The 144,179-nt window shown below is 41.1% G+C and overlaps 1 protein-coding gene and 1 pseudogene across 2 annotated transcripts; both read right to left on the bottom strand.

Moving 5' to 3' along the window:
• Nucleotides 1–28,272: 28,272 nt before the first annotated feature.
• On the bottom strand, nt 28,273–143,666 carry OSBP2 (oxysterol binding protein 2). Of its 2 annotated transcripts, XM_089481774.1 has the most exons (15): nt 143,410–143,666; nt 113,396–113,604; nt 64,478–64,728; nt 55,433–55,596; nt 53,341–53,351; nt 51,168–51,312; nt 47,192–47,258; nt 46,313–46,480; nt 35,535–35,780; nt 33,968–34,088; nt 33,338–33,441; nt 32,239–32,334; nt 30,547–30,731; nt 29,454–29,674; nt 28,273–28,415 (listed from the first exon to the last, which is right to left on the bottom strand). In XM_089481774.1, the coding sequence occupies exons 1-15, from the start codon at nt 143,664–143,666 to the stop codon at nt 28,273–28,275; spliced, it is 2,388 nt and encodes a 795-aa protein (XP_089337900.1). The 2 variants fall into 2 exon arrangements, with proteins under 2 accessions (XP_089337900.1, XP_089337901.1); XM_089481775.1 differs by lacking the exon at nt 53,341–53,351 and having other exon boundaries at nt 51,168–51,285; nt 55,398–55,596.
• Nucleotides 74,517–74,696, bottom strand: LOC149302920 (U2 spliceosomal RNA; annotated as a pseudogene).
• Nucleotides 143,667–144,179: the final 513 nt, after the last annotated feature.

Raw genomic sequence — 144,179 nt, 5'->3', positions numbered from 1 at the left:
TCAGTGATGTGTGGGAGATGTCCTGCTCGTCCACAGTCTGTTTTTTTGGAGGGTTTCTTCACAGAGGAGTGGAATTTTCCAACCACGTTAATACCAGTATGTAAGAAATACAGAATGCCAGATTCCCCCAGCAAAAGTCCAATAAACCTGGGTGGTCACATCAATGGTCTGTGGATTGCTGGATTACCTCTACACGTAGTTGGTCAAGCTGTTCATCAATAGTATCCAGCAGATAATCACAGTGGTCCCTGTGCCTTTCTTCTGACTTTTGGGAGGACAACAGGTGCATCTGCATATCTATATAGTGTTCAAACACAGATTGATTACAAGCACAGACAAAATATACATTGCTATAAAACAGGGCAGCAACAGTCATATGCGATGTATACAGCACATCAGAACTTGATAAAAAAAATAATAGTTAAGTAAAAAGGAAAAATTATTTTTAAAAACGTACAACAATATTCATAACAACATTCTGCTTTGTATATGTTTTTAATATGTTTCTTAAGGATTCCTTACTTAGAGAAATATTCTCTTCTGTGGAGTTTTCAAACTTGGCATCTAAAGTGGTGTCTGCCATCTTTTCTTCTGCTGCAAGAAACCAAACATATATAGTAGTAAAAAGATATCCACCAACAGCTCCAACTACTCATAGTATGAGGTTACCTAAATAGAGACAATCCAACAATGCACTGCACCACTCACTACAAAGCCAAACCCATACATAACTGATTAGTAAATTTGAGGGATAAAAAGAGTAATCTTGGTGCAAAGTAAAAAAATAGAGCAATTACCATAGGAGCTAATGGAACGTAAGGGCTGATTGCTCCGTTACTTTTAAACTAAAATTTATGCATAACCCTCATTCTGTGCTTTGCTTTCCTCAAGACCACCCATTCCAACTCACCTTGATCCCCAAGGTTAACCAGCACAAGAATAAAAAGAAAATGAATCCTTGGACATGATGATGCTACAGCAATGGGTGGCATGGCAGTATTACAGCTTGTTATTTAATATAAGTTAATTAAAAAAAAGTTGAACGCCGTTCTAAGTGTATTTGCTATGTGTAAATGTCCACTGTTTACCAGTAACTAAGCATAGGCTTACTGTAAATAACTTCTGACTCATATACTGGTTTTGTTAGCAATCTGCATAGGCCATTTTATTTATTTATTTATTTTCACTTGAAATTTTTTATTGAGACATCCACAGTTGACAGAAATGGAGTACAGTCACAAAACATCCGAAAAGCAGATAGTGGAATCGACGGTGCAATGTACAAAGAAATACAAACAAAATGTACAGCATGTATAACATGTACCAGGACATCTCAAACATTTTTCTTTTAGAATGTAATGAACAAACTAAATAAGACATACTCTGGCAGGGTAGAGAAAGAAATGAAAGAGAGTCGAAGAAGGGAGAGAGAGAGAGAGAGGAGGAAAGAAGAAGAGGAAAAAAAAAAAAAAAAAAAAGGAGGATCTTAGTCGGTAGTAGTCGCCCTCACAAGCCAAGGAGTACGCATGGTGCCCAAGACATGACCCTGTGGGGTGGGGCAGAATGTGTGTGTGTAATATGCATCCCAACTTTCCCAGGTGGAGTGGAAGATGTGTGTGGTATTGGAGGCTGAGTGAGCCATATACTCATAGGTGCGAGTCGTTGTGATGGAATACAGAACGTCTTGAATAGTAGGGGGAGAAGTCTCCTTCCATTTGCGAGCTATACAGATCTTAGCTGCATTCAACACGTGTGCTAGGAGTTTTCTATGTGTATGTCGTAACGATCGGGGAAACATGTCTAAAAGAGCTACCTCAACCACCTGCTCCACCGGGATGACAAGCAAGGTAGTAATAAGAGTAAAGACGTCAGCCCAGAAGGGACAGAGCACCGGGCAGCTCCACCAGACGTGCAACATCGTACCAACTTCACCACAACCTCTCCAGCATAGAGAGGAGGCTGAAGGAAACATGGTAGCAATCTTGGAGGGCACAAAATACCAGCGGAACAGAACCTTGCGATTAGTCTCAAAGTGCGTGACGTTCTTAGACACACCCTGAAAGGCCGAGAGAGCGTGATACCACACCTGAACGTCATACGTGGACCCAATCTCCTTCTCCCATTGCAACATGTACGGGAGCTTGACCTCAGACCTGTGACCCATCAGAGCCGAGTAACATAGGGAAATAGTGTGAGAGACATGAGGCGCTTTTAGGCATAGTGCAACAATCGGTGTCATGGGAGACGTAGCAGAAGGGTGCCTGAGGTGTTTACGCAAGGCATCACGAATTTGCAGGTATTTGAAAAAATCACGACCATGGAGCGAAAAGAGAGTCTGGAGAGACGAAAATGACTGTATGTGTCCGTGAGAGAAGAGCTGAAATATGGAAACGATTCCTTGGTCTATCCAGCAATCAAGGGCCACATGAGGGAGAAGAGGTTTCAAGGCCGATAGCGGAGCAGCGCTGTGTAGTTCCATCGGGAAGCGGAGCGTAGCACGGTGTTTATCCCACAGCGCCAGAGACAACGTAGTAGTAGGCAACAAATCACAAAGTGGAGGTCGGCTGGCCTTAGGAAGCCACAATAAGTCTCTCACCGTGTACGGAGTTGCCAGTGTAGATTCCTGATCCACCCATGCCACCGACGCCTTGTTGGAAAAAAGGAGAATTGACTGCGCTAGGTGGGCCGCAACATAGTAATTCTCGACATTAGGGACACCGAGACCTCCAAGCAGTTTAGGCCGTTGTAGAAGTGCAAGGGAAAGCCGTGGACGTTTATTCAACCAGATGAATTTGGACAAACGCGTCTGAACAGTCCGAAAAAAAATGGTAGGCACTGCGATGGGAAGGGTGCGAAAAAGGTACAGCAGCTTTGGGAGTGAGTTCATTTTGAACGAGACAACCTGGCCAATCCAAGAGAGTTCCAGCTTTGACCACCGTTGGAGATCTTGACATATATTGGACCACAGAGGTAAGTAATTCGACCGAAATAAAGAGGCAGCAGTTTTGGTAATGCGGACCCCCAAATAGGTGATAAAATTAGAACGCCACGAGTAGGCAAAATTGCTAGAGAGGACGTCAATCAAGTGGTCGGGGTATCCAATATTGAGGGCCTGCGTCTTGTCCCAGTTAACCTTATAGTACGAAAGACGACCAAAGGCTTCCAGGAGAGCGTGCAGGTTTGGAAGGGAGACCATCGGTTCAGTGAGCGTCAGAAGGATGTCGTCCGCATAAAGGCATAGTTTAGTTTCTGTAGACCGCACGTCAAAGCCCCTGATGTTAGGGTTATGCCGAATGGCAATCGCCAGAGGTTCCAGCGCCAGAGCGAAGAGGAGGGGAGAGAGGGGGCAACCCTGCCTCGTACCATTGCGGATCGGGAACGGCTTGGATAGGAATCCGGAAGAAAAAACCCTCGCAGAGGGCGCACCATACAGGATATGAACAGCATTAATAAAGGGTTTCGGTAAACCGAAGGCCTGTAACGTCAGACGTAAATACCCCCAATGTAGGCGGTCGAAGGCCTTTTCAGCGTCCAAGGACAAGAGGATACAAGGTTTGTTCAGCGACTTAGCCAGGTGCGTGATATTGATGATCCTCCTCGTGTTATCCGAGGGTTGACGACCCAAAATAAAGCCGACCTGGTCGTTTTTGATCAGGGAAGGGAGCAACATATTCAAACGGTTAGCCAGCAGTTTTGCATACAATTTAGTATCTGTATTCAATAAAGAAATCGGCCGATAGTTCGCACACATTGTAGGGGATTTTCCAGGTTTAGGGATAGTAACCACGGTAGCCTCAGACATCTCCTGCGGAAAATGCTGGGTACTCATGAAATTGGAAAAGAGAGCACCGAGGCGGGGAGCAACAATATCTTTGAAAGTCCGATAATAAATATTCGAGAAACCATCTGGTCCCGGGGCTTTATGGGCCTTGAGGCCGGCAATGGTGCGTTCAATTTCCTCAGTAGAAGGTGGTTTAACCAGAGTATCCCACTGGGGAGGCAGAAGCTTAGGGATAGGTAGCGAGTCAAGAAACGCAGAGATGTCGACGGAGCGAGGGTGAGGAAGGTCAGATTGTAGAGGAAGGTTGTAGAGCGATGCATAATAGTCCGCAAATTTATCCGCAATCTCTTTAGGATTGAAAATCTTGTGTCCGTGTGAGTCAACCAAATGATGGGGAGAACTCTGAGATTCCTGAATCCGGAGGCGACGAGCGAGAAGGGAATCGGCTTTGTTGCCCTTCATATAATAGGTGAGATGTAGGCGACGGAGGGCAAATTCTGTACGCTGGAGATGGAGCTGGTGTAGTTCCGACTTAATGTCCCGGAGCTGTGCATAAGTATCAGCAGACCAAGACGCCTTGTTGGAAAGCTCCAGAGCGGTAAGACGAGTAGTGAGGTCAGTCAGGGTACGCAAACGTTGTCTCTTCAATCTAGCAGCAATTTTAATTAAGTGACCTCTGATGACCGCTTTGTGAGCAAGCCATAGTGTGGACGGGGAAATATCAGGGGTATCATTGTCCTGAAAGTACTGTGTGAGCGCAGTAGCGATCTCCGCACGAACATCAGCCTGGTGCAGTAAACTTTCATTGAGGCGCCATCTGGCTGACGGAGCCGCTCCAAAGCCCTTGGTGATGGAAATCGACACAGGGGCATGGTCAGACCACGTAATATGACCAATGTCAGCCGCTTGTACATCCTGCAAGGTAAGCTTGTCAACAAGGAGCATGTCAATCCTGGAGTAGCTGGAGTGGACTGTGGAATAGAATGAATAATCCCTTTCCATAGGGTGGAGGAGACGCCAGGAATCGAAAAGGGAATGTTGGTGAAGCAATTGCTGAAACTTGGACCCTTGGGTAATCAGCGATTTCAAATACTTGGAGGATAAACGAGCCGAGGAATCCTGACTAGGGGCTGAAATTAAATTGAAATCTCCCCCCACAATCACTCTGCCATGCCTCACATCATGTAACTTAGCAAGAACTTTATCAAAAAACGGTAACTGCCCTGTGTTAGGGGCGTAAAGGTTCAGCAGTGTGTAAGGGACGCCATCAATACAACCTCTCAGGAGCAGAAAACGGCCCTGAGGGTCACAGGCCTGAGATTGAAACTGAAAATTCACCTTGTTACTAAGAAGGATAGCTACCCCCCTTGTCTTGCCCGGAGCCCTAGCATGAAATTCCAAAGGATACAATTTATACGCTAACAGGCGATGGTTGGATTTGGACAGGTGAGTGTCCTGAATCATCACCACGTCTGCCCGCTGTGCATTGAGTTCATGAAATAGCGTATGACGCTTGTGGGGCGTGTTCAAGCCCCTAACATTGAGAGAGAGGACCCTGAACGGCATGTGGACAGCCGACGTACAACAACAACAACAACAACAACAAAAACAAAAACAATAAAAAAATAATAAAAAAAAAAGAAGAAGGAAGGAAGACAGGTAGGAAAGAAGAAATGAGCAGCCAGAGACTATATGAGAAAACCACTCACCGTAGGTATTAAGTAATCACACAATGAGAGAAAGCATAAAACAGAACACCCACCAGAGAGTGTGACCATGAGGGGGAGAAAACAAGAAAACAGCAATTCCCATGAACTGCTGACACGCTCGCATTATAATCTAATAACGTCAGAACACCGAGGCAAAACTCACAGTACACCACACATAGCACTAACACGTAACAGCACAGAAATACAATGCAGTGTAAAATACAGTGAAGACCCTTGTCAGAGGTGGAGCGCACATATAAAATAGGAACTAAACCAACAGTACCATAATACCAGGCACAAGGCCGAGTTACCGGTCAGTAAGGGAAGGTAGAAATGTATGGGAAAAACAGAAAAAGTGTGTGTGTGAATGTGTGTAATCAAACCATGCGAAAGCTGCACCGAACTAGCAGCAAAAGGGTCAGTGATGAGAGAAAAGAGAAAAAAAGAAAACAAAAACAAAAAAAAAACAAACTGTGAACTTCCCAGCGCAACGAGAATCAGAACCCGAGGTCTGGGACAGGCTAGCCCCCCCCAACTACAGCGGTGGAACACAGAAAACAAAAAGCAAAGAAAACACATTGTCCACCACACTCCGTGCAGATGAAAAACCAAAATAAAAGTAAATAAAGAGGGCAACGGCCCATCCAGGCTCACCAACCCTGCAACCGAAACAGGACGGCATCGGGTCGCCAGAAGGAAGACGCGCCCCGTCCTCAGTCAGGAGAGACTACCCGCATAGCGTCTACAGACAAAACTCCCCGAAACGTCGAGGGAGGGAAACAGGGTCGCTGTAATCGCTGCTGGGCTTCAGGAAGACACCGGTGGGGTCGCCGAAGGCAACGCAGAGGGCCTCTCTGGATCCTTAGCGTGCGTGCGTGAGTAGTGTTGTCGCGTCGTCCTCTGCCGGCTGGGTTTAGGAGGCTCATCCGCCGTAGGGGGTCCAGGAGGGACGGAAGCAGGGTCGCGATGGCTCAAGACGTCCTCGTCGTCCTGGACTAGATTCCAGCGCTGGAGGAGGTGAAGGCCCTCCAAAGGCAGCTTGGCTACATGCAGGACCCCATTCCGGGAAATCAGCAGCTTGGTGGGGAAGCCCCATCTGTAGGGAATATGATTGGACCGGAGCGCCAGAGTGATTGGAGCAAAGGAGCGTCGCCGATTCAGGGTCTCGGAGGATAAATCGGCAAAGAGGTGAATTTGGGTGTACGGTGCAGGAAACGGTGAGAGTCGGCGGGCTTGGCGCATAATAGCCTCTTTGGTGGAGTAATAGTGAAGTCGCAGAATCACATCCCTGGACACAGTTGACGGGAGAGATTTCGGCTTCGGAATCCTATGAATCCTGTCTATACGAAGCTCTGGAACCGGGGTATCAGGTAAGAGAGTAAGGAAAAACTCACGGGCGTAATCCGCTAATTCACCATCCGGTACATCCTCTGAAACGCCACGAAGCCGCAGATTGTTCCGACGGGAGCGATCCTCCAAGTCGGCCAGCTTGGAGAGCAATGTGTCATATTTGTCTTCCAGCATGTTGTGATGGTCGACCAGTTCATTAAAGGTTGATGTAAAGTCCTCAAATTTGTGTTCCATGTGTTCAGTGCGCGTGCCTAGCTGGGCCAGATCGTGCCTGAGGTCGGTGAGCATGCCCTTTATGGCATCCGTCATGGAGGATTGCATGGAGTCCAACATGCTGCGTAGGATCACTGGAGTCACTGGCGCCGCAGGGTCGAGGCCCAATTCATCCTCATCTGGAGCGTTTGCCTGAGGCACGAAAGAAGGCTCGCCGCCATCTTGGGGCCTATCACCGTGCCGGGCATCTTTGGTGAAGTAATGGGGTAGCTTGTGTGGGGTCTTCTTAGGGTGTCTGGCAGACATCCCACCTGTCTCAGGGGTGCCGAGATAGAAAGCTGGCAGGTAAAAACCCGGTGTTCAAGCTGTTTTAGCCGGTTTTATGCTCGCGTGTTGGCAGAGCTACACACTCACGCGTCCATGCAGCTCCGTTGCCAGGCCACGCCAGGCCATTTTATTTAAATCATACAGCAATGGAGCTCCGGAGATTATACTCGCAGAGATATTAATTACGATAATTAACACTGCTCTTTATCAGCGTATTCCTTGCTGACTCCCATAAAAACTCCAGGTCTGTCCCTTGTAGTTCTACCTAAAATGAACGGAGTAGAAACTTTGAAAGGGTTTAGAAAAGATACCGCTTTCAAAACAGATTCTCCAAAGGGAAATAAGAACCATTCAGCCAATATAGTCTACTCATTTTTGCTGAAGTATGGGATCAGCCTTTGGTCTTGTCTTGATTCGGGATAGTTGCCCATGCATGTTTAAATTCCCTCTCTGTATTAGCATCTGCCACTTTGTGATGGGATGCTGTTCCATTTATCTACCACCCTCTCAGTAAAAATAAGCTAATAAATCTAAACCTTCCAGTTTTGGAATATGTCCTCTTTTTCTAGCATTTCTCCTCTGAAATAAACTCCCCCTGTACTTTGTTAAATGCCTTTGAGTATGTTAATGTGCCTATCAAATCTTTTCACTTACTTCTTTCATCCAAACAATACTTATTGAGATCCTTTTCCTGATTTTTTATCCTGTAAACCATTTACTATTATAGTAGCTGTCCTCTGAACTCTCTCCTATATGTCAATATCCTTCTGGAGATGGTGTCTCTAGAACTGTACACAATATGTCCCAAATGCATAATTTTATATTTATCAACATTGAACTAGAGCTGCCACACTCCCAACCGTCTTCTAATTTACTTCAATCATTTGGCTTGTTCCATTAGGAATGTCTGCCCTGTCTGCAAAAACATACCTTTCCGCTAAGACCATTTGTAATATTGCTCATAAATAATATTACAAACTATGCGCCCCAGTGCTGATCCTGAGGTACCCCACTAGTAACAAGTCCTTCCTCTGAATATACACCATTAACTACAACCGTCTGCTTCCCATCATCACCATTACCTTGTCCCTTCAAGTATTCTGGCATCCAAACCCAAACACTGCAATGTATCAATAAGTCTTCTATGAGGGAAAGTGTCAAATAGTTCAACCCTTTATTGTCCTGCAGTTTGCCAAATAATGAAAAAGTATGGCCAACTAAACAGAGTATTGTCAGACAATTTTTTTTTTTTAAATCCCCTCACTTCAAGATTCATTTTAAAGGGCCAATATGGGCAAGGTTCTTCAGCAACAAGGGCTAAACTGGCCCCTCAATGGTGCATAAGTCAACCAAGCTCTTCCTCCAGCAGAAGCTCACTGAGGATGGGTCTTCAAAATGTCTAGTGCAGACAAGGAGTTGAAACCCCACTGTCCATAATGCGCCATCATTTTCTATACTACAAACATGTGGCTAGTAAACACAGGACCATTTAGCCTATTTAGCGCGTCTGGTTTTCTTGCTGAAAACACTCAAACCTTAATCGGTCTTCAGGATATCCATATGTCTTCCCATCCATGTTTAAATTCCCCTCTGTATTAATGATCGTCCGCTAATCACCTTTCAATCAAAATCAGACACACTTCTCTTTGGCCAATTAATTCCATTCACACCTTTATAGAATATGACAATTTAATTTGAGACAATTAATCCGCGTTCCATCAAAGAGTAGAGTAGAGTAGAGGTTCTCAAATGAATCACTTTGTGTTTCTTGACAGCTCTTGATAATAACGCTATGCAGTATACCGGCATCATCTGTTTCTGTACGGGCTGGAAAATATGGCTGTCTAACTCTTTCGATACAGCTTGTGAAGTGTTACCGATGACTGATACATTAAGAGAAGCGTAGGATATAAAACATATTAGAACTTCTCTTACTTTGCATAAACTTTAGTGCATTTTAGTGCAGGCAAATCAATGGGAGAAGCAACCAATTATATGTATGATATCTGATCATTGATGTTTGGTAGAATACATGTGATTGGTTGTTTCTTCAACTGACTTCAATGCGAGAGCTATTGGCCATGTGTAAGACATTTATCTATTGATGGTTCCTGATATTATTAGAGGCAGCCGGGGAGGAGGAAAATGAGACAAAAGTCTAATTTTCTAACCACAGTAACTATGCGCGCTCCTATTTGCATGCAGTAAAATGCTTTGGAGTCCATGACAGATAAAAATATTTTTAGGGCCGCAGTTCCTTAAAATGTACAGTGTCAACTCTATGAAGCTCCTCCATGTTTTATGGTGGACACTTATACTCAATGAAGTTATTCATTTCCTTCCGTGTGTTTATCTCGCATGCTGCAGGGCTGCATTACAGTTGCTTGTCAGCATGTAAAAATGTCGGCATTTCAGTAAGAAACACGAGGCAAGATGCCTTAAAGAGAAGAGCTTAGTTCCAAATAAACATAGAAAAGATAAGGATGCTTACACTGAAAAGCCTTTCTCCTCAAATCCAGGCAATGTGTACCATTTAGGGTTAACTGCAGTTATTATGGCACATTTTCATGTCACGTTAGATAAGATGTAATGTGTTTTATTTTACCCTTTTTGTTGTAGAAAGCAGACTGACCAAACGTCTAATGGCTTGCGGGATCTCCTTACATAACGAAGAGCAAAACAGGGCGCTTTAATCAATGCCTAAAAGCCAAACTTTTGCAGAAAATAAAGACCACACGCAACAATCATACTAGCGACTAAATAATTCGATACACAGGGCACAGATCCATAAAAATAAACAACTGCTCATTGTTCAAATGCATATTACACCGGGCGTACATAGGCAAAGGATAATAATAATAATAATAATAATATTCACATGCATGTATCGCATAATCATAGCCGTATGCACTCATACTATGTCTAAAACACCGCAAGTCTAATAATGTCAAAGGAAAACGTGTAACTGAGCTTAGTCCATATTATTTCCACATCTGAAGCTCATTATACTCGGTGTGCGGAAGCGTGAATAGTTTGCTGATGTCTGTTTATACCCGTTTTAATTAATATTCAAGCCAACCAGGCCCAAGGTAGAAGATTTGAGGGCATCAGCCATCTCCATCAAAACTAGGGACAGATCACCTGTTGGGAGAATCTAGCCAAATTGGGCAACACAAAGTGCAGAAGTAGCATGCTGTTTCCTTTTTCAGGAATTTAAAGGGCTAAATTTAAATGTATTTTTGCTTGCCATGTATGGTGGTTATTTCGGGTTTAGACTGGATATCCAATGCACTCCAGAAATTTTAGGAATTAAGGGTTCAGATATTGTGTACAGCAAGTGCTGCACCCCTTAACCTGTCTATGGTGGTAGGTCCATGGGGGCAGCAGTCTCTCTGTTGCAAAACCAGGGGGCAGATCACTCTCTTGGGCAATCAAGCCCCTCGGTGTGAAGCTGCTAAAGGGGCTGATCTCCCCTATTGGCTCATTTACATTATGGAGAACTGTGCGCAGAAGGCACAGGATGCATTAAAAGGCACATCACACCTTCCAAGACTCACAGCTCTTGGATATGGCATCACAGCTGGTGGCATGGACCTGGGTCAGGCCACAGATCGTGATTCTTGAAATGGTAGAAGAGCGTTATCGTAATGCAACTTTTATACACAAATATATCAACTTTAGAGTTTTGTATTGCCAGATTCCAAGTTACAGGAGACAAGTGGAGTTTAAATTTTTTGGAATAAGAGGTGATCAATCTAACAAAGCATTGAGTTCCATACACTCAATAAAGCTCTGACGTCTAATTTTGGGTCCACCAGAGGGTCCTCTTCACCAACAATGCCCTATTGTCTGTTTTCTTAGGGCTGTATGTAACGAAGCAGATATCTATATACAATCTACAAAGAACAGGGCGTCACTAGCTTTACATTATGTTTAAACGCAGTATTAAAAAAGTCTCTGTCCTGATTGACTTGTCCCGATTTGGGAATTATTCCAAAGATCAAAGAATTTGAGGACACGCAAGAACCATCTAGTCTTCCGATTGTAAAAAAAAAATCTTTATATTCTGGATAGTTTTGCCCATCCTATGCACCCATTGTACAGCACTACAGAATATGATGGTGCTATATAAAACAATAAAAACAATATAGTTTAGATCCCCATACTATTATCCAACTGGTAATTAACATAAAATAGCATGATTGAGCATAGTCTTAAATAGAAGCATGTTTTATTTCTTTACCAACTGAGTAAATACAAAATCTCTGTTTTCCTTCCAAGCGTTACAGTTGTATAGAATTTTCTAAGCACGTTAGCTCATTACACTTGCCCAGTATATTTGCTGGATCAGAATAAAAAAGAAATCATTATTTTAAAAATAATTCAAAGCTTCTTTATAATCCGATCTTTCAAATGGGGCAAAGTGTTAAATATGGAGCGATCAGCCGCAGTTTCCCATGGAGAGTCATGCTAAAGGCACCATATTTACAAATAAGACCCAAGACGTGATCAACTCATGGTACATAGTACACGAAGTCATAGTACATACCGGCACCGATCCTCCGAATATTCACGTTCTATAAAAAAAAACAAAAAACTAAAGCTACAGTTTTCTGGGATCCTCGGACTTCTTCCGTCTCCTAGCAACCGCGGTACGCCGGAAGTCCCGGTCAGGATCGCCAAGCAACAGGGGGCTGGGCTGAAACTTGTTGTGGGTTGCTCGGCGACGCTTCCGAGAAGGAGAAGTTGCAGCAGCGCCAGAATGCGGACGTTTGGCGCGTGTGGATGAGAGAATGGGGCGCATAGTGATGCTAGTATGGCGTAACGCTTACACCTCATGGAGCGCTCTATAAATGAAGTAGGCAGAAGGGTGATGTAAAGTGCAAGACGGAGTGTGAGGAGTATCATAGAGTAACAGTGAAGCATACAATATGCTTAACCCCTTCTTTGCTGAGGGTATTACGTACCTCAAAACCTAGAGCTTTCTTCGTGTCTTCACAATATGCTTGTTTTGTTGTGATTTTTATTTTTACTGAAACCGCACAGGTATAACCACAATTATACATCACTTACAACATTTAGTATGAATAAAATATAAAAAAAAAAATAATAATGTTATTATGATTTTGCTTTGATAATTGCCGCAAAGTCGTTGGATTGACCAAAATAGTCCCAAAAATATTAATACAAGTGTCTTGAGTTGGGAAATAGCTTATACAGTGTGCACAGAATCCCATATTTTTATATTCGAAAGGGACACATTGCTGTTTCAAAGTCTTGCATTGTCTTCACAGCTAGTATACAGTTAATAAAATGACCCATAAAGTATATACCGTACTTCTGGAAATTAGAGTAAACAGCACGGGGTATTTCACGGGGAGCTTTTTGGCTAATTTCGCCACCAATCTGCCACAATTGGCCATTATTATTTTGTGGCTTTTTCTCAAAAATGTTGATCAGCATTTGCAAATGCAAAAAATAAATTACCAAAATATTCAACTACCCTCCAGGTAACAGAAACACTCAGCACGTATAGGCAAGGCCAGATTAAAAAGTTTGGGCCCTGGCGCAGTTATATAGGGAGGGCCCATTCTCTGGATTATCTTCCTTTACCAAGATCCTTTTCTCTGTTTTCTGTTATCTTTTTTCTCTGTTTTCTGTCTCTTGTGCTCTTTTTTCCTTCTCCTCGTTTCTCTCCTCCGTCTTTAGCAACCTTTTGCAGTATCGCTTGCTGACATAGTTTCTTCGCTTTTTTCCATCTTCCCTTTTTGCCTGCCTTTTACTTTTTTCACCCTGTTTCTAAATTCTATTCCGTCCCTCTTGCATACATATACACATACATATATACTGTATATATATATATACACTGCATATACATATACATGTGTAAACACATACATACCTATGTGCATTCACACAGTGATGTCACTTCTGGGCATGTCATTAAGGGAGGATGATTGCCTCTTTGTTGGACAGGTGTGGGGCATGAACCATTGCTTGTGTTATGTGACACCTCTCATTCAATATGCAGTGCTTGCGATGTAGAAAAGCCCATTTACTATGTAGGGAAATGGATAGAATAAAACATCACTGATGTAGCAGGCCACCTCGTCATCACCAGCTTTGCTGGTGTGGTAACATTGCCTCTTTGGTACCCAAATGCCTGTCTCTGCAGCATGTACAGAGACCTGAAGCCTATTCAAATGCAAGGGGTTTCTATGAGCTCCTTTCAAAGAAAAACTTGGCCATAGCAGACCCATTTAATGTAAGAGTTAAGCCCAAGAGATGGAGCTAAACGAAAAAGGAATGCATACATGTGAAGTAGGGAGTAGGAAGGGATTGCTATACGAAATAATGAATGTACACGCTGCACACACAGAATAGTAATTATAGATCTTAATGAATATTTTCTGTACCAGGAGCAGGCTGTAATTATAGCAAATTGCTTATAAATGGCATCCTGTTGTCACATCTTGTCACATGAAAAATAATAAATAATTGCTATTCGCAGGTCTGAGAAAATATTTTTCAAATTTACTAGGGGTGAAAACATGCCATTGAACGTGCCATTGAAACAAAATATTTTATGTGCAACTTTTTCACACATCCTAGCTCAACCTTCACTGTCTCAATCAATTAGATGCCCCCACACACCAATTATAAGTTAGTTGAATTTAGAAGTGTGTATATATATAAGTGTACAGTGTAAAAGTGAGTGAATGTGGAAGTGTAAGGGGTTAGCGTGTTTGGTGTGAGAATGTGTGTTTGGTGTCATGTTATTGTTTCGTGTTGGAGTTGGTTTGTGTTGTTGTATGGTGTTACAGTGTCAGGAGGAGCCTAGATTTAGTGGCGCAAGGGAGAAAATTGAGGGCCATGTTGTGTGTAAGTGTATGGTGTTAGAGAGAATGGATGTTAGAGCAAATTTGTGTGTTCGTATGTGTAAGTTTTTAGTAATAGGGACGGTGAACAAATACTGCTTTACTCTTGAATTAAAAGGTATAAAAACATAAAATAAATGAAAGTCCTGACAAGTTAGGCTTTTGAAGACAGGAATTTAAAGCATTATTTACCAATGTGGACATAACGGTCAGGCCTACCTTGTCCTGGAGAATTGGAAACCTATGCAGTAAGGCCGTACCATGCACTGCCCACTAGCTAGGTGACAGCAGTGCTAAACTAGTAGTGGACTGATGCAGGGCCACCAGGAGCTGAGCTGGCAGACCACGTTCAATCGGAAACTGGAACAGACAAACATCAGGTAGACTGGTGACGGAAAACCGGAGGCGTGCAGACCGTGGGAATTCTGGAACCAGCAGAAGGAGAAGTTCCGGGTTTCTGGAACTTGTAACAGCAGGATATGTAACGTATACGCAGGCTTTTGCAGAATGCCGGAACAATAGGTGAAACCTATAACTGGCAAAAAAATTATAGCAAGGAAAATTAGCTGGTTGTACGAGAATTTGGCACATGGTAAGCTGGAACCAGTCATTCTGTAGGTAAGAAGTGTAATGTTTTATGTATCGTTCTAAGGTCCATTGGTTTGCGGATGAAACGCAGTGGATAAACAACGTTTAACCCCCAGTTCTTGACAAAAGGCTTTCCAAAAGTCAGAGGTAAATTGACCATAAAGCCGAAAAATGTGAGTCAGGAACGACAACGACAGTAACAGATACATAAGGAATGCCTTTAGTGGGGATGAAATGTGCCATCTGTCTACCACTACCAGGATCGCATTATGGTCTTCCGAAGGTAGATTTGGGACAGGTAGTGGTTGTAGCAGGACATATATGTGAATCCTTTGATCTGGCACAGACTGAACAAGACAAGACATATTGGCAAATATCCTTGACAAGAGAAGGCCACCAAAAGGTCCTGACAATTGACTTTTGTGTCTTCCATGACCGGAAATCCGAGAATTGTGACCGGAATGGAAGACTTCCAGCCGTGCTGAGAAGGGTACAAAGATTAGATTCTCCTTATATAATAGGTCGTTCCTAGTAATCAAGTTTCTGGTTTCCGAAGTCTGGGGTAAAGAGGAGATTGCTGTTTTAACAAAATCTATGAGCGAAGATTGAGTAGTTACAAAATTGGTCGCAGGTAGAAAGGTTTCTTCTACTACATCAGAGGAGATTAACCCTTGGAGTCTAAATCGAGGTAGACCGTCAGCTTTCGTGTTCTTGGAGAAAAACAGAGCCCATCTCACTTGGCGGGGACGAAGATGATAAGCAGACCTAAGGTATTCAAGATTACAATGAGCAACATAAATTGTGACAGGAAGCACATCACCTTTCAACAAAGGACGCCATTCTTCCAATGCTACCTTTATGCCAGAAGTTCCTTATCTCACACATAATTCAGCATAATTCAATCGTTTTCTAGACTAGTAGGCAATAGGGCAGAGATACTGTTTTTCCACCACGTCTTTGGGAAAATATGGCCCTATCGGAATCACGAACTTCCACAAAATAGGGAGAAGAAGGGTCAGGAAGAATCAGAATAACAGCAGACATGAATTTGTTCTTTAACAATGTGAAAGCTTCTTGGGCCTGTGAGGACCAGATAAAACAAGTGTCTTGTTTGGTAAGTGTGGAAAGAGGTTGGATGATATGAGAAAAATGTATTGTTCTGCGAGGGATGGTGAGAAAATGAGAATATCGCCAAGGTACACTAACATAAAGACATCTAGAAAGTCTCTGGGATGTACTGGAAGGTAGCTGGAGCATTACAAAGGTCAAAAGGCATAATCATGTACGCAAAATGCTCATGTACTCTCCCTCCCAAATGGAGAGTAGGTTATTGTCTCCACAGAGATCAAGTTTGGTAAGTATAGAAGCAGAACGGGAGAAGTTCAGGAATTAATGGTAGGGGATACCTGTTCTTTACTGTAATCTTACTAAGTTCTTGATAATCAATACATGACTGAAGATAACCGTCTTTCTTTTCTTCCAAAAATATGCTTTCCCCAGCCAGAGAAGTGGGAGGACAGATAAACCCCTCTTTAAATTCTTGTCCAAGTATTCGCTTAGACAATTCAATTCAGTATCAAATACGGGAAAGATTCTTCTGAAACTTATAGGTGACCCAGATAATAATTCAATGGGCAAATCAATGTGCTGTTAAGGAGGTAGTTGCTCAGCCAATCTTTTACAGAAGACGTCCTGAAAATCTCTGTATGGTGGAGGTAAGGTAGTGATGGTCTCAGGAGCATTGTGACTATGAACAGGCGCACACATTCTGAGTATGAATTTACCAATCATGGTTTACGCTACTGTCAAACAACATCTCAATATGAGTTCAGCAACATCTGTGCACAGTGATACCCCACATGCATGAGTTTCTTGGGTTGTGTCCGGGGTAATAGGCCACATTTGGCAGGTGTGCATTTTTCAAATTGGAATTTTGACATGTTGAAAATTCTGCCTCCATGTCCTCTTTGGGAGATCTTTAAAGCTGGTCGATTCACTTTACCCCATCAAATCATATATTTTTGGAAAATAGATACCCCAGGGTATTTCAAATGCTGGTATTTTAACTCTTTCAATAGACACATTTTACCACCAGCCTTTGTTACATTTTGTGGTAGTAATTTTGTTGCGTTTTTTCACACATTTTATTTCTGGTATGAATTAACTGCTCCTGGAATCTGCCACAACCCAATATGTGTTGAGCAACATCTCCTGAGTACGTATGTGTTGTGGTCGTGGCCTGTTTTATGCAAAATTATGCTAATATTTAAATACACAATTTAGACAAAACACATCTAACAATACAACAATAAATTTGATTCAGGAATACAGTTAAATTATGTAAAGACGAATACCAACAGATGTTATGATGTATAATGATATACTTTATTAATACCTCTAGCGGTAAAAACAATATATCGAAAAAGGTTACCATAACAAAGTTACAGACAGTCAACAATTATATTCTAATAACATTGTAATAACATATGTACTTAACTTCAGAGAGTATCAGCATATCAAATGACTCCTTTGGTGTTCAGTTTCCAAAATGGCTCTAGATACCAGGATCATATAGAAGACTTTAAAGGATTCTTTCAGTAGTTGTTTTCTAATTCTTAGTTAAAATACTAGGCACTTAACTAGTCCTAGCTTCTTGGCACTTAACTAGCCCAAGATGGAAGAGCAGCTTTCTATTTCATACTTTTCTCTGGCAAACTTTTACAGCTCCCTTAGCTTCTGCCATGCTGCTTCCTTCCTGTCCTTCCAGTCTCCTCTGCCCCTCCCCCTTCTTCCTGGAGTTCCTGATATCCCATTGTTCCTGGCATAGCCCACATGGCTTTTCATGTAGGTAGCCATTATCTATGGTCTTAGATAAACAATAGATGTACACATCACTCACTCTCTAGTGCTACCTGGTGGTAGAGGTAAGGCACTTCTTAAACAATAGAACTAATTGGTATTGTAATGTATGCCAGAGTTAAGGGAGTGGTTTATCCAAAGGGAGATACAGATATTGCGTCTGTGACGTGAATCACTAATAATGGACGATGCAATCCATGTCCACAACAGTATGTATGTGTGTGTGTCAGCATGCATGTGTACATTTGTGAGCATGCATGTGTATGCATAAGTGTGTGTGAGCATGTGCAAATATAAGTGTGTGTATTTAAAAATATCTGTCGGGGGGAAAAGGTGGGGTGCCAAATATAAAAAAATAGAAAAAAACATAGATCTGATATTGATGTGGGAAGGTGTAGTTGTTAAGCGGGTCACGTGTAAGAACCTGATGTCTCATGTCAAAGAGGTCCAGTAAATTGTTTGACAACTGTACACTTGTTACTGGCTTTGAAGCTAGCGCAGTGTAAAACGTTCAATGAAAATCTATTGTGCTCAATACTTGGTCTGCAAACAAGAGATACCAAAACCCAAACATCAGGAGGCCACTCTCCAATGAATAACACGTTTCCCTTAGAATATAATGAAATAATCAGTATCCATGTCATAGGGAAGTGGTGTCAACATGTTACATGACCAGCAAGCTTGGTTTTGATTGGAACAAGCTGAACAGAAAGGCCACATAATAAATCCTTTCAGCCATTAATACACCAAGGTCTACTGGAATTGCTTTCAGTGTCTCTTGACATCTGGTAAATATTTTTTCTCTATTTATTATTAAACTTTAGCAAAGCAAAGACCTTGACACTATGGAGTCATGTTAATACATGAAAAGTAAGAAGTCAAATTTGATTACTTTTCAGCAATAAAAATAGAATTGTGTAATAAATGGTGAAAGTGTATCTGCTTAATATATTTGCAAGAACCCTCATGAACCTTATCGACAACATCTTATTTCAGAACCCATAATAAATAAAAGTAGATTTATTTACATATCCTCCACCTTTGGTTTTTCAGTAGAAATATTTCCAATCCAAAGTATATTTAAAACTAGACTTGTGCATTCGTCTTCGGGCGAACATGAAAACGAACACGAAGAGTGCGTTTTCGTGTTCGTTCTGAAGACACGCCGAAGAGAAGACGGTGGCGGTAAAACGTAGGCGAAGACGAAGACACGCACCACATTGTCTTCGTCTTCGTCTACCATTCCCCCCCCCTTCTAACTTACCTTGTCTTCGTGGCATCGCGGCAATTGCCGGAAGTGGAAATCTGCAGGTTCGCCGTCACGGGTTACAGGGCAGTGCGAATGAGCCTATTGGTCGCCTACAGAGACCTCCTCTGGCATCAACCAATTGGTTGATGCTAGAGGAAGACCCTGCAGGTGACCAACAGGCTCACTCGCACGGTCTTTGTAAGTTAACCCCTGACAGCGAACCTATGGATTTCCAGTGGAATCTGCAGGGTAAGGTGCAGCATTGGGGTTTTAAAACTCCAATGCTGCAACTTACCCGGCACATCCCACTGGTCTCCCTCCCTATTCAATTAGTTAAATGTCTGTACGAGCGACTTTATTGGTCGCTCGTACGGAAATTTAACTGATAGAATAGGGAGACCAGTGGGATGTGCCGGGTAAATTACGGCACCAGGAGTGTTACGGGGTCCATGGATATCTGGACACACATTATGTTACAGTGTGTGCATAGGACGAGCTTGGGGGCCCCCATCGTAAGTCTTGCAGAGGGTCCGTGGCATTCTTTGTTATGCCACTGCCTGCATTGAGAAGCTCTGCTAAGAAATAACTAAAAAACATTGATTTATTTCATGGTTATATATTTATAGAACAAGGAGCATTGAGATACATTGAATATTGGACATTTCACCATTCCAGTTCCTTTTTACGTAGGTTGCTCAATCACTCGCTGGTCCGCATAATTTGCAGAACATCTCCTACTGAGTTCAGCAAATCTTCCTTACAAAATAAGGCCAAAATGTTATTTTTCTGGAATGTACAACTCCTCCATTGCTGCAGACGATTGTGGGCATAAGCATCGTAGCTGTTTAAGTGACTGTTCTGTAATGATTACTGAATCTTTGATAAAGGTTTGATAAATAGGCGCAATTTATAATAACAGTATCTGCTTTTTCCATCGCAGTACTCCATCAGTGTTCCCTTGTATACCTGTGCAGTGTTATATATAAAAAAACAAATGGCATGAAACATCTTTTAAGGGAATGTCCTAAAATTACTCAACTTTGACAACTTAAGGATGGGCAAAAGGGTACTTTTAAACTATTGATCCACAAATCCTGGGATTACGAGGCTTGTAGTTTACAAGCAGCTGTTAAAACGCCGGAGGCCGGCTGGAGGGGTATGGCTTCAATTTGAGGTCCCTCTGACAGATGGTAAATAATTCTAAAAGAGATTAGTTGTGCTAAAACTCAGAATATCAACTAATCCAAATAAACCAACCTACTTTCTCAACTGAGATGTTTTTTTATATTAAAAAGCCATGCGTAGGAATCCTGCCCTAGACTAAAAAATTGTGAATAATTAAATTAAAATCCAGAAGCACAGACATGCCTTTCTTCTTGGTATAAAACCCTTTGTGTATCAAAAAAAAGTGTAACCAGGTTCCTGACAACTAATAATGGCATTGGAAATATATAATACAATTTTATAGATATATATATAATATTGTATATACATCATGATTTAATAACACCTACCTTTAGCGTTTTATGTATTTACCGCTTATTATTTATATATATTTCTATTTCAATTATTATGCAATTAGATCAATGTTTTATGATTGAATGCTATCCAAGGGGCACTTTTCTTTATTATCATTATTATTATTTATTGAAAATCAACTCATTGAGACCAGTAATTTTGCTTACTTTTGAGTAGTCTATTGAAGCTGAACTTCTTAGACAAAGTCAGACTAAGTGAAAGACATTTATATGGATATCCATTTTTAACATGTATATGAATTTTTGCCTTAAGGTAAAACAATACAAGGTTGTTGGTTTGAGTGGCCTCTCCAGCTTTAATATTTAGGAGGGGCACATGTGGGGACAGTGACTAAAGAAGGGGGGGTTATAAAAGGCTACATATATATGAGTGTATATATATATGTATATATATATATATATAGTTAGACATGCATTTTTAACTACATAATATGTACTTATCTCTTTGAAGTAAAGACCGTGATTGAGATATGATTTCAAAATAACAGCTGATGTGTAATGGATGTGTACTTTGAGTTGGATTTTTTAGGAGTATCCTTCTGAACAAGAGATTCAGAAGGATACAGGGAAACAAAAACGAGCGAAGGAATACTGAGAAAGAAAGGGACTCCCAGCTACTGCAAACCAGTGGCCCAGCTACAAACCTGGAGTGCTTCAGAAATTTTGTTCGTTGCAGTCTCCTGAGCATCACTGGAAGTGCCCCTGTACCTTAATAATTTCCAAACAGTAGGAGAAACTGAAAAGCGAAGAACCTAAAGTGATGCGTCTGCATCCTGGAAGTATGTTCGTTGCAAGAAAAAAGTCTGGCATATGGCCGTTTAAAGCTTCGTTATCAGGTCTGGAGTCAACCTTCATCAACACAGAAGACCAGGGATGTCATCTGGGAGTGTCTGTACCGAGTGACCCTGCCAAAGGGCTATGGGATCACAGGTAAGTGGGGAGACAGGGAGATCTGCCCAAGGACCTTTGAAAATCCCCTGCAGAGGTAGTAGAATGGTCCCCGAGGACCCAAACCATCTTTTCCTTGAAGCACCTCAGTTTAAAGGAACAGATAACTGGTGAAGAGATAAGAGAACCCCAATGGTCCCAGGGGGAATATATATATATATATATATATATATATATATATATAATTAAGTAAAATGAATAAATAAGTTGGCAGAGTCATAATTGATAGACAGAGCAATGTCTCTCCTAGAGCCACCGGGAATGGCAAGGAAAATATATTTTGTACAGGATTTTTTCCTTAAGGACACTAATTCACCTCCTTCAAAAGGTGGCAGAAGTAGTATTTCAATATATTCCTTCCCAGTATTGATATTGTGACAGAGACCTGTACTCCGTCACTGAGTAGCTGCAACAATCAAAATTAAACATGATATATATAAGCCCCATATAGTCATACATCTGACACTTTATCGTATATATATATATATATATATATAATAAATTTATTTCCGAACAATAAATGCCACCTCGTAATGTAATATAATGTTGTGTGTGTAGGGAGTGTAAGGTTGGGAAGGGTGTGTATCGTGTAAAGGAACGTGAGACTGACAGCTTGACAGCTGGATGGTGAGAGCTGGTCCATCGTCTCAGGTGCTGGCCGCCGTGACACTAAACGACTGGAGGATATGCCATAAGGTACTGCTCCAACTCCGCCAACAGCTTATCGTTCTCCGCTTCCAGTGTGGCCATGCGATGCTCCAGGCCTCTCACATAATCCTTCTTGTGGCGTCGATACTCTTTGGCGGCTTTCCTGCAGGAATTTAAAGGCAAATGGCAATAAGTGCTTTTACATCGTTGCTGTTCATTCTATCATTTGTTGGATTCGGACATATGAATCGCTTTAAAAGAAAGAGTCACAAAATGAAAATAGAAAAAAATGAGATTCTTTACTGTCCCTTCAGCATTTATATTTCTTACCGGTTTTTCATCAGCCGCAGCTCTTTCTATTTTCTGGATTCCTGGAAGCCTCGCATATTGGCAAAAGATGCAGTCACTAGAAGCCCCGGAGACAACTTAGAAGATGGGGTCCAGATCTCAAATTCTGGAATGTCTGCAATGTTAGAATGTGTATTAATACACTGAGTACTTGTAAAAGGTACTTCTAGGGTAACAGGCCTTGGGAGTCTTCAGTAATGGGATCCTTAATGGAAATCCCACCAGGGAAAAACATCCAGACTAAGTACCACCAAGTACTAAGGAGAGATCAGCCCTTTAGCTTTAAAAGAGGTTCCAAGGGAAAGCAAGGAAGGGTTGATTACCATGAATGTGGTCTCTTTAATTTTCTCCTGAATTATGTAACATAACACATCAAGTGCAGAAGTAAAAAGTCAGGAGCAACATAACTGGCATGTGAAAGACCTGTAACCATGGAAATAACACCCAGAAAAACAGTTAAGCATTAAAAGAAGAAGGGAAACCGCAGTATAGAAAGGCAGTGACCGCAGGAAAGGGGCTACTGAAAGTCTCACGGCCCGGGGCAATGACTCTGCACCTACCGTTACTCAGCTCCCGTTAGACGATTAGGTCCTGAGGCAAAATCCTCGGGCAGAAGACTCATAAAACAAAGTGAAACCTCTCTGTGCTCCTCTCTGTCCAAACACAGTATAAAGTGTTGATGTCTCTTACAAGATCATGAAGAGCTGCTGTTATGATCCTCTATTACATCATAGACAGCAAGACGGGCTGCAATACTCTGCTGTGCCCTATTAGAAAGAAGTGATGCAATAGTCTGATGAGCCCTAAAACACAGTAAAAATCGCTTCAATGTTTAACCCGCTTTGTCCTAATACTAAGGGCAGCTGCTTTTGTTGTTTAAGAAACTCTGTGCAAAGAACCAACAGCTTTAATGATGATTGTAAGCAAACAAATAGTGCATATGTATCGTTTACTGGCTTAGGGATGCACACTTAGTATGTACACCTTATTGGAAATTGTTCAGAGTATTCTTGAGACTGCTGCCTTTCCAATGCATTTTAGAACATACCACTTGTGGCATAAACCATGTGAAAAATACACATAAAAAACAGATCCACCGATTAATCTTTACCTGAATATGCCTCCAATGCAGTGGATGGAGGTGGAATCCATTATACTGTGTCAGGATGCAAAGAGTCAGGATAGAAAATTATCAGGAGCACCACAAGGAGGACACAGACCAAAGTCAGACAGGCAATAAAAGGCAAAGTCGGGTACATGATGGGGACAAAGCTACACAGAAGGAAAGGAAATAAAACCAGATCAGCATCCAAAACAACCTATTGTTATTTCATTTTTTGGTCCAATTTTGGAGCGTTACCCACACTTTTATTTAAAATAAGTTTTTTGGTTTTTTTTAAAGGTGGGGGTGGTCATTTTCGGTTTCGGCCAAGTGAATGCTGAATTTTTCGTTTTGGTCCAGGATTTTCATTTCTGTGCATCCCTACCCCTAAGCGCAAAACACATTCACTCCTGATGGCCTGTTGTGCAGAGGGCAACTCACTTGACAACCAACATTCAGTTAGAAGTGAAATGAAACAGGAACCATGGCAGCAGAAAAAACACGCAGTCCAAGCGAATAAAATAAGCCCGCACAGAGATCTAGCCTGTTCGGGTGGCAGCACCCCTCTAATAGATCTTAGTTTTTATGCTGCCAAATATGAAATACAAATACACATTTCACACATAACTTTCACAGACGATCAATGTGTCTGATAAAAAAAAAAATCACATTCCATATACTTCACAGCTTTTCTCTTTTTATTCACATTCAATATAGCCATTGCTTATCCTTTTATTCACATTTCAATATAGCCATCAGTTACCTAACAATACAGCCTTTAATTCACAGTTACTATATTCTGCGTCTGCTTCATTAGCTCCCGTGGAACCAGTTATTCGACATCCAGCCTTTGGTTGCATCATATAATCCAAGAGGAAGTTACAAGAGGCTCTCATGCTGTTGAAAAAATACCATGACACTTTTCAGTGTTGTACTTTTTTAAAACCCAGAGAACCAAGTCGCCCACCCCTGATACTATAAGACCAGACACCATATCCTCAGTCCCATTGTTCAATGAGACTTCACAGCAATGGAACCACAGCTTTACTTTACTTCTCTATTATTAACTTGTACACCCTGAGAGCTACACAACATGAAACCTTTTAGAATATAATGAAAAATAGTTCTACTGAATACAATATGTGATGCCCAGTGGATCTTCATATCCCCTCTTTTTGATGCATGGTTACATCCTAAAACTCTTGCTTCCCCTTCTCGCTTTAATATTCTAATGCTCTTAAGCTTTATTTTAAAAACCCACCATCGTAGCGGCTGCAGATGAAATACCTGGGATAAGTTACAACAGACAGGAGTCATATGTTGCTTGGAAGGCACTGTGCAGAAGTAATGGCACAGTTAATTATGCAGTGTTCTAAGCAGACAATATATTGTGCAGACACCAGGCCTTAGATAGCCAAGTAACAAACTCGGGTAAATTCACTAAATTGGGAGTTTGCTACGCAGACTTCACTATGTTCCATGGACCAGTCTTTCCCATATGAGGGGAGTTTGCCCTGCATAATACATCATTTATTTAGTATAACTGATATAACTATACAGAACACATGGCAAATGAAGCTCGCTGTGGTTGACTCTTCATAATGCACAGTGCAGTTGGTAAGACAAAAGAGAGAGAGAGAGAGAGAATCTCCGGCATTGGTGAAAAAACCCTACTGTGAACTCAGGTTCCTTAGCAACGCACCAGTCATATCACTGAAACCTTCACTAACGCCAGCAGATTCTAACCAGCGCTAAATACCACAAATAGACTAATGAAACGATCAATCCGCCAGGGTTATTTTGCTTCCTTACTCTATCTTTTGTGAGATATCGGAATAGCACAGTTTGGTAGATCATCCCCAAATGCAGTCAAAATGCAGTACTGGAGCCAGACTTTACCAGTTTGAAGGATACACTTGCACTCCTAAAACCTGCACTGGTACTCAGTAGAGAAGCAACACTGCTATGCTAAAAGCTCTACGGACTACAAAGTATTGGTTTATTATTATTTAGATGAAGTTTACTTGTATATAATACAATGAAGATCAATATAAATGAAGAAACGTACATTTAATCCCACTGATTTTCTGGATGGTTTGCCATATCCTTGCACCTCTTGTGCAACTCAACTGACATCCAGCTAGAACAGGAATGTAAAAAGACCTATGGGTGCTCCACAATTTTCATTTAATAAAGACAAGGGCCACTTAATGGATTGGACACTCAAAGATCATTGAGTAGGTAGCTTTAGGGACCTGCAGTACATCATCTGCATTGCATGTCATACTGAGCTGGCCCCCTTTACAAACAAGGACAGTATTTTACCATCTACACTGCTAAGTTACTTACCAGAACCCCATGTCTATCTTTTCCATCAGTATTAAATAGGAGATCGTATAGCCTTTTTGTGCACATTTGTATACGGTGCAACATTACATATAAAGGATATAAAAATACAATTAATATTAATGGGAAGGTTAAAAAAATGGGCCATATAGTACACTTAAACTCCTGATGAACTACAAATCCCAGCATTATGAGATTTGTAGTTCACAAGCAACTGTTAAGCCGCAGGTCGCCTACTGCTGGGGTACGGCTACATTCGTGGTCTCTCCGACAGATGGTAAATAATATAGAAGAGATTAGTTGTGCTAAAGCTCAGTTTATGAGCTAATCCCAAAAAAACCAACCTACTTTCTTGGCAGAAATACAACTAAATAACACTGCTTATATAAAAAGGTGTACATAAGAAGTGCAGACGTGTCTTTCTTCTCACTATAAAACCCTTTTTACATCATACAAAGTGTTAGAAAGTTCCTGGAAGCCAACACTGGTATAGGGAATGCATCAATAATAACGAATATACATATTCACAAAAGGAAACTAATTAGAGCGGCATATAATCCAATTAAATATGGCCACATTACCTTTGGAGGTTGATATTGTCATTTAGAATGAAAGTTATGGACTGTAGGCCAGTTTCCCTGTATAGCATCCCTAGTGGGTTGGTCACTAAACTGTAAACTGAGGAACGTTTTGAACTCAATTCACTATGCATTATGATGGGACAGTCCTGGCTATGTTTTCCTGCATTAATGTCTTCAATCAGCCGTACTTCCCGCTGTTCATTATGCATAACCAACTTGACTGTTTGGCCAGAGACACTTTCCATTCAGCATATTGATATCAGGGAGATGAAATGCTTCAGCTCCCCTAACAGCATGTTTGCTGCCTCTTCACCGATTTATGTGTCTTAAGATCTTATCACAGATGTAGCCGATAACTGCGGTATATTTACCATATACAACACATAGGGGTCTAAGCCCAAACTCCCTCACTTCACTATTCATTATGAAAGCCCAACACTTGCAAGTTTCTCCAACAAGGAGGGCTGAGCTGACCCTGGATAATGCATAACTATAGGAGCGTTGCTGATTTAACTATGCATTACACAGGACTGTGCAAGTTCTTCCTGTAGCAGGAGCCAGTTGAATTGGACCTTCGTGGTGTATAGTGATATCAAGGAAAAAATTATATTCCAGCAAGTCATCCTGACAACTTTCCCTTTAGCGAGAGTTGTCAGTTCCAAATAGAGGTTGGCAAACAGGCTGGTGATCGAGCTACGCTAAGATGATCTGCACTCATCTGGAACACGAGGAAAGCCCCCAAGAGCTTCCCTATGGATTGAAATCTCTAAAGCCGGCTCATACTCCTCCACTCTCGTTTAGTTGGGCTGGTCCAGATGTCAGATTTGTGTCTGGCTCACCTGGCTATCGTCGCACTTAGTACTGCGCAGCTAAGTGAATCCCCAGTGGCAAAGTTTCTCTGGGAACGTTTGAAAAAGATTTACACATTTTGATGCCACTAACTCGAAAACATCAGAAAATGTCTCAATGCAATGCAGGTATCATTCCCTCTGAAAACGTGACTGCAAAATGATGTTCTCTTCACCTTTGACTCCATGCAGGTTCCGGGACAGATCTGTTCATGGCCCATGTTTACCAAACAGTGCTGTTCCATGAGAGACCATCACCCATCCCACATGAACGAACCTTAGATTTCTAGAGAGTTTGGTGGGCAGAAGTACCATCTAATTACTAAATACAGGCTCACATCTTTGGAAATATGATACTAAAAGTGCATTAGCCAATTAGAAAATAAAAACATTTCATCAGCTGTGATCCTTTTGCTATATTATACTGCATAAAAGACCCTGCTTCGGATGTAAGAGTTCATGGTTTTGATGTCCATCTATTAAATCCACGCATTATGATTTGTTAATGAGAATATATATGTGTATATTGTATACATAAATAAATAAGATTTCTAAGAGTACCTTAGTTTCCCATGTTTTCCCTCAAAATCTGGGATTGTAGTTTAAAGGACTGGTTCAGACTTAAAGCAAAGTATAATTATTAAAAAGGCATAAAAGAGGCAGATATAAAACAAAAACAGCAATGAAACAAATCTTGTTTTGCCATCCTTAATAGATGCTAAAAATTCTATTGTAGTAAAACAAAAGCCTTTATCATTAGAAAATAGATTTCCAATCCCCATTATTTTTCAGATTTCTTTTGGCAGATGTTTTGGTGTTTTATTTCATTGTTTTTTTTTTCACATTGGAAGTCAGCCGTCACCACTTGCTTCTGAGCAGCAAGCTGCCTGATCTCCTCTGTATCCCGCGAGTACGGCTGGAGAGTGGTGAGTACGGTCAACTCTTCTTCCCACAATGGATCAGAAGATATCAGGACAGTGAGTCCAGTCTTGTTTTTCTTTGCTTTCCCAGTATCCTCCTTTGTAAATGCACATGAGCTCACCAGTATATGGGTCAACCTTCCTCTCGAACCAAAGTGGCTGATAGCCTTCATAATCATTACCTGCAAAGACAACAATACATGGTATATTACTAAATGGAAAGAAATCTAAACGTGTATAATGAATTAAGAATGCTTGCAGGTGTTGCAATGAGCACGATTTGATTTCACTCATATGGAAGAGATTCCTGAGATAACAAGATTTCCTCAGGGGCATTCATTTCTCGTTCTTCTCTCTTTTTTTCTGCTGGACCTCAGTTGCGTAGATGCATGAGTTAAACTACTCTATAGTACAAGACATCATGCATGCCCATCTATTTGTACATTTCACAAATCATAGATCCCAACTTAAAATTCTCCTGGCCAGACCCCGCTGTAAAGCACCAAAGCCGGATAGCTTGTACCCAGTCCTGAGGTACCATGAAACTGTGTAGGACCAGGCAAAGGGTTCACACTGCACTTAACATATTTATTATCATGTCAAAATATGTGTAGAGTCTCATGCTAGACATGAACAAGATGTTTGGGGTGTTTGGTACTTATATTGTAAGTAGATTATAATATGAAGGCTCTGATGAACCCAATATTAATGTAAGAGCTACTGTAGCAATGCTATACCAACTATCAGAATATGAAGCAAGGGTTTGGTGAAAAAGTTGACAACCTCAGGGATTTATGGTACTATGGTAACTTGCATTAAACTTTTTTTTTAATGTGCATATGCTTACATATGAGCATATAAGGCTCCTTGTAACTTGGTGGTAGGGTGAATCATTAGGGTAAGATGTGATTGCTCTGTGCCCTGTACGGAGAGTGGCTGGTTGACATGAACCCTTTCATAATGCTGATGTCCTGATCATTTGGAATGATAAAATGTCAATGCTGTAGAAAAAAACTTCCAGCTCAGTTAAAATAAGTAGAAGGTGATTGTTGGCCAAAATCAAATAATTAAACTCTGGAACTACTCTTGGGAGTACATTAAAGTATATAGCGAGTATACCAGTTTATGTGCCGATAATAATTTGAATGTTATTGCTAATTGTATCAGATACAGATTTATGTTACTGTAAATCCCCTTAATGTCAGTTCCATTTAATCTACCTTCTTCCAATGCCTCCACAGCTTCAGCCTCTCTCCGCCTGCGGACAGCTCTCTGCTTCTCCTCCAGCCTCTGCTTCTCTACATTGGCTTCATCCCATTTGCTATTCTCCATTAATCGCTGGTCTGGCCGATGTCTACTGTCAGTGGGGGCAACGTTATCCCCGGGTTCATTAAGGGTAAGCGCAAGCTCCGAGAAATAGTACATGTTCTCAGCATTGTCCCTACAAAAGAACACAGAAGAGGGGTTCCAGTTAATGATATTGCTCCAGGAGTACATTTTACCAAGATAAATGATTAAAATAATCATTAGTAAAAACTTCACTTTTCATTATTTGCAGTAATTTAAAGTATATAATGCTGTACCTAATGGAACAAATATATCACCAGATAACTGAACTGAAATGAGGAAGACAAATCTGGGTAAAATATCATATAGATATCTACTAAAACACTGATATCGCTACATTAATGTCAGCCGTACAGCAAGGTTGTGTGGAGTCACATGTTCCAAGACTGCTGGTCTTCCCCAGCATAGTATTTACTTTGGTGTACGGCGTGTGCTGTGTGTATGTGGTTCTTCTCGTACTCACTGTCTACGCTGCTTATTGCTAGGGACAGTCCTTATAACTTAGTGTCAGGGTGCAGTAGAAGAAAGGTATGTACTGATATAAATAGCCCTCAAGGGTTCTTGATGCCCAAGTAGGTCCCTTGATGTTGGTTTAATAACACCTGCTTCTAATTACTTCTGTAGTTATTTCTTATCATATCCCTGGCTTATGTTTGGCCAAAATTCACACCTTATGTTTCCTTGCTCCACGCAGAAGTGAACAGCGACTTTAAACGTGCAATAACCTGCTTCAAGATATTGCCATTTAGATCCACAACAGGACGTGGGGCTTCTCAACACAGCTTGCTTGAGAAATTAGCATATCAATGCTCTTGGAGATTAGTGAAACATTTTATTTTTAGAGACACTGACAAGCGGGGGATAAATGATCCCATTTGTCAGGGGTAATTTTTCGATTAATTAGAATCTCTATATTTTTGCATGAATGAGGTTCACCTTTTAGGAACATACATCAGGGACACTTACGGCAAAGGGTATTTCTTCCACAGGATCTTTGGAGGAAGTGTTTGATAGACCATTTTTTGCTTGCCTTCTGCACTGCTGCTTCCCTGGCTGCTCTGAACAATCTTCGCACATTCCATCTTTTCATCCCAGGTCCCTGATAGAACATAATGTGCTTTTCCATTTGAATCTGAGACCACTCCAGTGACCTGTAACAATACACAAGCAAGCACTGTCACACCTTATGAGTCCTTACTAAGGAGCCTCATTCCTTCATTTAGATATGTGGTAAAAATGAGACTAGCACTGATTTCCTGATAGGGCAAGCGTTGAAATTGAGAAAATGTCATTGAGTTCATCTTCCACCAGGTTCATATTCTGTTTTGTTAAAGATGAGTACTACTAATACATGTCCCAAACATGATTTAAGTGTATACCTAGTTGAGCAACGCAGTTTGGCATTTTCTAGGTTAGGCCATGTCGGGAAGTCATGGCTCCTCTCACATTCTCAGAATCAGCAGAACACGCTTAGGTGTTGCCACTAAACCCGCCATTGACCCTTGTGTCTTTCATGTACATTCAGGGGCGCTGTATAAAAAGGGTAGCTCATGTATTAAATTAAGTCAACCCAGGAGCAACACTCAACATCATACATTTCTCACTATAAATGCATCTCAATTGGATTGACAATTATGCTGAGCTAAGCATACAGCAGTAAATTTGAAACATTTTCCCCACCGATAAAGTCATTCTTTCCGATTGTGTCTGCTTCCCTATTCTTCTTAATATAGTGCTGTAACCTCTTGCACACACAGTGGATCCAAACATGGCCACCATGCATACAGTATGTCTACACGTTCTGCTCTTTTATCCAATATAGTGTATTGTTCTGAGAGCAGGGGTGCTATTGATGTGCATTACTAAAGCTCTTGCATTTTACTGTATTACAGAATTGATGTTTAAGTGCCTCCTGCGGTTGATTTATCATGCGTCTTACCAAGACAGTATATTAAAGCAACAGAGCACACGGCTGCCTTCATAACCAACCAACTATATTTCCTGAGCATTGACACTTAAAGAAAAGTGATTTAGTATTTTAATTTAGCACAAGCTACACAAGGAAAGCATAAATACACGATGGCAGGCTGCCCAAACACTAAAATGGCTATGCTGCAGAATGTGAATTTAATTTCATGTTAAAAAGCTATGTTTCGTGATCATTAAGGTGACCCTTTTGGAAGCAGACTGTTAACCTGAACAGCAAGTGAATGTGAAGGCAATCAACGCCCATTCAAAATGAACAACATGAAATAACATGATACTTCTTATTCGTGTTTCTGATAAAGGAAAAAATAACGCAAGGTTATTTGATATATTAAAAACACATTCCAGTTCCCTATTTTGATTAGGAAGGGCCAACCTTTCCAGGTTTCTCCAGCAAGAAGGAGCTGTGCTGGTCCTGTATAATGCATAAGTCATTGGGAAAATAGACTTAAGACCTTACTGATTTAACTATGCATTGTACATCTTCCTGCAGCCAAAGCTCACTGGTGTTGGTGCTTCATGATATTTAGTACAGCCAAGGCACAACTCTCCTGCAAGCTGGTCTGTCAACTCTCCCTTTAGTGAATAAACCTCAAAACATTAAGTGTAACAAGCCTTCAACAGCAATAGGACAAACACACTGTGCATGCAAGACACTTATTGCCCATCTACCTTTCTTGCAATGTCCCTGGAGAAGTAGCTGTATGGGGTAAATTTCATTTGGCATTTGTCCTTGGTTTTATAGTTGATAATCTCTATATCGCCGGACTGGAAAGAAAGGTGAGATAAATGTGAATATTTCATTCTCATAAAAAAGCATGTCACTAAACCACTCCAGAAGACACGCAGATATACAGACACTAATGCTGACAGTAACCAAAGCCCTTATTATAGTTGTGTTCTTGATTCTGAGTTCTATTATGCTGATGCCCCTTATAAGATAATTGGACACGACAGTTACATAGCGAAATGTCAAGAACCAGCTGCATGGCTTCGGAGGAAACAGCAATACAGACTGGATGACTGGGCCAAGTTCTAGAAATGTGTTATTTTCAACCATGACATTATATACTTGTACACCAATTTACTTTTGTATTAATTTTGAAATAATTGGCATAATTACTTGTAAATCACACAAAAAGGGTTCTTTTCTGCCTTTTTTTTTCAGGTCTTTCCCACAGAAATTCCAATTATGTTAATTTTGGTACATAAATAATAATTGCCAAAAATAACCCCGTAAGATCAACATTTCTGAGAATTCTCTTGTGGGGTGTTTGTAATTGTTCACAGGGCCAGTTCCAACGAACTCTGGGACTCGGGCAATGGACACAGCACCTCGGGTCCCTTTCTTTGAAATTAAGCTTCACAAGTGAGGTGCCATTAAGTTCAATACAAAGACAGATACTTAATCATGATGAGCATTCCTTGTTAAAACTCTAGACATCAATGGTAAGTGAATAGAATACTATATTTTAAGTAATTAAGTCCAACTACCTTCACATAAATATTTTACTCTCAAGGGTTTCCAGTGGGTGCTCCAATGGGAAGCACTTGAGGTACAAGTAGCCTGTACTCTCTATATATGTGGGTACTTTATGTATTAGATTAACCCAACTAACCCAAAAACATAAACATACATATTCCTTATGCATTTTTTTTCCATTTCATTTTTATAGTAACTCAAGTAACTATCTTACTGCTATATTTATAACTTAGATATGAAAATACATTGTGAGTGGCGAGTCAGGAATAATAGTTTTATGGCACCGACCTGGTCAATCCAGAGCTTTCCCACGATGATATTGTGCACTGTGGAGGTGACTTTTCTCCACACATAGTGATTGCCACTAGAATGAAACTCCAAATGGATGTCACCTGTCAGGACAAACACATAGACATGCCAGATTTAAAACACCTCTTAGACAGTAGCACAGGACAAATAATACATTTGAACCGTATAGCAGATTGATGATTGAACCTCTGGTATTGGTCAATGATTAATCAATGACAGAGAAAGCCCGTGGTGATTCTCCTGTTCTGGACAGCGAGCAGATTGCTTAATTGCGTCAACATCACAAGTGACTGCACACCTTAAACGTGCCATCAAATCACAATGTTAAGATTAACCGAGAGGGTCAAAGGTTTAGATGTAATGGAAGGAAGCTTTACTTTACTTAGACTAAAGACTTTAAACATGCAATGACTGATTAAGGTTTGAGCCTTGACCTCAGGACCAAACAGTTCCTATTTGCCATCAAATTCTAAGTTTAATTGTTTCTATGGACTTTATGTACTTTACAATCACCAATGGTTACACTATGAGTGAAAATAAACCAGGTGGATCAAACCAGACTACATAATATACATTTTCAAATATCTGTTATTACATCTTTATTCTTACCCAGTGGCATTATGGATAGATATTTGCCCCTGAATTTACTGGCAATGGTGATTTCCTGCCACAAGGTCCACCCGTTCTTTGAGTAGACATGATGAGCTGCTGCTGGGGGGTGGTGACTGACCTGGAAAACAGGAGAAGACGTTCCATGTTACGCAATACATTGAGTAAACACTGAGCCATACATATACATATAAAATACGGGATTTTTGTTGTCATGTTGGGCAATTCATTGGAGAAATTGATGATGTCATTTTAATCACTAGTTCAGTATCTACATGATGTATTTGGGTATCATATAATCTGTGTCTTCTATACTGCTCATCACAAAAGTCCTATTACAAGCGGTGCAGATAACATATTGTTGCTTTGCCTTAGTGTAACTATGACCCCACTTCATTTAGATGGCCCGACCTTAATATTTTGTATATTAGTATATATTAACACGTACTAATTAATATCTAAATAAATATTTTCTGAGTAAATCCCAGCACTCAATAGAATAGATTAAGATAGATTATCCGTTGTCAACTGAAAAATCTTAAATTGCAAGTGAAAGACAATTTGTTTATTTTTTTTGCTACAGTTTGTGCTACATTGTTAACCATAATCAAAACCAATTTGTTTAGTGGTATGATTTTCCAAATGGCTTCTATGTTACCGTAAGTGAAAAAGCATCCTGGGGCTGCAATCGGCCACAAGTAAGCGATGTACTTTAATTACACTGTGTTTGGCATGTTTACCTGAGCTTTATTTTAGACATCTGGCTCACAACTAATTTTCAATCAGTTTTCTAACAGCTCCTCAAATGTGATTAATGCAAATACTTGTTTTCGGTGTGGCTTCCTGAGCTTTTAGACAGCTGGCTCCAGATCTGATGTATGCTGGCCGCAGAAAGATCTCTTGTTTCATTGGAAGCATAGACAATTCTCATAATCTATATTTACAGCATTATATATTTGTTGGGCAATAGCATTTGATGAAAAGGTTAATTTAGCATGCCATGATTAGGCATGTAGTCATAACGCCAAAACACAATGTTTAAGTATAATATACAATTCAAGTAATCAAGGTTTGCCAGAACCAGGTATACAAAGTGCTTGTGTAAGGCATGTTTTCACGCCGACCACATATCTGATACGACATATCTCACTTTCCAACTTTCTGACTAGTGTCTAGTCAGAGGTTCACACCGCTAAAAAGAACAAGGTATCATTAGAAGCACGTCCTTATCTGGTATCCTACTGGCCCTCTTATTAACTGTTTGGGGGATGGATTTTCCTGTCATTGCTATTCTAAAATGTCTGGAGTTTCAACGTTCACCTTTACCACTAAATAACGTTCCATACCATCTACAAGCTACAAATTCCCTAAAGTCTGAAACTACCTATTGTGCTCCATTACCACACATAGGAACCTCCTAAAAATGTTTTATCCATTATTGTAATTACTACTATCAAAACTTAGTCATATGTAAGTGCTACTTGTGTATGGTTTGGTTAGGCCTATCAACTACTTGTTGCCCCACAATAAAAGGGAAGAAAATTGTGAACATCTATGATTCACTTACCTGCTCACATAAGGACCTGTATCCTAAATCCTCTAGTCGGTCAAGTTCGAATGTTTCCCCTAGTAATGGATTAAATGGTTTTGCTGTCCGGTGGACTGTGGTGGAATAGGAAGACACAGAGAAAGCTGCCACAAAACACATCTGCTCTATGGAGTTCTCACACTTCACTGCTTTGTCCAGCAGTTCGTGATACTCGAGGTCCTCAGTGAGTCTCTGAAGCATGGAGAGCGGTTCATTAAAATTCACCTACAATGGAAATAAAATGAACAAGAAATTACAGCCTGGTTTAAAAAAAAACCCTAAAGGTAATATAATACATGAATGCATGAATATTAAACGCACAGCTGCCAGGGATCTGGCGGCAGTGAAACATCGTAATAATGTTACAATATGGAAACAAAATGGTTGTTTTTTTTTTTAGGGATAATACCTGTCCTGCCCCTGGCAGTGAGTATGTGCGCATGTTGTGCGCTGGTTATACAGGAGATGCATTCAGACGAATGCATCTCCTAAAAGCCAAGAAGCTGGAGCCAAGGAACCAGTGCCAACGCACACAAAGGATTACGATGAATTCCTATGTGCATATAAATGAAATATAGAGTAATGGAGGAATGTAGAGTATACGCTAACGTACGTATTAAAGGGCATATGCTGGTTGGCATGTATCTTTAATGTCACCACAGTTTTAATCCTCCATCTGGAGCCACTGGGGGGGGGACTAAAAATAGCAACTTATTAAATTCTAACTGGAAAATGTAACACATCTGCCTCTCTGGCTCATGACTCAACTGAATGACATTCATCTCCTTGTCTCACACTGTATTGATCAATTTAAAGCCATGTCTTCCCAGTGCCAGGCAGCTGTTAAGGGGAAAAATATGCAAAGACATCTTCATCTTAAATAAAGTGTTTTAATTTCCCTGTCCATAGAAAACACATATGGAAATTGAGTTTAACCGACATGGCTATGGTATATTCCCAATGGATATCTAGCTGTACAGAATTCGCAGTGTAAGATGTTTTGCTGGAGTGTGCCCCCATGACATAGTTTCCAGTTTTGTTCGTTGTTGGGACCACATACACGGGATGCTGGATCTGCTCTATTTTGGGTGGTACTGTGTGATTCTTAGGATCACACTATATAGGATATAATAGCAGTGTGACAAAGCTTAGGGCCATACTGACAGGCACAGGCGTAGATGGCAGTGTTGTTCCTTGTTTCAGTTAAAAAAAACATTTTCCACCCACACCAAGCCCTTGTGGTAGAGGGATATGGCTCGTAAACAGCCCCGCCGATAAAGAACACGCTGGTAAGCAAGAGCCGCATATATCCTGCAAGACAACGAGCTTGAAGGCAAGGAGGCTGATTCTGATTCATTTCCATGTATTTGCAAAGGCAAAAATTATTTAAAGGGAACTAAATTTAGCAATTATATGGATTCAAGTGAATCTGATGACTGGGGTGTCTCTTTTACGGACCGGGGATTCATTGCTGTGCAGTGACTTTGTGGCCCCATGTAATGCATAGTTTATTAGATGAGGCTGCCAAGTCAGTGTTTCTAACAGGGGTTATCCCTTTATAATGTATAGTAAAGTCAGCAAATTGAAATGGTTCGTCTCTCCTAGCCTCACATGGTTTAGTGAATAAATCCTCACTAGATTGCATAAAAAAACATGTTTTTAAAGTGACACGTTTTAAAACCTTCTTTCAGCATATAATATATTGTGCCTCTTAATGATTTGTTCTTTATGAGAGTACAGATACGTTATCTGTGTAATGCTGTCAACTTAATAAAAGACCCGGGAGCTGTATTTGTATATTCTATGCCACAAAAGGGACACACCAGCCAACAAATGCACGTTCATGCATATCAAAGGTGTGTGGTCGTGCTTTTTGCTTTTGATGAAGAACTCACATAGTATTATATGCATTCCTCTTTAGCGGAAGTGTCAGGGGCCGTTAATCGTGCCTTTAGCGCGCTAATCTCTGTGTGGTTAACAAAGCGGCTTGTGCAAAGCTTTACCGAACACTAAGCCATTTCGTGACTGGGAAGCAGGCCCGGACTGGCCATCTGGCCCGGTGGGCCGGGCCGCGGCAGGGCCGGATTGAGTTAGGGGCTGATGGAGCTGCAGCTCCAGGCCCCTACCTTAAAATAGGCCCAGTCAGGACCGAACTGACTGGGCCTATGCGGCCTCTACGGCCACATTAACGCAGGGCATAAGGGGCACCACTCTAGGGGGACGGGAAGCCCCCACCAGGGCCGGCCTTACGGGTGTGCGGCCGCACAGGGTTTAAATTAAAACATCGGGGGTTTTTTTTAACTTTATTTAACATCCTCCATGTTAAATAAAGTTTTTGTTAACTTTATTTAACATGGAGGATGTTAAATAAAGTTAAAACCCCCCCCGATGTTTTAATGTAAGGCCTGTGCGGCCGCAGACCCCTAAGGCCGGCCCTGGTGGGGGCTTCCCGGCCCCTTAGAGTGGCGGACCCGGTCGCAGTTGCGGCGGGCTTAAGGGGCAGGTGCCCCTTATGCCCTGCGTTAATGCGGCCGTAGAGGCCGCATAGGCCCAGTCAGTCCGGTCCTGCCGCGGGCCCGGCCGCAGTTGCTGCTTGCTCCGGCAACAAGGTAAGTAGGGTGAGGGAGGGGGGTGCAGTGAGAAGGGGCAGAGGGGGGTTAGATAGTGAGAAATGGGGAGAGGGGATAGATAGTGAGAGGGGGTACATAGTGAAAAGGGGGAACATAGTGAGAAGGGGCAGATAAGATGAGGAGAGGGGGTAGTGTGAATGCGTATGAATGAATGAATGAATAGATGTGTGGATGAATTGTGTGAATGCGTATGACAATTAATGAATTCATGTGTTGATGAATTGCTTGAATGATTTGTGAGACTGCATTAATGAATGTGTTAATGATTTGTGTGAATGAGTAAATGTTAAGATGGTACATGAAGGGTGGGCTTTAACAATAAATAAATAAAAATGGGCTGCTCGGGCTTAAATGCCCGGGCCTATTTTTTGTCCCAGTCCGGGCCTGCTGGGAAGCTCTCCTCCAGTAGGAGCAGCAAACGGTGGATAGCAGGGAACAATATTTCTGCTTCAAATAAAGTAGCATCAGTCACAATCATTTTCCTTCCAAATACACAAAGAATAGATGACGTTAATAACAGTATTTACAGAGCCAGTCTTTGAGTTCTCTGCGGGGTGCATTTCAGCACATTCAAGATATCAGGCCACCTCTAGGGACAAATGGCTTGCAATCTTTGAGAAAGACGCTGGTTTGTTCAACCAGTGAGAATTATTATTTAATCAAGGCAAAAATATTTAGAAGCGTGTGTAGATAAAGAAATACTATCGCACAATACAAGATAAGCACAGATCTAACAACTGTATTCACTGGGTACTCAATACATTCTATGGTATAAAGCAACAGCTGATTCAATATCTCCATTACAACAGAGGAAAGTAAAAATTGTTATTATCGTTTATTTACATAGTACTAACAAACTATGCAGCGCTTCTTATAATACATATATTCAGGCCATATGTGAACCACGCGGGGGTCCCTATGTTGGAGACCCAATCTCCCCGATGTCCTTTGTAGAGGTAGAGTGCTTGGTGGGTATGAGGGTATCAAAATCTCTCTAAATATACTGCTCAGTTAAGTAAAGGTTTGCAGAAACACAAAATATTTATGCCATTTTGCTGTAAACAGATTATTATATGCTATGCTTCACGTCGGGAGTGGATGGATGTAGCTAGCATACCATTGCAAGCTGGAAGTGGGTTTAGGTTACCCTAGATACAGCGTGATCAGCAAATAAATCTCAACTGCAATCTGAACATGTTATAAGATGTACATTAAAGACTGGTTTATATTGGCTACTTCTATAAATCCACTTACTTGCAAATTGCTCGGATTTATGACTACACTGGAGGAAGCCAAATGAGCACAGAACGATAGAAAAGATCCAAATTGTTTTATATTTCAACAACAAAACCGACATGATAGATTAAGTCATAACCTTACATTCTCAAAGGGCTATTAAGAAGCTGTTAACAAATCTGCAGACATATGGACATAGCTAGATATTGTGAGCATCTGTTATTTATTAGTAGCAGGACAGTAAATGAATACCTCCTCCAGTAGGAGTACCTTTTGATAATTTCCATGTTCCTTTGGAAGATGATACAAGATGTGACCTCACAAGGTGAAGCTCCTTTTCTGTAAGGAACTTTTGTCAATTAAATTTGTGAAATTATAAGAGTGGCACAGAGAAGCCATGAATAATTGTTCTTTATCAACCCATGTGTGTTTACAATGATAGTATACGAGTAAGTGAGTACTACTCACACTGGTAAATACATTTAAACATTACTGTCAGGAACCAATTTTTCGCTGCCTGAACCATGGGTTTTTTATACCTGTGGTGTTTACATCTGCAACCACTAGTGGCCACTCTCGACCCTCTGGAGCACTCAGAACTCAGGTGTGCCTTGTTACCTGGGTTGAGCCCTAGTCTACATCCAGCTGGGCCTTGTTATCTGGATTACCCTGCGTTTATGAACCTGCCCTGCCTTTCAGTCAGGTCCTTTGTATTGAAGTCTATGGACCTTCCTGCTGTGGCTCTGCACCTGTACTGTTCCTGGTTCCCTGCTTTGTGTCCTGATCAAGTGGACTCCCTGCCTTTGTGTCCTTCCAAGTGGACTCCCTGCCTTTGTGGACTCCCTGCTTTGTGTCCTTCCAAGTGGACTCCCTGCTTTGTGTCCTTCCAAGTGGACTCCCTGCTTTGTGTCCTTCCAAGTGGACTCCCTGCTTTGTTTCCTTCCAAGTGGACTCCCTGCTTTGTGTCCTTCCAAGTGGACTCCCTGCTTTGTGTCCTTCCAAGTGGACTCCCTGCTTTGTGTCCTTCCAAGTGGACTCCCTGCTGTGTACCCTTCCAAGCGGGCTGTGTGCCTTTCGTACCCTTCCAAGCGGGCTGTGTGCCTTTCGTACCCTTCCAAGCGGGCTGTGTGCCTTTCGTACCCTTCCAAGCGGGCTGTGTGCCTTTCGTACCCTTCCAAGCGGGCTGTGTGCCTTTCGTACCCTTTCAAGCGGGCTCTCTGTCTGTCGCGCCCTTTCAAGCGGGCTCTCTGTCTGTCGCGCCCTTTCAAGCGGGCTCTCTGTCTGTTGCGCCCTTTCAAGCGGCCTCTCTGTCTGTCGCGCCCTTCCAAGCGGGCTCCCTGCCAAAAGACTTATTACCTGTATTTTATTTTGCCATACGTCCGGTTACTTGCGTAGACTATATTACCCTTATTTGCTGGTCCTGTTATATACATGAAATACACTGCATTACCTGGATTTCTGTTTGTGGTGTCTTTGTTTGCATAATCATGCACCGTGGGTTACATACTGAACCCCAAGTATCCCCTGCGCATGGGCTCCTACCTGACCTGATCACCCGAGTCCTGACAATTATTTATGATATCATATTGGTGGTGGGATCGAGGTGGGTTGATAAATGGAACAGCCTCTCAGCAGAAGGGGTACAGGCCAATAGAGTAAGGGATTTTAAACATGAATTGAATAGGTATATGGCTAACATGAGTCTAAGACCATACGAATCAGAGTCATAACTAGAAACCACAGGACCCTGGTGCAAAAATTCCCCAGGGGCCCCCTGACGTCACTAAGCAACATGTCTCACAGTGCCAGCAGGTCTGTGTCATCATTGCCCTCAAACAGCTTGTCTGTGCCATCACTGGCCCCAAACAAACTTGTCTGTGGCTTCTTTGCCCATTGCCCTCCTCCAATATACACTCTGGCATACATAGGTAAACACACTTACACAAATTACACACACTAACACACGTACACATTCACTCTATCACACACATTCCCTCTCACATCACTGATGCTAACACACACTCTCACACCCCGTACACATCCATTTTCACACACTTACACATTCAAGCTCACATACACTTATACATAGATATTCATGCTCACATACACTTATATATAGATATTCATGCTCACATACACTTATCCATGCACATGCATGCTCATATACATACATATATATATATATATATATATATATATATATATATATATATACACACGCACATATATACAAACATACATACCCACTCCTGCCCCTGCCTACCTCTCCAGCAGCATTCTGTCTGGATGCTCACACAGTGAAATTGCAACCCCGGGGTCACATGACGTAACATGACACAATATGTTCCTGTCTCTCTGCGCCAAAATTGTTTGGAAATGATCATTCCAACCTGGACCAGGTCGGAAGGGCCCTTTCTGAACAATTTTGGACCGGTCAGAGGAGACAGGAACAAGTGGTGCAGGGGTTGCCCCAGTCCCCCTAGAGAGACAGGCCCTGTAGTGGTTGCAACTGCTACAACCCCTGTAGTTACGCAGCTGAATTGAATGCACAGAAAATGTTACATTGAAACGACATTTCAGAACATCAAAACTTTGACCTAACCTCCACTAGACCTGACTAAACTACATGTACACACCGTGCAAGATTTATTTCTAAACTTTTCCATTACTTTGTTTCAAAAAGTGACACTGGACAGGAATTTATCTTGGGTGATCAAAGGAAATGAAATACGAGGCACCCTCCATAGCCGTGTGTTGTACCTCAACGAATGAAAGGTTGTTGCAAATTTCACATCTTAATTAGCTGAAATCACCATTTGCTGTGAAAATCTGCATGCACCAACGCCATTTTGTATTTTTCTTTTGATGAAATTAGCGGTAACGTAGGTGAAATGCCGGTTTACTGTTTACCTGCATTTTGGCTTAGTCATTGATTAGTTTTTATTCAGGAGCATTGAATTTCTCTGCACATACTGTGAATAGAAAGACCGTTCTGTATTTTCTGACTGGGGCTAGATTTAGTAAGGTCCATTGAATCCACCCCAAAGGGTTTTTGGGTTCTGGTTCATAAACTACATTTCAGACAGTTTTCAGCCTCATATCAAAGTTATGCTTCTAGTTACATCCTAGTGAACCGATAGAAAATCATGTACATGCATAATTCTTTAGTATGCATGAAAGCTTGGAGTGATCTTACGCATATCTGGCCCTAAATATTTAAGCTATCTTTAAATAAAGTACTTAATAATGTTAGCCATTATGGTTCAAATGCTCTATATATGACAGACGCAGTATGCCATTGCATTGTATTCAAACAGAAGAGCTCAGAAACAACTTTGACGGCTTTTTAAAGCATAGTTAACGGCAAAATGCCCAATTTACCTTTAAAGTAAAATACATTATTGAATATAATTGATTGATAACTAGTGTCACGCCCCAGAGGCAACTGTACTGGCATTTTGCCCTTACGCACTTGAGCCAATTTTACTGGCATTATACTGCGATTAGCCCTTTAGGCTAAAACACGTTTGGTAGTAAGTACATGTAATGCAATCTACACGATACAGCGGTGACGCTATTGTTACAGTGACATGGATACCATGTCGATTTGGCGTTCACATTTTCCTTTCATTTTAAAACAAGGGCAATTTCCAGTATGTCTACATTTTGCAATGACCAAAAAAAAGTCAAGGTCAGGCTTTAGGTAAGGTCAGAATATTTTTTTCCTGTATTTAGTGTGAGACAAGTGTCTCTCTATAAGAGGGGTAGTGCCTCATTCGGACCCAAATCAGTCTGTCCATCTTACCTCCCCAGCCTTAAAGCTAACAATAAAATATACACAAGCAACAGACAATGTGCTTATATGTAATAAACTGTAAGTAAAATACAATATTCTTCTTAAAGAAAACACCTCATAAACAGCCATCAATACAGCATATAAAAACTCTAGTCATGCCTCTAATCCACCTAAAAAAAATGTTCTTCTTGGGCCATTTGACATGTGGGTGCCAGGGTGCCGATGAGAGAATTAAATTATAATTAAGAGTTATCTGCATACCTGGGGACTCTCCGAGTTTTGCCTGGGTCTTCAGGTTGCCACTGGAAAACTCCAGGTTGGGAGGACAGCGTCCCACTTCCCAGTTAAACAGCTGTGTGTCCCGTGAATGGGAATGCTTACGGACATCGGTGGGGCCGCCCGCCACATCAGCGGGACAACCTGCATCCCCCAAGGGAAGACTCCAGGTGGCCGGAGCCATAAAGTTCCCAGGTTCAGTGATCTGGCCTGTAGTTATTTGTCTAACAATTCAGAGTTATCACATCATTAAGCTGGATCTCTTAATATCTTCACTTCCCAAGTATGTTGATCTCTGGGATTTGAGGTTTTATCCCAGAGTACATTTTCAGGACATGCGGCTTGTAGCAATTTCACTATGGATGCTGTGCTAGAACCACTTACAAAGGAGATCTCTAATCTTTCCAACTAGCCTATGGAGCCGATCTGCCATGGTTATGTGGCAGAAGGGGCTACTGGCCCCTGTGACTGTCGGCCAACAACAAAATATTGCACTGCAAATAACACCCCATACTTCAGCAGCAAAAAAATAAAAAACCCTCTGTGTTTGCTAAAATGCATGCAGTCGTATAATTAAATCCAACTCCAGCAACAGGCGTTGTGACAGACATTTCATTACATACATTGTGACATAAATTCCTCATAGACAATATCTGCTGTAAGCCTTGGCACCAACACTGATTCTTGCGCTTTCCATCATCTTTTTTCCCTGCAGATTACTGTTAGCTTTTTTATTTAATATAATGTCCCATATGTTGGAGCAATGTGAAGAAACATTTTAGTTTACTTTGCTACCTTTTCTAGATTTTAGCTGGATTAGTTCAGAAAGGAATAGCTTTCATGGATGATTTTTGTGATTTCTGTTTGAATACATTTTTAAATAATGCATTCTATTGAAAAATGTAACAGCTATAGAGTACAGACACCAAACAATGGAAATGACACATTAAAAGAAATCTGCTAATTTGTTGTAAGTCGCGTCAGCGGGGATACATTTGATTTGCTATGAAATAAAACATCTTCTGTTTCTCCAGTCTGATAGAAGGCACCAGTGCCATACTCCTGCAATTTTTGTATTATCCTTTGTATTGTGAAAGGCCAACCCAGGAGAGTTTTCTGTAAGAAAAGCCTAACTGGCCCTGAAAAATGTACAGTTAAAATAATGAGATTATCTCAGTGACTTAACAGTGTAGCCACAACCATTTTTACAGAAGTCACTGGAGCTGTCCTTGAAAATGCTAGATAGAAAAGTACTATGGGGACCTTTTAATTTCTTGAAGGGCTTCATGGTGGGACTGAAATTGCCATCAATAAACACAAGTTCATGGCATGAGGCAAATGCCTAATTTGAGTTGTCCCTTTAGATTTCAAGACACTTTAGATTGCGTGACATCCAAGAAAATGAAGGGTGTATTCCTTCCACAGACCAAGTAAATGCTCACTTTCACCTAATTCAATGTGACTGCTTAGGTGCCATCACTTAAAATAAAGGGTCAGACACATGAACAGAAAATGTTTCCTCCCAGTAGGACATCTGGCTTAGAGCATACAGTCTAATGCACAGGGCTGATCACTTCTCATCCAACCTTCAAAAGCTGAAATGTCACATATATTTTTGCTTAAATGATTATCTGTTACATAATCATCTTCTCTCTACAGTACTTAGTGTCATTTCACTATGCAGTAAATCTGCTAAATTAAAATAGGATTTAGAACGCTATTCTTCTGGTATAATCGAGAATCTGCTTGACACTGTTAAAAAAGAGGGGAGTTAAAGTAAATTGCCTATATTTGTTTTAAAAACGATAAAACTGAGCCCAGTATGTTTAAGGCAATCAGCATTAAGTGGCAAATCCAGCCCACCATTAATATTAGAGTCAGTATGGTGGCAGCAAGGCAGTTGGGGAGTGGGATTGGGTGTGACAGAGAAGGAAGAGCTGATGAAGAAGTTGAGGAGCAGGAAGGCCGTGTTAGGGTAGTAACCTAGGGGTAGGTGGAGATGCAGGGCTGGGTCTACAGGGAAAGAGAAGTATGAGATCAACCAGATGTTCCAGGCAGGTGGTGTCAGCGGGAGATGATGTGAGCAGGTTAATTATCAAAGACTTTTGTCTCAACTATTGCGCTAAATTGGATCACCCAGGATGGTCAATAAGGTACCCTGTGGAGAAGGAGGTAAAGATTGACCATCCTGGGTGATCCAATTTAGCGCACTAGGCATTTGCCTAGGGATCTGGGCTCTGGAGATGGGGAGGCTTGTGTGCTACCATCAGCTCTATAGCTGTAGCTGCACTGTGTAGGCTAATGTAGTCAGGAGAATAGTGATCATTACTGGCCCGACTGCCTCCAAATCAAATGAAAGGGGTGGTTCAACATCACAGGCCACAGGTCACCCTCTAGCCCACCAACCTTCAATTGCTTAAAGAAGTTGAAGAGGCAGCTCAGTTTAACCGAGTGCCTGGGACTGTGGACACTGATGATACCAGCACCCAACCTATTGCAAAAAAGATATACTCCTATAATTCATATACTTACATAAGCATAATCGTGGCAAATAGCTTAGTTAATTACACAAGACAGGTACACGCAACCACGTGGCCTAATGCTCACATGGCACACTGACGCTCCGAAGGCTGTAGCATATAACAAGTAGGCCCATATAGTCAGCTTTTAAAATACATCAAGACTCTGAACACATTGAATTGATTTCTTTTAGACATGTCTAGTGAAATAAGTGTATTTTATGTTGCTTGAGACTTATTTGTCATATTTAACTCTTAGAATGGAGCTCTTATATAACTCCAGAAACTAAACTCACGTACAGGCATAGGAATCTTGGATAATTCTTTGCCAATGCAGTTTTTCATTATGCTCCAAAGATTAAGGCTGTAGTTTGGTTTGTCTGGAATACGTGTTCTTCTCCTTCTTTTAGGTAGGAGGTCTTTGCGTTTTGAATCATAGTAGTTGCCGTCATGCGAACTATGAAATACCTGGAAGAGATAAGCTAAGTATAAGGACCACAGATATAATGAAACACTCAACTGAGTTCCATGCTACATCACAAATTGTGTAGCTAAAAAAGTGTCTAAATAGATATATGTCACAAGATATGGACAGTTGCAAATAGCAGGTCTAGATAGGACACTGAAGGTCAGGTTATGATGAGTTTATGGTCAACCAGCTGCAATGCTTCACAGTCACTGGCATTTGATTTCATACCTTGTATCTTAACTGAATTGAGTATTTGTGTTGAATTACTGATAATAATGGAACTGGTAAACATGAGCAGACTTAAGTCCAACTTTGTACAAATGTCAGCAGACAAACGAAACAGTGAGCGTTTTCAGGATCTCCTCAGAAGAGCAAAGGTTTGGAGAAACAGAAGACCTGCATTTTTGGTGTTATTCGAGGATCACAAATAATAGTATGGATAAATCCCAAGGCTACAACCTAATTGTACCACTGTGGTAATACACTGGTTAAACAATCCATACTGGATTACCTTAAAAACATACAGAAGGGCATAATGTGTCAATAAAAGAATCTACATGGACCGCATATATATAGCTACAGCATTGCACAGTATTGTGTTTTTTAATATCGGTGACAGAACAGACTAAAATTAACCAGTCCGTTAAGTACCTGCTAACTTGCCGAATCTGGCACATGTTCTATGCCAGCGGAATTATATATCAACTCACATTGTCTTCAAGATGCCAATCATCTGGATGTCCTCCGCTAGCACTGCTGAGATTGCTCCCTGATCGTCTGAAAAACACAGCAGACACCAACATGTGAGCGTGAAACACAATATACGCAGAAAAGTGTTCAGTTGTCAAATTGCAACTCTATTGGCATTCCCAGCGTCCCATTCAGTGAAGTCCATATCACTTCTATTAAGAGGGAAAACACAAAAGTGAAACTACCTAAAATCACTAATTTCTAATGGATAGACCTCATGGTGTCTGTTCTGTTCACTGATGCTGAAAGAGGAGGCCTGGACAGACGTTAGGGCATTCAGGCAGCATGGAAGTATAACTGGTGCTTGCACCAAGTGTCACTTCATGCTGACATGGGAGACTCCATGCTGCTTTAAGACACCCCGATCTTTTGTGTGTCGACATTTGATTTTCCCTGCCTGTTTAAAATACCCTATTTTGTAGTAGTGGTCATCTGGACCACTTCACTTAAGGTGTTAGTGTGTCCTAATGACACGAAAAGGTGAACAATATACTTGAGGATGAAACCAAACATGTATTTCAGTGCTAAAAGAACAGTCCAGGCATCACATGCACTGTAATGCATTTGATTACATTTTCAGAATCCCCCCCCCATGTGTTCGTTCCCCTTTCCCCACCACGTAGCTAAATGACGCACGCGTGATATACTCGCCTCCTATCAGCTCTAGCACTGGAAAAGTGAACGCTAGGGAACGGGGCTCAGATACCCGTGAGTATGCTTCACAAGCGTTCCTTTTGACTTTAATGGGAACATTCTTCTAGCACTGATTGGCTGTTTCAAGCAGCCAATCAGTAGGAACAAAAGTCAGATCACGTACAAGGACAACTTCTGGGTAGCTGCATTTTTTTCCTCATTTACTGTATCTAAACAAATTATATTTTGATTTTTTATTAGCTTTTTTTTAGATACCATTACTTTTATCATATATAATGCAAAAAAACCAACACAATATTAACACAAATGACATAAAAAAAGACATTGAATACCAAAACAAAATACACCTGGGTGCCACACTGTACATAAAAGCGGACATAATGTAGAAACAAATAGTTAGCTGGTATGACAAACGTGAGATATGTCATAATGTTAAATTATTTTATTCATCTACAAAAGCTAATGAAAAATTCTGTCAAATAGATTCCAATATTTATAGCGTATTGCTATTTTATAGGGTGTAAATGCCCACTTACATTCTACACTATTTATTCTTATTTTGTACTTTGGAGGCAAGAAAGGGTTTTTTTTGTGTAATTTGGGAACATGTTTTTGTCATGGTGACATCACTGGAGTCTTTATTATTTTTATTACGTTTCTATTTATTCTTTAACTATTTAAAAAAAAAAAAAAATGATCATTGCTGATCGTAATGGTTATGGTCAGCCTGCAGATCAGAGGTCTCAGGAGGGTCGGGAAGCATCTTACTTTAATTGTTTCCGAAAATAATTCTAAATGCTTATAGTGGGAAAATAAGTGAGATAAGGGGTGAGGCTAACCCCGGATAGCCTAAATCTGTCCCCTTTAAGCTGAATGGACTAGTAGCCAATGTGCCTTGCTAGTGTGTAGAGGCAAATGTCACTTAAAATTTTGGAATTTTTTATATTGGCTTCCTTTTACATTAACAGAGTGATTTAATGAATACAATCACATAAAAACAGTGATAATAGCATATGGACACGATTGCATTAATCCCGTTGTATATAAAGAATCATTTACTGTACAAATTTCTAGAGCAAGATTTCTTATTTGCACATAAAACCTGTCAATGACTCAGATGTCAGTATTTGTCAGGGTCAGTCTGCAGGGACAGGCCTAGACTGGTCATCAGGCACACCGGGCAAATAACCGATGGCTGATAGCACCAAGTACCTACTTGATCTGTAGCATACTCATTCCCAGTCCATGCCTGTCTAAGCGGCCCTGTGCAGTAACACAAGTTACATTATAGTATTTTCACAGCATGCCCAGCACATATCAGAGGCTGCAGGGTGATATGTACCTCTGGAGCATTATCGATAAGTAATGTAAAGTTCGGTAACTAAAGCTTGGTGTGCCAAATAGCCAGTCCGGGTTTGGTATTTAGACCTTTCTGGGTCTTCTTGATTGAAACGGTTATTCACAAAGGACAGCGTAACCTATGACACAACTTATCAGACAGAACCGTACAAATTGTGGTAGAAGGCAGCACACGAATTGAAGTGCTTCTTTTTTTTTTGGCTTTCTAAATTTATGTCAAGCAGTAGAGGAACGGGAATAACAGAACGGGCTGCTATGTGGATATCATGTTCCTCACAGAATTATGTCATAAAGCTGGCACGGTCACGGAAGAGTATGCTGTCTGGAGATTCCTGTAGCTAAATGTCTTACAGGCAAGCATGGAAAGAAGTAAACGCTCAAACTAATTTGTAGCGAATGTCATCTTCTGTTAATGAAATCTGGAAATCAAGAAATGAGGCGGCAGTCCCTAATGATTACTGATTCTTTGTGACTGAGCAGTTGATCTACTGTCACAGGCTTATGTTAATATACTGATACTAGATTCTTCATGATTGATGCAATACATATATTAACATTTAGTGTTTGTGCACTTTAGTTTATAATGTTATAAACTTACTGATGTATATTATATTAAAGTTAACTACAGCTATATTAGTAAATTTTTTTTATCTACTAAAATATACAGAACGTGTCACAACGTGTCAGGGTCTTGCAGGTGTTTCTTGGGTAAACAATATTGAGTGGCATGTTGAAGGAATTGCCAAGTAGCGATGCCAACATTTACCCGCATTAATGGATATATAGGATATGAAACAGTGAGTTGTGCGGGGGCAAGGAACACTGCGATTACTGACTGTATCTCACGGGCATTCCTGAGAACTTTATGCCTCTGGCTAGCCGGAGCCGCCCTTGTGGATGCAGGAAGGAAGTGCGGCCGACATCAGTAGGTGGTCCTGCTGAGGTCAGCGGGGGTGCCGCTAACACTGGTGGGTGGTCCCACGGATGTTGTCGGAGTTCCCGCCGACGTCATTGCATTTGCCGTGTCAAAACGTGACCCAGAGTTTTCAGGTGGCGACCTGAAGACCCAGAGAAGCAGCGCTTCTCCCAGAGTCTCTAAGCAAAACCCAGAGAGTTCCCAGGTATGTTGCAAATTGTAATCTTTATTGGCAAGCATTATACTTATATTCATGTACTTAATAGAGAATAAAAAATAATGTAAAAATGTAATATACTCCCTCCAGCCACAGAAGGGGTTATAACTATTCCATGCAGAGATGGGAGGTTTATTCACTGCTTAAAGCCCATGGGATTTTTTTATGGCTCTAAATGCAAAAGCTCCTAGTAGCCTTTGTGACATAGATAGTTAAACCATTTTTTACAAGCCTGAGAATGGTTTGAAACGTAACTCTTTCAATAGCCTGTAACCATGCTACGCTTCTTACCCTAAAGCAGGCAAAGAGACAGCTGTGGAAATTGTTATATGTCTAACGGTGCCAATGTAGGACTCTGATTGTGACAAATACACACATTGGAATGAGAAGATCTGCATGTTTATTAGCATGCACGTGTGCGGACGGTACGCTAGTATTTGCAAGAAATTGCAAACAGTATATTTACATCCTCAGTAGAGATCTCAGAAAACAGCTAATTAGGAAAATGAGCAAACCTGGCAGTTCAATGGAGTAGAACAGTGGTGCAGAGATACTCCTGAGGCCAGTGCTATTATAGAATTACGGTTGCCTAAGTAGAAATGTTAACAATGACAGATGAAATATCTACAGGAATAAAAGCATGATTTTAATACAAGGTTTTAATGACTAATGAAGACCAACTACATGCTTGAATGAGGAACATTTTATATATCACGCAGCGTGGCAGGTGAAGAATCACTTTTATGGGGTAGTAACCCACTCTTCCGGCTCAACGCGACTTTTGGGTTACCTGTGCTGCTTGGGATCAGCTGTTACTGTGATAAAGGCTGGGGCGTCCTCCATGGCATCAAAGTACTCTGTCTCCTCATCTTCATCACTGGCTTCCCCTTTGATGGTCTGGACACTTCCTGTGAAAGAAAAAATGTACTTCTTATCTACTAAGCTAAAATAGATAATTTACAGATATCTGCCCCCATATTCAGCACTTAGTATAATAATATACACTTCGTAAAAACAGAAACAGCAACAGAAGACATCCGTTTGGCCATGTAGATTATGGACACACGAGAAGTTTTCTCTGGCCATGAACTTGCAGGATCAGCTATTCTGCACTCTCTAAACGTGCACGATAATGTGTGCCTATATTTAATTCACAGCCAGAGTGAAATTATAAATCTTCACCAATATATTTTCTTAATCTGAAATTCTTGTATAGAAACAGGAAACAAATATACTGAAAACTCACCCATTGCAATTTAAAAAAAAGCCCTGAAATTCAAGAAACGTCCTCCGGTGTAAGCAGATAATCCATAAAGAATTTGAAGCAATGTAATCACGAATGAACGCAACCACAAAATTCGATTACAGGCAGGGAGCAGAAAGCATGTTCTACCAATAGGTTAAGATGCAGAAGTGAAGAGGGATTTTATATGGCTTGCAGAGGGTAAAAATAATAGCAGCTATTTCTGCAGATAGGGTACACACAAAAATAGACAGACATTTTGGGCATCCTTGCTTTAATGTAAACCTTCCTTCCTCTCATACAACAAGTTACTTAGGGTTTAGGTTAAGGAACTCGTATTTTTCAATGTAAAATTAATGTTAAAAAATTTACAAATTAATTATATGTCTATCCTGTTTTTTAATACTGGATTACTGACTACCAATTATTATTAACATATAAATGTTTTCCTGCCTTTAGTCCTCATGTGAGCAAACTCCCCATTTACAGCACATTCTAAACTGGCCCCTATTTTAAGGTACATCAAAAACCTTCTTACATTACAAATAGCCAAAAAGGCACATTTCAGGTTAGAGGGGTGAGTCTCTAGCCACATTCGGTTTTATATATGATGGCAGATTTATTCTGCACTCTTTTCCTACTTGGTAAGTAGTAGTTTCCCTACTAAGCTAAGTTATTTAGATGTTTTAACCTACAGTAATTTAGTGCGAAATGCGTCTACAGAACAGATGGAAATATATTTTCTGGCTACCCTTATGAGTTCTGCTAAGCTGATTGACTTCCCCATTGACTCCGAAGACACTTCTTTAAGTTACACTATGTAGAAACTCAGAACAAACTTGTCAGTGAGAACTTCATGCATCACCGTACATCTGATTTTTAAGTTAAGGCCAGGTCTAATAGTGGAGAGTCTAAAAAACTAGACAATCAGATAATTAACTAGGACGTGAACTCTGGCACCAAGTTAGGAAACTGTTTGGTGCAGTTCCAGCACATAGTCTGGCTTATGGGACGAGGAAAAGAAAAAAATATATGGCAACATGGCCACGTAGATGTCAACTCCCGTCAATAATGCATCAATAATTTAATTGGTCCATGTTGTTTATCCAAACACGGTCTGATCGAGAGCCAATAAATGACGCCATCTTATCAATATGTAATAAAGTTCAGCAGTCACATGAGACCTGTCTCGTTGCTGCCACAGAATATATATTTGTCTAAAATGTCATGACAGCCTTGCTGGAAATATTATACAACATCTAATCAAAGCAAAGCCCTTGACAAATAAAATCATCTCACAAATAGATGTGAGTGGCTTACTTGGGTAACAAACTAGTAACATGTCTGCTTTCTCTTCCTTTTTTTTCCTGTGTCAAATCAGGAATTCTGAAATCCTGATGTAATATAAGAAAAGCTGTTTTTTCCTAGTGATTCCCTACAGGTAGGCACACCGTGTGTAACAATACAAAAGAATAGGGGAATGTCACCACCTTGTTTGTACCATGCTGGGGTATATTGAAAGAAATAGAAGAAGAGTTTGGTTTCAACTTCCCGACTTCACTATTCATGATGAAGAGCCGTCCCTAACAAATTTCTCCAGTATGAAGGGCCGAGCAGGCCATGTATAATGCATCATTTGATGGGTAAAGATACTTTGGAAAAAGATGTCACTGGTTTACCTATGCAGGGCCAGCTACACTATTCTTCAGCAGAAGCTCACTGGGATTGGACCTTTATAATTATTGTCTTCATCATCATTGGGAGTAAGACCAGTGCTGTAGATATGCGTTAAAGTATATTACAGCAGCCCAAGGGCTTGGTTTTGGCTCCATCTCCAATATACCTCATATGCAGTGATGTCTGCAGAATCCTTGCAGTTCATTAAATACATTTCATTTGCTGGATTTATTCCAGGATGGTGGTTTCATTAATCTAGCTTGAGTGAAGAATCCTCCACCTCAATCCGCTTGCCATTTTTCTGTATTCCAGACCCAATTCAGATGTTTTCTTAGGTGTGTAACAAACAATTTGAGGAACATTGCATTAACTCTACTAATCCTTCTAGCCTCTCCCTCATTTCCAATGTATGCCCCCTTTGTGTGAAATAGTATCAACAAGAATCAGGGAAAATAGGACTAACATATTTGAAGTAACATGGTATTTCAAAATTCTGCATAAGAAGAGGGAAATAAAGTCCTGGTGGGATGGCACATTTATTTTCTTCAGTTGTCAAGTGACATTAAACTTTTACTCTAAAGAAAACAATTAGGTAAAACTTACTCATATTGAAAATAAGATCTGTAGGGTTCTTTCCTAAAAACAGACCTGTCAGTCACAAGGATGTGGATGACAGGATCCACTGAACTTAAATATAACACTTTATATATTCATTGTGCTAATGAAGTCACTAGCAAATGAATAATACATACAAAGTTATACTTACCTTAATGTTACTGGTTCCTGTATCTTTCAATATGTCTGCCTGCAGGTTGCATGCACATGTGCGCTCACTGATATTAACTTGTGTTCAGTGCCAGAATGCACTAAATGCAGTCCCATGCAAAGCACTGGCTGGAATGGTGGAGATGGTTGTTGGTGCATGGTTGTTGGTGCATGCGCATGCAACCATATATGTAGGTTTCATCTCTATGCCGGCTTTCATATAGATGGTTCAAAAGGGCTGTCAATACATGGTCTGATTTCTGTAATGCTGGTAGCAATCAAAATGATTCCCCCCCTTTCATGTCAATATATATGTGGATGGAGTCCACTAATGAAAATGTTTCTGATTCCTAAGGAGCAGTCGAATAAGCCTTGATTATAGTATTAAATATGTTATGGAAGATGCACTAACCCTGACTTTATCCTGATTATACAGTTAACGTTAATTTATTATATATACAGTACTTGCATCAATTTCATTCATGAATTTTTTAGTATCCTTTCTAGTTGGTGTTTTTACCACTGGAGCATCATAATGGAGAACAATGCTTGATCACTCAACAGCGCCAAAGTAAGGTCAATACTTTCCGATGATGGCCGGGGACCAAATATCTAACAAAATGCTATTTTCATTCCTGAGCACTCAGAGCCCTGGAATACCCATAAGTAGTGAGAATGGATTGTCGAAAACTTGGAATATACGAGCGACCAGCCTTGCCCATTAAATATATTGCTCTAAAAAACAATAAAAAAGTCAAAAGCATTTCATAGTATGAGAGGTATTAAGTACTTTCTTTGGAAACTGTATTTTATTTCTTATTTAAAGCCGATCCCCTTTCTGCAATCTAATGAGGGGATACTTTGACTTTGTTGAATCATTTTTTTTGTTTCAGCTCTAAACATTTCCTAAACAATTCCGCTATTAAATGAGTAATGGGATATCTGTTGCTTTCCACAAAGGCTGTGACTCTTTTCATGCTTTGCCATTCTCCTGTTACTTTGATAAATTGGCAGGGTTTTACCAGTCAAAGGAGAAGAATGGAAGGGGAAAGCACAGCATGAGAAAGTGAGATGTATTGAATTCAACTGAATAAAATAACAATGCAGTACAGTAAAACGTGGCTAGAAATTACTAACATTGTTGAAGATTTAATCTGTAACACACAAATCAAGAATTTAAAGGAGCATTCATGACACAATATGTGTCATGTAATGGCCAAGTCTATGATGTAAAATGTATAGTGGAAAATAATAATAATAATAATCAAAAAAAATTTATAATGCATTTTTAACACATTTTGATATTATGACATTAAAATGAAATTCTGAGCTGACCCTTTGTGGTAATGGGAACTCCAGCAATGGTGGACAAAAGGCCTGGAGCACCCCGGCAGGCTCGTTCCAAGCTGTTGTGCTGCTTAGCTAGCTGCTCAATAGTCTCTTCCAGGCGGACCCTTTGCTCACGCTCATACTGCAAGATGCGATGCCATTTCCGACTGTGAGTTTCTGCTAATTCCAAAAAATCACGGCATGCCTAAAAAAACAGCACAACAATAGTTGAAATGCCTGACATGGTGACACAAAAAAAAAAAAAAGAAAACATCAAAAATGCTTTCTGGTCCTCAATAGGAATTTAACACATATTTCAGCACTTGCACTAATATACTTCCAGCGAATCAACTGTAGAGGTTGGTCCACTAAATGGACAGCAATAATTAGCTCAACCAACTACATCTTACCATATAAATACCCTTACATGACAAGGTAGTAATAGCGACCCCTTGAAAAAGGAGAACCGAAACGGTGTAGGGGAAGTGGAGGTTAATATGGGTAAGCACTACAGCACTTTTAAGATGTCTTTCTGATTATTTGGACTATGCATGTATTTATTGGAAATTATACCGTATTGGCTCGGATATAGGCCGCACCCGAATATAGGCCGCACCCTAAAAGTCAGGTGCTTTTTTAAAGAAAAAAAATTCTTAGTAGAACAAATATGCTGCCACTCTGCCCCTGCGAGATATGCTGCCACTTTGCCCTCGCCAGACATGCTGCCACTCTGCCCTCCCCAGACATGCTGCCACTCTATCCCCCCTGAGATATGCTGCCACTCTGCCCTCCCCAGACATGCTGCCACTCTGCCCTCCCCAGACATGCTGCCACTCTATCCCCCCCTGAGATATGCTGCCACTCTGCCCCCCCGAGATATGCTGCCACTCTGCCCCCAAGAGGTCCCCCCCCCCAGACTTATCGGTGCAGACTCCCCGGGGTCTTGCAGGGCCGGCGGGGGACAGCTACGCAGTACGTATTCAACTTCCGGTGCTGGCACTTCCGCCGTGGGAAGTGCCGGCAAGGAAGATTGATAGCGTACATCGCACAGGCGTTCACCGGCTGCGGCGATGCAAGCGTTAACAACCTCTCGCTGCTGGCACGTCTGCACGATGTGCTTTAACAATCTCCCTTGCCGGGACTCCCCCCGTGGGAATTCCCGGAAAGGGAGATTATTAAACCACATCGTGCAGATGTGCCGTCAGTGGGGGCTGTATACACACATCGCCGCTGGCGGTGAACGTCTGCGCGATGCGCTTAGACAACCTCCCGTGCCGGCACTCCCCCCATTGAAAGTGCTGGCAGGGGAGGCTGTCTAAGCGTATCCGAGAGTAGGATACGGGTCCCCTGCACTGCTGCGGGGGGATCTGTATCCTAACCCTGCTGCATGTCCCGGGCTTCGGGCGCTAGACCCCGAATATAGGCGGCACCCCCACTTTAAAGATTTAAAGTGGGGGGAAAAAGTGCGGCCTATACTCGAGCCAATACGGTAAGTCCTTTACATGTTTCAGAATCAATAGGTGCACTCCATAGTGAGTAATAGGCAATAATATTTGAATGACTTAGCACTTTATGATTCACTTACTGTTTACATGCACCTGAGACACTTTATGTATTTCCTCCATATGCTCTGATTAGTTTCCTAGAAACCTCTGTTGTCTAAATTATGCAATATTATATATAGTTCTATTTTTAAAATTAATATTCTTTTGTACAATAAAATAATATATTTTTATAAGGGCTTGTGTAGAACTCTTTTCATACAAGGTATACAAGTTTATAGGCGTTTCCCTGTTTTGTAGGATCCTTATATACACCAAAGTATTTATAACATTACGTTATTTGTGGAAGGTGTGGTAGGATTCTTGTGTGTTATATCTTACCATAAAGTGGTTGATACTTTTATATACTGGTTTAAGGGACCCATTTTTGCACCCTGGAACTCTCATGCATGTCAGGACTGCAGTTGGCTGTTCAGCAGAACACATATTCTACAAGCCTAGAAGCTGGGGGACGGATAAAGAGGAACATGTGTCTGGGGGATTCATGAAAAAGTTTGAGAACAACTGAACTGAGAACATATAGCCGCTTGACAGCTTGCCCTACGGTGCTTTAGCTCACTTGTGCCAATGTAGAGGAAAAGACTGTTCTTGCCCATAAAGCCAGAACCGAAATGAAAGGCAATTTCATCTGCATGAGGGAATCAACAACGCCATATTAATTAAATGACTATTTCACAAGTTTAAGTGTAGCAATCTCTAATAGCTATGTTGTACTTTTATTTCTCCCAGTGTAGAAATTCTAATTGATGCTTTCCCAGCTTGCCTGGTTAACTCCAAGTAGGAATACGTAGGCTGTTGCTCTCTAATAACCGTTTTGTTCCTGTGTTAAATATTACTATCTAGATACTGAGTATCCAATAAACAATTTTTAATCCTAGTCCCGCTCCTGCAATACTTACACTAGTGTGGCTGCTCCATACCTAACAATGGCCATTTTACCTATTGTGTAATACAACCTAACGCCCTTTAGACTGTAAGCTCGTTTGAGCAGGGCCCTCCTCACCTGTTATCTCTGTTAGTGAATTTGTTATGTTACATACTACTTGTTATTTCCTGTCTACCAATTGGATAGCACTACGGAATTTGATGGCGCTATAGAAAACAATAAATAATAATTATTATTATTATTGTAGCACTAACCCGCCAATCTGAATGTGTAATGCTTTTATGCTTTTTAGGTTGTGTGCTCCCTTAGTTTGTATATTTTTTGTGTTGTGCATATTTAAAATGCAGTTCCACTGATTCATCTCCTTGGTAAGCAATATAGCCATAAAAATTAGATGGGGATCACCAAACTCTGCCTACACTGAAGTAGTGACTGGCTAAGCAATACGTGGCCTTATAGTGCGACGGCATCTCATATTTGCTGGGTATGTGCTGAATTATTGCTTTGTTTTGAATAACAAGCTCACTGCTTTCACTAGGGGGGGGGCGTTCCAAAATGTTTTTGTGAAAAATATTATTATATAAAAGATTTTTATTTATTCAAGTTACAACTGTCTTAAAGACAGACCATTATACTCAATGCCAACTGTTGATCATAAAGATAGTAGATCTGGAGGACTGCATTAACAATATATTTACATTTAAAATATTTCCAGTTTTCTGTGTATTAGACTTAAAATGTTGAACACAAAATGCTGCAAACATAGCACTAATGACTAACATTCAACTTGATTTCATCCAAACCAGTCCATAAAAACATGGAGCTTTAGAAAAACAATTCTGCCCACAAACGAAGATAAGAACAGCTTCCGCAGAAACCCATTTTGCTGCTCATCTGCTAAAATCCATTTGAAATAGATCTAAGAGGATGCAGCCTCTTCAAATGACTACAGCGGCTCCCTGGATTATAAACGACATTAGTATAGCCAAGAGAAGACATCAGGTCGGGCTCATATTTTGTTCAGTGTAATACAGCCAGTCCTAGTCAAGCCATTAAATAGCAGTTTCCTGCGTCAGTAAACCCTTAATGATGCTCCAGGTTATTTTCTACAATACATAGGAGCCCATCATTACCTGCAACCTTGTGTATTTATAACATAAAAGAGCAGTTACAAGTCTTATTTCACACCACACAGACCTGAGATATAAAGCTGGATTCTTTGAACAGTTCTGGCGACCCGTATTTTTGAAAAAACAAAACCCATCAAAGACTTGCCCTGACCCCCAGACAGAATGTATGGTTTACACAAGGTTTAGAAATGACTTGGTTTTCTGTTATATAATTAAACAAAACCATGGTCCAAAGACCATTTTTCTTATAAAATTCATCATGATTTTACATTCCCAAATTAGCATACCTACATATAATAGATTCCACAGATGGTCCATTGATGAGTATGTCTACATCAACCTTCTAGAGTCTTAAAACAAAGTTAAACAGAGAAATCGTCCCTGAACTTGCATTTCTTTAGATGTCGGTATGATCATGCTTTGCAAACTTTGGTCGCAATGATCGTTGCCGAGATAGAAAGATATCTCCACTTCTAACCGTTAAATAATCCTTCAAAATGGAGTGTCCAGGATGTAAAGGACATTTTTTTTTATTTTTTTTTAAAATACCTCAATTCTCATCAAGGTTTCTAGACATTTACTTGTCGTCGTCAACATTTACGTTGTATTCTGGGGGTACTTTAGGTTTAAACTGGATGGATCAGATCAGCTCCCTTTAGTTATTTTATTTACATGAGCTCTTTACTGAGATGCCTAACAAACAGCAGAATTAAAATAGAAAGCTATGTGATGAAATCATAAATTCTCCTGTGTATTTCTAAAATAAATGGATAACCCTAAGGATAGCAGTAGTGCTTGGCTGACAGGAAGCGATAGGAATCTAGACACAGAAATAGAACTGTTATTTCAAGCCATGCAGACATTAACAACAGATTCCATTAGTAAACACGAAGTACATGTGGGATCCTACATTCAAAATATTGTTATGTGACTGATCAAGGCAAGGATTATCACTTCATCAAAGCATTCTGCAAGGGTCTGCTATGCTGTAACCCGAATATAAAAAGCGAAGCAATATTCAAGATAAAGCTATTAGCTAAGCTGTATTTTTAGAAGACAGCATAAAAGAATAGATCATTATGTACACCGATAATTCTAATCCTTACACTAATGTAAATTAGGTTTTTGTTTTACTAATCTCCTCAGGAATTAAAGAGGAGTCAATTAATTAAAAAAAAGAAGCGCATAATTTGATATGTGATTTATTGTTGACACATGAAAATGTCTAATGTCTATTGTGCTAATGAAAGTTATCCTTAATTTTAGTACCAAGATATTAGGGTGGCCACCTTTAGGCAAAAAAAAAAAAAAATTCTGACTAAAACACTGTGAAAATTCTGACTAAAACACTCTATACTAACAGCCCCTATACTCACTGTAACAAACATGTTTCCCCTACACAGACATGCACCCATTCATTGACACCTAACACAGTCTAACACTGCACACTTACACACACTCTAACACTAGACACTAGCATCCCACCACACATTCATTCTAACACTGTACACTACCACCCCACATGGTAGGACCATGCACACTGACATCCACACACATTTATTGTAACAATGTATGCTGCCACCCTACACAGTCTAACCCTGTATGCTGACACTCACACACTCATTCTAACACTGTACACTGACACCCCACACGGTCTAAGCCTTTACACCGGCACCGACACACACTCATTTTTGCACTGTACACTGACTCACACACGGAATAACAATGTATACATACACATAAACACACACACCACTTCCCTGTCGCACCTAGCTACCTACTGTGTTTGGAGCCTTTCCTCAGGGAAGCTTTTATGAGCTTCTGCATGTCTACCACATGGTCCATCTGACTGATTTAGATGATTAAAGGGGAGCACATGTGCCTCTGCATACACTTGGGCTCTGTGGCTTCCCCCTGACTCAGGGGCCGTAGGCAGCTGCATGGGATACCTGGCACTAAGAGGAGCCCTGCCTGTAGGCACTATACAGGCTGAGTTTCATGTAACTGCTCTGGACCAACTGAGCAGGTAGTGAAGCTTGCAAAAACAAACCTGATAATACAATACAGTTAGATTAATAGCATTTTATTAATAGGGCTAGACAGCTGAGAAGAACCAAAAAAGTTGAAATATCTTTTAACTGGATAGATAATTGCACTTACATGTGTGTCTGTACTGGGGTTTACGTGGATACACTGTGGACAAGGGTGGTGGATGGCACAAGAGTAAGGGCAGGTAGATAAATAGGAAACAAGGTAAATACCGCATGTGGCAACCACGTCACACAAACCTAGTGCCATTTGTACTGTTTACATTTCTCCCTGACAGGACACGTGTTAAATGACACAGCCCAATTATCATGCTATGAATAACGTTCATAATATTCTACAACCAAAATGGTTAGCGATGATGCAATCTTTCTCACCTAATGTAAAACACCTGAGGTTTTGTCTCTCACATGCTGGGACACACTCCATATGGTGTGGGCATCAGGTGCAGGAGACCATGCGTGGCTAATGTGACGTGGCAGTGGATCATTCACCCACATAGCACATAATTGTCACTTGCTTTTCTCTCTCAAAGAGCTTAGTAATGAAGATACCACCGTAAAATGTCAGTAAATTACGAAAACAAATTCCACTCTATGTGCTTATTGGTAATCAATGGACCATTTGTTGGGATGCTTCTAGGAAGAAACGTAGGTCTTAGGATGCATCCACTAGGGTCTAGACCAGTGGTTCTCAACTCATGGGTCGCGACCCAAAAGTGGGTTTTCCCCTCTTCCTGCTGTAGCCCGTGGACAGCCTTTCCACTCCCTCATTTTTTCTGAGATAAGTATATATTTTTTTAGTGTACTAATTATGTATATATATATATATATATATCTGATCTTCTGTCCCTATTGCCTCTGTCCCTCACTAGGACACAGCCCCTGTTACCCCCACTACAGCCCCAGTTACCCCACCACAGCCCCTATCCACCATCACAGTCCCTGCCCCCAACACAGTCCCTGTCCCCTACTCCCCATCTCAGCCCCAGTTACCCAGACACCACAACCCCTGTCCCCCACTACAGCCCCTTTCCCTTATGCCCTTATGCACCATCAGAAAGCATCCCCAGTTTTCCCGTTAGTTCTACCTCATATGTTTCAATGACTGTTTGTTTATTTATTTATTGGGTTATTGTCTCAATGGCACTTTCATTTCACTAGCGCTGTGATTATTGCATTATTGAATTAATTTTCACTAGCAAAGTATCCGTTTGTTTGTTTACCGCTTAAAAAGTGCATATATATAAGTGGAATACTGCACAAGTTGTTTTATGTAAATATGGGTCCCTGGGATGGAGCAATTGTAGAGCAGGGTGGGCCAATGCTCCGTTCCCCATTCTGTGGAAAATCCATACCAGCTTTTCCAGGAGGCTACAAGTCTGCAGGATCCGGTCTGGGATTTTTACGGGGCCTGCATCAGGCACAGGTGCTGGGCATTAAAACCCCCTGGAGCCTGATGATCAGAGAGACTGTTGGGGGGAAAAGGAAGTTTCCCTGCTCTCCCAGGGCAAGGAGAGGCCCTGAAGACGACCATCCCTGAGCCAAGTGAGGCAATACCTGCCTGGACCTTTTGTGTGCTGTCTGGGGGAGGTTTTCCAGAGCCTGGCTTAGCTGGGTCTGACTGGGAGGTCGAGTTAGTGGGTGATTAGGCTGGTCAGTCTGGACCACCATAGTTTACCGTATTTTCCGACGTATAAGACGACCCCTAACTTTTCCAGTTAAAATATAGAGTTTGGGCTATACTCGTCGTATAAGACTACCCCTCTACCCACTATACAACAACCAGCCAATCACGGCAAGCGATGTACCTTACCGGTGATTGGCTGGTTGTTGTATACAAAGCCTGCTTGGATTGGGTGGGTCAGCTCTCCCTGTCCACACACACACACACACATGTATAGACATACACTGCCCTCACACAACCCTTCCTTTACACACATATACATGTACACACCAGCTTACAAACACACATATACACATACACTGCCCTTATAAACACACCTGTCCATACACATACACTGCCCATACACAGACATATACATACATACACTGCCCTTACAAACACACACACACACATCTATATATATATATATATATATATATATACACACATACTAACATATGCATTTATACACTGCCCTCACCACACAGCCCTGCCTTTACACACACACACACACACATATATATATATATATATATATATATATATATATATACACACATATATACACACACACACCAGCTTACAAATACACAAATACCTACACTGCTCTTACACACACCTGACCATACACATACACTGACATTACACACACATATATACACATACACTGCACTTACACCCCTTTCTCCCCATCTCTTACCTTTCTCATCTTCTATCTTCCATCCAGTTGTGGGAGTGTGAGGTCTGTCATTTCAGACCTCTGCTTTACTGTTCCCTCATCACTACGCGCCGACAATTGATGCCGAGCGCCGGGATATGATGTCATCTCCGTGCTCGGCATCAATAGCCGGCGCGTAGTGATTAGGGAGCACGGAAGCCGAGGTCTGAAGACCTCGAGCTCCCTAATGTTGGGCTAGTTAGAGGGAGGTCGTGATCTTTTGGGAAGATTTTCACGGGTTAAAAAGTCATCTTATACGCCGGAAAATACGGTAGTTAGAGAGGGCTCCAATTGGGAGCTAGGTTTTCTTTTTATGATTTTGTTTTGGGGTGTTGTATCTAAACAGTTAAAATAAAGCACTGTTTCACTACAAGCTGGTGTTCCCGACTCTGATTGCCCTAGAGGACTGTGCTTAAGACCCCTAACTGTGACAGTTATGGCCCTCGTGCTACAGGGTTTGTCACACCTGCTAGGCAAGCAGTGAACAGCAAAGCAACAAAACCTTCGTTTTGCAAAAACATGAAGGGCTCAAATGTAATCAAACTGCCACAAAAACATGCCAGCATTGAAAAAAGTCCCTGATACATGATGTTCCCATTGCATAGTCATAGCCCTAAGTGTGTGTGTCTAGGTAAACATGATGTAAGGAATCATTGGAAAATATCTTGTGTAGCAAAACAGATGCAGGGATACATCTATATTACTAAACATATGATATTTTATTATTATATGACATCAGCAGTTTAGTAACAAGAACACCTACAGGCAGCTTCCTGCATTGTTAAAACCCTGGGTAGAAACCATGGACAAATAAAACTGCTCTGAAAATGGCAGTATTTTATTACATCATGTAGCCATTGTAGTAAAAAGACAATAACACACTGGACATGTCAGAAGGCTACTGCTCTATAAAAATGTATTTCTTTTCATATGTCAAGGTCATTGGATACAGATGTACCACCCAATCAAATTAGTTTCTAGGACATAGAACATAGCTCATTACAGACTGCACTGTGGCATCACATCAATAATGTGTCCTGTTATCCAGAACATGCATTAGATTCCTTAGGTTGACTCACATTTATCATTGCATTGGAAGTGATCCTAAAGAGGGTGGCCCTTTCATTCACGGACTTGATCTTCTCTCCACTCTCTATTGGCAGTTTGAGGTTCTCCAGCTCACTCAGGCTGCGTTGCAGTGCTGCGCCATGTTTGGCAATGAGGTCATTGCATGTGCTCAGATCATCCAGCTTACTGGTCAGTGCTTTTAATGAGCTGTGTAACTCACTCTTGTCAGACTGGGAACTCGGTTCTTCATCTCCAGAGTCATCTGTGGATGCAAGGATGGTGTTATTTACATCTCACCTTCATTCATGTGAGCCGCACCTTGAATTTAACTCCCAACGTACTTATTCATAGTTCCCTCATTCTATCAATAACAATCACATACGGTAACTTTTCCATATGTTCAATCCCAATACTTCAAAGTAAATGTTTGCTTTTTGACATTTATCTAATTTTTCTTACTACTACTAATAATAATAATAATGTGTTTTTTTTTCTTTTTCACATACTGGCATTTTGATAAAAACAAGTCTTGTGCTCCAAACTTTCATGCAATTAGAATGATTTCAATATGAGTCCCCCTGTTGCTGTCATACTGGGCATTTATAACTTGGTCAGGAATATCATTTTCCCTGGCAGCTAATGACTCAGGGTTGATTGATAAATAAATGGAGAGCTCACCTGATGACCAGGAATAACATTGTCTATCATAAGCATTTACAATAAATTTAACCCATCACAAAACCATGATCAGAAACAGAAGAGTATATATGTCCTTACCTGATACATAATAAAGTCCTTTCAGATCTACGCTACATAATTACGTGTTATGCTCCTCCGTAGACTAACCGGCTAGGAGTGCTGTCTCGGTGAGCCAATAGTTAACAAACAAGCAGATTCTCTCATTGAAATGCAGCTCGGATTTCACTTCACTGAGAAAGTGTCTGATGTTGTTTTGTACAAATCTGCTTCTTTAACATCACCCTTGTATTCAGTCATACACAGAAGCATATGCTTCCCATATATCCTCGCCTGTATTGGACACATGGAGGTGACCATTTTCATTACTGTGTATAGTATGAGGTTTGGGCAGATCGATATTCTCAAGAGCTGAAGGCAGAGTAACAAATTATAAAAGCAGCCCTGTTCCTTCACCCTTACACTCAATTCACATTATAGTAGGTATACATGGCTCTATGAGATGTCCCTCAAGACCCTAAAAGGCAGGGAAACGTACAGGGTTAACGGTTGAACTAAGCAAGGGTGCCAGAGCTCCATCTTTTATAGTAGATCTATTTTCTTAAACCCACAATGTCTTGTCAAGATGCATTCAACATCTAAGCAAGATCTACAACTTTGCCAAAGACTACTTCAAATCCGTCACTGATTTTAAAATAAATCAATAAAAAGAACAACAGGAGACGCCGGAACAGCAGAATTCCCCAAACCGCAAACTAACAAATTCCCCAAACAGCAAGCAAAGCACGTTTTTCACCTGAAACATTTTTTTGCATATAGAACCCGGCTAATGAAGCCATAAAATGTTTACTTCTTGAAAGCCATAAAATGCTGAGTCAGCTGATGCTTAGAAAGCAATATATTGTTTTGTTTGACCATTAATCTTCAGTACAGGTTCAACTGTACAGATTAAACCAGTGTAAATGGTGCTGGGAATACCTAATACACAAAGGAGAGCTTGGAGGAAAACTAAAGTGCTTGGAGACAGCTGTTTATACACCGATAATATCTTCAATGCCAGCTACAACAGTTTTCAATGGATTCCTTGTAAACCAAAAAAATTCTGTTGGCATATTTTGATCAGTCCAGATTTACCCAAGTCATTCAATGGAATCCGCTGGTGCTCTAAAAATAAATGTTATGTGATATTCATACGTTGAACTTTGTCATGTTTTCTGAGCATTCTCTTCTACATACCTCTGACTTTATTTGTTACTTACTTATATGTTTTGCAAAGATGTTCTCATATCCCTTTAGCTACTTATTTGTGAAAGTTTCAACTAGACCCAAAGTATTATTATGTAATCGTTATTATTTCTTAATGTAATCAAGTTATCAATACACATTCACCCCTCATTAGATTTATCTCTAGCTTTATAGTCTTAGGAAACATATAGGTCATTAGGAAGTTTCAATTACATTGGAATATTTTAATTTTTAAATTCTGATTAATTATTAAACAAAAGTAGAAGACGTGTTACAGTGAAACTTTAAATGCTGTCAGTCCTTTGACAGGCGCAAGACATCTTAGCATGCGATATTTCAAAATGTCTCTAGGAATAAGAAAAATATGACATATTCAGTACTTCTCGCAAGGCTGAGAGATGATTACTTTCACGTACCCAAGGGGAGAAAAGCTTAATATGTAGTCAGTAGACCAGAGCTGGCAATGGAGCATGTATTTATGTTGAATTATATCTCCCATCATCACCCATTCTAATGATGGAAACTGTGTCCACAAAAGACAGGATAGAAGAAAAGCCTGAGAAGCCTGGTACTTTTTTATAGGCCAACCTCTATAGGCTACATATAACCTTTAACCATATTTAAATATTTCACTTATTTCACATTGTATACTTTTTAAGGAAATATAATATTATACTATCGTCCATGTACAAAGGTTGGTACAAATAGTGGGCACACTTTAAAAATACCATCCAGGTTAAAAAATATAACTACGGGACTTTTATTTTTGCATGTTCCATAGATGAATAAATAAGAAAACAAAATTACATAGTTTTGGACCGTCTATATTACCTCTATCAGATTCAGGATCACTTTAAATCAGTAAGATGGCTTTCAAGAACGCTACACACATTACCTATGCATTATGCAGTGAGATGAGAGCGGTAACGCATTTACAAACATTAATTTGTAGAGAATGCTTTCCACATTCCTTCCTGTGGAGGGAGATCACTCAGGTTTACCCTTCTGTTTCAGTCTACAACAAGCACAGATAAGTCTACTATGACAGCAAAGGTCTCCAGATGCTATATCCTGCTCCAGGGTAATTACAGCACTCACGACTGTGACATGCAACGTCATTTGTGTAGCAATTGTAAGCAACACTATGTTCCTTCTTTAGCATAAATGGTTTAAGTGATCCCAATAGCTAACCTGATGTATTACTTCAACAATGTAAAGGAATGACTCAAAAATGAATGTTTATAACGTTGTGTAACATGTAACATGTTTATAACATTTATCAACTTGAGGGTGAACTATATGAATGGTAAGCATGGGCACACTGAATTATTGTACACACACATTTATATATATATATATATATATATATATTACAGGAAGAGTTGGAACAGACTTCCATTAAATGGCAGTTTAACAAACTGGTTGGCTTGACTATATCAACAATGTTGTCCTATAGCTTCATGGTTCATACATTTGCTTCAGTTAAGAGTAACAATATATCAATATATTCTCAAAAGAGAGACTACCTGAGATCAGTGCTGGTCCTCAACCAAATAGTACGCCAAGCAAGAAGTCCTTTTGTCACCCCAAAAATGTAGAATGTTAATGTAGGTAGATGTTGTGCACATCCCCTAAGCATTGTGGAGGTTTCTGTTGCACCCCTGAGAGGTACCAGACCAACTTGTAAACATTGGGTGCATCTTCTGGGACCATACATACCCAAGGTCCAGGCAAGATAGTAGGGGTGGGCTGGCACATAGGGAAGAAGGGGAGTTGGTGAGCTGGTCCAAATTCCCCAAACATGGCTGACCTGAGGCCCAATTCAGACGAGCCATTTTGTGTAGGAGGGCTCAGCAGGGTTATATAATGAGGCATTACATGACTGCACAGTAATAGTTCAGCAACTCACACATGGTGTCTTGAAGACATGCTCAAGGTGCAAGGTAAGTTCTTGTGTTTTATGGTTAGTGTGTGTCTGTGCGCTGCAGTGAGTGCGTGTTACATTAGGTGTTAGTCGTGTGTTTGTGTGTGTGTTCGCATTCTTCTTGGCCTGAAGGGACCAGCCCTCCCCTGCACTCCAGAGAGCTGACGTTCATGAAATATGGGTGACTATGGAACAGAGTGCGGTTACTAAATGAGATTCCCCTTTCCGTATGTACACAACAAAACTCTAGCCCACGGTCAACCAAGGCAGTGAAATTGAATAGTGGATAAAAATTTACCAAGTGATAGAGGTTTTATCTTTCTTTCCTAAATGATGCACATAGAAATGTAATGTACGACAGCCGCACAGCATTAGAAGAAATGCTTTGTGGGAAACGTGTTAACTGTAGGTACAAAAATATCAATTCCAAATATATCTAGACCTATAGATTTGATAATAATTTTATTATCCGTTTTTGTGGATGAGAGAGTAACCACAAAAACAGCCAACTCGATTTACTGTAAAATATCATTGGTTTTATCAGTAAGCTAAACAAAAATAACATACTCACTAAACACTAAAACTGAATCAACACAGATGGTGGATACATTTCTTAACCTAAAACCCTAGGGTGACATATTTTGTTTAATATTTTCAAAAGTTTATGTCAACTTAGGGTTTTAGGTCAGGAACTGTATCCACCATCTGTGTTGATTTAATTTTAACATGCCCACTACGCATTTTCCCTAAAATTTGATTATAAATTAGGCACACATACTGTATTATTCATGGCCTGTGGCTGCCTATTACAGCTGATATTCTACGGTATACATTTGGGCAAATTGGCTGTTTCACTTATATCAAAAGAGAGCCGCACAAGCTTTCAATATCTCTCTGCAGAAGAAAAAGGCATCTCTGCTAATGTGAATCCAGACACACAAATGATATCGCGATGATCCATATTTTATTCATATTTGAAAATAAATGGTAAGTATTCACAAAAGCAGACTAATCGTGGTAATATGTGTTGCCCTAAAGAATTAAAAGCATAACAGATTATTTATACTTGGTGGGTCCTTGGAAGAAATGGTTACCATGGCAGCTGGAGGTTATTTTTAGCTGGATGACGTAACGCAATCTTCTCACTGAACAGAAAGATATTTCCAGTTGCCAGGTATTAGAATGTTCTATACTGACTGAGCAGAGGTGGCAGGTAAGTATAACCCTTTGCCACAACGGGATAGACTTCTTAAACACGGAGGTGATCACTGGATGCAAAAACTATGGCTGAAAGATCAATTCGCTATCTGAACTGATGTTTTGCTAGCATACAAGTGATTGGCTGCTTTTGTGACTTCTACATGAGAAGTACACATACTAATGGTCTGGTTTCAAGTCAAGAATGTATCCTCCAATTTGCATGCGATAAAATACACGCAAAATACAATTTTGGGGACTAGACTGTTCGTTTAATGAAATCTTTCTACTTACACGCATCAACATGAGTATGACAAAAGAGAAAGAAAAGACGGCTAATTCCTGGAATTCTGTATTTCTAAAGTTAAATGTATTGTGAGATTTGTTGCAGATTTCCTTATACGTAGCACCGAACAATGTTTGGAAAGCCTGTAAGCTATATATAGCAAAAATACAAACAGAAGGTTACGAATACCCAGTAGTGGCTCATTCTTTCATTGCTCGAGTGCTATAAAGTGATTATCTAGTAATATATGCCGGGTCACAGCAGTTTTCAGAACTATAGCTGCCTCTGGGGCACCAGGAGCAACCTTACAAAGTGACAGCATTGTGATGGAATTCTGATTTCTCCAGCCATCAATGACAGCCAGTAATGAGTGGAAAAATGATAACAGGACATGACTATTAGCTCCCAATGACTTCTAGCTTCCTGTTAAACCCATTAATGCAAGACTGGGTCTCGTTGTCATAGCGATACACCAAAAGCCATATCAGCTTCCAGAGAATGTCATGTAGCTCTGGGAAACTGAACAACCCTTGGGTTCATTATTAAAACGAGGCCTAATTTGCTGGTGCCTTCAGCAGTAACGGAGAATATTCACAAGGCTCGTTAGCACCGTACCAGTACAACTGTCTTTGCCGGTCTGTGATTTTCTATTCTTTGCATAGCTGGACAAAAGGGGAAGAGATGAGCACAGAATGGCTAAGGCGTGTGATGAAAGGAAGAGCGCATGCCTTCTGCATTCTATCTTTTACATATCAATACTAACAAATCATCAAGAAAAATATATACATATCTTGCAAACTACCAAATGTCTCGGCTTTTAAGAAGAAAGCTGTTATTTGATTTGACTTTTGTGTAGAAAAATACCTCAATAGAAAACACACTTTACTTTTTGCCCGTTGTTTTCTCAAGGAGATAATCCCTTACTCTTTCCCCCTCTATTGTAATGGGATTTTCTAAAACATAGAGCGTTTTAATGCTCGTAAAACCCTGCTTTTTTGAAATGATAAAACTAGGGGATTACTCTGTAGAAGAGGCTTTCATAGTGTGAGTAGTCAGGATAAAAATGTCCGCATAATGGGAGTATTGAGGACATGTCTCTTGTCCCACAGGGAGGATGAATCCATCATCTTCAAACTGTTACAAGCAGCTTTACGTGTAGCACTTACAGATTGTAAATGTGACCAGTAATTGTATTTTAATTGCTGTATCTGTAGATCTTGGAACATACAGTATATGGACAAAAGTATTTGGACACCTGACTATTACACCAACAGGGACTGTGATGACATCACATTCTAAATACATAGGTGTTAATATGTAGTCAGTCACCCCTTTGCAGCCATAACAGCTTCCACTTTTCTGGGAATGCTTTCCACAAGATTTTGGAGTAATTCTGTGGGATTTTTTGTCAATTCATCCAGTAGAGCATTTGTGAGGTCAGTCACTGATGTTGGACAAGAAGGCCTGGCTTGCAGTTCATTCCAAGGGTGTTCGATGAGGTTGAGGTCAGGGTTTGTCCACACCAAACTCATCCAACCATGTCTTTATGGATCTTGCTTTGTGCACTGGGGCACAGTCATAATGGAATAGAAAAGGGTCTTCCCCAAACTGGGACCACAGAGATGGAAGTATATCATTGCCCAATATGTCTTTAAGATTTTCCTTCACTGGGCCTAGCTCAAACCCTGATTTCAATAATTAAGAGATGTGTCCCAATGCTTTTGCCCATATAGTGGTGTAGAAAGCAAGGTCCATAAAGATTTCATGTCACAAGTATTTGGAGGGAAAAAATTGTATTTAGGCTTTTGGGTGGGCCTGCATCTTAAACTGAAAGTTGCTATTTTTCCCTCTTAACAGAATCTATAATTAGGAATACTGTTTAAAAAAAATTATCACTCCCTCTTCCGAGGGCTGTGCGTTGAGTTATTTTGAGGGGACAGCAAATTTACACTGTTATACAGGCTGTACACTCACTACTTTACATTGTAGCCGAGTGTCATTTCTTCAGTGTTGTCACATGAAAAGATATAATAAAATATTTACAAAAATGTGAGTGGTGTACTCACTTTTGTAAGATAATATACAAAACACACACACCGGTATTAGAAATGCACCTTATGTGTTAACAATGGGAACCGGAACCACCATCTTAACGTCTATGAACCTGCATGATTATTCCTCCGCATTAGGGAGGTATCACTTCTATATTATTAAGTTGATGACTGTTGATGATTGTTTCAGACATTGTTTATAAATAAACGGTTTACAAAGAAAGAGAGAATTTAGGAAAGCTTCAATGTGGTGATTTTAAAACTAAATATCTCAAAAAGAATTATACTGATTGACAAGCCATATGTAGTTTTGATGAATGATTGTAGTTATGCCCCAAGTGGGGGGATAATAATAATAATCTATAATAAGTAATATCATGAATAATGAGTAATCTATAATGAGATTTAGAATTTGATTAAAACTGTATTTTAAATGGTTTCTCCAATAAAAGTTTAGTCTCTGAGGCAGGTAAACTTTTTTGCCTGATGCTCACAATCATATATTTGTATTCATATAGAAAAAGGAGAAACCTTTAAAAGCTACAAAGCACTTGATGTTTTTATGCAATGATTGGATTAATGAGTTTTAAAACCGTGTAACGTACAGGAAGCCAAACTGAATACCGTGGCGGCAGCAGATCTAGGCTAATAAAGTTGATATCTCCCTAAAGAGCCTGAAGAGATTGTATTGAAAATAAGAAAAAGTGCACAGAACGACATGTCTGCAGAAGAACCAAGGTCACAAAGCCCATAATCCCTGGAGCCTTAGACACATAGCGGTCTGTTACATTACAGCAAAAGGCTGGGTTCACAGAGAACACTCCTTGAAAACACTTGGCAGATATGATCAAAGCAGGTAAATGATATTTACAGCCCAGATGAAACTAATGACTCCAAAAAGGTACACTTTTCTGGGAATTTTTAGAAATCAGCATTTTCGTTAATGTAACATCCCAGTCTACTTAGTCGTTCATGATAAAATGATAAATAATTGACTTGCGTGTGCAGTGAATACAGCATTCGAATTTAAAATTGTCTACAATCAGTAGCCACAAAGCCCCATGTGCAGGTTACAGAAAATAGTCTCAACCCACTCCTTGCTTCTGTACTGATCAGTATTACCTTAGTGTCTGTCAATGAAATAGCATCTGTCAATCAAAATGCATGCGTCATGAAACGCTGCCTTGAACCGCAAGATCCTTCTGAATCTGTACATAGGTGACATTTATCAAATACCTAAAAATAGCAACTCATTTAAATAGAAGCTCCTTCAAGAAACCCTTTGTGATTCCCATTGTTTCTGGAGAAAGGCAGGTTTGACTTTGTATTTAAGCACAGTGTTTGCACAGAATTGGACAGTGATTACTTGTTTGGATTGTCAGTCGTATGAAAAGATGTTAATATGTAGTTCCTCATACGTTCTACCTGTATGCACAACTTCTGCAGGTCTCCAGAGCAGCTAATAATTTCATTTTTTTAATTATTCACCTGCTTGTGGGTTAGCATTAGGAATTGGCACTGCAGACTGACTCACGCTGTGAATTTGAAATAGCCGTTTCAACATGCCATGCTACTAAAAGGCAGCCCCGCTGAGAATTCAGTGGGATGTGTGACGGTGACACACAGCTTTAGTTCTTTGCACCCCAGGAAATAAAAGAAGGCTAGTGCTTCTGTGAATGTTAACATTCAGCATAACACCTTAATTCCCTGTCAGCAATAAACACAGCCTTGTCTGATGACAGCATGCCTGTGTAGTCACATTTGACAGAAACTAGGAAGGGAACATTTAGTAACCGATTTATAACACCCTCAATCACTATATATAGCATTCTTAATTAATCTTGATAACATGTATTTTATCACTTAACAGGTAGTAGAAGTATTATTAAACACTCATCTACAGACACCAGACAAGCCAGAAGGCTTGCTTTTCCCTCAGAAATCTCATGGTGCTTTCACAACCACAAGAGATTCTGGGTAGGCGCATGCAAATAAGGTTAACAATTATCACCTTTGCCTCTATATCCACTTTATACATGGATCCCTTGAAAGTAATTGCCCGCTGTACAAGACAGCCTTTAGACAAAACTCAGGAAGAGGTACAATAGCCAGATCACCACTCTGACAGCTTTTTTATTTTTTTTATTTTTTTTGGAAGCCCGAGGTGCGTGCTCCTTTGGGTGCCGCATTCTGTGCACAAGGCAGCAGAAGCCAGACTACGATTCCGAGTTCCCTCACGGAGAACTCGGAAAGATTCCAACCCCCCCCATGGGAGGGTCGGATTTGAGTCTCACCCCGAAGAGTGAGACTCCTTGCTGGATTTGTAGAGAGAGGAAGGGGCCAGAAGGCTCCCAATCCTCCTCCAGCAAAGTCCAGGCTTCACTGCCTCTTAAAAGAAAACAGTGTCCAAAAACGTGGGGTCAAAATCGTGTGCCATAGAGTCGTGAGGGCCAAGCCGTGAAATTTAGCAACCGTGAATTCAAAATGGGGGCAAATTAATAGGCACTCGTGAACTAAGTGAATTAAATAAATTAGAGAAAAATAATTTAAGGGCAGACCATTGCTGGCCTGCCAGATTCAAAAATATCACTTAACCCCAGGACCAGAAGGTACCTGGGGAAAAGGTAGTGCAAATAGGCCGCCAGTGGAACGTGCGCTCACCGTGTGCAGTGGCGTGCAATACCACACACAGTGACTCCGGCATTTCTGCCAGGGCAATTCACCTCGGGCTCCATTAGCTATCCCGAACCCTAATGCCAGAGAATCAGCATAGTCCCCCCCTTCCCTAAGAGGAACTACACTTGATCTTAGCCAAAAGGCCGAGAAGCGAAAGTGCCTACCCAGAATCCCTTGTGGTTGTGAAAGCACCATGAAATTTCTGAGGGAAAAGCAAGCCTTCTGGCTTGTCTGGTGTCTGTAGATGAGTGTTTAATAATACTTCTACTACCCCTTAAATTTTAGTGGAAGGTTTCCATCACCTTTTACCCACCATAACTTATGTAATGATATCACTTAACAGTAAATTCATAAACTAAGGGAAAAGAGCAAAGAGAAGGACCAGTTCTTTGTTCCTTAACATTGTAATTCCCTGAGTATTTAATCGGCATTTATGACTGAGCATTATACACATTCAGAAGCTCATAGGTATCGTCTTTCATCTGAGAAAGTGGCTTCTGAACTCCCAACTGTTGCTGCAGTGGCCCCATCCCAAGTGGACTCTTTATAAGTGGACATATAAGAATTACACTGGACTATCCAGACATCCATCCCTGGTCTTCATGCTTTCATCCAACTACTCACCTGACAATCTGTATTAATCTCAACCATCTCCCTCTCTTACAGGTATGGTTACCTCATTGCATCTGATACACCCTTGAACCCCTAATGTTTTGCTGGAACCCCTTTGTTTTCACCTTGTATGTCTCTATCCTGTCTCTATACCCTGCTTTCACAATTTTCACAATTGGTGAAACATCCGCATCCCATACGCAATCACAACTTGTGGGGTAGCACTAGAAATCCTTAGGTCTCACTTGGAAACACGCTTGCTTGGAAATGTAGCTACAGTGGCCTCATCCCAAGTGGACCCTTTATAAGTGGGCAGATACGATTTAAACTGGAGGGAAAATGCAAAAGGACTCTTTTCTGCTTTTGTACCAGTTTGATGTAACCGCACTACGGAATCTGCTGGCGCTATATAAATAAATGTAATGTAATGTCCCCAAAGGTTATGTTACTCTAATAATGTTGTCCTAATAAAATGTTTCACCTTTAACTGAAGTCCTCTTTTGCACCAATATCGCTATTGCCATCTGCCTTTATAGCACATAGCTGCCAGCTATAGTACATTGCTGATTGAGCATATAGTTTGTTTGACCAAAATGGTTAAACACACTGGGTGTTATGGGTAAGAAGTGACTTTGGCGCAAAGTTTGAAAGCTGGTGGAATGGTCCAATCAGCAAAATACACCTACATTTTGCTATGTAACCAAAATAAAGGATTTCCACACATAGAAAAAAATCTGGCCAATCTGATAAATTAAAAAAATATTTCTGACAAATGTCTGGACATTCAATAGCACTAGGAATGATGCTTTAAATGTTGAAAGTGTTAAATTCAGTAGGCTAGATGGAACAACGCCTATAAAGGTCATAATGACAGCTAAACTGTCCTTAGAACTTCAGTAGAAAGGATAATTAGAAGAGTGACATTCACTCTTCATTGAAAGGGCATCAGTACAGAACAAAAGGACAACTGTAATAAAAAAAGACAGGCACAATGGAAGGTATGACCTGTCTTCTTTCAATGTAGTTACTGTTACTATCCTACACGTGATAAGCCTACGAACAGGTTCTATAAGACTTATGCGAAGTAAACAGTCTCTTGTCTTTGTACTCACACAGACAAATACACTCACAGTGATATGAAATAAAAAAGGAAATGCAAATTATTAACTTAAAGTATCAATTTCGGCATGTGTTGGAGCACAGCGGGACTGAATATCCCCCCACTGGATTTAGATAAACTACCTGAACATATACCGTGCTACTAGAGCATGTTTTACCAAATGAAACAGACTGGATTGGGTATGTGTTTTTAATGCCCACATCTTCATATTAAAAATACATGACGTGATAGAAAAATACATGACAGTGAATACATTGGGGATGTAAATTAACATTGCAACAGGTCAATAAGAGCCTTGTGACACATCCCAAGCTGCTACAAACCCTTCCAAAAAGCTGAAAACCCAGATATAAGCCCAAGCTGATGAGTCAGACTGTAGGCAGAATACGAAATGTAAAGGAAAAATCACAATCAACAGATGGGAGTGAGTGGTAGGCTCCATATTCGCATAATCTCCATATTTACTCCTAATATTAACTATAATGAATGTATTTTATATTTCCTGATGACGTACATCAATTAAAAAAGCCAGCATGAATATTTATAAATATATCTAATAAAATGAATATGAATATGACTGGGTATTAAAAACAATATTTGGCTAATTTGGGGTAATATTAATGACCACTTTGCAAGTTCTTCATGAAAATGCAGGAGTATTTTTGTATTCTTTCTCTGCAAAAGAGAGTCTGACAGCACCTCACCCCTCCAGACACACACACAACGCTATAAGGAAGCCCCCCCCTGCATATAATGCTTTCTGATAACCCCTTTAAACTCCCTTGGCACAAAACACTGTAAAGTGACTTCTGTCCAAGCACACAACACTATCTGGAAGAACCCTCAACATCACCTCAGCGACCAACAGTAACTTCACACACACCTGACCCCCACAAACAATAATTGTCAGCCTCGTCCTCCTATCACACCACTAGCAATGCTTGTCCCACCATTAAACACTATCCAACAGCCACTCTCCTACCAGTACTATCCACTAGACATTTGAAAATGTTAAGTTTGGAAAAGGGAATGGGCATTTTGAGCCCAGTAACCTCAAAACCCATAAAAAAACCTATGCATGTGGTGTATTTCTGTAATCCGGAGATGCAGCTGAATACATTTGGGTAGGCTTCTCTGCAGTTTCATGTAATTTGTGCAAACAGTCCTAAAAAACATGGAAAGGTTGGTGGACAAAAAGCAACAAAAATGAATGTTATGGCTCCCTTTGCCAAAGATTGGTGACCAAACGGTTGTATGATAAGTGTCCAAATGCTCTTAGTGAAATTGGGTTGTCTTCTCTCCAAAAATATATAAATATAATTGGGTGTTTTGGTGGGCTGCTAAACAATTCCGAATGAGACATAACACCTTTCAAAATAAAATTTGAAAATTTCAAGTTTGGAGGAGCAAATAAGCATGTTTAATTTTGTGCCCCATAACTTTGACAAAAAAATAAAAAAACAATCCATGTTGTGTTTTTTTTCTCTCCAAAATTCAAAACACTTACATTAATATATTTTGTGGTATTATGGTCAACTGAACTGGTTTGGAGACCATTTTTCATATTTAAATATTAGAAGAAATTTGTGTTTTGGGGGAAAAAAAAGCAATATCTAATTTGTGCAGATCCACGAAAAATGTAAAAGTTGAATAATGTTAAGGAAACAGTGTAAAAATGCTTAAAACGTCTCAGGTTTTGGGAGCAATGCACCCTCAGTAAAAAAAAAAAACGATAAAGAGGCTACGGTAGCCCAGAGCAGATCTAGCACAGCAGAAATGTTATGAGCTGACTTGAGGAAAGCATGGCATCCTATGACAGTGGCTTGTTCATAGTCACTGAGGTTTTTAGTACAACATATTCTACTGCCAATGTCTGTCTATGGAGATGTAGTACCTATGTGCTGGATTTTATATACTTGTTAGCAATTGGTTTGGCTGAAACACCTAAACTCAATATATTGGAGGGATGTCCACATACCTTTGGTCATATAGTACATATAGCAGAATAGATTTTAGCCAAACATGAATCCCTCACAACAAAAATAGTCTGCTTGAACTAATAATTACCATCTGGGCTGAAAGGGAGATAATCCTAGGGCATTTGAGTCTACAATGCCCCAATTTTAAATCCTCGGGCCTGATCAGTGCCAAGTAAAATAACTGACATCTAACAATAGCCTCACTAATTGTAATAAAAACAAGAGGTTCCACTGTAACCCCTTCATGAGCAAGTGTTTTTTCTTACCTTAAAGAAAGGGGCATAGTTACGTGTCAGCACCTTCTGCCTTTATCTGTTGATGTCATTTTTGTATGAATGACATATCAATAGTACAAAAAATATTAATAAATAAATCCCAATGTGTTTGTAAGACAAAACTTGACTTGAGAACGTAAAGAGGTTCTAAAACATAATCATTATTAGACTTGTTAAAAAACACACACTGATGAATAAAGGAACACAAATTAAAAATGTTATCTACTGCTTGGCAATTAATAAGTTCCATCCCTCGCTGGTAATTGTACCAGGACACCTAATGACTAACTGCTGAGAGATTTGTCCTACCCTTTGCTAAAGTAGCAAGGCTTACGATAATATAATAAACGGGCTAGGAGCCTGAATAGCTTATCATGCGACTCCAGTAGCAAAATAACTGTATATGATACAGTATATGCACATAAAGAAAGTGGCTAATTTTTAGTGTTTAACTCTGGTAAAAAAAAAAAAAAAAAAAAAAGGTCTAAACCAGGGGCGTCCAACGTGCGGCCCTCCAGCTGCTGCAGGACTACATCTCCCATAATGCTCTTTCAGCTAAGGGGCTGGCTGAGGAGTATGGGAGATTATTATTATTATTATTATTATCCTTTATTTATATAGCGCCAACAGTTTACGCAGCGCTTAATACAATACATAAATTCAAGGGATATGACAAGACAAGAATTGACAGACTAAGACAAACCGATACATTTGGTGGAGAGAGCCCTGCTCGCAAGCTTACAATCTAGAGGGAAATGGGGTGACAAACATAAGGCATAGAGAAAGGGTGAGAGGTATTGTGGGGGTTGTATCGATGACAAGGAAGTTCTAGCAGCTAAGATGGTATGCTTCTCTGAAGAAGTGGGTTTTTAGATGTTTCTTGAATGTTGGGAGGGAGGGAGAATGCTGAAGGTTCCTTGGGAGAAGATTCCAGAGATATGGGGCAGCTCGAGTGAAATCTTGTAGACGGGAAAAGGAAGAGGTGATGAGTGAGGAGGAGAGCCTTAGCCCATGGGAGGAACGTAGGGATCGAGTAGGAGAGTATTTGCTAATGAGGTCAGAAATGTACGGAGGAGCAGTATTATGGATGGCCTTATATGTCAGTACCAGGATCTTAAATTTAATTCTAAAGGTAATTGGGAGCCAGTGGAGGGTTTCACAGAGGGGGGAAGTAGAAGAGGAGCGACGTGCAAGGAAGATGAGCCTAGCAGCCGCATTAAGGATAGACTGTAGAGGAGAGAGTCGAGACAGTGGAGTGCCAACCAGAAGAGTGTTGCAGTAGTCAAGACGGGAAATGATAAGGGAATGAACCAGGGTTTTTGTGGATTCTTGGGTGAGGAATGGGCGGATATGAGAGATGTTTTTTAGGTGCAAGCGGCAGGATCTGGCGAGGGACTGAATGTGAGGGATGAAGGAGAGGTTTGAGTCAAGGATGACCCCAAGGCATCGGGCCTGGTTAGTAGGAGAGATAGTCGTGTTGTTAATGGTGATAGAGAATTCAGGTAGTGGAGTGGAGATGGAGGGAGGGAAGATAATGAGTTCAGTTTTAGAAAGATTAAGTTTCAGGTAGTGTTGTGACATCCATGAAGAAATAACAGACAAGCAATTGGTAATACGGGACAGGAGAGATGGAGAGAGATCAGGAGAAGACAGGTAGATTTGGGTATCATCTGCATATAGGTGATACTGGAGGCCAAATGAGTTGATTAGTTTGCCAAGAGATGAAGTATAAAGAGAGAACAGCAGAGGGCCAAGGACTGAACCTTGGGGGACACCAACCGAAAGTGGAAGGGGCGATGATGTCTTGCCAGAGAAGTTGACAGAGAAGGAACGGTTAGACAGATATGAGGAGATCCAGGAGAGAGCTGTATCTCGAATGCCTATAGAAGCAAGTGAGTCTAGAAGAAGGTGGTGATCAACAGTATCGAAAGCAGCAGAGAGATCCAGTAGAATTAGAATAGAGTAGTGACCTTTTGCTTTGGCAGAGAGCAAGTCATTGGAGACTTTTGTTAGAGCTGTTTCAGTAGAGTGAAGGGGTTTGAAACCAGACTGTAGAGGGTCAAGGCGGGAATTAGAGGAGAGGAAGTTTGTAACTGCGGGGTACTTACCTTCTGTCTGTCCCAACCGCCGTTCTTCTGAAACCCCTCGACGCCTGTAGCCACTGGCAGGTTTCCTGAACACAGACTGCATGGACTCTGGTTCTGTGTACACGCGCGCCACCATGCGGCCTCTTATAGGAACTACCCTTGTGCGTTCCAAGCCTCCGTTTCATGCTGGGCGGGAAATGCAATTAGTATGTCTATTTAAACCTGGCTGTTGCATTAGCTCATTGCCTGTGATAGTGCCTTGTGCGTGTTGGCTGTGCTTATTAAATACCTTGTGATTTTGGCTTCTGACCTTGGCTTGTTTTTGACGTTCCTGTCTATCTCCTGTGTTTGACCCGGCTTGTTTTTGATTATCCTGTCCTCGCCTACTCCTGACTTCGGCTCCGTGTAACGACTACTCTTTTGCCTGCTGCTACCAGTATACTGCTCTGCTCCTGTACCGGTGGATGATACCAAGTTCCTGCACTGCTGGTCCTCTAGCCGTGACAAAGTTAATGAGGCGGTTGTACACAATCCGTTCAAGCAGCTTAGAGGTAAAAGGAAGCAGAGAGATAGGGCGGTAGTTAGACAAACAGACGGGATCTGAGGAAGGATTCTTTAGAATTGGTGTGATTAGCGCATGCTTGAAGGCAGATGGTACAGTTCCAGATGATAGAGAAAGATTAAATAGGTGGGTAAGTGATGGACCAAGGGATGGATATAGAGACTTTGTAAGGTGTGAAGGGATGGGGTCAAGGGGACAGGTTGTTGGGTGAGAGGAAGAAAGAAGAGTGGCTATCTCTTCTTCGGTTGTAGGGGAAAAGGCAGTTAGTATAGTAGGAGTGGAGAGAGTGGTGTTGAGTGGTGTAGGAGGGAGTTGTAAGGAAGAGAGGTCTTTTCTAATAGTCTCGATCTTCTCTTTGAAGTGGGCAGCAAGATCTTGGGCAGTGAGAGAGGTTTGTGGTGTGGGTGTGGAGGGACAGAGAAGGGAGTTGAAAGTAGAAAAAAGGCGTCGTGGGTTGGAAGAAAGAGAGGATATGAGAGTGGAGAAGTAGAGCTGTTTGGTGAGAGAGAGGGCAGAGTTGTAGGTGTGGAGCATGAATTTATAATGAGTAAAGTCTTCGCTGGATTTGGATTTTCTGAAATAATGCTCAGCCGTGCGGCAGCACTTCTGAAGAAACCGTGTGGTTTTGGTATGCCATGGTTGGCGTTTAAATTGTCGGGGGTAACTTGTAGTAATTGGAGCTATGGTGTCGAGGGATGAAGCAAGTGTGTTGTTATAAAAAGAGGCTGCTGCGTCTGGGCAGGAAAGGGTTAACATGGAAGGTAAGAGAGGTTCAAGTGAGGCTGACAGTTGGGTAATGGTATTGTCTGGTAATGGCCTACAAGTATGAGGTGAACGCTGTAAGTTTGTCTTGTTAGGGGTTAGCACTGGAGAAAAGGATAGAAGGTGGTGGTCAGACAGAGGGAACGGGTAGATGGAGAAGTCTGAAAGGGAGCATGATCTGGAGAAAACCAGATCAAGTGAGTGTCCCTCGGTGTGCGTAGGGGAATTAGTCCATTGAGAGAGACCAGAGGAGGATGTCAGGGAGAGGAGTTTGGAGCTAGCAGAGTTGTCTAGAGGAATGTTAAAGTCACCCAGAATAAGACAGGGGATATTAGGAGAGAGGAAGAAAGGGAGCCAGGCAGAGAGGTGGTCAAAGAACTGTGAGGTAGGACCTGGAGGGCGATATATGACAGCAATTTGAAGAGAGAGTGGAGAGAAAAGACGGATTGTGTGAGTTTCAAAGGAACAGAATGAGAGGGAGGGAGGGCTTGGTATATTCTGGAAGGTGCAGTGAGGTGAGAGAAGGATGCCTACACCACCACCCTTTCTGCCATCAGGCCTAGGAGTGTGGCTGAAGTGTAGTCCTCCGAAGGAGAGTGCAGCAGAAGCAGTAGTGTCATGGGAGGGGATCCAGGTTTCAGTAAGAGCTAGGAGGTTAAAAGCATGGGATAGAAAAAGGTCATGTATACAAGCAAGTTTGTTGCATACCGAGCGGGCATTCCATAGGGCACAGTTAAAGACGGGAGGTAGCTTATGGTTGGAGATGATAGGAATAAGATTGGTTAGGTTGCGCATGTTGATTGAGTTTGCTGGTTTAGAGTGATAGGAATAGGGAAGACTATGTGGGGGACAGGGGTAGTAGAGCAAATATAGGTAGGTTTCACATATAAAGGTTTAGTGTAGAGGTACTGGGATAGCTTTGACGGCAGACAGATGGGGAGGGATAGGATCTGGAATGCTTTAATAGGGAGTAGTGGGTAGTAAAGGGATCTACCGTTTGGTGCCCTCTACTGGAGATGTAGTCCTGCAGCAGCTGGAGGGCCGCACGTTGGACGCCCCTGGTCTAAACCATGTTCCTCGCTAACACATCACCATTGTAGAAAATTAAGCTTAGGATCCCAGACTACTGAGTTTCTCCAGAAAAAAAGAAAAGTCCACTGTCCCTAGCCCAATGTTTCGCCAGTATTCTTCAGAAGTATTCTTTAGAGGAAGAATACTTTGGACCAAATGAGGCTGTAGTACCCTCTGCTGACATCAGATGTGTGAAGATATATATTGCTGAAAATATAGCCATGTTTTGAGGCATTAAGCCATTTACAGCCTACATATTTAGGAAAATATGTTACATGTTACATTGCATGCAATATAATCCCTGCAGTGCACTGAGGTCCAGAAGACTTTCAGGTTGTGAGCACGGAGGAAGGAGAGTGCCGAATGATCACGGTAGTGGAGTATTCACGTTAAAACATAACGATTAGTCAAGTTAAATAATTATGTGGGTTTAAGATAAAGCATTGGGTATGTATTACTTAAATACCGTACTTTATAATATATATATATATATATATATATATATATATATATATATTAGGGCTGAAACAACTAATCGATAAAATCAATAATAATGTCAACGATTTTCATTATCGATTAATCGGATCGATTTTTATCTATTATAAAAAGAGGTTTTTTTCAGAGCAAATGCTCTGAAAAACTCCTCACCTTATATAATCCGACCTCAAACAGAGATCGGATTATAACACTAGAATCCAGATCCCCAGCAACGCTGCAGGGGACCTGGATTCCCCTCACTGTCGGCCGGTCTCTCACTTCCGTCTCTCTCCCCCCTCCCATACACCCCTCTGACTCCTCCCCCCTCCTATACACCTCTCTGCCTCTCTCCCGACTCGTTACTGACAGGCACTTTCACTGCAGCCTCAGCGTAAGTGAAGGGCAGTAACGGAGGCTGGCTGTGCGCATCGTGCAGACCCCCACCGGCTGACAGAGAATCATCCTCTCTGTCAGCCGGTGGGGGTCTGCATCGCACAGACAGCCTCCGTTACTGTCCTTTACTTACGCTGAGGCTTCTATGAAGCTGCAGTGAAAGTGCCTGTCAGTAACGGAGCCGGGTAGAGAGGCAGAGTGGTGTATGGGAGGGGGGAGGAGTCAGAGGGGTGTATGGGAGCCACCCTCCCATACACCACTCTGGCTCCTCCCCCCTCCCATATGCCACTCTGTGTATGGGAGGGGGAGGAGCCAAAGTGGTGTATGGGAGGGGGAGGAGCCAGATTGGTATATGGGAGGGGGAGGAGCCAGAGTGGTATATGGGAGGGGGAGGAGCCAGAGTGGTGTATGGGAGGGGGGAGGAGGCAAAGTGGTATATGGGAGGGGGAGGAGGCAAAGTGGTGTATGGGGGAGTTATAGTGATGTATGGGGGGGTATTATGAATTTTAGGGCATATAGGGGGTATAAGGCATATCGGGGGGGCATAAAACATATCTGGGGGTAAAAGGTATATCAGGGGGCTCAGTTGCATATCACTGGCATATAAGGAGTATAAGGCATATCAGGGGCACAGTGGCATATCAGGGGGCACAGTGGAATCTGGCATATAAAAGGTATAAGGCATATATGGGGGCAGAGTGGCAAGCTGGGGGTCAGATGTGCATAACCGGGGGCAGTTTGGTAAATAAAAAAAAAATTAAACAAGGCTTTCTTCTCATAGTTTTTATTAAATATGAAAAATAGTTAACATATGAATTAATATTTACTAATAACTTTGTATTAAAACCTAGTTTGAGAAACAGTGTTTGGGTTCTTGTAGCTTTTATTATTATGTCAGTAAAATAAGAAGGTGAATAGAGAGAGGCCATTACAATAAAGAGATGAAAGTGTAAATTGTACGTTTTTTATTACATTATTTTAAATTGAAAAAAAATTGCATTTTTTTATCCGATTAATCGAAAAAATAATCGGCCAACTAATCGATTATTAAAATAATCGTTAGTTGCAGCCCTAATATATATATAGCAAGGTGGTGGGAGTTTCCCTTTAAGCACATTATGGACATTTGTTACCAGAACACAGATACTAGGTGGAAATGTAGAGCAAATAATATCACACAAAATGTGTACATAAAGACAAACTTACTGGATTGTGCACAAGTAATTTATGTATTATAGTGTTTTCTATATTCACCCATCACAAAATCATTGCCGGACATTGTTGAGAGATGATGCATTTTTCAACTTTTTCAAAGTTACATTCACTTAGTTGCCCTTTAATTGCCAGGTATAGTCCTAAGGAATTTCCAAATGTATCATCATATTAAGAAAATAACATATTGGTACATATTTGTAAATTTAGAATTATACAGAGAAAAGATGTTATAAGGAGACAAAAGGTTATGTGTCTACAGTAACATGGTTTCCTCCTAGCTGAGCTCTCCATGGGACAAACAAGAATCGGCCAACTTCCGATGAATGGCCTACGTGCCAAGAACCGGTGCTTCACCTGGCAATCTCCGGGTCAAACTCAGTGAGTTCCCAGGTATTGCCATCACCTCTTTTTATACGATAAACTACAATATCTGACTGGCCCTTGCAGCAGCTGACATTAAACAATGTTACCAAGTTTATTCTCCTCAATTAATGAGTTCCCTAATACAACCCTGCTTAAGGTATAATTTGCACATTTACTTCTTTTTTCAAAATGCATAACTTTGCATTTGCCAGCATTAAAATTCACCTGCCAATTGGCTGCCCAGTTCTCTAATTTCACCAAATCGGCTGCTACCTTACATAATTGTGTGTTATCTGCAAACATTAATATGAGACTTTACATATCCACTGCAAGATCATTAATAAAGACATTAAATAACAGTGGCCCTAAGACCGGGCCTTGAGGGTATTTCCCTTACCGCTTCTGTCAAATTTTCCATTAACAACTCTTGCAGGTTTAGGATATGGAAAAAGGATATATTCTTATTGACAAAAAAAGAAAATGAGACCTCTTCAGAAGAGACCTCATGTAACCTTAATTAAATCTTTTTTTTTGTCTTGGCCCAATAAATCAGTTATCAACTTCAACTAAAGTCTCCATTTTGAAGATACAAAATTCAGAAGCGATCAACACTAAAACGGTGAAAGAAAGCCAAAAATTCCAATAGCTTTGTTTCACCAAACCTTTGTAGTGTATCGAAGGGCTGTCATGGCCCCAATAACATTTAAGACAGCCTTGAAAATAATGAGGTCCCAAGTGCCATGTTGCAACTACGTGGTAGAATGAGGCAATTCTATGGCAACCTCCAATTTCGCACCGGAACTGCATAATGGAATACTCAAATGACTGTTAAGGTGGCTGAAGTCATCGTTATGTAGATCTGGATCAATAAACATTGTGAACACAAGCACCTTTCAGTAAACAGTTTTGACCCCTAATTCTCTTTTCAATTATATATACTATATATATACATATATATCCACAGAAAATCAATACACATATCTATCTATCTATCTATCTATCTATAGGGTCATAAGCCACAACATCTAGAATGCCAAACTGCATATAGCCATGTTTAATGGCTTCAAACTGTCATGCATATTTTGTTATCCATAAAATAATTTAAAATACGACTGCATCAAATTGCTTAAAATGGCAACTTGGACAAGGCACAATACAACACACAGCTGCCAACTAGTGTGGATAAAAGAAACATTTGCCAGTTGGTTATTTGTGTGGGATAGAATGTTCTACATGTTATTATATTTCACAGCAAAACCATTTTGATTAATGAACGGTTGTAACGGTGTAACAATTCCTATCACTCTAAGCCCACCCAGGAACCAAAGAGACGAGGAGATGGCAGTGAAAAAAACTTAAGGGTCACTTGTTTCTAACTGCAGAAGGCTACACGGGGGAATTGAAATGTCCGTTCCCTGATGTCATTTCAGGTAATCAGACCGCGATCATTGTTTGTAAATGTCCTGCACTGACCTTCTGGGAGCTGACAGGCAACGCACTGTTGACTGCATGTGGAACTCAAGGGGTTAACAGGGAGACAGGACCCATTCTGTCTGATTTTCATATTACGAGGCCATGTCTAAAGAAAAAAAAGCGAAGGGATATATGGATATAAACCAGAAGATATCTGCTGCTTTGGATCAATGCCCCGTGTAACGCAGATCCCCTTCTGCGTGCGGACTAAGTTCCATCTGCCTGTGCAGTATGAAAAAAAAGGCATAAAGTGCAGAGATCTGAACAGCTTCCCACCTCGCCTACAGAAAGCATCCTACCACATGACAAGTCAGAGGCGATGAAGCCAGCACTGGTGCATTGTTAGGAGAACAGCAAGCGTGGCAGCGAGAGGACCATTTTCCTTAAAAAAAACAAAACCCCAAAAGATGCTGTTTAATATTGCCTGCCTTATACCCTGCATTGTGGTTAATCATGCAGCAACAATACCCGCAGGAAAACACGCTTTCTTCCCCCGAAGTATAGCAAATCGCATGCTGTGTCAGGAAGCTGCGGAGGCCACTAACCCTTCTTATATTTATTCAGACAGCCGGTGTTGCAGAAGGAACGAGCGGACGGCGACTCCCAGCATCCTCTGCCCTTCATTCCCACAGGACGCCGGTTGGCTGGCTGCAGCAATGGCTTCAATATACACTAGCATTAATGTGAACGGAAGAGAAAAGGAGGGGGGAGCTCACGGTGAAAGGAAAATAATCGGTTTAGATGGCAGTCCTATCCATTGATCAGCTCTTAGGTTGCATCACTGCACTCACAGCTCCTATATCACGCAGGAAACTCCGGCCACATGCTCTTATCAATGCAGCATAGCCATGCAAGTTAACGGGAACCACCAAAGGCTGTTACCACAATGCACCAGGGCTTTAATTCAGTGCAGAAGCAAACTTAACTCTTTATGTGCGACTTCAAAAGGGAGATGCTGGACTCAGCAGGAGAGATGCACTGAAGAATACATTATGATGGGATGTAAACTGACTCATCATATCTTTGCACTATATTACACATTCATTGTTCTTGAGCTGCTCTCCTTTGAGGAACACTTAAAGCGTTCTTGATCTCACTGTCTTTGCCCCAGCAAACTCTAAACTTTGTTCCCTTTACATTTTCTCATGTTGAACTTTCAAAGCAAGTCCACTTGTTCCAAACACCATCTAGGTCAAATTTTAACGAGTTTTAATTTATATTGTTAAGTTCCACAAATTTAGGTTGAAAAAAGACAACGTTTGACCCAGAAGAAGGCAAGAGACCCACAGTGGAGCAATTTATACAGTCAGTATGGATATTTCAGTTTTGTGTTGAGCCACAACAGATTGCGCCACAACATTTCATACGTCTTTCCAGATTTTTTATTTTATGGTCCGTGCACATTTTACGCAGAATCCCTCCCAACACCCGTGTTATCTACTTAAAAAGAGAAATAATATCACAGTTGTTTTAATACAACTATCACTAAATAAGAACTACAGAGGTTTCTTAGGAACATGAGAGTTTATTAGCTATTTCTATGTTTTTCTGCTCTTCATTAACTGATGTGCAATATGTTATTAAAGAATAATCAAATTATAACTTGAGTAATTATAACTTGAGACAGGAAAAAGCAATTATGAATAATTTCACTAAAACAGTATTGTGATAATATCCATACCCGTATGGTATGGCAGTCCTTTTAGGAATTCAAATGCCTCACCCCTCTTTCTTACTTTACGAGGAGTGTTTGCTGGGTATGAGTGTATCACAGCGTTCTACAGCATTAAACATCACAATAGTGTGCATAGAAACAGCAAAACTCTGTTCATAAATGAATTTAAATATAATATCTGACTTTTAAATCCCTTAGTAAATTCCATGTCACATGTCTGGGAAAGCCCAGTGTATGGTGTTATAGGAGCAAGGGTGAGACTAGTGTTATAGTGGAGCCTGGGACAGGAGAAGGAGGAGGGAATGTGTGGATGTATGCAAGAGTATTGCAGTAAGTGGGTGTTAGAGTGAGTGTGTGTTGGTGCATGATGTTAAAACAAATGTATGTTAGAGCAGATGAGGTCACCAATGGGGCGGGGCATATTTTACTGCCCCCTTCCAGCTACACAGGGTACCCGAGAGGCAGGGACCACCACAACTCTCAGCAGACTAGGCAGCCCAGTTTACAAGGCATATTATGCATATAATCCTTGCATCTTGAAGTAACTGCATTTAGTGGTCAAAATTTATCACCCTTTGGGTAGACCTTGGGTATCAATGATAAGTGTATCTATACGCTGAAGAGATAGAAACAGTGCTAAATGTATCATAGGCGAGATAATCTATTGCTATGAGCCCCAGAGGGATCATACCACTAAACAAACTCGATGTATTAAGCATGGTTTGTTTGTATGTAGAACTGAAGACCCACGCAGACAAACTTAAAAGCTAGCTCTGTTTTATTAGGGTCCAGAAAGGCATTCTATGTACAAATCAATATAAAAAAGCAATAAAAAAAAAATAAAGCACCAGTTGTTCTGTGTTTGGATCCAATACTATCTGTCTCCATGCATTATTATTATTATTACATTTTATTTATAGATTGCCAGTAAATACCATAGTGTCGTTACAATCGTGGGAATAGAAATGACCAATAACAAAGCGGACAAAATTAGTAATAAATGAACGCACATAAGACATACTGTACAGAAGGAGAAGATGGCCCTGCTCTTGCAAGCTCTGGCAATGACACACAAGGTGAGAGACTGTTTCAGCAAAGATTGATTGTAGCAGAAGTTACATGTAGGAGCCGATAGCCTGGAGATCTCGAAGGTTGAGGAAACAGATGGTTTTTATTTCAGAATGGAGGCTGTCGGAATTATGAGTATAGGTTGAAAGCTTCTCTGAACAGGTGGATTTTAGTGGCCGTTTAACGTCAGAATAAATAGGGCAAAACGTGAAAGGACAAGGTAGGGGATTTTAGATAATAGGTAGAGCATGGGTACAGTCCTGGAAATGCAAGTGGGAAGAAGTAATAATGGAGAAAGACAAATTGTGGGCATAGTAAATAGATTGATGAGAAGGGTATTTAAAGAAAGAAAAGAAACAGATATATAGGGAAAGGAGCGTAAGCAAGGGTCAGGCATTTTTGTTTTATTCTGGAGCATATGGTGAGCCAGTCGAGAGTCTGGCACAGTGGGGCAGCAGATGAAGAACGAGGAGATGAGATTAGTCTGACAGAGGTGTTCAGAGTGGATTGGAGCGGTGAAACCTAAAAGATGGGGGGGGGGCAGGCTGATGATATAAACACACCATACCAGCTGTGTTCCACAAGAGTCTGTCCAGTTTAAGCATATCCTCTCAAACATAAGTAGGTTTATTCACTAATGAGGGAGTTATCATAGGAGTTTGCACAAGAGTACAGAGCTATGGAATTTGCTGGCACTATATAAAATAAAAAATAATAATAACAATAACAAGAGATGCAATTTCAACTCAGACTTCATCATGCATATTGAAGGACCATCCCTGACAGGTTTCCCTGAGTTGGCACTGCATAATGAATAGTTCAATCTATGAGCTGAACTATGTTATCTTCAGAAGTTTACTGTTCACTACAACAGACAGGGCCAGGCTGGAGTAGACGGCCACCTCTGTTTTAGGGGGCAGAAACTTTTTTTTTCATATTTTGTGACATATTAATAGCTATTTATATAACTGCTGTGGAATAAGCTGAAAATTAAAATATAATCAAATTATTACTTGAGTAGCCATAACTAAAGAAAAGAAAAATCAAGGAGATATTTAGAACTGGTCTCGGTATAATGAGGTACAATGAAGTGTTTAGAAACAGCAGGAATATGTAAATTAAATTATGTTAATAATAGAGCTACTTAATCTGCTGCTACCCTGTAAATGTAATGTAATTTTCTTAAAAATATTTTAGCAAGGAAATAAGTCGTTTCCAACCACACTAACACCATCCAGGAGTGTCAGGAAAAAAGATAATCATTTGTTATGCAGCCAACTGATGTTTTTATATTAGATGACATAATTTCTGATGTTACAGAGACAACACATTCTAAATCAGTTAATGACACAAAACTTGTGTACTCCTGGAAGGCATGACACCGCCTGTCTGATGCAAGATTTCTTGGTTAATATCTAGATACATGTGTTTCTATATCAGGATGTACATTTGAGTACACCTATTTCTGTCTCTGCAGGGAATAGCCCCAGGGACACCCATTAACCATGCTCTAATGATACACAGCTATAGGAAATCCACTGTGGACTCCTTTAAAATGCTTTTTAACCCAATTTGAGTAATAGCCAGCCTCACATCACAGCTGTCGGAAAAATGCAAAGTGACCAAAAGTAACATCCAAGTTTCTAAGATCTGTCATTTTATACACATGATATCCACTTGATATGGCTTGCAGTTTGTTAATATACCATATAATTATAATTATATAGTTATGAAGATATTTCTAATGAAATATTAATACATGCATTTTCAGCTGAAGAAGATGAAGTATCCCAGCCTGCAGCTGTACTGAACCACCTTCATTCACCTGGTCACTTATTTAACAGCTTTTAAAATCTTAGTAACCTCTGTGTCCAAGGGTAATTTGAGTTGTGCATCTGGTAGGTTAAAATATTTGTAAAACAGCTACATGTAGCATTAATAATTGAATACGGAGGTGGTTTTGCATGATCCCTTGGTTAATAATGTTAATTTTAGGTGACAGGGGCAATTTAAACATATTTTAACAGTGACGGTGGCAATATGAGATCAAGGAAACGTATAGCACGATATAACCTGGCAGCCTCTCACTTTCCGAGGAATAATTTCTCTTCTAATAATTACATCGCAGGAGGAGGGATTATTCTTGATGGGTCCAATGACTAGCACGCCCTTTTTGTGTGTTCTAGTGATTTTTATGAGTGCTCTCAATGCTGATGGTCAGGGCCAAGCCTAGGGTCACAGATGCCAGGGCGCAATATTTTTATTTATTTTTTTTGACACCCTTAGGCTAGGTTTCCACTTGGGTATTTTTCCTGCGTTATTTTCTTGATGTAAAACTGCATTTTGGCGTTTTTTCTGATGCTTTAGCCTTTCTGTGGAAATTGCTTTTTTGACCTTAGGCAGTTTTGCCAGCCTTTACAAGTTAGAATTTTCACCCAGCTAAAAGGGATTAGGATAAATGGCAAGTATCTGCCCCCTCCTGATGTCATTTCCTTGGTAGAGTTCTACTTAAACTCGCCCCGGCGGACCCTTTTTTCTCTTTTCTGTGGTTTGTAAGGCATGCTTTATTCCGAATGTCTGCTCCTCTAGGAAGACTGGCCCCAAGTGATGGTGCAAATTGCAAGGGATACTCACTAGTTGAATAAGCTTGGACGCATCAAAGACAATTCTGGGTGCCATGCTGCTAATAAATTACACAGAGATAGCACACAGTGTACAAGCAGATAATATTTTTACCACAGTACTGGGAAAATGGCAGCTCTTCCTCTTCCTGGGTCCTGCCCCTTTTTTGTAACTGTGGAAAAAAAACGCCATAAAAAATGCCAAGGCAGAACCCACATGGCGTTTTCATGGCGTTTTTTCTCTCCCATAGGCTTCTATTGGAGAAAAACGCCAAGATTTCCTTGCAAAAAACACCAGAGAGTCAACATGCTGCGATTATGAAAAACTGCCACAGAGCCCAAAAAAGCAGTAAAACGCCAAAGAGGACTGAAAAAACACCAAACAGAAAAACGCCAAGTGGATATGGCTTTGTGCGATTTCCTATTGAAGAACAGCTAACATCTGGCCATAGCGTTTTTTCACTAAAAAAACGCCGTGTGGCTGAATTGGCGTTATTATGGGCGTTTTTGCAAAAAATACCCAAGTGGAAACCTAGCCTTAGGTGGGTGAGGCTATATTGCTAACTCCGGCCCTTAACAAACATAACGCTTCTCACCACACCCATTTTTTATGGTAACCACTTCACCTACTTGGGCCCCCGACTTCACCAAGTAACATGTCACCCACAAACACATAAACATACCTAGGCACACACACAATAACATACACAGGCAAACACACACTCACATACCCAGATATATACTTACATGCCCATAAAAACACATGTCCAAGATAACATACTCACAAACACACACTATCATACCCAGACACAAATGGGCTGTGCTATTAATGACAATGCATTGTGAGCCCGTACATGTACAGGCTTTGTCATGAAGGGGTTAAACACACTCATGCCACTTGTTTACCCTGCTGTACAGTAGGGAGCAGACCCATTATTTCTTATGCAGGAGCTGACACACTCCAAAAACACACACACTCAAAAACTGACACTGTACACTGACACACACACTCACTCTTACATCATACACTGACATCTAACACCGTTGAACACCCCATACACACTCACTCGAACACCGTAAACCAACATACCACACTGTACACTTACACACTCAATCTAACACCCAACACAGTTTAACACTTTTACAATGACACATCTCAAAAACACACTTGAAAACTGACACTGTACACTGACACACATGGCTTAACACCCTTATATACACACACACTCACTTCAGAATTCTGCTTCACGGATCCCTGACAGTATACACTGCTTAAGTGCTGATCGCCGGGATATGACGTAATATAAAGACACTCAGCATCAATGTCCGGCGCACAGTTCTAGGAAGCACTGGAGCAGATTTCTGAATTGACAGACCTTGTGCTCCCTACAACTTATAGGGGGGAGTAAGAGGGAGATCAGTGAAGGGTGCCTGGAACTAAGACCGGCTCTCATTACCCCTGGGCGCACTGTACCTTTCACACCGACCTCAGTGCGGCCCTATGAGCCATAGGAAGCTCAGAATTATTACTTAGGGTTCACTTGGAAATAAAACACCATGTCTGCACCTAGCCTTTGGACATCTCTGTCAATTAGATGTTATTGCTTATGGCTACCATGACAATATACAAGACTGGTCAGTTCTGAAGCATTGAAAAGACAAACAAGTCATAATGCTAAAACAAATGTTCCATGTGAATAAAATAATAAATCCAGGATAGGTCTCAGATCACCAAGGATCTTTTTTCGTAAAGCAACCTTGTGTGCAGTCTGCATGCTAATCAAGGACAAAAACACTTTGTGTTGATTTATAAACAGGTAAAACCAAAAAAAAACAGTCTGATACATTTTAACGATCTCTAATACAGTATCCATTTGGGAATCCATTTACTTGCAGGAATAAGCAAAGGGTCCTGTTAATTATACTGATAATAACCTGCTAAGGAAGCTAAAGTATCAAGCCAAGAGGGCTTTTATACAATAAAATTGAAGCCTCCGTCTTACACAGTGTTTCCTCCTTGGTGTATATATCGAATACCTATCTATTTCTCAGAGCTGTAACAATGGATCTTGGGACCTTGGGTAAGGTCAGAGGTCTCTGCCGCATCCACTTCTAGATGAGGCACAGAGGCTGTGCTGTCAGGCAGCTTAAGCACACCACTTTTCTCTTTTTACCCTGTGGAAATTACAGCCCTACAAGTCCTAGTGGTAATTTATTGGAGGAAAGTTGATAAACCATGCCTAATACTACTTAATTGGAACACCACAGCACATTCAAGGCGTTACACAGCATCCTTCTGCTGGGTGAATTCTTGCCAAGTAAACACTACACACGCGCAATACGCACATAACCTTTATTTCATAGTACCAATATACACTGCTCAAAATAATAAAGGGAACACTTAAACAACACAATGTAACTCGAAGTCAATCACACTTCTGTGAAATCACACTGTCCACTCAGGAAGCAACACTGATGGACAATCAAATTTGCATGCTGTTGTGCAAATGGAACAGACAACAGGTGGAAATTATAGGCAATTAGCAAGACACCCCCAATAAAGGAGTGGTTCTGCAGGTGGTGACCACAGACCACTTCTCAGTTCCTATGCTTCCTGGCTGATGTTTTGGTCACTTTTGAATGCTGGCGGTGCTTTCACTCTAGTGGTAGCATGAGACGGAGTCTACAACCCACACAAGTGGCTCAGGTAGTGCAGCTCATCCAGGATGGCACATCGAGCTGTGGCAAGAAGGTTTGCTGTGTCTGTCAGCGTAGTGTCCAGAGCATGGAGGCGCTACCAGGAGACAGGCCAGTACATCAGGAGACATGGAGGAGGCCGTAGGAGGGCAACAACCCAGCAGCAGGACCGCTACCTCCGCCTTTGTGCAAGGAGAAGCAGGAGGAGCCCTGCAAAATGACCTCCAGCATGCGTCCACTCAAATGGTCAGAAACAGACTCCATGAGGGCCCGACGTCCACAGGTGGGTGTGGTAACTTGTCTTGTCCCCATAAACAAAGGGAATAGGTAAAGGTGGGCATTCTTAGAATCCTTCCCTCCCACAGTTCACTAAAGGAAGTGATGAAACAGGACGTGATGTCAAATGAAGGGTATATAATATAATACCACACATGGACTCCTTAAGTTCTTTTTCCTTTTCCTCCATGGTGGATGTGGTAAGAGTCAGCTCCCAGCAGTGAGCTATTATCGGATCTGTAGGCTTAACATTGGGTGAGATCAAATTGTGTTGAAGGGAATTGTTATATGTATAGAGAGAGATAAAAGGGGCTTGTTGTCTTGTGGGGTTTGGCTATGCGTGTGTATATGAGATAAATGTGTTTGCTGTGTTGTTACCTTATAATAAATACCTTTGACTGTAGACGAACCTTTGTGAGATATATTTTTATATTTGGTTTAAACACCACAGTGGGTGTTGTGCTTACAGCCCAACACCGTGCAGGACGTTTGGCATTTGCCAGAGAACACCAGGATTGGCATATTCACCACTGGCGCCCTGTGCTCTTCACAGATGAAAGCAGGTTCACACTGAGCACATGTGACAGACGTGACAGAGTCTGGAGACGCCGTGGAGAACGTTCTGCTGCCTGCAACATCCTCCAGCATGACCGGTTTGGCGGTGGGTCAGTAATGGTGTGGGGTGGAATTTCTTTGGGGGGCCGCACAGCCCTCCATGTGCTTGCCAGAGGTAGCCTGACTGCCATTAGGTACCGAGATGAGATCCTCAGACCCCTTGTGAGACCATATGCTGGTGCGGTTGGCCCTGGGTTCCTCCTAAGGCAAGACAATGCTAGACCTCATGTGGCTGGAGTGTGTCAGCAGTTCCTGCAAGAGGAAGGCATTGATGCTATGGACTGGCCCGCCCGTTCCCCAGACCTGAATCCGATTGAGCACATCTGATACATCATGTTTCGCTCCATCCACCAACGCCACGTTGCACCACAGACTGTCCAGGAGTTGGCGGATGCTTTAGTCCAGGTCTGGGAGGACATCCCTCAGGAGACCATCCGCAACCTCATCAGGAGCATGCCCAGGCGTTGTAGGGAGGTCATACGGGCACGTGGAGGCCACACACACTACTGAGCCTCATTGTGACTTGTTTTAAGGACATTACATCAAAGTTGGATCAGCCTGTAGTGTGGTTTTCCATTTTGATTTTGAGTGTGGCTCCATATCCAGACCTCCATGGGTTGATAAATTTGATTTCCATTTAGAATTTTTGTGTGATTGTGTTGTCAGCACATTCAACTATGTAAAGACGGAAGTATGTCATACGATTAGTTCATTCATTCAGATCTAGGATGTGTAATCTTAGTGTTCCCTTTATTATTTTGAGCAGTATATATATATATATTATTTTTTTTTGTTGTTGTTAGGATTAAACATATTGCCATATAATAGTCATGCCACATAGGATAGTGATATAAAAATAGATTATAGTTTAAAAATATACAGTGTAATATTAAAAACTCCATAATTTCCAATTTAGGTTGCATTTCTGTGCGCATCTAATCACGGCTCAGATTACACTCAAGGTTTATTCAGTATCTGTTGAAATTGCATGTTTCTCATGAATATTAAAATTATTCTATATTGCAAAGATTAAAGATTCCCCATCCCCCTTTCTATACCAATAAATATTCAAAAACAGTGGGACAAAATCATCGCCGCAGAATATTAGGGTAGGGATCATATTGGAATTACATCTGTGATATATGTTTTCTTCATAACATTTTCATCTAAATAAAGCTGAGCAATAAATGAGGTATTTGAGCCAGGCTACCACAATATCTAATAAAAAAAAGAATTTGTTGGGATTATGTGACAGATGCTCTTAAAAAAGTAGCATTAAAAAATAACTCCATTATGGATATTCGGCTTGTTGGCGAAACCACATTCAGTGTTTCCATTCCAGCATCTTTCAAATAAGGTGCAGCTATGAACATGTAATCTAAAAAAAACCTTAAGAAAAGGAACAAAAAAAAAACGGAAAACCCCAGACTTGGCTGGCTTTATGTTTTATAGGGCAGAAAAACAATTTGGTACTCTGGAAAGTCTAACCCGCTGCATTGTATGAGCCCAAAGTCTATACCCTCCATGCACCAACACATTATGGAAGGTTCCTTCCTACACATACTTCTTGGTCTTCAGGATAACAGTAAATAAAATAATGAAAAATATAGGATTTTATAGTTTTTTAATGAGTGAGCTGGAAAGTTGATGGCTACCAGTAAATGCACAAATTATATATATATATATATATATATATATATATATATATACATATATACATAAAGTATTGAACCAAGATAATAAAACTGTATAGAGAAATATTATCAAAACGACCTGTTAAGAATTATTATTCTTCAAACGACTAGCTCATTTGTACATGGGTCCATCTAGATATAATATGAAAGTTCTAGGGCTAGATTTAAAGATTATGATTTTAATTTATTTTTTTTAAGTTTTACATTTTTGCTAGGCAATTCTTGCAATAATGTAAACATTTATGTGCTCTAAAGCGTAAAGGTTTGTCATGTATAATAGAAGGTCATAAAATTAAAATTGTCAAAAGGAATTCAAACAAAATATTCATTTAAAAAATAAAACACAAAAATGCATCATTTTACAGTGCATTTTCTAATATACCAGCCATTAATGCATAGGAAGCAAATCCTTTATTTTGTTTTAATCTTTTTTTTTTCAGTTACTTGAGCAAAAGGGATTAAGTTAATCTATGTGAACAAAAAAAAAAGTAATATTTCAGATTTCAGTACTTTTAAAGAAGCTTTCATTGTGTGTTTATTTTTGAAATCATATACTTAAGGGAGGGACAGATTACAAGGACATACATTAAATTAGTGGAGAAATCTGTCAAAATAATGTAAGAATATAGAGGGTGTGAGTAATAAGGCACCATTTGGAAATCTCAGAGAAGCATCAAAAGCTCACGGGGCTGAAAACATTGCAAATTACACGCTGACCTCTTCACTACCAAAGGGGTCAATAAATGTTCCATGGAACCACATTACAAGCCTATCCATAGCAGAAAGAATCAAATCTCAATTCAGTCACTCAGTTCTTTGTTTTATTCCAGGCAGATGGAAATTTCCAGCACCACCTATAAATATGTATGTGCATGCACAAAAATAACTATACAGAAATGTGTGTACATGCATCTATTAATATACACACACATGGCATTTTCTTTGCAACACAAGAGAACACAATTGTTCCATCAAGCTCTTGGCAATTCCTTTTATGAAACGGACCCAAGCTCGTTATACCGTTCCCTTAGGAGGATAAACTTGGACCTATAGATGGAAGACTCTCTTGTTACTGCCTCTTTGATTTTGCTGTTGATGGATATGAGGCATCCATTGCTACATGGTTAACACTACATATGCTGAATTTCTACAAACAGAATGAGACAAATAGCATTGGATGAATTCCCTCTCCTGAATAACAGCACCGGTTTCTAGAAAATAACAGACCCACTTTATGGTCTTAGTCTCAACATCTGACCTTGGCAGCTGATGGAGACTAGAGTGTTCTTATAGGGGATGAGGCAGAGGTGGCCGATGAAGTTTAGGCACATCGCTCTTCAGAAAGATGTCCGTGTACAGCATCTTCTTTAGCAGCCTTGTCCTGCTGACCAGGAATTGCTTACTCAACAGAGTTGACCGACGCTAAGGCATTTTCCTTTCTCTGCCCAAATGGCCACTTCAATTTCCGACCATTGCAATTTGCATGCTCTGGCTTTGCACATTTTGTGCATTCAATAGATGCACCTGCGTTAACAGTCCACAACAGGAATGATAAATTAGATACATTGGGCTAGATTTAATAGAGGAGATAAATCAAGTAATGGAACTGCATTCTTTCCATAGACTGCAAAGGAAAACATGAGATAAAAGCAGCAATACATTTAATTCCTGTTAATCTCCTTTTTTCATTATTTTTTAGGCCAGGATTCCTAAAGAATAACTTGTGATAGATTTACCTCCAGCCCATTCTGTTCCAATCCATTGACGAAAACCAGTGTGGTGCTATAAACACAAACTTGACTAGCTGCTTTGACGGTGCCTTCCTGTAAAGTTTTGCTAAACCTCATTCAAAATTCAGAAACCAAATGACGCTTACAGAAAAAAAGAACTAAAAACATTGTACTCAAAGCCAAAGAACACTGAAAACACCAAACGCCCAGCCATATCCAGGTTTACCTGATCAGTGCTTTGTGTCTATCCTTCTAAACCATCTGAATTTATTCCAGATTCCCGAATGTCTGCTTCCTCCCTTGTCTCACTTCACACATGAAGTCTTAATGAAAATGTTCAATAAAAAGCACAATGCTCCCGGTAATGAGATGAAATGTGCAGGCAGAGCTATATCACAGCTGAGACCATGTTCACATCACACAAACAGAAGGAAAAGTGCCTTACGTTCTAGCAGATAATGTGCCTTTCCACAGGGAGGGGGGGAAAAAAAGCCACGACGGAAGATGTGGCTACATTATGTGGGGCATCTCGAGACAATGGTTTAAAAAGGAGAAACGTCGCCTTTCTTAGTATACTCACAGATTTCGTGAAGAGAGATTGCAAACGGTCTGTCCAGCGCCAGCTGTTTCTGGTAGAATGCTAGCTTCACTACAATAGCCTTAAACACTTTGTATCATGTACAGAAGCTCAAGAGAGCCACCATCAGTTTAATCCTATTCCCTCTGCTTTCCATCTGATTACAGAGCCTGTCTCGTGATTATGGGTGAGAAATACACATTTAATAATGTAATATTAATCTCTGCTTCAAATACAAACACTCCATCAGCTTTTTTCTGAAATCCTACTGTAATTAAAATACAAATACAATTTTTTTAGAATTATGTACGCTAATTACAATCCCCAAATGGCTTTTAGGTTTGAGTGGCCAGAGCAATATTTTTATGCAAATCGTTGCTGGATTCAGAAGCTGCCCAAGGGATTAGTGGGGCATGGGCAATTATTAATCATCTTTTAATATCGCTCCCGCTCTCCCACAATGGCTTTTCAGTACCATGGAGAGCAGTATAGAATTCACTACTACACGCTACAATAATTCCTCAGAGCAATACAGTCTGCTGCTCATTAATTGGCAATGAGGTAACCGATAATACTAAATATTTTATGGCCAGTATGGAATAAGCAGCAACTAAGGTTTGTCTATTAAAAGGTGAACTATGTAATAAATTAACCCTTGTAGCAGGATTTTTGAAAGACGTTTCTGCTCTTGGTATTTTACTTTATGTGAATAATGTCAATTGCATTCTAATTTTTCTTTATGTGAAATTCGGTTAAAATACCATTCAAAGCATATTTGCATATTGTCAGTCATTTTATTGATCTTTTGAACCTAACAAATTACATCTTGTGTGATGTAATATGTGCACTTAGCCTCTGTAAAAGGGAGAGAAGAGAAAATGGCCCTCTCTGTGTCTTATACAGCCAGCAGAATTCTAGAATAGAATGTCATTTGCATGACTATTTCCTATTTTACTTTTGCACAAAAAGGTTGGAAACCAACCATGCTTATGGAGGCAAGTATTTTTTACATAATATAAAAAAAATATGTGGTTGGATTGTTGTATATGTGGCTGGGGGGCTCAATGCAGGGGTGGCGTGTAGTTACCTTACTGAATCATTAGGAGTAGACTGTCAGTCATTAAGGTCTTTCCTACTTCTGACCCTAGTGCGATCCCCCTATCACACAGATGTGTGAGTCACGATCCTCTCAGGTGTTGTTGTGAGCAGGGCTGGTGTAAGACATTGGGCTGCCTGAGTCTAAGGATGAAATGCTGCCCCCCATACACATTTTTTGTAGTCGCAGCTCAGCATCAACAGCTGACACACTCCGCGAGGGCGCAGTGAAACAAAGGTCTGTATGACCAGGCCTTGCGGTCCCTTTATTTTGGCCGAGTTAGAGGGAGATCAATGGTCTTCCCAATTGGGCCTGCTCTTAAGCCCTCGAGAGACCTGACAAGGTGGCAGACACCACAAATTGGGGTGGTGGACACCCTGCCATCTCCTGATTGCCGACCCACCGGGACCCATGTAAGAGCTGGCTCTGTTGTATGGGATCTCCAGTAATGACTGGACCTGGGCAGCTGCCCCCTTTGCCCCACCTTAAAGACAGCCCTACAACTTTTCACATTATGATGGCGGGGGGAAATGTCAGCATTTTTATCATTTTTTTTTGTGTAGAGAATCCTTACTCATTCTCCATTGTTTGGCTTGTTTCTTATTTTAAGGCAGCTCTTGTTACTGTAAATAAGCTGTGTAAAATAAAGAAAAAAAATCTTTCATTTAATGCAATATGGCAGGAAAATGTATTCAAATACAGTTAAGTCATTATTTTCAGCTACTGGAAATATTTGTTCTCTAAACTAAATCGCCTGAAGAACTGTACTGAATAAAAGAGACAATTATAATCTATTTACCATGATGAAAAATAAATTTGGCCTAGTTTGTATTCAAATTTCACAATACATTAAAACAAACTTAGTTGTTTTACATTACAACGTAAGAAATTAAAAGGCAGATATGGAAAAGGATACAGTGTATCTGCTGAGATAGAGATATGTATGTTTGTATTTATGGGTATATATATACATATATATATATATATATATATATATATATATATATATATATATATACATACATACATACATACATACATACATACACACATACACACAAAACATTTCTGGAACATAGCCTTCAAAATTTAAAAAACTCTTAGGCATACCTTAACAGAGGCACAGATGTATGAGGGCTTTGAATTAATGATAAATAAATTAATTTGCCCCTTAAGTTATTTGTATGCTAAATCCACCTATAAACCATCACTCCTAAGTAATAATAATATTTTAGTACGGACATTGACTTGTCTGTTTAGGTTATGGTCGAATTTCATTGAGTTTTTTCTATGCTTTTCTTGATGTTAAGGTAGTTTTGTTTGTCCTTTGATATTTAGTTAGATATTTTTAGACTTTTTATTGGAGATAATAAAGTGCTGCAAAGTCTTTAAAGGGTCATTCCAGTCATCGCATGCACTTTAAGGCATTTGATAGCTGGGAAGTCCCTTTAAATTTACACCGTGTCTCTTTTTTGCAAATGTATTTTGCGGAATCTGCAAAGCCAGTCAGCTCCAGCGCTGGATCGGAGAGTATTTGTGGGCAGGGTTCTGTTCAGACACCCGTGCCCATGCGTGGAAAGCTCTACCAAAGAGTGTAAGTGCCCTAGCAACATAATAAGGAAAACAATTTCTTACAAACCCTATAATCTGTTTTTTTTCTATTCTCTACTTGGATATCAGCTATGTCATTTTGACCCCTATGCATGTGAGGTTCATTATATCCCATAGACTCTTATTACTCCAGCTGCAGCAGCTGTGAGCATGACCCTCCACTCACTTGAGTTAAATGGCCTTTCCAGAAGCTCTCATCAGGGTCTCTTTAATTGCATCTCAATGGCAGCTTTGATTCCGATATGTCATGTTCTTAAATGTTGTGCAAATGGAAATCAGGCAGTTTTGAATAATCGTAATCATGGCTTGTAAACACGGCTTCATTGCTGTACACTTTGGGGAAGGCTGTCACTTAACAGCTGTTACAATAAAATGAGAATGTGGGAAATGGAGTGATATTCATCCAATAAAAAAAAATGAATGGAAAAAAACAGGTTTACAATGTATGTAATATTTGCCTTGATGATTTCTGCATGTTTTAGAAAAAAAAGCTACCTATGAAGCTATGTTCTTTTAACTATCGCTGGCCTACCCCCTCGCTATTCATTTCACCCTCCAACATACACAGGGCTGTATTTAACACGGGGCAAGAGGGACAGTTTCCCCGGGCCCGGTGATACCTGGGAGCCTATAGCAGCTTGCCCTTCAGCCCGCAGCAACCACAGTCGCCAAGGTTGTAACTGCGATCAGTCCCGACACTTCAGGGGGCCCAACTCCTTCAATCACTTCCAAAATGGCCCGCACATAGTGTATATGCAACCTCTCTTGTACCACTCAGGGGAAGCAGAAACGTGGCAGGGTCACGTTACATTAAGTGAGCTGAGTTTGCCTGTGATGTTTCACTTGATCTATACCTGCAAGGCTGGTTTTATGTGTTATTTAGTTGATCTATACCTGCAATTCAAATGTCGATCCTTTTTGCAAGGTAAGTGAACTACAAATGGGGGAGAGGGTAGATAGTGAGAAGGGGAGAGTAGATCATGAGAAGAGAAGGAGAGGGGGTCGACAATGAGAAGGTAGGGAGAGGGGGGGATCCAACAATCCTTATCCAGGGAGGCTAATATGTATAGGCGTCAAGCTAATCGGCATCGCAGGTTAGGTCCCTCTTACTCTAAAGGGGATAGAGTGTGGTTGTCGACTAGAAATTTCAAACTTAAAGTCCCTTCAATGAAAGTTGCTCCTCGCTATATCAGTCCGTTACGTATTTCTCGTAAAATGAACCCTGTCACATATGAATTGCTCCTCCCTTCTTCTCTTAGAGTGCCTCGGACCTTTCACGTTTCCTTACTTAAACCTCTCATATATAATACATTTACCAAATAACCCCGCGCCCCAAATCCATTTTTATTGATTCCCAAGAGGAATATTAAATCCAGTCCATTCTAGACTCCAAGAAAATACATAATTCGGTTAATTATCTTGTTCATTGGAAGGGGTATGGCCCGGAGGAACGATCTTGGATCCATTCTAGAGACCTTCATGCTCCCGCATTGCTTAGGAGATCCCATAAGAAATTTCCTAATAAACCTGGCCTTTTTCGGCGTACGGCCGACCCTCGAGAGGGTGTACTGTCACAGTTCCGGGTCCCGGCCAGCACAGGCAAGCTGTTGCCCGTGCACGGCGAACATCGGGATCCCAGGCTGTCTCCTCGTGTCTCGGCAGACACAGGCAGGTTGATCGCCGGCATCGGACGTGCAGGGCTTTCTCCGGGGGTCATTCTACCACGGTGCAGCAGCCTGCCCGCCGTGCTACAGACCCCCAGAGACTTACCCGATCCCGGATCCTTCATACTCCTCGCAGGGCTGACGGGGGCTTTTCGTTGCCACGCAACTGGAGGCGTGGTTTGGACGGCCGGCTAGAGCTTCAGCGGTGACATCATCCTGGGGCGGGGTTTGGTTCTGGCGCCGGATTTAAAAATCCGGAAATGCTCTAGCCAGTTACCCTGTTGTGTTCTATGCGTTCTGAAGTGTTCCAAGTTGTTTCCAGTTATTTTGACCCTTTGCTTGCCTGACATCTCTTTGCCTGCCGATTTTGTACTGTTGCTTTGCTGATCCTGTTGCTGAATTTTGCTTGCCTGACTACCCTCTCTGGATTTTGACCACGGCTTGCCTGACTACCCTCTCTGGATTTTGACCACGGCTTGCCTGACTGCCCTCTCTGGATTTTGACCACAGCTTGTATGACTACCTGTGTCTGTGTTCTGACTCGGCTATCCTGACTTCGCTCTGCCTTACACCTGGTTCTGCCAACTCCGTTCCTACTACCTATACCTACCTTATCTGGCCTCCTTGCTGTTGGGATCATCTAAATCCTGGGGTGCTGCTGCCAGGGGCTTCTCCTTTGGTTGTAGTATTCCAGGTGGAAAAACTTCCGCGGTGAATGCCAGTGTAAGGGTGGTCGTGACACCTGCAAAGCTGGGTTTTTGTGTTATGCTGTTGATCTGTATCTGCTACGCTATGTTTCCATCCATTATTTATGTATATCCGCAAATACAGGGTTTGTATGTCTTATTGAGTTGATCAATGTCTGCAGTGCTGTTTCCATGTGTTGTTAATTTGATCTTTACCTTCAGTGCTGAGTTTACATGTGATTTCCAGTTGATCTATACCTGGAATGCTGGGTTTGTGTGTTAATGTGTTGATCTATACCTGCTATGCTATGTCTCCATGCATTATTTATGTATACCTGCAAATATAGGGTTTGCATGTCTTATTCAGTTGATCTATACATGCAAGTGCTGTTTTATGTGTTGTTTACTTGAGCTATACCTGAACTACACAAAGAGAAATCGTTCGGCATATTTATATTGTTCCGAACACTAGGGTGACCAGATGTCCGTACTTTAAAACACGACTAGGCTGTCTATGTATGCGACCTCCCTGAGCTGTCTGTCCCTGGTATATAAGAAATAGTATCTCCAGAGTGTTAACAGATGCATTTTCTTTTACTAAACACATATATATATATATATATATATATATATATATATATATATATATATATATATATATATGAATTAGACGGCTAGGACTCATTCAATGAAGTTTGCATAAAATGAAATGATTAAAACTATAAATGTAGTGATTGTCAATGCAACACAAAAAACTACTAATTAGTTGTTGAAGTGTCCTGATGGCTTTTTAGGGTAGTGTTGCTTACCAGTAGTTCATATTTTCCAAAACCAAATTACTGTCTAAAGAGTCTGAGATAGAAATCATTAATGGATCTTTGAAAATTTATTTGGAAGTAGGGCTTTTTCCAGGCTTATTTTTGTTAAAGCAATAAAGTTGGAAGATTACTTCGTTCCTCTAGATTTTAATCTCTTCTAAGAGAAAATATTGATTTCGCTCTATGGATAAAACTTTCCCAGAGTCTTTATTTATATACTGAAATTAGTCCAATACAGGTACCAAGCCATACTGGCACTGTGCATGAATTCAGTACAAGAAGGCGAGCCAGCCGGTGGCATGGAACAAGCTGGACACAACCTCAGGCTTGCTGATCAGAATCTATTTTATTGCAAACAGATACGTATGCCCACAAGGATCAAAATATTAAGCTAGAAGAGTTTCAGGTTGTGCTATCCCTATGTTAATGCGCCAGACTGATTCAGACTCAAGTCCACGTCAGCTAACCCAACCATATGAATCAAGTAGCTAGAGGAGTATCGGTTCAGGTATGGTTCATCTACACCTCGACAGACACCTGGTATGCACTACTCCAGGTACATAGGTGTAACAAAGATATGGCCGGCAATACAGTCAGCGCTGGCCCTTCCCCGTCCACACTCTCCAAAAGGATCAGCATAGACAACCTATGTAACAGCACCAAAGCCTGGGGGTACGAGTACATAGCCAGCCAGCATTGAGGAAATATGAATAGGGCTGGAATAAATGTATAATAAAATCTATAAGCAAAGGGAAGAAGAAGCCATTGGAAAAAAATGAATTGAAAGCATCCACATTGGAAGTTTACCTTTTAATGATAAATAAATAATGAAATATAACACTACAATGCTAAATACACTGTGGAAATACCAACATTAGAACCGCCATTAATGTCTGAGGTCTGCTTCTTATTTAACAGCACTGTGTCACCTCTTTTTTAAGCACATGTCCATTTTTAGATGTATTGTGGAAACATAACAGGTGCCAACTATACGTTCTATTTAGTAACGTTGGTATAATAACACGGCTTCTTTAGCGCAAGGTATTCATATCGTGGCGCTCTGACATGACATTTCTTTCAAACTCCCTTGGGTGCATGTTCTTTCAAACCGAAACTCAGATAATTGCATTTAAAATGATTTTGCCCCTTGAGGATTGCGATCTACTAATTACAAGGACATGTGAAATTCAGCGGTGACAACTCAGGTGCAGATTGCCGAGACTAAAGTTTCAGTAGAATAAACTACAATATAGAGCTGAGCCAAAGATACAAGTCTCTCTGGGTAAAAGCAGAAGGTTCTTCTTCAGCAGAAATTAAAAGAACCGATTTGCACTGCATATAGCACCCTGAGAACAAATTATATAACGCCTGATTCCCCAGAACAAGCATTATTACCCCTCTGAGGGCCGGGACATATTTTTCCCCGTAAGAGACAGGGCCAATTTTTTTATTTTTGCTATAGGTCCATTTCATAACCTAGAACAGCTTTTTTTCCCCCAGAAGTTAAGCTATTCATATATTCCTACTTTGGGAGAAACTGCACAGCATATAATAAATATTATTTTTCCACTTTTATGTCCCTAAAAAATCCAAACCAAAAAGTAAAAGTGATGGAAATAATGAAAATAAATAATAATAATATTTTTCTTGACACTGTGGACAAACCGGGTACTTTGAGTATTTCCTCAGCTAAACAGTGGAGGTAGGATAAAAATAGTCACATGGAAAGGATCTCAGTTCATTAACAGGAGATCCAGTTATGAAGGGGGAACCACGTAGCGGTACTGCCCCAACCCCCATCTGATCTTGGCCTGCCCCTGCAGGTACTCTCATTGCTTTTTACAGTTACGTACAGAAAAACTGCACTGATTTGCACGCGGTAAAATATAATTGGAGTCCATATAGTATGCATTTAAATGGACACTCAGTGCCCCTTATGCAGCCCCACCGATGACGAATGCATATAAAAATCATTTAATATGCATTTATTAAACCTGTAGGAAAAAACATAAAAGCCACTTAAGTAGAAGCTGCAGCTTCAAAACTTTAGTGCACCACTCCCACCACAACCCTACTTGAAAAGCAGCAACTACGTGAAAGCAGCTGACCACTGGCAAGAAAGCGATCCCATTGAAATAAATGTGAGCTCTTTCTGCACAAGGTCATGGGGGTCTTATTAGACCCCATTGGAACTCTTTAGTGATATAATATAAGCAACATGCAGTAGGCTTTTCTTTTAAGGAACTTAAAAACAAATTATAAAAGGATACTTGAAGCAAATTATTCAAGCAAACCCATGGTCTGGGGGGAAACAGCTTATTTGAAAGCAAATATATTAAAATGATCTGTTTTCCTGTGCCAAAGTTAAGGAGAGGTATAAGCAGACTCATCTTGGTGGTCCTTGGATCCCAGAATATAAAATATGAGCTTCCTTACATTCTTTTGGTTTTGTATTTTGGCTTTCATTAATACTAAAATAACTAACATGGACATTTGACTCAATAAAACAAAATAGCTTACTGTAAATATTTAGTGTATTAGTTATTAAATTAACTGAGAAATGGCAGTAAGATTTTTGCTCTAGTCTATACCATAAAACCAAGTACAACAGCGCCACCATGTGCCTACATTACCTTATTACATTTTCCACTTTAATCTGCCATCTAAACCAGTGTTTGGGTTTTTTCTTAATTCCAGGCCTTGGGGGCCACAAAAAGGCTCACACTCTGTGTATCAGTGTCTGAAAACAAGTAATTGAATGAATTTAAACTGTGCTTGTGTTCAAGATAAGATAACAAAAACATTTTGGCTTGTCCCAGGGGCGTAACTAGACGCCTCAGGGCCCGGGTGCGAGAATCTGTTAAAGGCCCCCCACCCCCCCAAAAAAACATGATTTTTACCCAACAATTTTTTTTCAACAAATTCAATTTACATATTGAATCATATCTGTAAAAAAATCAAAGAAAAAGGGGCGCATGTACAAAGGGCATAATCCAGGGATTAAAATAAAGTAAAATGACACAAAACCTTTACTCTTCCTCTCACTGATTTCTGGGCCTTGAAAGTTTTGCGACTACAAATTCAGGATTCCCTAGATTTATGCTAGGGATGAAGTAAAATGAAAATTCTGGACCAAAACATTCAGGGTTCACTTAGCCAAAACCGAAAATGACCCCCACCTTTAAAAATAATAATAAAAACTCACATGTTTAATAAAAGTAGTTAACACACAATTGGACAAAATTAGCAATATGACTTGGCATGATAGGAGTGTGATTGCTAACAGCAATCACACTCCTATCATACCCAGGCAACCAGTAAATGCTGGTACCTAGGCATGATGGGACTGTGCTCGCTGTGATTGCTGTTAGCAATCACACTCCTATCATGCCAAGTCAGCCAGTACATGCTGGTACAGGGTGGCTGTAAGTGATGTGCAGACCCCATACTGCTGGCAGCATCACTACACAAGGGGGGCAGCTAGCTAGGTTTCAGCATGTACTGGCTGACTTGGCATGATAGGAGTGTGATTGCTAACAGTAGTCACAGTCCCATCATGCCTAGGTTCCAGCACTTACACATCCATCCAGTAAATGCTGGAACCTAGGCATGATGGGACTGTGATTGCTGTTAGCAATCACACTCCTATCATGCCAAGTCAGCCAATACACGCTGGTACAGGGTGGCTGTAAGTGATGTGCAGACCCCATACTGCTGGCAGCATCAATACACAAGGGGGGCAGCTAGCCAGGTTTCAGCATGTACTGGCTGACTTGGCATGATAGGAGTGTGATTGCTAACAGCAATCACAGTCCCATCATGTCTAGGTTCCAGCACTTACACATCCATCCAGTAAATGCTGGAACCTAGGCATTATGGGACTGTGATTGCTGTTAGCAATCACACTCCTATCATGCCAAGTCAGCCAGTACATTCTGGTACAGGGTGGCTGTAAGTGCAGACCTCATACTGCTGGCAGCATCACTACACAAGGGGGGCAGCTGGCCAGGTTTCAGCATGTACTGGCTGACTTGGCATGATAGGAGTGTGATTGCTAACAGCAATCACAGTCCCATCATGCCTAGGTTCCAGCATTTACACCCTCATTCAAACACCCTCCCCACCCCCTTACCTGCACTGCAGCTCCTCGATGCCGCTCACTTCAGCAGGGGGCGCGGCCTCCCTCTGCCTTCTCTGCTAAAGCACAGAGGAAGTAGGATGTCACGTGAACTCCGCTTCCTCTGTGCAGTCCAGAAGACCCTCCCACAAGTAAGTAGCAGGGCTTGAGGTGCGGCTCGAGGTCTCGCGGGCCGCATGTTGGACGCCCCTGCCTTATTAAAAAAAAAAAAACGGAAAAAAGATTGCGGGCGGCCCCTTGGCTTGGGCCCCCCTGCCGCCGGGGCCCGGTCGCAGCCGCGACCCCTGCGACCCCGGTAGTTCCGCCATTGGCTTGTTGGCAGCCCTCGAGACCTGTACGGTTTTTAAATGTGCTATCTTTTCTGGTAAATAAATTAAAACATATTTAGGAGGGAAGGGTCAATGTTTTATAAATGGAAATACTGAATTCCACACATCTTGTTTAGTGTAAGAAAATACAATAGTAAAATTGTTCAAATATATATAAATTTTTACCTAAGATTTGTTTTAAAGTTTTACCTCCTGTCTTCTATTGTCATTGCTTATTGCTTTATCAAGAGATTCAAAAAGGGCAGACTAGATCAGTTAGTTTCTGCTGCGGTTATCTATGTATTTATCCAAGATATTTCCACGGAAAGGAAGCTTTAATTATAGCATGCATTATCTTTCCTTTTAAGGAAATATAACTGCTTTCACAAGCATGGCCGAGTGAAAGAGCTTGTGTAAAGTATACTAGAATGCTCCGTTTTCATCTGTGCCTAAAGGGTTAAGCTGAGTGCTAAGTTGTAAAAATTGAATTTGTTAAAATAATATTTATCCTAATTATCCTCCTTTCATTACCCAAGTCCTAAAAGACATCCCACCAACCAGTGGTATAGTAAGATACTGATAAGACATACATACACACTCGCATACTCGTTCTAACACCATACACATACACTCTCTCTTCCTTCCCCCCTTTCTTAACACACTAACATCATATGTAAACACACTCATGGGAATGCCACATACACTCTAATACCACATGTTCACACATACAGTCGCACACACATACTAATGCTCTACAGTAAACACACAAATATTGTAACATAATTCACTAATTTACATATACACACACACACACAAACACCATACAAATCCTGTACATACACATACTCACTTTCCTTCTCACAGCTCTCCATCTTCTCATCTCACACCTCTCCCTCATCCTTCCTCTTTCCTCACTCACAGCCTTGTCTTCATCTGTGAGAGCAGCCATGCTTCTACTGCAAGCTCATGTAACGTGCATTAAATGACCCTGCTTGTAACCTTGGGACACCTGGGAGCAGGTAGGAGTGAGGGACCCTGCTGAGCGGGGAGCCTGGGGCCACCACCTGTTTTGCCTTATATAAAGGATGGCCCAGTTAACAGAATCCTTGTTTCAGGGCAAAGTTTGTCCTAAGTGTATACATAAAGGCTTTGTTTTTCAAAAAGAAGATAAAAGAAATACCATTTATAACATGTCAAAATCCAAATTCTGGTTGCTCCTGTTTACATGCATCAGCTGATATGTGAGCCCATTATCTAAAACTAGAGGGTCAGAGGTTTAGATGTAATGTAAGGTAATTTTACTTTACTGAGAGAGTGGTAGATAGATGGAACAACCTCCCATCGGAACTTGTAGAGCCTAATATAGTGAGGGAATTTAAACATGCATGGGACAGGCGTAAAGCCATCCTGAATCCAAGACAAGATCAAGGACTGATTAACATCTGTGCCTTTACATCAGGAGAAATTGGAAGACTAGATGGGAAGAATAGTTCTTATCTGCCATCAAACTCCATGTCTCTATGTATGTAATTCTACAGTCTTTTGATCACATCATTATTAATATTTTAGCATTTACCATTGCACAGTACTGCACAATATGACAGCACCGTATAACTTGATAAATAATAATTTATTATACACACACAAGATAACCAAATAAATAACTTGACAGCATAAGCATCGATATACTACTGAAATATATATTTATTGGAAATGGTGGAATGGAAACGCCACAAAACAAAACCATAGATAAACAAAAATATCACAATGTAATGAACACACAGAAGAACAACTGCAATCCAACGTTTGTGATAACTGGCAATATAAGTCTTTTCTATCGCTGTGGGGGAATTTTCGTCAAGAATAGTTTCAGTTCAGCCACACTGAAGAGTTTTTGGGCATTATCAGTTTTTTTAAGGTCATGTCCCAGCATGTGAATCAGCTTTAAGTCAGGAGTCTGACTAGGCCACTCCAAAACATTGATTTTGCTTATGTCGAGCCATTCAGAGGCTGTTATTATTATTGTTTTATATAGTGCCATCATATTCCACAGCGCTGACATAACAAGCAGTAAATAACATAACAATTCAACTTACAATTGAGCTTACAATATAGAGGGAGTTATGATGCATTACACAAGTGGTAAAAGTGCCAATGTAGGGAAGGACCAGCCACGCTAGTATAAGTATTGTCTGAAGGGAGGCGGGGGACTAGGAAAGCTGAGCTGGGAAGAAGAGCGTTAATGCATAAGTTCGTAGGGGGTCCCTAAAGAAGAGGGTCTTGGTGGATTTTTCCGAAGGATTGAAGGCAGGTAGAAAGATGAATAGACTGGGAGAGAGCATTCCGGGAGATAGCGGCAGCCCTTGAGAAATCAGAGGAGAGGACTGAGATCATTGGATGAGCGGAGAAAGCGGTAAGGAGTGTATTCGGAGATGAATGAGGAGATGTAAGTTGGGGAAGTAGTATAAACAGCTTTGAAAGTAGGAGTCAGGATTTTAAAATGAATCCTGAAGCGCACAGGCTGCCAGCGAAGAGACCGAGAGAGGGGAGAGTAAAGCAATGGCTGAGGAAGACATTCTTTAATTTTTTAAGGGGATTTGTCTTGCTGTCATGGGCTATCCATATTTTCGTTTTTCTACTTTAGCCTTTCTAATTGCACTTTTGAACATTTCTTGGCATTTTTGTGTTATGCTGCTTATCTCTCATTTATATGCTTTATTTCTATTTCCTGGCTGACCCTCTATTGGGCCATATTTGTTTTAACGTGATTCTTTTGTATTTGTTTCTGAGGGGTGCATGCTTATAAGGGTATATTATTAATGTTCGCTTGAAAATATCCCACTTATCTTCTGTATTTCTTCCTAAGAACAGTTAATACCAGTCAATGAGTGCCAGGGATGCCCTTTGCCTGTTGAGGCTGACCTTCCTAAACTTTTAGCACCATACATGACTCACCCTACACCCTTTCACAATAAATGTGGTCCTTACTAAGCTATATAGTGAAGCGGGCCTCTTCTCCACAATATGATTTGCAGTATATGTATATAGGTTATGCATCCCCCTAACTCGAAAGTCTTGGTTGTGACACTCCTATCTATAAAAGACATGCACTACATATGCAATTCCCATTCCTTCACACACTGGTCACAACATTCTGGGATATTTTCCCGCTCTCTTTGAGGGACCCTTACCTGACTGATTGTTCATCATGCGGACAGCTTTGGCTTTCGCCAACTCCAAAGCAGTAACCCATCTCTGCCTCTCCACCTCACAGCTTGCCTTGAGATGGTATGTCCTTCCTCCATTAGACAGAACAATGTTACACGAATCTTCAGTGTCAATATGAGCAGTCGACAGGTTAATGGTTCCTCGGCAGGTGTGTGCCATCTCAGCTTGTGTCCTAGGGGATAGAAACATATACGTACTATAATGTGTGTTCAAAGACCACACAGGTAGCAGTGCATGACTTGTTATAAATACTTATATGTCTAAGAATATAGTTTTCACAATATAGAATGTAAAAGGTTAACATGACTTTATTAAAAGGAAGTTATAGAAACACATCCAAACTCAGGTACTTTATTGGTAACTGATTAAATCACATATTACTGAACAAGTAATGAATTCTAGATTATGCTATATTCTTGTTTGTGTGGAAGAATACCGGTATTCTATATATGAGTCATATGTTATTGACCTAAGGTCCTTATGCTACTATCGGATAGAGATGTTTATAAATAAAGTATAGACTGTCTATGTGCGAGTTCCCATATAGCAAAACAGGAACCTATGATGTAAGACATGATTTAACCTGTTTGTGCTTCAGTAAGGCATTTGTTAAATACGACCCTATAATCATAATAACCGCTGACTATTAAGAAATGTTTGTTATGTCTCAGCCCCTTTTCAGATGGGTATAAATATTATTCACAATAAAATCAGAGATCTTATTATACATACACTCCTGTCTGTGTGTCTGATTTCTCTTGAGCCGCTCGATAAAGGTATCTATATAATTTGGAACCCCAAGGTATAGAAGTACTCGGAAATTCTCCGACAGTTTGTTTTCTGGCTCACAGAAAAATTGGGAAAACAATATAAAATATTTAAAATATAATGCATACAGACATATATCATTATGATCTAAAACACACTAATCTATACACAGTCTGCTCAAAATTATACATATTATATAAAACAAATTATAGGACTGTAGTAAAGCAAACAGTGTTGTCAAAGCATCCGCGGTGATGCCTTTCATCCAGACTACTTGCTCTTCTGCAGGATCAAGGATCTCTAAAGATTTACAAACATAATAACAAAATGTTACGGGTAAGAGCATCCGATTATCATTAATGTTTATTTGTAAATACGGACATTGTGGATTGTTTAAAATTAATATTTCGGACTTAATATCAATCTGAAAAGAAGGTGTAAAGCCTCACATCTACTAATACTTTATGGGAATTGCATTATAGGGGTGCAGATGTGGAAATAACAAAAGCCTTCCCAACACACATAATAACCATTTTTCTGCAAAACAAAGATATCCCTGACTAATGTATTTCAATTGAATATCAAAACATCTCCTACTACTACTACCCTTTGACGCAAAAAAAAACCCTGTTGAGAAAACAACATTGAACAAAGAAAAAACAGAAAGAATTAATCACTCTATAATTTTTTTTCTAAAGGATAAAAGTGTAATTGAACGGCGAGAAAACATTTAAAGTATTTAAAAATTAAATTTTATGATTTCCCTAAGCAGTTAAAATTAGGAGAAACGTCATAAAAGTCACGTTATTCTATAGTCTAAAGTCAAGTTATTCTATAGTAGCTTTTCTTTTAAATAAAAAATTTATATATATTTATTTCACATTTGATCATTTAATACAAGTCTGTTTTAAAGAGACACTTTTTTATCATTCACAAACAAGTAAATATTGTACACATAGACAAGAACTGCAAAAAGAGAGACTTTCAAACTGAAGCTCTGTGAAGCAGATTGTATGCAGAATGCTATAGGAGAAAACAGAGTGTGAGTGTGGAGGTTAAAACCCAGATGTCCTCTTGGAAGACTCATATTTCACACGCTCCAGCTGAATGAGCAGTGCCTATGATCTGCTTTACAGCTTTGTGCATTGCAAAGCATTCATACGCAGATATGAATATATATGTACCGTATTTTTCGCTCCATAAGACGCAGTTTTTTTCCTCCCAAAGTAGGATGAAAAATCAGCCGCGTCTTATGGAGCGAAGATGCACGCACGCAGGGAGGGAGGGAGGGAGGGAGGGAGGGGGGGGGGCAACGATATACCGTATTTATCGGCGTATAACACGCACTTTTTTAACTAAAATCCGGAGCTTAAACCCTACCTGCGTGTTATACGCCGATAAATCCGGGGTCGCAACTGAGGCAGGCGGCGGCGGCCGCCAGCAGAGGAGTCCTGGATTTCTGCCAGTCAGGGGGGCCCAAGGGGTGCCGAGCGGTTGCTGAAGACAACCGCTCGGCAACTCTCGGGCCCCCCTGCCTGACAGATATACAGGAATCCTTTGCTGGCGGCGGCCGCCACCGCCGCCTGCCTCAGCGCTTCAACTCCTGTGTTGGAAGCGTTTGTCTCGGGTGCCGGCGCTTTACGCTGGGCGCCGGCATATGACGTCAGACGCCGGCGCTCAGCAGTGAAGCGCCGGCACCCGAGACAAACGCCTCACGCTTCCAACACAGGAGTTTAAGGTAAGTGACCGGGGCGGGGGGGGGGGGATCCTGAGAAGGGGGGGGTTAGGGAGTTAGAGGGGAGATCCTGAGAAGGGGGGGTTAGGGAGTTAGAGGGGAGATCCTGAGAAGGGGGGGTTAGGGAGGGAGGTCTTACTGTGTGTGTCTTACTGTGTGTGTGTGTCTCACTGTGTCTGTGTGTGTCTCACTGTGTCTGTGTGTGTCTTACTGTGTCTGTGTGTGTCTTACTGTGTGTGTCTTACTGTGTTCATAGCTTATTCAGTTATTGTAATAAATATTTTAGCCCATTTTTTAGCTCAAAATATTTTTTCCTTTTTTTTCTCCTCTAAAATCTAGGTGCGTCTTATCAGCAGGTGCGTCTTATAGAGCGAAAAATACGGTATATTTTTATTAGGGGAGAGGTATTACTAAGGTCAAGCCTAAGTTCGCTCTCGGAGGTCATAGAGACTATGGTTGCCCTGATTGCAGAAAACTAGAGACAATGTAGTAGAATTTTGTCATGTAGAAAACAGAGCTTATGCTACCTCTTACTCTTACAGCTGGGTTCAGCAGTTCCTCATTCAGGGGTAGGCATCAACATTGCTCATCATGGACATTTACTGGGGTCTGTGGACAATTTACTGTGGACAATTTAATGATTTTCTTTCTATTACCCTTTCTGATTCAAGCTACTACGCTCCCCTTACTGAAAGTTAATTCCTACATATAGAGTATGAAAATATCAAACCTTTTTCATAAGACAAATACAAGGTCCAGTTAATTTATTTTAACGCAATAGTGTTATATGTACTTCTATGGTTTAAAAAAAATGTCAAAAACATCTCGTCTTTTGGGTATGAAAAACCCTTGATCATGAAAGGGTTATAATATTACTTGATGGGTGGTCAGTGTGTTTTGTGTTCTCCCACAAATTAAATTTAGACAGGTGGCGTAACTACAGAAGTCGCAGGGGTCACAACTGCGATGGGGGCCTGTCTCTCTAGGGAACTCGGGTGACCACTCGTTCCTGTCTCCTTGTGTCTCTTCATAACAGTTCAGAAAGCGCCCTTTCTAAATAATTTTTAAATGGCATGGGGAAACAGGAACGCAGCGGGGTCAGGTCACATTACATCACGTAACCCTGTGGTGAAACCAACGCTGCTCGCACATGCAAGCAGCATACCGTTGTCTGCAGGAGAGGTATGTATGTGAGCATGAAAGTAAGTGTATGTGAGCATGAATCTCTATGTATGAGTGTATGTGAGCATGAAAGTAAGTGTATGTGAGCATGGATATCTATGTATAAGTGTATGTGGGCATGGGTGTATATGGATAAGTGTGTGGGTGAGCATGAATGCATACGTATAAGCGTGTGTGAACATGAATGTGTATGTATACGTGTGTGTAAGCATGAATATTTATATGTAAGTGTGACCATGTCTATCTAAGTGTTTGCGTGTGAGCACGTATGTGTAAGTGGTGTGAGATGGAGTGTGTGTGTGTCAGCATGAGTGGTGTGAGAAAATGTGTGTTAGTGAAAGTGTGTTTGTTAGTGAGAATAAGTGTGTGTGTGAGCATGTGTACATTTTTTAGGTGTGTTTACATGTATGTGCCACATATGTCAGAGGAGGGGCAAGGGACAATGATGGCACAGATAATCTGCTTGAGGGCACTCACAAGCTGAGGGAAAGATGGCACAGACAGGCTGTTTGGGGTTAGGATGGCATTTATAAGCTGCTTGGAGCAAAGGTGGCACTCACAAGCTATTTAGGGGAAAGGGTGGCACTCACAAGCTGGTTGGGGCAAACATGGCAATGGGGTCCCAGGGCAATTTTTGAACTAGGGCCCTGTGGTTTCTAGTTACAGTGAGAGCAAAAATTATTTGATCCCCTGCTGATTTTGTATGTTAGCCCACTGACAAAGCCATAATCAGTCTATAAATTTAATGATAAGTTTATTTGAACAGTGAGAGACAGAAAGAGAGTGTTATGTATGTATGTGTAAGTGTATGGTGCTGGGGTGGGTCTATGTATGTATGTATATTTATTTATCTGTAAGATTATAGTGTTAGAGTAAGTGGTTGTATGTGACTGTATAATGGAGTGCATGCATATGTTAGTCTATAGTATCAGCGTGCGTGAGTAGATGGTGTTAGCATTTGTGTGTACATGTTACAGTATTGTGTTAATTCATGATGTTAGCATCTGTGTGTGGCTGGGTTAGTAAGTCAGTGGTTAGAGGGAGAGGAGGGAAATAGTTTGTGTATGTATCCGTGTGGAGGTGTTCATCTGCATGTTAGTATTTGTGTGTTAGTAAATACTCACCCAGGTGTCACTAACCATAGGCTCATCCTTGAGATTGTCTTTAAGGAAACACGAGATTCTACATTTTAATTTACTGTTGTGTTAATAAACTAAACAATGGGGGATTACATTTTTTCTCAAGATTTCATTGTAAATTTATCCAAAAATAGAAATCCCAAGAATCAGGAAGATTACACACATAAATACATTGCGTGATGTTCAGTGTAGCTGTAGGGCAACCAGGATATTTAAATGAAAGAAGATGAGAGAAGGGCCTGTATTATAACGCTTATTATCCACAGCACTTTAATTCTACCTAAGGGAAAATGTACAACCTCATGAGGACACAAGGTTCTCCTATTTACTTACTAAATGGTTAAGGGTGGCAGATGTCTATATTTCATAAATTTCAGGTACTCAGAATGACTATCCCTCCACTTAAGGGAGAGTTGGAAGGATAGTTTTAGTTTCAACTCCCTCACAATTTATTATGAAGGGTCACTGGAAAGTTTCTTCTGTAAAAAGGGCTGAACTGGACCTGTATAATGTATACTTGATTGTATTAATCACACAGATTTATATATGTAATATACAAGACTATCCAAGATCTTCCTACAGCAGAGGTGCACCAGGGTTGGCCCTTCAAAATGTACAGTGAAGTGAGGAACTTGAAATTACAGTGTCCTGTGAGTGAACAAACCACTCCACTCTATATTAAGGGAGACCAACCCCAGTGAGCTTCTGCATCAGGGAAAGCATGGCTGGACCTTTATAATGAATAGTTAAATCAGTGAGGTTTCCCCAGTCTCTTTAACCATTCTATTATACACTATACAAGCTATACAAGGTTAGCTAGCCCCTTCTGGCTGGAGAAACTCGGTAGTGTTGGCCCTTCCTAATGAATAGCAAAGTGAGTGAGTTAAAACTACTAATTTCCTGCCAACTTTCTCTATTTTTAAACGACATTAAAAGAATCACCACAAAGCTTTATGATGCTAAATCACAGAATTGGCCAAAATGTCTTGGTATGTCCCCTTCAGCTAACCTAGACATTTTGGACAATGCTGTTCTTCCTTGTGGGAACTGTTTGCGAAGGCTCTTTTATATTCCAGCATGACTATGCCCCAGTGCTCAAAGCAAGGTCCATAAAGACATGGTTGGATGAGTTTGGTGTAGTAGAACTTGACTGTCCTACACAGAGCCCTGACCTCAACCCCATCAAACACCTTTGGGATGAACTGAAACAGAGATTGTGAGTCAGGCCTTCTCGTCCAACACAAAGACCCCACAAATACTCCCAGAAGAATTGAATATCTGCAAAAGGGGGGGAAACTACACATTACCATCTATTTTATATTAACGTGTATTTAGAATGCGATGTCATAAAAGTGGTGTAATGGTGAGTTGTCCCAATACTTTTGTCCATAAAGTGTATGTTAGGATTAATTGCTCAGTTTCTCGATAAAAGCATTATTTCTCTGGGGATATCTCTCCCTTAGAACATTTAATAGTCATGTCTTGTGCTGGGGAATTACCATCAAAATAAAACACATGCAACTTGGACACAGCTATCTACTTTATTTTTAGATATTATCCAGGGGCCTTAAAGTAGGACACAAGTCTGTTCATCGTGATCCTGTTTTGTGAAAAATTTCTGCTATGCCGGATATATTTCAGGCAGATATTAGGTTGCTGTTTTTCTTACGGAATAAGCAATACTATTATAACATAAAGGAAGTCACATTACACAGCTAAAAGACAACAATGTCAGTGAGAGACTGGGCTCTGACTCTTCGTGGAGTACACGGTAACAGCCAAGAATGCAGGAAGTAGATCAAGTAGACTATTAAAAAATATATATATATATATATATATATATATATTCAAAGTTCATCATACGTGAAATAGTTAATAATCTGTAAATATTTCACATGTACAAATCAAAGGTGCTCTGCTCCAGTTTCAAACAAAATCCATGAGATTCTACATTATGAAGCCAATGTTTTGACATATTTAAGGTTTTAAGGGTCCGTGCACAAATCAAATACTTTTCTTTGGGTATTCAGTACAATACTGAATACAATGTGGGGTTTTTTTTAATTTTGTTCTAATAAACAATAAGCCATTCTATGGGGTCATGTGATATTTTAGGTGCTCCGATAAAACACTGCTGATTTTTAGGAAAATGATAATGAAGTCCTGCTTACATTTTTCCATCAAAAACCTCAATAAGTCAGAGTGTCAGGCTGGGTTATTTAGATTGAGCCATTCTATTGTTTACCACAAGGCAGTATGATAAAAAGTCAAATGCCATATACACTGTATTATCTAGAAACTGGGCCACCACCAGCCCTTTATGAAGAATTTTGGACAGGCCCAGAGATGCAGGAACGCAGCAGGGTCACATAATAGACCCCCGTGGTAAAAGTTAGGTAGCCAGGAAGAAGGCTGTCGCTGCAGGTGAAGACAGGGGGTGAGGAATGGAGTGAGAGTTTAATGAGGGAGTGCGTATGTATGTATGTATGTAGTGAGAGCTTATTGATAAATATGTGTGTGTGAGCATGATTGTGTGTATGTGTGTGTAAATATGTGTGCCTGTGCATATGGGAGTTATGAGGGGCACAAGGGGCCGATGGGGCCACTTGGTTTTACCTGTTTCCAGGCAAGAAGGTTTCCAGCTCTTCCTTGAGGTTGCGCCAATGCTTTCACAGTGAAAAGACCACGCCAGGGTGACATGGACATTTACCCCCCAAAGCCGTGAGCCAAGTGTGGCATTACCTGCCTGGATCCATGTGTGTTGTCTGAGGGGAGGTTTTCTAGAGCCTGGTTTAGCTGGGTCTGGCAGCGATTAAGATAGAAGACACTGAGGCTGTCCAGCATGGGCCAGCAAAGTATAAACCAGTCAGTGCTAGTGTTAACTAGGCTTTTGGTTTATGATATGTGTTTTGGGGTGTTTGTTTTGTGTACTTGTAAATAAAAACACACCGTTTGCTTGAAATATGCCATTTCCTTACCTCATTGCCCTAGAAGACCAGAAGAAGTGTATCTGATTTCAAGTAAAAACAGTTATTGTGTATTTGCTTGGCTTCCCTTAGTCTACAATGATTATAGAACATTCCTGGGAAAAGGCAGCTAGCTTAAATAGCATGTAGACAGCTCACTATGGCATTCCTGCTGTGTCTCGTCTGATCTGTCAGGACTGACTCACCCTTCTTTAGATTTGTTTTAGTGCTAGGTCTGTCAACATCCTGCTCCATCAGGAATGCATACAACCCGAGGCAACTGTACACTGCACTCAATTTCATTTGTACTTATAAAGTTCTCAGGTTCTCTGCTACTAGACTGCTACCAATGGTGTATTCTGGCCTAGATGGCAGATCCAGGGGGACGGCAGCCTTTCTGCCAGATAAACAGGGGCAGATCATCGTATGTAGCGATCAGGCTTTCCGGTGCCCCACTGCTGCTACGGGCCGCTTGGGGAAATCCGAGATCTGGTCAAGCCTAGGGCAGCGCTCAGCCAAGATACGTCACTGTTAGTTACTGTCAGCTCCTTGAACAGGAATGCGGAAATGTATGTTAGCACTGTTTAAAACATGGTTTTACTTTAATAAACTTCTTTTATCTGCATTATTTGCTCTTATAAACTTCCTAATATTTAGGTGACTTTTTTTGCTCAAACACCATACTGAGCTGATTCTTTATAGCAATGCTAAGTCCTGCTTAATTTGAAACATGGTGAGCGATATGGATTTAGATATAAACTAGGTCAAGCTAGGTAATAAATTGTATGGGTTCAGGAGCAAGTATCTTTCAGGTACCAAAGTTAACATAAAGCGTTAGGTACGCAGGAGCTGCTGGTGACCAAACACGGTGGGTTCTGCTGGTCTAGTTTGAAAAGCTGGCCATTATATATCATTGAGACAGGGGTCATAGCGGGTGGATCTATTTCTGAGGGAATTGCTTTTTTTGGGTGACAAGGTGACCAATAATATATTTTCTGAGAGCTGCGCATCCCAGATATGTCCCACTTGGGTATGTGTGAATTGCGATGACAGAGACTGTGATCCATCATTATGAGTTAAATTAAAGTAACAGATTATTTTAGGAAAGTCAGCTCAGTGTCTGTATTTGGAATAAGGTGACTTGAATGTGTTGATGGTCTTACTAGTCCTTGTACGGGGTGGGTTGAGAGCCAAATACAGATACATTTTTAACTGTGTGATTGAAAGGCTACACAGTTTTGACCGAACGGTAACGTCCAGCCTAGTGTATTTTTTAGAAACTTGCGTCTGCTGTCACTGACAGGCCTTGCAATGTTAAAGAAGAAAGATAGGCATTGAAAGGTTGCCACACTGTCAGAGATCTGCTCTCACTTCTCCCTTAGATACAAACTAATTTGGATCAACTTAATGAGACTGTCTATCCAAATGTTATGTTATTTTACATACAACAAGCAGCATTTCACTTACAACCACTCCTTGTTTACTTCGCTGTTAGCTAGTTACTGTGATTTATCAAATAATATGCACATAGTAAAAAGATTTTACTCTCTATTGAGTCTTATAAGGGTCTATTCACTAAAGGGAGAGTTGAGAGGACAGCATTCTTCCCAAGTGTCCACGTTTTATCAGATCTCCCAAACTGCTCCAGAAAGATGTAAAGTACAGATGTTAGCTCCCACACGGTAAAGCTCACAAGCTGAGGTCACAAGGTGTCTACTTAGGTAGGGTGGGTGGCTATACCCATAACACTTTGGCCCTGCCTCTCTTCACATATAGTCTAACCCCTCCAACAAAGGGGTCCTAACTGGCCATCTGAATAGTTGGCGGATTGGATATGGGAGAGTTAGGGTTTCAACTCCCCCACTATTCATGGTAAAGGACCAACAATTGCACGTTTCTCCAGCAACAAGTGTGGTGACCGTCTATAATGCATTATTCAATATAGTAGGAGACTTGGAAAACAAAGTCCACAGATTTGACTACCTATTATACGGGACCAGTCATGTTCTTGCAGAAGCACACTGGGGTTAATAATAATGAGGAAAGTCAGGGAGTTGAAACCACAGCTTCACTGCAAACCATTTAATAAATAGACCCCGAAGTGATAAAAGGCAAAAAAATGCCAGATCACAAAGAAAGAAGAGGTTTGTTTGTCCTACAAGTGTTCCACACAGAGATCCGGTGTACTATGTCTAAGATCAGATTTTTTTAAAAAAAATGAAGTTATTCAATGGGAGGACTACCTTCAGGATCTGTGGGGCCCTTCACCTTATGAAGGGACAAGCGGGGCTCCCACCTGTTTTCACATTAAAGCTCACATCCCTGAGGAGGGGCTTTGTAAATAGTCAGGTAGCTCCAGAAGTCTTTAGTTAGTGGGGAGTGGAGGTGGCCAAACATCACTCCGCTGCCAGAGACCTGGGGAAGCAGGGCTTCCTCTATAGACTTCAGGTCAATTCCTTAGAGTCCCAAGGTGTCAATATGATATGCTCCTTTTAAGCATTCAGAAAAGAGCTTTTACCAGTTCTAATCATTGTTTAAACATGAACACTTTTTCCACAAATTAAGGCATAAGCTTGTTAATGACATGAGTAATAAAACCACTTATAGATATACTATGTATATATAAATACACTTTGGTATAATGTTTGCCTGAAAGACACTTTAGGGCTAAGAATAGAAGGATGAGCAAGCTTGAAAACAAAGGGATTCTTTATGATGTGGCTGGCCACGTGGAAGGAGTTTATGTGAAAGTGGCAGTGGGAAGAAAAGCAGTGTTAGTAGGCCAGCGGAAGCGGTATAAAAACGCTGAACAATGTGTTACCCTGACATGCTGAGAGGTAATAGCGACAACGTCCTTTACCAATATTATAGTGCTTTATTTTACAATGGTTGAACATATTGATCACCCAGCAAAGGATCATAACAGCAAGAGCAGAAATCTTAAAACGCTGTTTGAAACAGTGACCATTTTTCCCTTTTTTTTTTGCAATAAATCATGTTAAAATGTGCACTTGATATATATTTTTGTATTGCTAAACTTTCATAGGATAAAATGCTGCTAAAAAATTACAAAGATTACAAATCATCAGATTTTATTATATATATATATATATATATACTGTTTGTAATTTCACCCATGCTATACCCATTCTCTGGGATTCCCTTCCTCGGTCTCATCATACGCACCTTTCAAAGGCTCCCTGAAAACCCACCCATGCTGGTCAGCCAGCATCCTAAGCAATCCTAGATTGTAAACCCACAAGAGCAGGGACCTCTTCTCCTCTTGTACCAGTTTGTTATTGTTTGTGATAAGTGTTTTGGAATCTGCTGGTGCTATATCAATAAATTTAATGTAACGGTGGAAAATCACAAATGACTTCCTTTACTGTTCTGATCATGACTTAGGATAGTTATAGAATATAAAGTCATTCCACACCACAAAATTATGTTTTACAGAAAGAACATCCCCCAGCCGTATGATGTTATTCCTTGTCCTGCTGAGTGGGTTATCTGACACAGCTGTTTATGTATTCACTGAACTAAAGAAGGCTGAAATTGCATTTTTTCTAAATAAAAATGCTAAACAAGCTATATCTGTTAAACAAGATCTCTTAGACTGGGAAAAATGCACTCTAACTGACAAATAAGCCCAATAACAAATAGTCAATAATCATTTTATTCTTTAATCGGAATGTTTTACATAGATAGAAGGCCACTTAATCTTTTAAGAAGCTCTTTTCAGTTTCTTGGCAACGACATACCAGTAGCTGCTTTTGCGTCACATGACAATTAAGTGTTCCTGGCAAAAATGATAAGCGAGGCAAAAGTATGCATTGCTAAAGGATTACTTTCGGTAACGGTTAAGACATTCAACAATTCTAATTTATAGTCTGATGTGGCATTTAGCTACAAAAGTATGAAGAGCAGAGTAGATGGAACAGCACCTTTAATAACATCAATACACTTTTTTTTACAAAAAACTGTTGATGTCACCTTAACTGTTTATCACCCAGGGCCAGCTCTTGAGGGCTTTGGTGTAACTCACTGGTGTCTGGGGTATTTCTTTTCTCAGGAGGGAAGAACTGGTTGCTCATAGTGAATACAGCAATAATACACTAATACAGCAACGCCTTCATCTCTTCACAACATAGGAACATAGTGTGAGGCTGTTAACCCCAGTGAGATGACATTAGGGTACAGGTGCTATACAGATCATACATATGGGTCCCTGGGGTGGAGCAATTGGAGCGCAGGGTGGGCCAATGCTCCGTTGCCCTGTTCAGTGGAAAATCCATGCCAGCTTTTCCAAGAGGTTAGAGGTCTGCAGGATCCAGTCCAGGATTCCTATGGGGCCGGCATCAGGTGCTGGGCATTAAAACCCCCTGGAGCCTGATGATCAGAGAGACTGTTGGGGGGAGAAGAAGTTTCCCTATGGCTTCCAGGGCAAGGAGAGGCCCTGAAGACGACCATCCCTGAGTCAAGTGAGGCAATACCTGCCTGGACCTTTGTGTGCTGTCTGGGGGAGGTTTTCCAGAGTCTGGCTTAGCTGCTTCTAGTTAGTGGGTGTTCAGGCTGGCCAGTCTCCTCGGTTCCTCGGTTGTCTTCCCAGATAAATAAAATTCTGACTCACGCAGAACCCATTTTTAGTTTTGAAACTTCTAATAACTTTTTGCTTGAGGCAGTACAATTGGAATGGCTTTTCCTGCAGTAATTGCAGCTGGAACAAACAGAGGCTGGAATAATAGGTATTTCAGCAACAATTCTGCACGTGACACGTTGTTCTGCCAAATAAAATGATGAAAACAGACAATAAATAAACATGCAAAGGGAAAAAGTTAAACCAGCAGATTAAATGACCACGCCAAGGCTTGTTTAACTATTCTTCCAAGTGCAGGCTGGGCCATTCCATACTTGTACAAAACCATGAGATATTCACATACCAATACTTATTACAGTTCCCTGCTGTCATTACACGAATTATCACACTGTTTGTGTAGAAATGACTGACAATAATAAAGAATATTTTTGGATAAACTTCACTATACTGGTATTTACGTTTGTTTTTCATACTCGGAATACCATACTTTGTTTCCCCAAAACTGTAATTTTCAAGACAAGGAAAGGTGAATTTAATAAACGTAGCTTTTGCAAAATATTTCCTTTTTTCTCCTAATTGATGCTCAAATGAACACAACGTGGGTAGTCATCTCTGTATAGTCACTGGGGAGTTAACAGGTCAACAGGTCCCAAACATCGGTCAATGACCATGTCTCAACAACAGCTTAGGGGTTACAGCGCTGCATCTAAATGGAGGCTCACCTTCATCGTGGGTTTTGTTACAGCTCCCATCCTGCCTGAAAACTCTGTTGGTTCTGATTTAGTATTATATGATTTCCAGAGTTATACAGACACTCCAGTGCCCCATGCTACGCCACCAGTGAAGAACGCATTTCAAAGCACTTTGTAAGTAGCTTAATGTACATTCTTTAGCCAAAAAAATTAAAATGCACATCGTTGTTGCACATCACCTCCCTCCGTCATCTTCTTTTTGTGCCGTTTTGGCTGCTTGGGGCTAGGTTTCCACTTGTTTTTTTTCTGCTAAAAACACCCACAAAAACGCCAATTCAGCCACACAGCGTTTTTTTAGTGAAAAAACGCAGCAGCCAGATGTTAGCTGTTCTTCAATAGGAAATCGCAGAATGCCATATCCACTTGGCGTTTTTCTGTTTGGCGTTTTTTCAGTCCTCTTTGGCGTTTTTCTGCTTTTTTGGGCTCTGTGGCAGTTTTTCAAAATCGCAGCATGTTGACTCTCTGGCGTTTTTTGCAAGGAAATCTTGGCGTTTTTCTCCAATAGAAGTCTATAGGAGAGAAAAAACGCCATGAAAAAGCCATGTGGGTTTTGCCTTGGCGTTTTTTATGGCGTTTTTTTCCACAGTTACAATGCAGAGGATGGACCCAGTATCTGTGTGTCCTACGAGAAATAGGCTGGAAACAAACAGTTTCACACAAAACAAAGTTCATATTGAATTTTACACCATTTGGAACAAACATGCCATTACAAACAAACATACCCAACTGGATCCTGCGTGCCAAAAGCAACAGCAAACCATTTGCACCATCATTTGGGGCCAGTCTTCCTAGAGGAGCAGACATTCGGAATAAAGCTTGCCCTACAAACCACAGAAAAGAGACAAAAGGGTCCGCCGGGGCGTTTAAGTAGAACTCTACCAAGTAAATGACATCAGGAGGGGGCAGATACTTGCCATTTATCCTAATCCCTTTTAGCTGGGTGAAAATTCCAACGTGTCAAAAAAGCAATTTCCACAGAAAGGCTAAAACGCCAGAAAAAACTTCAGAAAAAACGCCAAAACGCAGGAGAATGCAGTGGCAGTTTTCTTGGCGTTTTTCCTGGCGTTTTTCATCAAGACAAAACCCCAAGTGGAAACCTAGCCTGAAGCAGACAGTCTGTGGAAGCAAAGCGCTCCTAATTGAAATCAAAGGGAACACATTCTGCACATGCCTGCAGGGGTCACATTAGACCCCCGGCCAGCACTAAAACTGGCTGTTGGCGAATATAGCAGGAGATATATTCAGCCCAATGCTGACTCCTGTAAGTCAATGACCTTGGAGTGGGGAGGAAGAGCAAATAAGTGGGATTCTCTGTACATTGACGGCTCCAGTTGACTCTAGATGAAATATGCTAGAGATTAAAGTAATGATACTTAAATGCTTCATTAACATAGAAATGAAACATCTCTTTAGATGTAATTAATAACTATTATGATAAAGGTTCGCTTTATTACAGATATTCAGACTTAGGCTATGAGGTTGGTTGATAATAATGACAACTCAACAAGTAAAAAAGGAAAAGTAAGCTAACATACAAATCTATTTCAAATAAAAAAAAAAAACACCTATTTTTTTTTTATATGTGGCATAATGTGGCCCGCCAGGCCTCCTTGGTTAACAGGGCGCCTGGGTGCCTTCCACCTGCCTTAGTGTGCCCCTGACAGCATATGTTAAGATTTTAGTTTATTAAACACAAAAACAAAACAGTAGTGATTATAATTTATTGATATATTAGGCAGCAAGTGAACATTGCATCCTCAAAGGTTATGTGATAGAAGCAGGAAAAATAGGCAAGCATAAGGATCTGAGTGACTTTGATGAGGGCCAAATTGTGTTGGCTAGACCAGGGGTCCCCAACCACCAGGCCGTGGCCTATAAGCAACTCGGTCGCACGAGAATTATGTGTACGTTGGTGCGATGCAGACAACCCCGCTGATGCCAGCACTTCCTCCCACTGCCTGCTATGCAATCAATTACTTCAGGCTTGTTGCGGCTGCCCGACTTACTTGCGCATCGTGAAAAATTTCTCTTTCGCAAAACCTGTCCCTGGTGCCAAAAAGGTTGGGGACCGCTGGGCTAGTTTTGGGTCAGAGCATCTTCAAAACTGCCGCTCTTGTGGGGTGTTCCCAGTGGTCAGTACCTATAAAAAGTGGTCCAAGGAAGGAAAAGCGGTGAATCGGCGACAGGGTCATGGGCAGCCACGGCTCATTGATGTACGTGGGGGGGTGAAGGCTGGCCTGCGTGGTCAAATCCAACAGACAAGTTACTATAGCTCAAATTGCTTTAAAAATGAATGCAGGTTCTGATAGAAAGGTGTCACAACATAACACAAGCGCTTCGCAGTGTATGGGGCCGCAACTTACAATGGGAATGTGAGCATAAGAACTGGATGGCAAAGCAATAGAAGATGTTGGCCTGGTCTGATGAATCACTTTTTCTTTTACATCACGTGGATGGCCGAGTGAATCGCTTACCTGGAGAACACATGGTACCAGGATGCATCCATGGAGGCCCCACCTCACAACTTACATGACATAAAGGATCTGCGGCTAACATCTTGGTGCCAGATACCACAGCACACCTTCAGAGGTCTAGTGGAGTCCATGCCTCGACGGGTCAGGGCTGTTTTGGTGGCAAAAGGGGGACTTTGACAATATTAGGTCGGCGGTCATAATGTTTGGACATCCAAAACCAAGAGGTGAGGAGGGCCCTACTCAAACAAGCTTACAATCAACTAGCCAACTCCTTACTCAGTAACTATAACCACATGAAACTACAGAGATCAATCAGTCGCTGTTTTATGGCAAAAGATGTATGTATACAGTTACTGCTTGTCACCCGCTCCCGTAGATCCGCGGTCCACCGTCGTCCTGCGTCCGGCCGGACGGCTCCCGGCTCGCCGCTACACTTACCTCGTGGCGAGGTCAGGAGGAAGCGTCGGCCTGGTGCTCGGCATTGCGGTTGTGCTCCCCCTGCTGGACACGCGTGTTACTGCAGCTAGGTTTAGCCGAGCTGCCGCTTTTGGCAGGTAGGGGGCGCGTGTGACGTCAGCGTTGGGGGTGTGGTGGCTACCGGCGCCAAATTTAAAAATCCGGAATCCCTGTTACCTGTACCCTGGTGTGGTCTTTTGCTGGTTACCCGTTCTGTAGCGTTCTATGATTAATCTGACCTTTGGCTTGTCCTGACTACCCTCTGATCTGTGATTTGGCTGTGTTCGTTCCTCCACGTGTATGACCTGGATAGTCTGACTACCCGCTTTGGATTTGACCCACCTTCTGGCTAACTACCTGTCCTGTGTATGACCTGGATCGTCTGACTACCCGCTTTGGATTTGACCCACCTTCTGGCTGACTACCCATCCTGTGTATGACCCCTGGCTCGTCTGACTCTGCGTTTGGTTTTGCTCTCCGCCTCATTTAACAAATTGTGCCCTGACCAATTATCTCTGCCTTCCCTATTTTGTGTGGATCTCTCCAGCTATACCCAGAGACTATCTACCTCTCCATATCTGCCTACTCCGGGGCCTCCTCACTGTTGGGATCATCGAATACCTGGGGGTTGCTTCTCAGCGCACTCCTCCAGGAGAAGAACTTCCGCAGTGAGTGCTCTGGCTTATGGTAGACGTGACACTGCTGCTCATTCCGCAGACATCTCATTAGAAGAGAAACAGAACGTGGGATTCAGTGGGATCCGTGATGAAGGGCTGGAAGCTCTGTCTGGCATTAAAAGCCGTTTTTTTTTTTTCTTATTATTAGAACAACAGCTGGTGACAGGAAACATAACAATATGCTTTCTCTTCTGCATAACCAATGTTTGTAGACTGAGACAGCAGAAGCAGTTTTAAATTATAATTCCTAGACATTATTTATGATGTGGTGCGCAGGTATCAACTTGAAAGAACATTCTCACTAAAACTAAAACCACCTGAATGCATGACTGCATTCAAGGTCCCATGAGAAATCAAGCAGTCATTCCCACATAAGCTTTACCCCGAGGAATTTACACACCATCCCCCGTGCTCTAGCTAGGACACATTTGGGACATATAACTCTGTAACGTCACTAAATACAAGGTTGATTGAAGCCCTTCCAGGCTGCACCCCAAATGACTTTAATGGATTGGATGTGGAGGGTTGGAAAATACCCGTAGCAGCCGAGGGATTTTCCAGGGTCCACTCAGTTGGCATCAAACGGCATATCAGTGAATACCCAAATGAGAGCTTGCGACGAAACCTATGCCTTAACATCAACTGCCACCCCCCTTAGGTATTACACCTAACAATTGCTATATATCCAATATAAGTGCATATGTGTAAAGCCATCATATTGCTGCTAACTATGGGATGAATTCCCAATAGTAAAGGACATCAGCGCACAGCTAATCTCCAATAATCAAGAAAAACAGATAAGTAATAATTCAGTGCCCTGACTCAATATTACACATTCTGCCAACTCTGGCCCAATTATATAAGCAGCCAACTTCTCACACTTTCACACTTGACATGAGCATTTGCCCACGACCAGGAGCACTCATTAACAATACATCAATGAGCTTGCTGTCACCTTACCTAATTTCATTGAAAGGCCAGGGCTCCCCTGTATGTATATCATTAAAACCATGGTATCTCCCCTTAAATAAATACTAGACCTACATCATTGCCAATATCAACCTGGAGAAAAAAATAACAGAACAATGCAATGTAAAGATGTTGACTGAGGTCAGTTTACTTTATATATATTGGTTATATAAGGATTTTAGTTCAGCCTCAGATTAGTTACACTTGTTGCGGAAAATACAATGTCGTAAATTACTGTGAAAATATAGGCAACTGTGCCAATTAGACTCGCTACATCAAGTCACCCCTGTGTATGTTTAAATCCCTTCTGAATTATAACTGTTACATCATGCAGCACAACAGGTGGTCGGCACGGAAGAACGGTGAGGTCACTGTGGTTGTTAGGTTTAACTAAACAAAGATCCCCGTTACACAGGTGGGATTGGTTTACATATGGGATCGTCATATGGCTATGAGACGAGACCAAGGACAGATTAAGGTCCGAGTCTTCAAAGCAGGAAAAAAGGCAGACTAGATGGGCTCTGAATGGTTATTATCTGCCATCAAATTCTATATTCCTTTAAATACTGTTATATATATACTGTGATATATAGGCTATTGCATAATTGTATGTTATCCTGTACGATAATACCGTAGAATTTCAAGAGATGTCTTATCTTAGCAGATCTGAAGTATTCTAAAATATTGTTTTGTTCCAAATATATATATCATGCATATACCAAGTTTTAGGTTTAAACCATGGGGACAATACATCATCACTGGAAGACAAAGCGCTCGCTGTTCTCCTGATCTGCTCCATGCTATATGTAACCGAGCTGCCCATAAACTGTATAACATAAAAGAGCGTGGTGGTGGTGATATGGCACAGCTTATTTATACCTCAATATTTTATTTAACTCAATACTTTTGCATTACAAAAAGATAATACAAGATTAATTCAACTGCTCATTGCATGGGTTTACTGTACAAAGAATGATACAATGTAACCTCATGCTCTGGAAGTCTCGGGTCATGGGATGCGGCCAACAGTACGGACAAGCTGGCTGAAGGTATTAAGTAACTACAATGCAAATAATATATTATCGGATTGTTGAGCTCAGCACTGTGCTTTCTTCCACGGCTGAATGGGAATATCAATAAGGTCACCCTTTTTTACTTATGCACCCTCTTTTGGTGTTTCTATTTCCAAAACATTTTGGGAGTACATCTGTATCATCAACAAAGACAATCCAGGATATTGAGGAGGAATTATAACAGAAATAAAAAATATATAATTGCTGCAGATGAGTTTCAAACATATAACCTCTTTTTTTTAGTAAGTCAAAGCGGTTTTGCAGTTTTGAGACCAGACTTTTTTTCTGGGTGGATTGTGATAAACTCATCATGTTCTTGGGAAGTCTCTGTGTGTGCCTCTTGGTTCTCCCACTATGAGTCACAGTTTTTTAGTATGTATATCTGGATGCGGACCAAAAGAGGGACCTCATTGAGAGCTTACTGTTGTTACACTCAGTTTCCATCTGTCTATGTAAAGATCCCAAGATGATGGTTTCCAGAAGCTGATGATGTGACCAAACTGTAGCTAATGTGACTGCCCCTTTAATAGTTAATAAATCACTTTTTAGAATTTGTTTATCTCAAGAATATGTTTAACCCCTTAAGGACCGAGCTCATTTTTTCTTTTTGTACCCTGTGGAACCGAGGCTATTTTAATACTTTTGTGGTGCTTGTGTTCAGCTGTAATTTTCTCCTCACCCATTTAGTGTACCCACATAAGTTATATATTGTTTTTTTCAGGACAAGATGGGCTTTCTTCAGACATTATTTTGATCGTATCATCTTATTTACTATAAAAAAATAAAAAAAACATGGTGAAAAATGGAAAAAAAAATGTTTATGACTTTTATTTGAGAAATCTTTTACTCACCTAAAAAAGCAAGTAAAAAAACTAGCTAAATAGATTCTACTAATTGTCCTGAGTTTAGAAATACCCAATGTTTTTATGTTTTTTTGCTGTTTTTTGTAAGTTATAGGGCAATAAGTACAATCAGCGTTTTATGATTTCCAAACCTTTTTTAACCCCTTCGTGACAAAGGCTGATTCTATTTTTTGTACCCTTCGTGACAATGGCTGTTTTATCGTTTCTGCGGTGTTTGTGTTTAGCTGTAATTTTCTCTTAACCCATTTACTAAACCCACACAAGTTATATATAGTTTTTTTCAGGACAAGAAGGGCTTTCTTCAGACACCATAATTTTTTATATATGATGTCATTTTCTATAATAAAAATAATAAAATATGACGAAAAATTGAAAAAAAAATAAAAATTTCTCACTTTTATTTGAAAAATCTTTTATTCATCATAAAAAACTACTGAAAAAACCTGCTAAATAGATTCTACTATTTGTCCCGAGTTTAGAAATACCCAATGTTTTTATGTTTTTTTGCTTTCTTCTACACGTTATGGGGCAATAAGTACAAGTAGCGTTTTGCTATTTCAAAACCATTTTTCTCTGAATCTGGTAATTCTGTCTCCATGTGGTATTTGGGGCATCTTTGAAGCCAGCAAATTAAATTTACCCCACCAAACCATATATTTTTGAAAACTAGACACCCCAGGGTATTTTAGATGCTGATAGTTTAACCCTTTCCATGCACTAATCCTACCACCAACCCTTGTCAAAGTTTGTGATAGTAATTGTTTTTGCTGTTTTTTAAACATACTTTGTACTTCAGGTGTAAAATTACAGCTCCTGGTATATGTCACTGTCACACAACACCCCGATATGTGTTCAGCAACATCTCCTGAGTACATTGATACCCCACATGCATGGGTTTGTCAGATTGTTTGGGGGCAAAAGGGCCAAATTTGGAACATGCCTCCTCAGCCGTATACCGCTGCATGGCAACAATTGCAGCAAAAATAGTAGGGAAGGAAAGGGTTAATGGCTCTAATAAAAAAAATTAAAAAAACCCTAAAAAAAAGTACAAAAAAAAATAAAAAGTAAAAAAAAATGTAAAAAAAAAGAACCCCAAAAACAATTGCCACTATGCAAGATCACTGTTTATGCAGTGATCAATGGCAATGAAGGGGTTAATATTAAATGGGTGGCTCTTATAAGAGCCTTTGGATCAATAATAATATATATTATTGAGAATACCTAAAAACACACTGATCTGTCTCTCTCCCTCACTAGAAGCAAGTGAAGGAGGGAGGCAGATCCAATACTGATCAAAGGCAATGTTTAGAAAACATTGCCTTTGATTTATCAGATCATGATCACTCTTATGAGTGATCTGACCACTAGGGGTGTTATTCACTGGATGTCCATGACATCCAGCAACACCCCCCCCCCCCGATGATGACAGCAGGCTCCGCCCCCGGCTTGATGGGCGCCGCCATCTTGAAACACCGCATGTGTTTCGAAGACGCCGGCACCGGGAAGGTAAGTTGAGCATTTAGGAAGCGATCGCGAGTCGCTTCCTTTGCTAAACAGGTGTTGCAAAGATGCCTCGATACTGAGGCATCTTAGCAACACCAGCTAAGCAAAGGAAGCGACTCGCGATCGCTTCCTAAACCCGTTTTTCGGCGGCGGGCGCCGCCATGTTTGAAAGACGTGCAGTCTTTCAAACATGTTTTTTTATTTGCTCCTAGGAGCGATCGGGGGGGGACGGGAATGTTTTTTTTGGTGTTGCTCAATGCCTCGATGTCGAGGCATTAGAGCAACACCGTTTGAGTGAAAAAATCGATCACGGATCGATTTTTTCACCCGTTTAAAGACGTGCCGGTCCTGGCACGTCAATTGTCATAATCGTCACGATTTTCGGTGACGTGCCCGGACCGGCAATTGTCATCAAGGGGTTAACAAATCTGGACAGTCTGCCTCCATCTCCTCTTTGGAACATCTTTGAAGCCGGTTAACTCAATTTAACCCTGTCAAACCATATATTTTTGAAAACTAGACACCCCAGGGTATTTCAAATGCTGTTATTTTAACCCTTTCCATGCAACAGTTATACAACCACACTTTGTCAAACTTTGTAATAGTAATTTTTTTTTATTTTTTTTTCACACAAATTGTACTTTAGTTTAGGGCTGCAACTAACGATTATTTTAATAATCGATTAGTTGGCCGATTATTTTTTCGATTAATCGATTAATCGGATAAAAAAAATATGCAAATTTTTCGTTTATTTAAAATAATTTAATGAACTGGATGTTAAAAAACAACTTAAAATTTACATTAACATTCTTATTTTGTTATGATGTAATAAAAAACAATATTTTCAAAGTACAAGAACCCAAACACAATATTTATGAAACAAAATAACCCCAAACATTCTGAAAAGAGGTGGACTATTACTGTTCAGGAAACTTTGCCCCAGCCCTGGCACTTTGCACCCAGCACTTTGCACCCAGCACTCAGCACTTTGCCCCAGCCCTGGCACTTTGCACCCAGCACTTTGCACCCAGCCCTGGCACTTTGCGCCCAGCCCTGGCACTTTGCACCCACCCCTGGCACTTTGCACCCAGCACTCAGTACTTTGCCCCAGCCCTGGCACTTTGCACCCAGCACTTTGCACCCAGCCCTGGCACTTTGCACCCAGCCCTGGCACTTTGCACCCAGCCCTGGCACTTTGCGCCCAGCCCTGGCACTTTGCACCCACCCCTGGCACTTTGCACCCAGCACTCAGTACTTTGCCCCAGCCCTGGCACTTTGCACCCAGCACTTTTGCCCCAGCCCTGGCACTTTGCACCCAGCACGTTACACCCAGCACGTTGCACCCAGCACGTTGCACCCAGCACTCAGAACTTTGCACCCAGCACTTTGCCCCTGCCCTGGCACTTTGCACCCAGCACTTTGCACTGTGCCCCTGCACCCAGTCTCCAACTCTGCCCTGCCCCCACACTCACACCCTACCCCCACACTCACACCCTGCACCCACTCTGCCCTGCACCCACACTCACACCCTGCATCCCCACCCCCACTCTGCCCTGCACCCAGTCTCCCACTCTGCCCTGCACCCAGTCTCCTGCCCCCCAACTCTGCCCTGCCCCCCACCCCCACTCTGCCCTGCCCCCCCACTCACACCCTGCCCTGCATCCCCACCCCCACTCTGCCCTGCACCCAGTCTCCTGCCCCCCACCCCCACTCTGCCCTGCACCCACACTCACACCCTGCCCTGCATCCCCACCCCCACTCTGCCCTGCACTCAGTCTCCTACCCTGGCCTGCCCCCCCACCCCCACTCTGCCCTGCACCCACACTCACACCCTTCCCTGCATCCCCTGAAACCCCACCCCCACCCTGCCGTGGACCCCCACTCCGCCGTGGACCCCCACCCCCAGAATCGCTCTGTGCGAATGGAGCCACTCGCACAGAGCCACTCGCACAGAGCGAACCGCTCTGTGCGAATGGAGCCACTCGCACAGAGCGAACCGCTCTGTGCGAATAGAGCCACTCGCACAGAGTGGTTCGCACATAGACATGAAGAATACTTACCTCCGCTACGGACTCGTTCCACTTTCAAGCTTCAAGTCTAAAACTTTATTAAACTCTTGATGCGCGTCACATCCGTCACGTACGTATGCAGAAGGCGGAGACTGCAGAAACGGGGCAACGCTCGCGGAGGTAAGTAAAAGGAGCCGAGTGCTCCAACAACGAATCGATCACTCGATTAATCGATAACAGAAATCGTTGACAACGATTTCCGTTATCGATTATTATCGATTTTATCGATTCGTTGTTTCAGCCCTACTTTAGTTATAGATATACAGGTTCTGGTATATGTCACTGTCAAACAACCCCCCAATATGTGTTTAGCAACATCTCCTGAGTACAGCGATACCCCACATGCATGGGTTTGTCAGATTGTTTGGCTGGTAAAGGGCTACTTTTGGGGCATGCGTAATTCAGGTGGTCATTTGGTCATCCTGCCTCCATCTCCTCTTTGGAATATCTTTGAAGCCGGTTAACTCAATTTAACCCATTCAAACCATATATTTTTGAAAACTAGACACCCCAGGGTATTCCAAATGCTGTTATTTTAACCCTTTCCATGCACCAATTATAGAACTACACTTTGTCAAACTTTGTAATAGTAATTTTTTTTATTTTTTTTCCACACAAATTGTACTTTAGTTATAGATATACAGGTTCTGGTATATGTCACTGTCAAACAACCCCCCAATGCCACATTTGGGAAGTGCGCTTTTTTTCTCCATTTTGGTCAGTCTGTACCTATGCCCTATCTTTGAGCTTGGCCACTCCAATTTACCCCATCAGCCATTTTTTTTTATATTAGACACCCCTTGGGTATTTGAAGTGCTTTTATTTTAACTCTTTGTTGAGATTTTTGAGAAATTTTAGCACTTGGTCAAAATAATAAACTTTATTTTTTTTATTTTATTATTTTTTTAAATATTTTTTTACACATTTTGCTGGTACTGGATGGTTCCTCTAGTGACATCACTGCATAATTATTTTTAAATGTTAGCACATTTTTTTAAAAAAATTTTTCTTTTTATTATCTTTTGAATATTTTACTAATAACTTTGTGATTAGAAAGCTGGGCTCCATTGACTTGCATGGTTGAATGCAGTACCTGTATTCAACCTGCAAGTGGAGCCAGAGTTCTCTAGAGGGTCTGGAGACCATCTAGCGAACTTTTAAAACTTTTTTTTTACAGGGCGGCCGCCATCTTGCTGATGTTGAAGATCACCGGCAGCGGCGACTGTGACCGCTCTCCGGAGCGGTCACAGTCCATCCCGAGGTAAGTGTTTGGTGTGGCTGGATGCCTCCTAATCGAGGCATTCCAGCGACACCATTTAAGTTTAGGAGGTGATCGTTGATCTCCTCCTAAACACTTTTAAAACGGGCGTCCGCCGCCATACAATGTATGGCGGCTGTTGACGCCCCGGGGAGGGGCCAGACATGGCCCCCGATGCCGATTTCGCCCTTGCTTTAAGCGAAGAAAGTGATCGTTGATCACTTTCTAAGCTTATTTAATTTTTTGACGGTTCAGGGCCGTCAAAGGTCGTTAAGTGACCGTTTTTCCGTGACGGTCCTGAACCGGCAAATGTCGTTAAGGGGTTAAGAATTAAGAACACACTCTCTATGGACATAAGTATTGGGACACACCTCTTGATTACTGAATTCAGGTGTTTCAATCAGACCCATTGTCACAGGTGTATAAAATCCAGCACCTAGGCATGCAGTCTGCATTTACAAATATTTATGAAAAATATGGGTTGTTCTGAAGAGCTCAGTGAATTGAAGCGTGGTATTGTAATAGGATGCCACCTTAGCAATAAGTCAGTTCGTGAAATTTCATCCCTGCTAGATATTGCACAGCCAACTGTAAGTGGTGTTATTGGAAAATAGGTTTCTATGGCCAAGCAGCTGCATGCAAGCCTCACATCACCAAATACAATGCCAAGCGTTGGATCGAGTTGTGTAAAACACACTGCCGCTAGACTCTGGAGCAGTGGAAACCTGCTCTGTGTGTGGTGAATTAACGTCTCTGTTTGGCAGTCTGATGGGAGTCTGGGTTTGGTGGATGCCAGAACATTACTTGCCTGCCTTGTTCCCTGTCCTTTGTGGCATCCTGTACCGTGTATGTCTTGTCTGGTTATGTTTAGAATCCGTGTTCTGTGTATTTATGTTTAGCTGTGTTGGTTATGCTATATCCAGGCCTCCCTCACCTGAAGCTTGTCATTAACACACCTGACCTTATCAACAGGCTTTATATCCCTGCCTCACAGATGTGTGAGTTCATTAAGTTACTTTGGAGCTATAGTTCATGTCTGACTCTGGACCTGTCTCTTGGATTTACCATTTGCCAGCCTGTTACCTTTTTTACCTGGATTGCCTATTGGATTTACCCTTTTTGCTTGCTACCCGTCCCAGATCCTTTTTGGATTCTTACCTAGACTATTCTAATTTTGTACTCCCCAGAAGACTGTATAGTTAATATGCCTCATACTCTGATACTTATGGTGAGATGTATCTGCTTTGTTTAATATACCTATATTCAAACATTCAGCTTTTATCTCATTTTGTGAAGTGTGTGGATTCTTACACTCTTGTGTTCTGGACTCCAACATCCAGTAAGGGATGAGCCTGACACTTTTCTATTTCAGCATGAGTGTATCCCAGTGTCAGGGCCGTAGGAAGAGTGAGGTGAGAGAGGCACTCGCCTCGAGCACAGCTGTGAGGAGGCGTACAGCCACCCTATCAGCAGCTGCAGCTTGCAGGACTGGTTGGAGAGATCACAATTCCCCTATCACCAGCCCAACATTAGGGAGTGCAAGATCTGTCACTTCAGACCTCGGCTTGCGTGCTCCTTAATCACTATGTGCCGGCAAATGATTACGAGCATCGGGATTGATGCCGAGTGCTCTGCATCAGTAGCCGGCGCATAGTGATGAGAGAGCACTAAAGGAGAGGCCTGGAATGACAGGCCTCATGCTCCCTAAATTGGATGGAGGGTGGAAGGTGAGAAAGGGGTGTAATGACAGTGTATGTGTATATACATGTTTATGGACAGGTGTGTGTGTGTGTGTAAGGGTAGTGTATATGTGTGTGTAAAGGCAGTGTGTGTGTGTGGACAGGCTTGTGTAAGGGCAGTATATGTGTGTGTGTGGGCAGTCTGTGTAAGGGCAGTATATATGTGTGTGTTTATGGGCGGTTGTGTGTAAGGGCAGTGTAAATAAAATAACCTCTGTCAGGGGGGGATAATATTTTCAATTCTTGCCTCACGCACAAAAGAAGCTAGCTACGGCTCTGCCCAGTATACAAACAGGGCCGGCCCTACCATGGAGCAGAGTGGCGCACTTTTGAAGGGGCGGCACTTTGCCGCCCCAAGCCCTTTTTTTAATGCGGAAGAGAGAGAGAGAGAGAGAGAGAGGGGCGCTGAGTGGTTTTCGCCTACCAAGTTGTCAGTACCCGCTCGGAGCCCCTCTCTCTCCTCTGCGAGCCCTCTAGCTTAGTCTCAGTGCTGGCTTGTAATGCTGAGCGCCGGAAAATGACGTCATTACAAGCCGGCACCGAGACCGAGCAGGGAGACTTGCTGCAAGGGCTGCTGAAAGGTAAGTACAAAGGGGGGGGGGGTAGATAATATGGAGGGAGAGGAAGGGTAGATAATGGGGGGGGGACATTTTAAACTTCGCCCCAGGTGGCATTATGTCTTGGGCTGGCCCTGTTACAAAGCAAGGTCCATAAAGACATGGTTGGATGCGTTTGGTGAGAAATAACTTTTCTGCCCAGCACAGAGCCCTGACCTCAACCCCATTGAACACCTTTGGGTTAAACTGGAATGGAAATTGTGAGCCAGGCCTTGTCGTCCAACATCAGTGCCTAACCTCACAAATGCTCTACTGTTTAGGTGCAAAAGGGGGGGGCACCTACATATTAAGATCTATGTATTTAGAATTCAAAGTCCCTGTTGGCGTAATGGTCAGGTGTCACAATCCTTTTGTTCATATAGTGTACATACCTAATATTTATAATATAGATTAGTAAAATAAAACTCAAACTGGTACATATTAGGTATTTTACAGCTTTGGTATACATGCTAATCAGTTGGGGATGCTCTAATACGAGCCAATTCTTGGGGTGTGAGAGTTAGGATTCGGGGCAGGCTTCTGTATATGTAAGTTTGCTGATAAAATTTGAATAATGCACACATTAGATCACATACACTGCTACATCATTCAAGTTATAACTCATGCAAGCTGCGTCATTCAGTATCATTTTCTTCGAGAAGATTGTCATTTAGCCGCATTCCTTACCCAATCATTTAAAAGGGACCTTGTGGTAATCACAAATAATAGTGCAATCACGTCAGATAGTCAACATTCATATATTCACAGGGAATACCTAATTATAGGTTACAATCAAGTGACACAAGAAGATGGCATTGACAGGCTAAATAGCTTTGTTGTCATGCCAAAAAACCATGTTCTTCATGAGGCTTGCTGTTGTTTTTTTCTGTTAAACACAAACATTAAATGCCAGTATGCCACATCAAAGAACACTCAGTTGTAGGGAGCCAGATCTTTTGAAAGTCCCCAACAGCTTCACTGAGGATGAATGCATATTAACCTGGTGCCGCAGTACTTACTTACTGGCGGTAAGTATATCATGCGCATGGACATGTGTTCCGCCGACCACATCTCCTGCACAGAAATGCGTAAGGGAGATGTTGCGAAATCCCCCCATGCGTTTGCAAGGTGGACACACAGCTATTGTATACACGAAAGTTCACATGATGGTTGGCCGTACATTTGACTTTATATTAGTCAATATAGCTTAAAACATTGCATTTGTTGTGTTAATAAAATGAAAAGCATATCAAACAAAGTTTATGGCAAAGGGGGTATTTTTTAGCATTCGTCAACAGTTTGCTCTCCAGGGTTCGAAAAGCTTGCCATGGGCACCAGCCCCAGATCTTTTTGGAACCGAGCAACACCCGTGAAGGTGACAAAATTAATCGACACAAAGCTAATGGCATTAATTACATCAAGTTGCCCTTAAGCTACAATCTTGCCCTCTTCTGGTGTTGGAACCTCGGCGTGTCAACAAGGAATCTAAGCACGTTTCCGGCAAGCAAAATGTTAACCTACAGTAGCAACACGCGCAATGTTTCCTAGGAAAACAATGGCTGACATATTCACCCTAGATGTGACACACGGAGAGGCAGTGGGGTAAGGGAGAAATGTGTTGGGGGCTTCTGTGCATCAATAGGTATCTGCTAGTTAAGTAACCAGGGAGATAGGGCCACATAATTACCAACACTGCCACTCCAGGGGCAGAACGGGTCCTGGCTTGTGTGGCTACCGGCTGGATACGCACTGCTACATGTATGCCATTGGCAGCCGCAGGCCTTAAAGTGCTAGGGTCAGTTAGTCGCTCCTAGCAGGGCCCTGGATTGTAAACTCACAAGACCAGTGGCTCTTCTACTTTGCCAGCATATCTTCAGTGTGTGTTAGTGTCTTTGTCAATTTTGTATATTACACAATTTTAATGTTAATTTTTCACTCTCCCCTATTGTAATAGTTTCCTAAAATCTGTCTATATACCGGTATCTATCTATCTATCTAGATATATATATATATATATAATACAATAAAATAATAAAAAAATATTATTTATCTAGTTTGGTTTTATTCAAAATACTAGAAAATGTATTTTAAATATATATATATATATATATATATATATATATATAAATATATATATATATATATATATATATAGCCTGTTTTCAGGGTGTCCAGGTTCTTTAGGGTTAAGTTACAGTTCCTTGTATGAGAACAAACTTAACAATTGTTTAACTTGCGTGATGAATGGCTGTTTTAACCTGACTGCTTGTGACATTATAAGTCGCCCTCACGCTGTGACATTGTATTGAGGTGTATTGATTCTGTTCGCTTGTCGTTTTACTTCTTACACTCTAGCTGTAACAGTAATGTTTTGTGCCAACTATAATATAACAAATGGGTCATGTGACTGTTTGATTAATCAGAATTAATCTGAAAAAATACTGTGTGATTATTGCATGCCTAGCCTGCAGCAACTGTAGGGGGCACAGCATGCAGCACCGCCGCTTTATATTGGATACAGTGAACCAACTTTGAATTGCTTTGGTCCAAGTTACCGTGAGAGAAATGCTACAGCCATTCACCTCTGTTACAGCAATAATTCTATATAATAAATTACCGGAACACCTCCGTGCCCACTATACCACACATCCCAGTGCCCAGCACGCTCAGCCAGCTCATCTGCCAACCCAGTGCCCAGCACACTCAGCAAGCTCACCTGCCAACCCAGTACCCAGCTCACCTGCCATCCCAGTGTCCAGCACACTCAACCAGCTTGCCTGCCATCCCACTGCCCAGCACACCAGTCAGTCCTGTACCCAGCACACCAACCAGCCATGTATCCAGCACGCCAACCAGCACTGTACCCAACACACCTTCAACCCTGTACCCAACACACCTGCCAGCCCTGTACCCAGTACACCTGCCAGCCCTTTACCCAGCACACCTTCAGCCCAATGCCCAACATGCCAAGACATCGCAGTCCCCAGTACACCCAGCAGGCCATCTGCCACCTCAATGTCACTCAGTGCCCAGTACACCTGCACGCCCCAATGCCCAACATGCCTGCCACGTGAATGCCCATCACACCCAGTTACCCCACCTGCCATGCCAGTGACCCGCACACACAGCGGTACCCGGTGGCCCCGCCAATTCACACTCACCTGTAGTAGGACAGCAGACCGTTACTCAGAACGAACCAGCGCCTCTGATATCCCTTGAGGTAGTTGGTCCATTTGAAAAGCCAGCCTTTGTAAGTGTCGGGGCCAGTGGTGGCTGGGGTGCCCGGTGGGGCTGGCCCAGAGCCGCTCATCCCTATACCTCCGATAGACGGCGAACAATGCTGCGGGCAAAAAAGGCAAGGAACCCCCGAGAACAGCGACACCAGCCCTCTGGATCCTGAAGCGGCCACTCTCCCCATAGACCAGCTCCACGGGGGGCGGGACACACGGGGTAAGCCACACCCCCTCTCACTAGTGACACTGACAGCCAGGGCTTCAAAACAAACAGACGTCACGTGACCTAGACCAGCGTCGACGGTAAGGAGCGCGTGAACAAACCAGGGGGTATTACAGAGCTCCAAACACACAAGCCGTGTACACATATAGCTACCCTGCCTCCCTTACGTAAGCTATTGCTGTCGATTCAGCCAGATTCATTTAAATTAATTTGTCGCCGTTATAAAATTATTATAATTTATTTGACCAACCATTGGAGCTACGTTTTCCTCTGCGTACAGAGATCTATGATAAAATGTGTGTTTAGATCTCTAAACCCGGCGAGTCCAGCGGACGCCACGTGACGCCTTTGTGTACTGGCTTGTGCCAGTCGGAGGAGTGCCTGGTCGTCCTATTACAGGGGGTATTACCGGTGTCAAGGCATGTGGCAATGTTTATAAGTAACCCTGGAAACGGCTACGGCTAGCTTCCGGTGT

Source organism: Sceloporus occidentalis, unplaced genomic scaffold, assembly GCF_023333645.1.
Source record: "Sceloporus occidentalis isolate IW3139 unplaced genomic scaffold, rSceOcc1.0.p SCAF_16, whole genome shotgun sequence".
Taxonomy (NCBI): domain Eukaryota; kingdom Metazoa; phylum Chordata; class Lepidosauria; order Squamata; family Phrynosomatidae; genus Sceloporus; species Sceloporus occidentalis.
The sequence above is the reverse complement of the archived record's forward strand: the minus strand, read 5'-3'. Positions and strand labels throughout refer to the sequence as shown.

Coding starts and splice junctions, on each gene's coding strand:
- OSBP2 (XM_089481774.1), bottom strand. CDS start 143,666: ATGGGGAGAGTGGCCGCTTCAGGATCCAGAGGGCTGGTGTCGCTGTTC. Junction 64,729..113,395: donor CATGATGAACAATCAGTCAG/GTAAGGGTCCCT, acceptor TTGCATCCACAG/ATGACTCTGGAGATGAAGAA. Junction 32,335..33,337: donor GAAAGCTCTGGATTGACCAG/GTCGGTGCCATA, acceptor CTTTCTTTCCAG/TCCGGCGATATAGAGATTAT.